At 43.1% G+C, this 144,179-nt stretch overlaps 1 protein-coding gene across 2 annotated transcripts; it reads left to right on the top strand.

Moving 5' to 3' along the window:
* The first annotated feature begins 60,300 nt into the window (after positions 1 to 60,300).
* MAMLD1 (mastermind like domain containing 1) lies at positions 60,301 to 143,973 on the top strand. Of its 2 annotated transcripts, XM_037408326.1 has the most exons (6): positions 60,301 to 60,570; positions 109,027 to 110,296; positions 110,510 to 110,733; positions 139,792 to 139,938; positions 141,426 to 141,507; positions 141,752 to 143,973. In XM_037408326.1, exons 1-6 carry the CDS (start codon positions 60,517 to 60,519, stop codon positions 142,768 to 142,770), a joined length of 2,796 nt encoding a protein of 931 aa, XP_037264223.1. In that variant the 5' UTR covers positions 60,301 to 60,516; the 3' UTR covers positions 142,771 to 143,973. The 2 variants fall into 2 exon arrangements, with proteins under 2 accessions (XP_037264223.1, XP_037264221.1); XM_037408324.1 differs by having other exon boundaries at positions 109,027 to 110,733.
* Positions 143,974 to 144,179: the final 206 nt, after the last annotated feature.

Below are 144,179 nucleotides of genomic sequence, written 5' to 3'. Positions count from 1 at the left end.
TTTTTCTAGTAGGTTGGAGCCACTCTAGCAGCTTTGTTATTCCGGGCCTAGTGGATCCAGAGCAGTCCTTGGGGTAATTCTGTGAAGGCTGTGGGTTCTGCCTGCATGGTTGCCTTCAGCAGCAACATGATAAGCAGCAGCTTCTGGCACCATCGCACCCTCCCACATTGGGGATGACTAGAATGTGCAGTTGTCTTCCTTGTTTCCTAAACTAGTACATGATTTTATAGCCCTTGGATCCTGCGTTGATCCCAGACAGGCATACGGATCTCACACGCTGTTACAAAGGAGGAAACCCTGAGAAATGCTAAATGTCTACAACTTAAGCAGAGTTGCTAGTGAATCTCAGCTCTCAGAATTATCTCTCTTCTTTCATTAAAGCATGATGTGTGCAGTGATTTTGCATTGAAAGAAGAATTTTGAGTTTTTTGGTATGGGTGGCATTGGCCAAAAATATTGTCTAAACACACAGATGTTTATATTATGTAGTCTTTACTGTGTTTGCCTTCTGCAATTTTGGAGCTGTTATTTTTAGCTCTTCATTTTTACAGCAAGACCTTTTGGCATCTTTGTGGAACAGGAGCAGTGTCCTGATTTAGCACAGTTCCATGATACTGACATTGTATAACTGAAGGAAGGAAATAGCTCCCTTGGTATGTACTTTTACCGTAAGCAGCATAGGGATATTTGTTGAGATTCATTGAGGAGTAGAGGCTGTAAGAAGTTGTGGAGTACTGTAGCCTTCCAGCAGAGGACAAGGGTACGGAGGCTTCAAGGGAAACAGACAACCTTTTTAATTCTCATAATGCTTACTATTCTTTGCTTCCAGGATGAGCAAAGCAGTAAATATCAAGCAAAGGATGTTGATTTGTATGCACTGCAATTGTTGGAATAAAAATCAGTTCAGACCCCAGTGACTCTTGCCAGCCCTTGTTGTGGCTGTAGAGACGTGAATGCACAGAAAGTAAATACAACTTAAAATTCAAGCTACCCATCATATTGTAACTCCAAATAGATCATTTGCCTTTCCAGAAACGACTGGAAAGTTTCCATGGGAAGGGAGAAGCAGCAGGGGAGCAGGACCTGTGGAACTGTGCTTGTGTGGGGAGCTGTATCACCAGCCCTGAGATGCTGCTAGCATTTTGTTATTGTTAAGTAACACAAAAATCTATTGCAGAGCAAAATAAAATGAGAACTCTGTATCAGAGTGTAGATACCAGTCTTGCATTAATAAAACAATAAATGAAATTAATAATTTATCTATGGCTGTTTTTACTTTTTGGGTGGGTTTGTGTTTTTTAAACCCTAGTAGAAGGATATTTCTATTCAAACTGAACTGGAGTGAAATTACTTCTACTGTAGATAAAACATATTCAGATGAGCGCCATGCTTTCCCCACAAAGCTAACTGCAATCCCAATTAACACTTCTCAAAACTGAATTTATTTTTTTTCCCCCTACTTCCTAATGAGGTTTTTTCCTCCCTGCTGTCTTGATACAAAGCTTTATGCTGTATGAGTGTGTTCATATGGTGCTTGAGTGCGTTATCTGACCTTGATTGGTGTTTTGGGAGCCAGTTAAATAGATTACATAGAGGTTACCTTGACAACTGTCTTTGCTGATTTAGCAATGCAGTTCATTCTTGGGCACAAGACTCTCAGCAACTGTGGAATTCCACTGACTTCATATTAATCATTAACACAATGTTCTAGGGAGGCTCTAGCAATAAGGACTGTATTGAAATTATTTTTTTTTCACTGGGTAAATGTTATAGACCAAGATATGTTTACAGTATGAAATGTTGTTCACAGTCATAAAATGAAAATATATGTTCCTGTTTATTTTTTCTCTCTCTTCTTGTTTCAACAATAATATTGGAATAATAAATCTCCTATCATGTCTGATGGGAAAAGATGGTCTTGTAAATGAAAGTCTTTCCTTAACATTGATCTTGCACCATACCTTCTTTTAGGTCTGTGCTGTAACCTCATAGGCATGACAGATAGTTAAATGCAGTGTTCAAAAGCTTATGAGCCTGGAGTCTGATCTCTATTAACTTCAAGAAGATTGTTTCTGATTTGCCTTAGTGTTTACGTATCAGTCAGAATCTGGCCCTTTTCAAAGGACTTCTTTAGAAAAGACAGACAATTCCTTTTCGAAACTGTTCAAAATTGTTTACGATAGCATTAAAGATAGTATGTAATCAGATCTCTGCGCTTTGTCTTTAAAATTAGTCTTTTAAGTGCCCAGTTCATCCATAATTTTTCAGGAGGGTGTCCAGATTCTGGGGCTATGTTTTGCAAAAGGCTGGAAATCTTGTGGAAATTAGACAAGGTTTTTTATGAATTAATTATGAAAATTAATAATGCAGTCAGAGCAGGGGCCACACCACGTTTTTTCTTCTGATACTCAGTGTATCTCATAATGTCTTGACAGCCTGTCCTCCCCACTTTCTATTTGCAGTGTTGTATAGCAAATCCAACTGGTTTTTGCGTTGAAAATGTGTAACTGTCATACAAAACGTCACATACAAATCCTGTGAAGAACACAGTTAAGGACTATGGCACATGTGGATTTCACATGTGGAGGGAGATTGTATGGAATTTATGGGTAGATATATTAGCCAAATATTTTTGCTAGTGTTATCAGGTAATGAAATACTAAACTTTTTTTTTAACTGCCATCATAAGATTTCGGACTTAGTCCATTACAAATAAGACTGTCATTTGTACTTCCTGGAGCAGTTGTTTGTGAACTCAGAAAGATAGAATTAATCAAGGGGTCTCTAACTCCTGATTTTTGAAGTTAGTGTTTGCCCAATTTTGAGGAATATTTTCTTTCAACTGAAATTATACTGAAGAATAATTTCCCCCAGATTTGTTCTCTCATTCCTTGAGCAGTTTGGTGCTGGGCCAGTACCACAGGCATGAGCCATGTTTTTTGTTTTGGGTGAGGTCAGCGCACACATTGCTGTGCCAGGCACTGCTGTGAGCTGACTGTAGAGCCTGTGGCCACTGCAGCTACTGAGGATTTTTCTTAGGTGTTTTCTGCAGAGACCACTAGAAATAATTGGAACTTTTCTCTCAAGCAGTGTCTGGGAATGGTCTCATGCGCTATCTGTGGTCAGGAAGGACTTTTCACTCACTTCAGCAGAGGAGTCCACTTGACCACACAAAGAGGCATCTCTATCTAAACAGATTTCAAATTTTTGGGAGGCAGGTATCTACTATCATTCTGTAAACGGCTTAGGGAGACATTACAGTTTGCCTTTGTACTCCTGATTGTTTGTCCCTGATGCTGCCTTACCATGCTCATAGCATTTGAGACAAACCAGTGGAAGACTCAGTAGAAACTGTACTGTGTGGCTGAGTTACCGTACCCAAGTACCAGTCTTCCCCGGTCCCCTCCAGCAGAGCTCATCTGCATGCCAGACTTGGGATTTCTTAACATAAAAATATACAGGTCTGCAGCTGGAACCTAATATTGGACATTCACCAAAGTATCTCTGATACAGTGTACTTACATTTATTTTTTGCTGGTACAAGTAAGATTAGAATCAGTCTGAAGTAGGCTGGTGTGGCCTGCTGGAAGATTTTCAGAAGGATACCCAAATCCTTCACTGCAAGTGTGAGTGGAATTGCTTATGGATTGCTTAAGGAAAGGAGCAAAACTTTGTTACTAGAGATTTTAATCTGTCACTTTAAAAGATAGTGAATGTTTCCAATATATGCTCTAGGGTGTTTCACAATTGGCAGAGCTGATTTATTTTGGAGGCCTGTAACCCTGCAAGAATTCAAAAGTAACACACTTGGGCCCTCTGATTTTAAGTTACAGGGTACAGATGATGGAGATTTCCTTGACACAGTTTCTCTCTTTTCACTTATAATATCTAGGTTTGAATATTGAGTACAGTGGTGCCCAGCTGCCAGCCACCTGATTATGCAGTGCTGCAATATTATTCCTTCTGGAGAAGGAGATGGAATAACCAAAGTATAAACAGAGAGAAGGCTGGGATTGTTTATTTTATTGCAAGCTGGACAAAGCACAAGTTTTATCAAAGGAACCTACAAGCATAAAAATATAACTTCTACATTTTGAAGGAACGGAGTTTCCAACTACCTTTGACTCATACAAAAATCCAAGGATCAACAAAAGTCTTAGTTTAAAACCAGATCTATTGCAGACTACTTGTAGCCCTATGTCATTTTTACACCCACGTGCTCATTAGTGCAAGCTGTGACCTCATGATCAGAATCAAACCCACTGCTCCTGTCTGCCATTCTGACACTGCAGGAAAACATGATAAATATCTCCCTTTTCACATGTGAATCTTCTGTGTAAATGTGGTGGCCCTATATACTGATAACTGCCACATTTCAGCATTTATAGTAAAAAGATTTTTCATAAGTATTTCCACTGGTAAAAACTTCAAGAAAATGTAATTTGATGCCAAGTATTTATGCATATCAAAGCTTAATGACTAGTCAAGACAAACATCCATGATAACGTCTGGCATATATCTGTGCTTTAGCCATTTAACCAACCTAGTCAGAAGTTTCAAGGCAGTGTCCATCTGGGCCTGAGAATTTTTCCAAGATTACTGGATACGGTTTGAGGTCTACAGACCACTTCCTGAGATTAATAGATGTTTATGGCTTTTAAATTCATGCATAGGAACAAAAAAGCAGAAACTTTCACAGGCTCAGATATTGAAAAAGCCATTCATTGATTATCAGGAAGATATTTTAACTAGATAGTACAGAATTGTTGTTGAATTATGAATAACAGCCAGTACAGTATATCCTCACAGGAGGTGGTCAAAACTGTCAATACTGAAGTTATGCAAAGAGTTAAATAAGGTTTTCTCTGGGCTGATGAAGCAAGTGGCTCTGGAACCTATTAATTCTTTTCCCAGAGAATACTCCTGTGGTACTAAGGCATGGTTCTAATGGGCTTTGCACTGGAACAAAAGGCATGTTTAGATGCTGATGCTGAAGGCTGCTCTAACTTATGCTTGGGGATGGTCTAGCAATTAGCTTGGGATCAGGGGATTTCAAGAGTCACCTTTGCACCTCCTGTTTTGAGCTGCAGTGTGCATTTTTATCTTGTATCCCAGATCATACCAGGGTAGGTGATTGGAGCAGTAATTTACTGTATTACTTTTCCCTACACACCAATAAATAGAAAATATTTTGTATCTTTTAGAGATTTATTCTTTTGAAATAACTCCAGAATTTAGGATTTGTACAATATCTGTCTGGCAGGAGAACACCTCTGCAGACTTTTGCTGTTATATAGGTTTTTCTAAAGATCCTTAATGGAACAAGATAATTCCACCTGTGTGTCATCATTCAGTGTAAGGGTAAAGTTGTCAGATTGCACAGGGAGATGAACGCTCTGGTTCCCTTCATATTAAAGTGAGATATATGTGTGTTATTTCCTTACATGTCACCTGGAAGGTTTCCCCTGAGTATTACCAAGTCATGCAATTAACACTGCTGAATTCCCCAGGAGAGTCTATGCTTCTAATTTTCTACCCATACTAAGACAGTGATTTCAGCCTCAGACTAGCTTCAGTATTGAGTAACAGTCAAGTACAGGAAACTGGAAAACTTGTGTATGTTCAGCAAAGGCTTTACTAAAGCAAAACAAAGCACTAGCTTAGAATAAAGAACAGTTTCTCTGTCTTCCCTCTATTTTTTCTTTTTTTTAAGGGGGGTGGGGAAACGGGCAAAAACAACCTCTCAGGTCAAGGTTGAAGACTGTAATGCAGAAAAACAAAGCTTGACTGTGATAATCTACAGAGCACCTGCCCTGAGGATAAACAAACAGTTCACTTTTTAGTGCTTTCAAGTATGGTATGAGCAAAATCGCATGAGCAAAACATTCTTTTGAACCCTGTAGAAAAGGAAAAGTTGAAATCTTAAGAACAAACAAAATAGTATTTTATGTGCTGTGATAGATTTTCTGTTTAATAGAAGCTGCAGCATGCAAATCAAATTGACCAAAATCAACCATGTCATTAACCACATAGTTAGATACAAACTGAGAAGCTGTTCCTCTACTTGTTACCAGCTTGTTCTTGAGCATAACATTGTTTTCTGTGCAACACTAGGCTGCCCTGCGCCTTGCTGATGGAGAAGCACACTGCTTACCTTGTGAAACATGCCTGCTTTTAGTGCCTCACAGCCTTTGTTTGGCCCAATTAAGGATTCCAAATTCTAAGCCATGAACTAGCTCTATGCTGGCATTTTCGGTCAGGATATACATGTTGTTGCTTCATTCCCTGATCCTTTGAACAGTGCCAGCATGTACAAACTGTAACTGTGATTTGGCTAATTGCGTGATTTTTTTCTAAGTTGACTGAACAAGGCTTGTGTTAACAGTCTGATTCTCATTCCTGGTTTCCCTTAATCAGGGTGATTTTTCTGAAAAGTTTTGCTAGTTGCTGTTCTTTAACATCCTTCTCATGTACTCCAGAACTTCTCAGCACCTCCTGTTCTTCATAGCCTGAAAAACCACATTTTTAGGCTCTGCTGTTCTAAAGCCGCCTTCTAGCTAGCAGAATGTTCATAACTAACATACCACACACCTGTCACATGTTGCATACTGATCATCCCACTGCCGTGCATGCAGGTTTTTCCTCCCTCTGTTGGATTTCAGTCTGTTGTTCAAATAGTGTTGATGAGATTCCAGAAGTCTTGCATGATCTCCGCTTGATACATTCTCCAGCCTTTGTGAAAATGTTTTTTGGGATAACGATGTTACCCTTTCAAATTTGGGACTCCAGTCTCCTACCACAAACACTGAGCAAATGAGCTTCTGATAACTTTAATTTTACTTCAGATTATACTCTGATATCTATGTCAATGAAAAATAACCACAGAGAGAGAGCACACAGATTGACAGATTGAACAGGGGACCATTAACCAAGAGTATATGGTTAGGTATAGTTAGTACGCTGTACATTGTTGAAGCACAGGCAAAGTGAAAGGGAACAAAGCTTTGGAAGTTCACATCAGGCTGAACAGGGACAACTGAGTCCAACAAAGAGACAAGCTTGCTCGTGTCCTGAGATTTCTTCTTACTGACCACAGCCAGGCTCTCTCTCGATCGTACTGGAAATCCTTAACAAAACTCCTATTTATTTCCATTGCTGCACAAATTGTCTCGTGATAATTTCAAGATTTATTTTATAATCCTAGGAATAATAGAAATGCCTATATGCAAAGAAAATGCTTGTGTTTATGATTCTCCTCTGAGTTCCATTTTCTCTAGAATCAAAGTCCCAGTTCCCACTTCATGATGAATCTAAGTCTTTAGCTTTGCTTCTGTTAGCACCACGGAGAAATCTCTGACAAGACAGATGTCCGTGGCCATCAGAAGCCTTAAATTGAACACCTAAAAATAGAAAGGTACAGAATTTATAAATATTTTTGCAAATCAACCTTTTATAACTACCCTCCTTTTGTAGCAGTGGTAGTTAGCATTGAAATCTAAGTATATTTCAGCAAAAGAGAAAGCTGACCAAGCAGCCCAAAAAATTCTGCAGAGTTCTGCAAATTGCAAGAGGCCCAGGGAAGGAAATCACTGCATGCCAAATTTTCCCACTGATTTCTATTGTCTCTACTTATCATATGTAACACTAGGAATGCATCGTGGAGTACTGTATCTTCCCCACAATTCTCACCTAGCTAATAGCCTGATTATGGTTTATGACTTTGTATTCTCATTCAACATAATTTACTCTTGAGTTAGAAAATATGATTGTCTCCAGAGAAACATCCAGTCCTTTGTTCTCTTTGTTCACAAATTAGTTTGGAGAAGGATCGACCGGTAGTGTAGAAAGCCTGTATTAGATCTGCTAAGATCTCTTCCTATTCAGATTTGCTTTCTGTTGCTGGAGGCTACTCTTGATATTTATTTGGAATGAAATATTGCTCATCCCCTTAACAAAGAGAGAGTTGGTTCCATTCAGTACTTCCATGAACCTCAGACAGTGTTTATATAGTATGTATTCAAAACACGCCAGCTATTTCTTACCATCATGTAGTTTCTCTGACCATAAGCTGGGCTTCTGTTTTATCAGAGGGTTTCTGTTTACCTGGCATCTTTTTTTGTTCTTTTATATCTTTTTCTGTGCAATCATTTCCTAAACTGCCTAAGTAAATATGATTATGAAGAGGAAGAACTTCAGAATTCCTCTGCAATAAGTTCCTTCAGCTTTTCTTCCAGAGACTCACTCTTCTCCCCCTTTCTTACACCTCAGGTTTGGATACCCCCACATAACTCCTCGCAAAACCCAGTGCTCCCTTCTCCGCTTTCCTGACACCAGCATGCGAACATTGCTGTGGGAGCCCATGAGGATATCACTGTGGATGATTTCCATTTACGTCTGATGTCTCAGTAAACCTCTACCTGGAGAATTCTCTCCTTTCTTGTGTATCCCGTTTGTCTAACCTGTTTATTTCTGGTTTCACATTGCTGCTGCAGTGATCTGTGCCAAATAGGAACAAAATCAGAGGATTCTTAAGTAGAAAGTTACCCCTGCATAATTTCTACTTCCAGGAGAGGTCTTTGCTATTGAATATATATCTTAAGGTTGATCTGCACTACCAAGACTTTGCCAGGGAAGTAAACCAGTAACAACTTCTTGAGAAGGATCCAGTTCTGTGTATAAAAAATGCCTGCATTGCTAACCAGGCTTCTCTAAGCCATCCTGAAAAAGATTTCTTTTGCCACTATGAATTGTGCCAGCCCAGGTGATTTCCTTTCTAAGCTATTTTGGCAAAATGCTGCCTATGCAGTGCTTTGTAGGTTAAACTGATACCTTATGCAGATTTTTTTTGAACCAGGTGAATTCTTTCTATTGCCCTGCTATGAATAACAATGGAAATCTGACTTGGGTCACACCAAAGCCTTTGATTTAACCTGCAGGAGCGGGAAGATGAGAGGCAGAAGGCAAGAGGCATCTCTGCTGAGCTGAAATCCTAGGCACTACAGACAAAAAAGCCCCTAGCAGGTCTCAGAATGCCTGATCCAGCTAACTTACATATATATACTAACTATCACCAGAGTATGTGAACACTGACAGTACGTATTCTTTCTCTGCTGTGCATTGAAACCATCGTGGACAAGACATATTAGGTATTTTCTTATGTTTATGCAGTCCTTTGTAAATGTAGGGCCAGATGCACAGCTGCTTTAGATTAATGCCAATTCACCTATTTATACCAGCTGGCAACCTAGTCCACAGATCACTAAATGCTATTTATTATTTTATTTTGTTTGATAGAGTGACAATAGAAGTGACATTGATACGCAGGTCAATTCAATCCTGCTGACATAGTCTTAAGGGGGGTTTTGTTTATTTTTTTTATTTTTCACCTCTCCCAAGAGAATCCCCTTTATAGCTTTATTTTTTGTTAATGTTTATTTAATAAGATCAGAACATTGGCAGTCTCATAAGCTTGTTATTTTATGTATCCTTCAATTTCTTTAGCTTTATTAATCATCATGGTACTTGAAGCTGCTAGCATGAAAAATGCACTGTAAGAATAAATAATCGTTATTATCAAAGTGCTTTCACAAAAATGATCTGTAGGATTAAATTCTTATTAGAGCAGCATTATTGGTCATGATTATTATTATTATGTATTAATTAGTAGTACCAAGATAGTGCAGCTTTCAGAATTATCTTTACCAAATTCAGTTAGATATGAGGGTTTAAAATGTCAGTAGATTTAGTAGTTTAGGACATGGTACTGGGATTATAGTTAATATTATTTATTCCATTCAGTACTTGCAAAAAGCTGATGAAGTGCTCAATGTTGTGCACAGCAGAACTTGTTGCCTGAAACACATACTTTAAGAAAGGGAAAGGAAATAGTTGCATTAGAATAGGTCTTTTTTTTTCTTCATTCTGGAACCCAGGAGATCAGCGTTGTTTATGGCTCTGCCACTTCCTGCGTCTATTAAATTTTGTGCTTTGTCATCTATTTAATCTTTCTCTGCCTCAGTGTATTGATGTGCATAAAGTATGTTACATTAATTAATCTGTGTAAAGCATTTTGAATTATAGGTACCATATAAGAATGGAGTATTTTTTACCATACGTGAGAGAAGAAGCTCTAGTTTAGATGGATTGCCCTATTGTATGGCTGTGTATTTTTCATAGATGTGTTGCCTGTTTGGTTAATGTAACTGTGAGGTGACATGATGAGCAGATTGTGTACAGCATACTTCTCTCTTTTTCTTTTATCTGAAATGATACTATTACTCCTTCCCTTTGATGCAATAACCTAGTCAAGCTTCAAGAGACATAGGATGAGAAAAGACTGACAAATAAAATATTGTTATGGCAGGTGTCATGAGATGGGTTATATAAAGTCTTCCAAGTTCTTTTTTTCCCCACCTTATTATGTGAGCAAACGTTCAGTCTTGGGAAGACACATGGTGTTTGTAAATTTTCTTTTGCAAGGTCCTGGATAGAGAAAGTCAAATAAATAATTTTTTTTTGTTGCCTCGGCCTCTGGATGGAGTTGTTCTGGAGGCAGTCACTCCCCAACAGACAGGCATTAGTACTTGGCTAAAATTCCCAAACAAAGCCATTGCCCTGCTGTTGCCATGTCTTTTTCAGGTCTAGTTTTGCTTGTTGCCTTCCCTCTTTATCTCATGACTCAAATTTAGCATCCCAGGCTTTTAAGAGTGAAGACTTTGTGTTAGATACAGAAAATCCCGCTTAGGCACAGGTGCTGGCTGCAAAGCAGGAGGCAGGCTGGGTACTTAAAAATGACAGTCCCAGGAGCCAGCATACGGAAGGGCAGTTAGTGACTGAGAGGAGATGCCCCGGCCTTTCGGTTTGGCCTCTGCATGCATAGGTGTCACCTGGGATTCCAGAATATCTCTTGGAGGTGGGTACCCAAAAGAAGTTGACCCTTCACTACCAAAACAGAATGAGGAAAAGACCTTTTCTTTCTCTTTCTGTTAACTGGGCATCTTCGAGGGAAGGGGAAGCTAAATGTCCCTCTGCCAAATCTGGCATATGGAATTAAAATTAGGTCTCCCACATCTCAGAAAGGGCTCTGCCCTCCGGGCTTTTTGAGTGCTGTGAGCTCTTGCAGCCTCTTCCAGTGACACACTTCCAATTTGCATACCCACTGAATTACCAGCGGTTGAAATAATTACTTGATGAGATGTCCTAACTTTGTCAACTGCCATGTGAGCGATGTAACCATTGGTTTGCAGGGTCTTCCTGCCATAACCTCCTGTCTTGACAAAAGCCTGACACTCTTAAGAGATGGAAGAGATCTGGGTTGAAGTCCCCACCCAAGTGAGGCAGAGTAGGGTTTAAAATGCTGATCACCCAGATCACAGGCAAATAGCCTAGCTCCTGGAATGTGGGGTTTAGTATGTTTTAAAGGTATCTACTAAACTGGTCCCTGTTGGTTAATAAATAGGAGATCCTAAGGTCTGCTGTGCTGAGTAACCTGGTCTAGATTCTTGCCATTAGTGTGCCACGGGGGGGCTTGACATATTATGGACATAATGGCTCTTCTTTTAAAAGCACCAAATTCCTCTTGCACTCAGTGGCATTTGGGGGTTTGCAAGGAATGCAAGAGCAGGTTGCTGAGAACAGCAGCTAGTCATTTGAGTAGTCTGAACTTTTTGCTTGGCTGCCCCATTTAAAATGGGTATCAATGAAGCAATAGATTGGCATCTGATGTTAGAATAAAACCTCCACACTTAAGTGATACAGTAGCAAAGCAATTTTTGTAAATCTCTGGAATTAATAACCACAGCTATTTGAGAAGAGAAACAGTATCATTCATACTGAAAAATATTCTCTTCCCTCCCACAGGGGAAGCCTGTGTAGGTGTGGAGCTGTAGTCTGGGAAATTAAAAAATGCAAATTAAAAAATGCAAATGTAAAAGAGAGGCACTGCTTGCTGCAGTGCTCTAAGGGTTTTCTTGAATAGCAGCAAATTAAAGAAATGCTATGTAATCAAAGTTTATATCAAGCCTATGAAAGAAAAGCACTATTATCTCTAAATATAGTAATAGTACTCGCTGCTCCTGATCTTTTACATTGTGTACATATTACCAATAAATTACAAAGTTACTGTATCATAGTTTTTAACAAGTCCTTGAAAAAATGCACATTACCTTTTTATATGCCACTTTATTCTGTTGTATTAAAACATTGTGATTAGGAAGGAGAGAGTAGCTGGGCTAGCTTTTTTTTTCAACTTGGGTCATTCAAGTTTCTTCACTCCGTTTCCCTTTGCTGCTCAGCACCAACGAGCGCTTCCCAGCTGCAGCTGTTCACCACTGACTTTAATACAGTTCAATCACATGCACTGCCTTGCTTGCATATAGGTTTAGACAGTAGATATGTTCTGTCTTTCATATCCCCTCTCAATTTATCCATATATAACCCTATGCACCTGCTTTTCTCAGCTTCACATCAACTTCACTTGTGGACTGTTTGCAGCATTTTCCACAAAAGGCCAACATAGGCCATCTAGGGAAAAGAAACGCATGTGCATGTCTGTTCAGTGCTTCAAGATAAGTGCAGTGCATTATGAGAACTGTAAGCCACATGGCTATTAAGGACGTCCCAGTGTAAGAGTACCCTGGGCAATGCCCAAATGGTTTAACAGCAGCACAGGGAGTGGGCAATGTGGCCAAGAAAAGGGGAGAGGATCAGGCAAATGGTGCATCCTAGCAACATCCAGGTAACCTGTTGGTCTCCAAGGCAATATGTAACTGGTTTTGAGAGTGATGAGATCATTGCCAACTAAGATGAAAAATAAGCCATGATGGAAACTCATATTTATTTGGTTGGTAATTACAAGAAGCCTCACTTCCTCCAACAGGACCAGGATATGTTGGGCACAGCTAGAACAGAGGCACAGCCGTTAACCGTGTAGCTGGGAATTTCACCAAAGGTAAGTTAATGCTATTTAAATTTTGATTCCTGTGTTGGAAATCACTTGTGTTGCTTTGTGCTGTGATGATTTTACAAGTTTCACGGTCAGTCGTCTTTGACAGAAAATTCCCTGGGGCCAGAGATTTGCACATGACTCTCTCTAGGTTCCTGCAGAGAGTAGGTGGAAAGTAAAATAAAAATGCAAGTTTCATGGAGCCTTCTTTCCTCCTATGTTGCAGAGGAAGCTTGCAACCACAATGAGTTGCAGAGCCAGGAAGTTGTGGAAAGCAGAGCAGAGGTAGAAAGAGCAGATCTGTATAAATGCAATGCAGGCCTTACACAAATGCTTGTAACCAGTGAATTCAGTATCTCTTGGCTGAAATTGTGCCTGCAGCCTGAGCTGCACACAGAATGCAGGTCTGTGGATTTGGCAATTGAGCAAATGAAGACTTCAGCAGAATCTCTAGGCACTTTAAGAAACTAGGCCAAGCATGCCCAGGTAGATAGCCACTGAATAAAATATTTTTTAGACCCTGATTTTAATTAAAATGAAGCATAACTACTCCATTGTGACACTGCTACAGTTTACAATTCTTTCTTAATTTATTTAATCAGTCAAAGCAGATAAATCAGCAAATAGTGCTTGCAAAGTCTCCTAGATTAAGAGGTGAAACTCAGATAATGTTCACCAAATACATTAAAAAAAAAAAACAGAATTAGCAAAATCCTCCAAATACCTCTATGGATGAAAAATACTAAAGGGATTTGAAAACAGCTCTTAATAGCTGTAAATAGCATATATTTTTAATTTAATACTGTAATATAGGATATGCTGCTTACTGTTCTTACTCATTCAGCAGTGGATATTTAAATAAAATTCAGATCTGGACTGAGATATCCTGCGCTGGAAAAAAGGTGGCATTTTCAGCCACTATTGCCACCATGATGTGGTGAGGTGAGCAAAGATTCCTTAAGGGCATCTTCTTGAGCTCTGTCTTATATTTCAATGACTATCCCATTCTCTTGGTCTGCAAGAGGGAAGAAAACACAGAATTGCATTTGGTGTGTGAAACACTCACTGTTAGGACTATGAAAGTCACTTATGATATGACCTTTACTCCCTCTGAATGATGGGGAGGTAAACTTCTCCAATGTCAAATTGATTACTGCAAAAGAAGTCATCATCACTGTTTCGTACTCTCTTACTGTACCTTAACAGACTTCTGTAACTAGCCTATCTCTGCTTCCAGAGCGGCAGCTTATTAGAAAAGAGCTTAAATGTTTCCATGATCAGTATTCCAAATACTTCACAGTGCAACATACGAAATGCAAGTCTACGTCTCCTTTGACATTTTAATACTAATTGAGATGGCCATTCAGATTTTAGAGTCATCAGTGTCTCTCTGCAGTGTGCATTTAGCAGCCTTGAAACTCTTCCAAATTGTCTGGCTTTAGCTGCCTAGAAGATTCCATTACTCACAAATTCAAATACCATCATAAAAGCTGCTGTAACACCAGGGGTCCTCAAAAGGTCTTTTGTCCAATTCACCTAACATTATCAAAGTGCTTGTAACTGGGCATATATGTTATATTCCTAACTTCAGTTTATTTTTAATGTAGCTGGCATTGGGAAAAGATGGTGAATTTCTCAAGATCTTTAAATAACCTAATATATCTTTTCTATTGAGTCTTCTGTTCTTTTCACATTGTCTCTTGCTCCTGACAGCTAGCGTGAAGTTCTGCTACCAGTAGTTACTAGTTTTATGGGTGTCAATATTAGCTGTTCTGCAGCCTTTAAAACTGCTAAAGAAGTTACTGAAGTCATTATAATTTCTATGGGGTAACACAGGCAAAACAAGTTGAGGTGTCAGGCTCGTCATTTTCAAACCAACTAAATCATACCTTCCTGCCCTGACATCACTGGAATTACCCATCTGTTTCCTGTATTTTAGTGCCTTGTTGATTTGAGGAGTGCTTTGCTCATGTTTCTTACTAAAAGTGGTGTGCTGAAGCACGTCAGCAGGCATTGAAGCAAGCTTGCAGCACCTATTTGGTGGAAGGATTGAAGGACTTTTGCCTCTAAAGCTATTAATCTTGTAACTTCCAAGCACAGAAATCAATAACATTTTGGAAAGTCAAATTGTTCATAAAGGAGCTATGGGTGGTGTCAGTGCAGAAAAAAACAAATACATATTTACTGGAAAATACAGAGAAATTTATGTATTTATTTGATATTGGGTGGCGTGTATCAGAAATGTAACCAATATCTCTAGCAAGAAACAAATTTTTGTGAAAGCCCGATTGGCCAAGGAAAGGGGAAAAAGGATCTAAAACCAGAAGAGGCAGAGCTGTAAGAAATAATAAAATAATCAAATGCAAATAGTAACTAGAGCTGGACTACAGTGCATAACCTTTTCCTTCAAATGTGGATTGAAATCTTTCCAAATATCAATTAATCCCTAATCTACCATGCATTTCCTAGTTGCTTCCTGTGCATTATTAATGGACTGATCACCCTGAGATGAAGGTAGGAAGTAAAAGCAATTAAATTCCTCTCCCACCCCTGCAGATACAATTGACCTAGAGGATTCAGCTACAAGTAAAAATGAAAAAGCTCCAAAAAAGAATAAACATGCCCTTCTTGCCTGAGCCAGACTGTGTAGTTTAAAATGCATCACGCAAGAGCAACAGCAAGCTCCCTTTATATAAAACATCAAATTCTAAGATCCAGGGCTGATCAAGGGAAAGAGCAGGTGCCCACTCTCTGCTGATTTTTCCTGGTGTTCTATAGCTGAATGAATACTTTGAGCCAGAACTCCAGACACTGATTCTTTTTTCAGTGTAGAAAAGAAAACCCCATCTGTCTCCTGAAAGGTATTGATCCCATTTGAATTCGAAGAAACAATTTTAACTTCATGTTTTTGTGCTGGGTGATGGCCACAGAATTCAGTAAGGCTTCTGACTGTATAATACAGTTAACTCCAGCCTGAGAGGGATATAGTCATCCTAGCCTGCAATTATCATACAGATCAGTCAGCAAGGATAACAAGGAGAGCTCTGTGGTTGGCGTTTGCACTCTAACGTGAAAGATTTGTGTTTGTTTCCACAGTGTTGTAATGCCGAGGTGAAAGTCTATCCCTTTTGCCCTGTTCAGCATCACTGGAGAGAACATACTAAGCTAAAATAGGTGTCTTTCCAAATCACCATGTTTATCCTTCTATTTAGGAAAAGAACCCTAGCCTAACAAAGATTATGCTATCAAACTCAGGGTGTATGAACAACTAACTGGTAAGGAACAAAGGAGGAAAACACTGACAGTGCCTACACAGTACAGGGAAGAAAGGGAAAGGAGTGACATGTGGTTTTACTAATGTAGAGGGTCAGTTCCGAATGTCTCTGAATGAGGTCCTTGGTTATAGCCATCCTATATGTATGTGACTGGGAGTATTTTCTCGCTATTTATTCTCTCACTATTTCTTTCATGGTCTTTTAGGATCATAAAGTCTTCGGGAGCACACTAGCTTGGGTGCCAGGAAGAAGAGAGGGAAGGCAGAAGAAATTATAGAAAACGTGAGCTAGTCTTCCTTCTGCGCTTGAGATTTAGTGAGCCATTTTGGCTTTCTTATGATAAGAAGTCTCAGAGGGGTGGCAACGAACACAAACAATTAGAACCAGTGGCAGTGCAGAGAACCAGACCATAGGTTTTCTTGAACCATTATTTTTGCTGGTGATGATAAAGGTTTTGATATCAATATATGGTTCCCTGAATCTGTGCTGGTCTCAGGTGAGTCTGTCACACTCAGTGCCTGCCATTCTGGATGATTCTTTGGTTGGTTTAAAAATGAGCACCCAGCAGGAGTTGCACAGGAGCCCAAGGTCTGCGTGAAAAGGAATGATTCAAATATCATCATTGTGGGAGGGTAGATCTAGAAACTTAAAGGTTAGGCAGAGCACAGTTTTAGGGCAGTCATGGGACCCTGACATGGAAATTGTCACAGGAGAGAGGAGATGAAGTTCAAAGCAAAACCACAGAGGAGAAGAGCTGGAGAGGGGTAAAGTGAAGGAATAAAGTTCCTGCGAAGCAGCCATCCATGGGCGGCTTTGTTGAGGCACTGGCTTTCCACATTGTTGTATTTCTTTCTTTTGTAACAGTTTATACCTACTAGAAAAAGACATTGTGAGTAATCAGCTTTGGCATATTTTCCATTTTCTCATTGCATGTGTTTTTTTCAGAATAATTTATGATACAAAGGGCAAGTTTTTACAAATTAATTTCTACATAAAGATGTCAATTGCTTAGCCTCATTTAATGGGATTTCATTAGCTCTTTTGGGATATCCAGTAGACGTTGCCATTAAGATATACAGCAAGTGATCCAAATATGGCTCTCTTTGATATGAAATCCTGATGTGGTCAGGAGAGCTTCACGAACAGAAACGAGAGCAGACTCATGCTAGAAGGGTGAGCTGGGCTCACAATGCAGGACTGCTTAGTATGAGTGGAATGGGAAACAGTTGTTCGTTTTGCATGTAATTAAGAATGGCATTGGAAACAAGGAGTGCAGAAAGATGGGCTAAAAGCTGAGACAGAAGTGGCCATAAAACCACAGGCAGGGTGCAAATTAGTATTGTCATAAAATACTAAAATGAAATTATATAAAGTACTAAAAACTATGGTTACATGGCACCAGTGTATGTATTAGTATTTAGTATTAGTAAAGAACTGAGAAATACCACAGAATACGAGCTTTGGTTGGTTCTGTGCCTTTTAATGAGACCATTGTGCCTGTTCTTCATAACAACATAAATTAAGGAGAGGCCGTCAACTTTGATTTTGAATTTCCATATGTTTGTCAAACTGAGTTTCTAAAGCAATTTTTTTGTTCTTTTTCTTTTAAAAGGACAAAAAAGATGGAGATCATATTATATTCTAATCACTTGTCAAAATTCCTTTTTTTAAATCAAAGTTGTTTAATGTTCAAGAATCCTTTTTATGCATATAAAGTACTATGTTTTACTCTTCTATGATTTAAAACTGATTTTATTAATATTAGCAAAATGTCCTCACAGACAGACTGAACTCTTGTGCTGTAACTCAAATCCCAGTTGATTATGGCTCAGCTGTAAAGTTATAAACCCTTGGAAAAAAAGGTTTATAAGAGAAGTATTGACACAGTCTTAACTATAGCCATGTGAATGGAGCCACTGTAATATTGTTTGGAAATAGTGTTCTAAAAGGGAATCTTTTATGAAAAGAGATGCCAGCTGTTCACTTTGGAAACATTTATTTCATTGGCACATGATAAAATTGGCTGTGGAAGATATTATTCTGAAACACAGCAACTTCTTAATTTCATTATGACCTGAAGTCACTGAGAAAGACATGATGCCTAGGAGCCGTGAAAAGGGATCGTCACTGTGTCTTTTGCTTATATTGCTTTTCAAGAAATATACACATTTTCTTAGAACAATTCAGTCTGGACGGGCCCTCAAAAGATCATTTAGTACCTCCTGCTCAAGGCAGGAGAAAATACATGATAACAATTTTTTTATTTCATTTTTTGAACAAAGATTTTCTTTTTATTTTAAGACAAGAAGGCTTAAGAAAGCTTGCTTATTAAATATATTTTTTGGCTTTTGGCAGTAGTTTGCCAGGCAAGAGCCATTTGCTTTGGTTTGAGACAGAAGTCTACAAGCATGGCCAGGAGCACCTGCCAGCCCCAGCCACACTACACAGTCCAGGATCACACATGAATAGGTGGCTTTAATCACAAGAACCCAAAATCTAAAGAGATAAGTAGGGAAAAAATGAGGGAAACAGAGAGGAGTGTATCCTGTTGACTGGCTCATGAGGATCTGCCATGTGGAATCTCACTTCTGAGTCAAAAAGGTTGCTGGGTCTGGGAATGAGATCCAGAATCTGAGTGTGCTGGCAGGGGAGATGCCACAGCTGAAAATGCTGCTCCAGTGATGCTTTTCTGCAAAGAACCTAACAGGAGATAGCTGTCTACCCTCAATAATAAGGTCTGGCGTGAGTCTCTTGTACATCAAATGGAGCTTGTTCATCTCACAGCATCCCCTTGTGCCAAAATTAAAGGAAAGGTATAGAGTGGTATAGCTCTGTATGTGCCCAGCTACACCTGGGTATGCAGTCCTGAAATGATATCCTATATTATAATTCTATGACTTATATTCCTATTATACATAATATTTTAATGGTGCAATGCTCTTGGAGGTGTAGGGGAGGAAAGAACTTCCATTTACCTGAGTTATTTTTCTTTAATGTACAGTGCAGCATGAAGACACAGATCATTCCTTATGCGTTCATTCCTTATTGCTACATCTTCTTGTCCTTGAATAGTGCTGATGAACTTCTTGTACTGGCCACTGTCTGCTGCTATTATTGACTACAGTCTATCCTCTGCCATGTCATTGAACTTCCATCACCGTTGGCTTCATTAGCAATTATTGTTTTGGTGAAAAAAAATCCTACACCACATATTATGGGATGACCTGAGGCCATTATAGAACTGAACGTTCCCATAAGGATAATCTAGCCACAATATATCAAAGTGCTGAGAAAATATCCTTTGTCTCAGGTCATGTAACCAATGTGGCTGTTAAATGTTTTAAAAGCAGTTATATAACTGGCATTTAAAATGTTTTATTGAAAACCCTTAATCCTACTGTAACTAAAATGACCTTTAGTGGAGTATAACACATCACACCTTAAAATGGGATTTGATTAAAATATCAGATGTTATAATGTGCTCATGGCTGTACATGCACCATCCTGTCATACCAGCCACAAAAGCAGATACACTGACTTTGGCTTTTCAATGTTATTTTCAGCTTAAATTTATAACTTAGTTACTTTACAAGGAACAATTGTTATGAACTTTTAAACATTCCTTGCAATATTTGACATGAGCACTTTATTATTGGTATTTTTTTTATGAACAGGTGGTATCTTTTAAGGCAGATGTTCCCAAACAGAGAGCATTTGATCTAGGGAGAGTTAGCTGATCAGAAGATTCTCACTGGCTTCAATTCTCTTCCCATGCTATTATTAGATCTTTCCAAGAAACAAAAAATACATCCCCATTAATCTGCACTGTTGTGGAAGGAACCACAGAATTGCAAGAAAGTAGAGAGGTGGTTTTACATTCTAATGCAAAACAAGATAGCCATGAAAGATTTTTTCCCCTTAAGAGACTGCCCTTGCTAGAAGCAATTTTAAAAGCCCCACAGAGCAAACTTACATGTAAAAATATATTAAATGTCATGTTACAAGTCATATACTGCTGATGTCTGGAGTTCTGAAACACAAAGCCATCTGAATAGTGAGAGTGGAAATGTTTTTGAACTCAGGATAACAAAGCTAGAAGTAGAACAGATACACAAGTGGGGGAAAAAATATTCCCTGAATGACAATTGAAATGAGAGATACTTTTAAAAAAATGGAGAAATGTTCTCTCTAAGACTATCTGGCCTACTGAGAAACATAATCCTTTTTTCACTTTCAAGTACTCTGAAGAGGGGTAAGTAGAAAAAAACCCTACTCCAACCTATGACAGCAAAAGATCTTTTTATCTTTCTACTTACTTACCTGTCTATAGTTCTTTCTCTATAATCTCATGAGCACTGGTCATTCCAAACAGATTATTATTCTCATTATTTTACAGCTAGGAAGTTGAGTCACATAGGAATAAAGCAGGGTGTCCAAGATCACCAAGTAAATGTGGAATAAATAGAATCAGGAGCTGAACTAAGTCCCTGACATATGCTTTCATCACATAAATCTTCCCCCCATCCCAAATTCCACTCCCAGTGCCCATGCAAATATCTCACCCATATTGAACTGATATGTGCAGGATGGGCAAGCCTTCTGTGGTATATGAGATTGTCTGGAACAGGATTCAGGATCCTAGAGGATGAATTTGTTACCAGGTGAGGTGGTAATTTGCTGATGAAGTGAATGTGTTCATCATAAGTGAACTGAAAAAGTGTGAGGCCAAAACAGACACATAAAGCTTTGACAAACCTGTACAGAAATACTGGGGGGGGGGGGGGGGGGGAATTATCAGATGCATCAAGGAAACAGTGAACAGCTAACAAAGTTTTGTGTTAAAAAAATGGATTTGATAACTTCCCCACATCTGTTCATCCTTTCAGAAAGTCACCTCTGCCCCCCCAAACTTACAAGATACAGATACCAGCTTTGAAATACCTAGGTGCAATAAGAGTATTGATTTAGCAGCAACTGAGGCAAACAAGGGATGGTCCTGCAGGGAGGCAAAGCTTTTGAGGCCTGATGGGTGCTGCTGGGGAAAGGGGCTGTAGGTCTGTGATGGTGAGAGAAAGGCTGAGTAAGGGGGAGTGCTCAGGGGCTGGAAGCAATGCAGGAGGAGCCTGGAAGCACAAAGAGGAAAGATGGGGAGCATGAGGTGAGTAAGAAACCCTAGCAAAACAAGTATTGCACTGAAAGTTGCTTGAGAACAGAAATGATGCTTCAGGTATCAAATGGTCTCTCTGGGCTGGAATTTGGCTGTGACTATCACAGAGGCTGGCCAGGTGAGACAGAGTTGGTGCTGTTATTACCAGAGCTGCTGTCCACAAGAAGGGTCTTGATCTCTGGAGCCACTGGGGTGCCTTAGGAGAATGTTTCTAAGTTGCAGGAAGAGTCCTGTTAAACGTGTGAACAAAAATATAGAGAAGGCTTTAGTGTTGGCTGGCAATTACGCAAAAACTCTGGAAGTAGAAACCAACCCAGTGTTAGAAAGAGGGAAGTTTGAGGGAAGTTTGAAAATAACTCCAGTTATGACGATCATACTGAACAGTCAGATCAGCATTTGTGCTCAGTCAGACCAGGATTTGTCTGCCAGAGAGTTTGATTTTGCAAAGTGAGAACAATGGAATCACGCATGCAAAAAACGATTCTTTGTGGAGGGGAATGTTGTAGTCTCCAGACCAAAAGGAAAAGGCGGATGTAGGGAGCATGGACTAAACCGATGCTTAGAACTGACATATGTGAGCAAGAAGAAATCGAGAAATGGAACAAGCAGAAACAATAATACCCCTGAATAAACAGCTCCAAAGTCACTGGATAAAATAACAGGCATAATGGTGGTGGCTTCCATAGGTTGCTGAGGTGCTGGGCCACGGTGGAGATACCAGTCAACTTATAGTCCTTTTTGGTGCCTTTGCGATCATAAATGAGTAGTAACAACAAAACAGGAACAAAAGAGATCTGAGAAATGTCACTATGGATCTGGGGAACCAGTAGGTTTCCCGTGGAATGTGAAAATGTGAAATAATTCAGAGAACAGTAAATCCTAGTAAATGTTTATACACTGAACTTCACACTCTGATGTGCAGTTCAATCCCCCTCCACTACAGGGCCCTGGGGTGGAGCTGGCAATTAATCTACAATTGCTTGGGAGGGAGCAGTTCACAGCTGAAGGGGCTCTGTGGATTATAAATTTAGCAAGCAAAATGGGAAGTCAGAGAACTGGTAATAAAGGAAGTGCCAATAGTTAAAGCTATAATCATCAGAACTCTAGGGCAGATAATCGACACCTATATGGCAATTTTCAATTCAATAAATAAAGCTAACTGAGTTGCCTAACAACGCCATTGAGCTGCGATTACAACTGGCAGCATTATGTAACTGTGACAACCAGACGAAGCAGGGGAAAAAAAAAGAGAACTAGAAATGCATATATATTTCCAGTCTCAGTTACTGAAGGAGTCTGGGGGATGGAGCCCCATACATGAAAGCTGCAGAGAGAGCATATACAACCCATTTCGGATACTCCTCATCAACACCCCAGGGATCTGCACGCACAAAAAGAAGATTAGACAAAGGCACTGTTGGGTTTTTTCCTACCATGAAAGTGGCACCAGAACCATATTCTTTCCGTTCGTTAAATAATGCAGTCCAAGTACACTTAAAGAACCTGGAGGCATGGCTAGCCTCAGCTCTAGCCACCAGTGTGGAATTTTGCACTGCAATGTTCACATGCTCAAATTTACCATAGCAACCTCCACATCACATTTAATACACAGAGACATCCCTCCTCTTGCCTGTTTAAAGAGCCCTTGTTAAGTGGTTTTGCTGTATTTTAGATGCCAAAATGTCGGTAAGATTGATGGAAGGGTGCACAATCAAACTTGCAAGGAGAGCCTAGGATCTAGCTCATTATGTAAGAGAATTAGCAAGGCAGTTCTTTTGACATGACAGTCCATTATGGCGGCTGTCAATCATACCTTAGCATATGCTTTTTTTTGTCCTCTTCAGTGATTTAAAAAAAAAAAAAATGTTCCAATCCTGTTCATCAATAAGGCAGAGCGTAAACGCTTTGTGTGCATGCACAGTAGCTGTTACAGATCTAGATGGGCAGTGCTTTCCCCACAGTAATCACTGGGTGAACATATTATTATGCAAGCATCTATAATCCTTACTCGTGTGGCTTTTTGTCCCAATTATATGTGCACAGAGGCTTGAATCTGCTATTGCTTCTCATCCAGCTAATAGTTTTGGGTCCTTTTCTATGAGGTAGTGGTGCTTAGACATTTTGGTGCAGAAAGCCTAGGCTTACTGCCTGAGGAAAATCCATCTAGAAAGGCAGTTATTTTTATTCATTCCCTCTTCAGGAAAGGAAAGAAAAACTTGCACTAAGAGTTGTCTTAAAATGACAGTGATACCAGAATAATATCTGTGTCTCTACTGCTTTTCATAAAAATACTTCCATATAATGAACAGAGCTTATTGAACTAAACTTGGAAGATGGCTCAGTGTTGTAGTAGTTTGTACGTGGGGAAACAGAGGCACAGGGAATCTCAAGTTTCTGACTCTGATATCCTTCCTGAAGTCTTCTACAACTGAGCCGTCTCCTATTAAGAAGGAACTGAGATGGAAAAGAAACAGCTTCTGAGAAGGTCTCTCTTCATCTCCAAAAGAGCATCTGAGGGAGGGAGGGGGAACTAGAAGGACAGATTGCCTCTGAAAGATAAGGAAGTTCATCTGTAAAGCCACATCTTGCCTGGTGTGCTCGTTTGAGAGAGATGGTAACTGGCAGTAATGCATACTAGGGAGCCTGGGAAGTTAACACGTATCAAACAATAGTGCATTTGCAAACATAGAATACGTACTGAGGTAGAATTATCTTTTTGTGTTATTTTTAAGGAAAAAAAGGTCCTCTATATTACAAGGCAACTCTTGTAAATTGTAGCTATATCTGAATTTGATTCACATGTATATCAAGCAGTACAGTTGACACCAGAGGTACACTTTAGATGTGGGTTTGGTTCATTTATGGTAACACACAGATAAGTTGGAAAAAGAAGCTTCATTGTGGCACATCCATCTTTCTGCCACTCCTCCTTTCTTAGTATCTCTGTTGTACCCATGTAAAACTAGTCTTCTGGGGCAGCATGAAACACAACAACTAACGCAAAGCTGCACCAATGGGAAAGAGGTAGCACATCTATCCTAGTAAAGATGAACTTCCAAAAGAGGTTAGCTACTGGGAAACCACAGGTTCAACACAGTAAAATGCTTTATCTTGACTATGACTTTTGCTAGGGTGAGTAGGAAAGCGAGATTGCACTTTAAGAGCACAGTAAAAAAGTAAATGTATGGTTTCTTCCTAAAGTAAATGTTTTCAGAAAAGTCCTTTAAAATGTTCTCCGGTTTCTCTCCTCTTAGTTTATCTGGAAAGGAGCGATATGTGACTATTTAAATAATCCCCTCATTAGCCTTGAGGTAATTTGTCTGTATTGCTTGGTTTTATGCTGTTACTTACAATCCTAGATAGTGCTGGGGCATCCTTGTATATATACACCATATAAATACAGATAAATTACACCCTCTGCCCAAGGATCGTACAGACCAAGGCTTCATTGGTACTGCTCAGATGTCCAGTGGTGTGCAGATGTTTGCTTCTGACCTTTCTAACCTTCTTTTCCATTTAAAATAAATAAGTCATGCCCTGAAATACCAAACAGAGTCCATTGACATTATTCTAGCTGACTGCAGGTTAGATTTTTCCCTTCTATGCTATCATTTGATATTCCTTAAATAAATACTTCCTATTCTTTTTTTAGGGGGTGGAATACTGAGATAGATAGATAGATAGATATACGCACACCCTGTCAAATAACTTCAAGGATGCTTCGTTCTACTATTTCATCCTGAACCAGCCATGTGGTGACTCTTCTCCTGATCTGGCCTGCAATGAAATCAGTGGGAAGTGTTCTATTAAATTCATTTGGCTTCAGATCAGATGCTGCCATTGAAAACCATAATGTAAGCAGCCTGGTCTTTGTGATATCTACCATAATGGCACAGTGTGGTCCCAATCCTGCAGTCTTACTCTGGGAAAATCCCCATTGACTTCAATGAGAGCTCTCCTTAACTAAAGATTTCACAATCAGATAATGAGAAGCAATGAGCATACGCTGCCCTCTCTATTAGATCCTGTAGTCAGACTACTTCTGATAGGCTTCTATAAAGTGATTTTCTATGGCAATCTGTGCTTCCAGCAGCACCTGCTCTGTTAGTCTCTCAATTCTTCACTTAACAAAACAGCTTGACACCGCAGGTGAAAGATTCTGAAATGTTTTAATTAACTAGCTTGAGCACCATTTGATTTCTATCTCCCTAGATGTTTCAGAAATTCTAAACTGCTTGGTTCAGTGACTGCCATCAAACACGATTTGAATGTATGAAATAGGCTTCTATAAGAGGAAGAGGTGCTGAATTTATATTGGGAAGTTTACATCAGGCCACTGTAAACAGTGTGTTTCTGCAGCTCATTATCACTGGGAGATATGACCGGCAATATTTCTCAGTCTGCAAGAATAGTTCTAGAAATCATGGGCCAAACCTTACAGCTTGGATTTAGTCAAAACTCCTATTCACCTCAGGACTTTTGGCTTGGGGCTCATCTTGAGTTTTAGAGAATGAAATAAAAGATTAATGGGAAGAGCAAAAAAACCTCACCTGGGGTTTTTAAACGACTCATTTTTCAGGTTATACAAGAATGTGCATTTCAGTGGGTTGAAATTGTACAGAAGCAACCAGAGCTCTCAGTCATAAAAGAACCTCTCGGTCATACGATGAAATAATTACTGAAATGTTCTGGCCATATTAGCATAGCTCAGTGCAGTAGGTCAACGCTGTGCACCTACTGCCGCACAAAGAGGGATCAAAGAAAGGCACTAAAACACAGCGCCGGCAATCTTTCCGAGACAGCCCACACCATGGGCTACCACACCCTTCCCGGCTGCTGGCTGGGAATGGGAGAGCTGGAGATAAGGGCTTGTTCTCTGAATGCAAAGAAATAGGTTCCTCTCAAAGGGCTCGGAAGGGACAGTGTATTTAGCAGTCGTGTTATCTAGCAGGAGTAGTTATTAGCTTGGAGAAGACCAGTTTATTTGCATGTATCAGCCTCAGAGTTACTTGCTTACAGGATCTGACATCAGGCTTCTGAAAAAAATGTGAAAAGTTGGCATGTGCAGGGAGGGAAAGCCATCAGATGTCTGTCATGGCCAGCAGGTACCTTTTTTTGGTCCTGCCAAAATGGTGAAAGTATACCTTTAGAAAAAAGATAAAAGCTAAAATTCTCTTGTAATAACTTGCCTCCACAATCTGAAATATCACAAATAATATCCCTTATAAAGGGATGAAAGCATAACAGTCTTACCAGTACAGCAGCAAAGCCAGTGTGCATTTGTGGAATCCAGGATTTGAACATGACGTAGTCAATATGGAATGAGTTTTAAATGCTCTACACATAGTAAGAAACACCGGTTACCAACAAATCTTTAATAAGCAGTAAAGTGCTGCTGGGAAGAAAAAAAAAATTTAAAATCTGGGATTACGATACAGATATCTTTGCAGAATTATGAGTATTACTGTTTTGAAGACTTAATCTGAAAGTTTTTTTCCCCTCACATTAAGCACAGTAAACTAAATGAAGTGTTCTGTGCCCCATTGTGTCTTTTCATAGTTTCTGAACAGAAGCCAATTTAAATAGTTAAAATCCATTTACGGGTAATGTTCCTCACAAACAGTGCACCACTGAGACTATTTGTCTTTCTGAACTTGTGCTAGTGCTCACTGCATTAGCAGTTTAATCAGATTTGTTAATGAATAATGTTTCGCTTGCAAAGTATATCTTAACGTGCATTAAGCTCTTAATTGTGGAGTTGCCACAAGCCCTGGATAAAAGGCAGTGTGTGCTGAAGAAGTCGGGGAATCCAGATCACAGCTGGGTTCCGGCTCCCCCTTGCTCCATCCTGGCTTAGCTGAGCTCTACTGGGTGCTCAGAGGAGAGGCCCATTGCTCACCTGCCTCCCTCTAGTCTTTGGTAGGGCTCGAGTAGCAGGGGCAAAAAAGATGATTCTTCTGGTGTGGGGTGGTGGTTTTTTTGTAACTTGAAACAGGAGAGAACAGGGATGTTGGCTCCTGAAAATAACAATTTAACCCTGTAGAGTAGTTCCGATATAGCTGATTACTAATGTATTTTTTCCTGCTGGTACTGTTGCTCTAGCCTTGGAGCGTTACTTTCACTCTTTCGCTTAGCGTTATAAGAAATTAACCAAAAAATGGAACTTTGATGTAGGTCTTCAGTTAATGTATTCAGTCTTGTCTGGTTTAGCCTGCTATTTCTTAATGCCTGGTCCTTATTTTCATCTTGAAGTTTCCTTCATGTCTTTTTCTTGAGTAGATTTAATTTATTAGTCAAATAAATTTACAGTTGGCCATCACAAACCTACAAACTGGGCAGTCTTTTCTACTAAAGTACAAGCTGGCTTTTACATTCTGACTAACGATAAATCACAGTATTGTGTATGAAACTAGTCATTTAATTGCAATGTAGAACAGTGGGACAGAAGTAGGAAGTGAGGTTTTATTTCTCTTTGAAGTTGAACACTTCATTTCTCATTTTCTTATCATGTTTTCAGTTTCATATGCCTTTGAAATACAGCAATTATATAAAACACTGGTTTGAACTATGTCATAGAAAACTGTGTGCCAAATTTTTTTAAGGCCTGGAAGTATGTATAAACATAAGTTGTTTCACATCATATCTGGTTTTGTAGGTTTTTTGGAATTGAAACTAGAATACTGAATCAGACTTAGGCACTTGTTTAAGGACATAATGAAACCTGGAATTTCTCAAGTAAGGAAATCAGGTCCTGAATCCAGGTATTAGCAATCAATTACTTCCTCAATTTGACTGACAGGACACTTCTGCAATGTTTTTGATATATTCATTTTCCTCCACAGTGATTTCATTTTATTTTCTCCAGGGAAGACCAGTATGGTCTCAGATTGGATTATCTGAAAGTGCCTTCCTTAACCCATCTTTTTCAATACTGTGAATCGTAACTTTTCTGGATTCATTTTGAAATCTGTCCAACTTCAACAAGATGTGCCTTGCTGGGGTGCTTTCATAGGCTGCGTCTGCTTTGTGCCTCTGGTGCCAGGCTCTGACCCAGTAATCTGAGGAACCCGTGGGCTGTGACCATGCCAGGGCGCAGCCGGGCCAAGAGCGGGCAGACTTGAACTATCAAAAGCACCCATGGCCAGTAAGCTGAGCTCGATGTTTGCTGTCCCTTGCCTCAGGTCACACCTCACGTGGCTCAGCTGTAAGCAGAGGTGAAGCAGTATGCACGTGGGGGACCCCCCATGAAAGCCAACAGAGATCTCTCTTACGAGGACCTTTCCCCCTCCAAGCCCTGTCCTTGTCTGTTGCTCTGTTCCCCCCCGGCTCTGGAGCCGATGCCTCCTGGCCACTGAGCACTTTGTGGGAGGCAGCAGCTAATGGTCCTTCACCCCCTGAATGTGATCAGAAAACTGTCTACACGCATCTTCCTCCAGCTGGCTCGGGAGGCAGCGGTCCCAGGTGAAAGGTGGTGCTGGCAGCTGGGGCTCCTGGCAATAGCACAAGGTCCTTATCCAGGCAGGCTCTGTATTAAAGGTTCCCCTCCACCAGCATTCGCTCATTTGCTCCTGCCCTTTCCCAGCTGATACTGGGAATTGCCCTGCTCAGGCGGTGCTAATTCAGGAGTACAGTGCTGGCAGGCTAGCCTAGGTCTGTGAAACTCTCCTGGGTTTTTCCTCTCTAAAAAAAAAAGAAAATAATAATAAGAAGAAGTAAATTACTTTGGGCTCTCCTGCAGTGGTTTCACAGCCCTGGATCACTAGTGGCACAGCAGTAATGTGGCACCACTGCGGCACGGCTGCTTCCCAGGCAGGGCAGGAGCTCGGGGCCCTCTTCCCACAAGGCTCCACCGCTAAGGACCCCATCCAGCTGGCGGGGGCCACCACCGGCGTGTCCCCACGGCAGAGGTGAAGAGCAGCACTTGCTTGTGCAATCAGGCTCCTGCCGCGGTGGCCGCCTGCGGCTGACGCTTTAGCAGTGTGCACAGCGAGCGAGGCAGGGCGCGGGGCCAGCACAGACCAGGGTCAAACGCATGCTGCAGACGTCACTGTTACTGACTGCTCTTCTGCTAGCCTTTAGTTCCTTCCTGGTTTTATTTATTCCTTGTGGTGAGCACCAGCTGAATGCTCTGTTTTATCCCTAGCAGGACACGGCACACCCAGCAAGGAGAAGCAGAGAGTTCACCGTGGCTCCAGCCAAGCTGGGAGCCTCTGCAGGGTTACTGTCAACAGTAGCTAGTGGGGCTTATTTGCCTGGGGAAATATGACGAGTAAAACTTAAAGAAGGAGGCAGAGCCAAACCTGTCAGCTCTATCCAAAGCAGAGCTAGGTAACACTGCTGTTTACTGGGTTACACCAGCTGCTACAGCCCCTTTTTCCTAGTGTAAAGGCACAAAGAAACCAGATTGTGACTCAAAGCCTGATCTTGTACGTTTCCTGCACTGGCACTGTATTTTGGTGGCCAGAAGGATGGAAATTGTTGAAATTAATATCTATGTGACTGTGATTATTTCTGTTGTGTGTACTTCTCTGATGCTTATGTGTGAGTAGCTCAGCCCAGTATCTCCCACTGATCCTGAAGCTAACTGCCTTCTGCTTTGAGATTTCTTTTATTTAGCACCCATCCCTGTGTCAAATTCTTTTTATCTTCTCCCTTCCAAATACACTCTATGCTTGGGAGGCTGCTGAGCACGCACACACACACACCCCGCGCAAGGAGTGTTGCAGCTTGCTCTTCAGGTGATTCCTTTGCAGCCCCTGTGGCAGAGAAGACTATTTCCAAATGTTGCTAAGCTGACACCATTTTTCTGAAAGCTTCCCATATAAATCCAGCAGACTTGGAGGAAGTAATTGCTCCATCTTTGGCTCAAGATAACTTCTGACACCATGTAATGTTTTATAAATACTTAAGAGGCAGGTTTTTCAAGAGAGAAGGCTCACTACCTATTATTAAGTGTGTGAGCACTCAGCTCTGTCTGATTTTACTCTGGTGTTTAGAAACTTCTGAAGTTTTACTTCAGCAGAACCAGGATTTCACCTTTTTGGTAGACTCAGCAGTTCAGTATGATTATCAGCACAGCCACATCCACACCAAAATTATATGATTTCATTTCATAGCCGTGTTCCTGCTTGCAGCTAGATACCTCATCCCTAATATTTCTTGGGTAGCTCTGGTGTCTTTTTATGTACAGTCCTGTTTCCTTTCTGGACATGGTACTGAAATATGACCAGGTGCGAAGCCATGGTGCCAGGGTATAAAGTGCATATGAAGAGCAGACTAGCTCGTCAGCACAGCAACTAGTACTATAGCCAAGAGTCTGTGTACAGATTACATTTTTGTGTGAACTGAACTATGCTATAAACACATGAGACAGAAAAATCGCAAGCCAATGAGAATACTGTTACATAAATAAAGTCATATTTATTTCTTTGGCCTAAGAAAATGTTGTGACTAAAACACTGAGGGAGATCAAAGGGGCAAAAAACTCCTAAATAAAACAGTAATAATTGGTGAGTCCAGCTTCCCTCTTATAAACTGGTCAAATGGGACAGAGCAAAACAAGTTCTTAGCCCTTCATTAATCACAATCTAAATAACTAGCTGCAGAGCACACAAGAGGGGAGGCTGTTCTTAGCTATGTCCTAACTAACATAGGCAAGTTAGCTAAAGATGTAGCTATAGCTGAACCTCTAAGCAGCAGTAAGTACAGTGAGTGGTGCTGTATTTTGTTTGAAAATGAAGTTTCCTTTTTCATTGAGAACACATGGAAATAGCTGAGGAAAGTCTGATTTTAAGAGTACTTTAGGAAATGGTCAAATTAGATTTGATAGAATAGTGATGTGTAAAATAATGCATGTAAGACAAAATGTGCATCAGGGAATTCTCAGGACACCTTTCATCATAACAAAGCCAAAAGCCATGCAAGATATAGAAAGATATTTTTATTTCAAGCTATGGATTTTTTCCCCCCCTCTCTTTCTGCAGTGTTATTCCCGGTCAGAAAAGTAGGAGCCTCTCCTCCATCTGCCTGCAGTCCTGGGTCTTGCTGCTTGCACAAAACTTGCCCAGTGAGTAAAGTTGATCAGACTTCATACTCATAAAGTATTTTTTCAGCCCATGTGTAATGGGTGGAACAAAATATTGAGACCTTACAAGTATTCCAGAAAGGACAATTAAATGCTCAGAAACAGGTCACAAGCTTATCTACAGTGATATTAACTAGGATAAAAACCTTAAGAGATTTAAATGCTTATGATTCACAGCGTATGTAAGTACTGACTGATGAGATTTAGGGAAAAATTTTCCTTTAGGGCAGCCTTTTCCATAACAGGCACACTTCTCTTGTCCACGGTACAGATTACAGGGACAGCAAGTGTGATACAGGGCAGCAGTTCCCATCCTCCTGCAAGGTGAATTCTGTGGCCAACAATCCCTGTTCTCTCTGAGACATGCCTATGGGTAATGTAGAGTGCATTTTCAGGTTTCATCAGGCAATATGGGTTTTCCCACTTACTACTTTTTCCCCATTTTAAGCTCCTGCCCAGGTAACCTCGGAATTACTGTGTGGATTGATTGTTGATTTGCTGTGTGAGCAAGGAGTGTTTGCATACATTGCTATTAAAGACCAGGCTGTGGACTGTGCAGAATACAATTTCAAGAGATCCCAGTTAACCTAAAATACAAATATTATCTTGAAATAACTTAGTATGAAGAAATTACTTAGTATGATCTGCTTTGGTCGAGGTCTTGCTTCTGTAGTTGTCACCTGCCTTACCTCAAGACAAGCAGAAACTGCAGGTGGGGCTGGCAGGAAAGCAGGTGTGATTTTCAACAAGTGTGGTCCTGTTCAATCAGCAATGGAACCTGCTGTCTCTTGCCACAAAAGAGGGGTCCTGTCAGGCTGCTGCTTCTATGCCGTGAAACTCATTTATGGATACGTTTGTAGGAAAATGTAGGGTTGCTTGATATCAGCAAGTCGCGGGGGATCAATAGATCAATAGGGTGGGTGGCTACGTCTTGCACAACTGAGGAGCAGCACCGTACGCTGATTGAAATAGCTCAGCATCCACAGCAGTAACGTGATCTATAACAAGTCTCCTATACCATGAAGGCATTAAAAGTTGAAATCAGCTCCCTTTTCTGTGGACAGATCTTTATGATCCTCTCGCTGGCAATACTGAATTCCACACTTAAAAGGGAAATATGTTTAAGAAGTATACTTTTGTCTGTATTTTCCTTGGCTAGAGGCTGAAGTGAGTACAGTGTGCAAGTGTGGTACAATAAAAGAGGCTTCAAGAAAGAAAAAAGCATGAGATGTGTATGTTATAGATGTAAATATCACTAGCAGAGCTGCACTGCAGAATAAATTGAAAGGTTTATAATGGGTTTCTGTCAAGAGGTTGCATAATGGTTAGAAAGGCAATACATGGTTCAAATTCACAGTTCAAGTCTAGAAATGGCAGCAGATGGAAAAGTATTGATTTATATTAGCAACAGTAGAAAAATAAAGGAAATAATTGAGCTACCACAGCTAGTTTCATGCTAAAAGAACAGCATTCACATTCCAGTTGCATGCTGCTACTGGGTATCAGGGTGACTACAGTAGAGATGCCTGTATTTCAACCACTGATTTGCATCTTTGAGCTTTGAGGGCCAAATAATTTAGTTTTAATAGCTATCAACACTGAATTTAATGGCATTATTCTGTATTCAGTTAGTGCTACTGGATGCAAAATTTTGTCTTAATAGGAAGCAGAACAAACAAACAAAAATCTATATTTCTACCAGATTCTCTCTAGTAACACAATTCTGCTCCACACTGGAAAATGAGGACAGTGTTGAAGATCCAACTATAACCTCCTCTATGCTCATCAGACTATACTGACTGACCCTGGGTGACTTTAAAATGATCGTGAGATCACTCCAGACTACAGTACTGCAACAAAGTTTACATGAAGTGGAGAATCACTGGAGCAGAGCATCCCAAATACCCCTTTGTTCCCCATTGAAATCCTTAATAAGATTTTAACTTGGGAACTCACTTCCACTTGGCTTTACCCCCATTCTGAGGGAGTTTTTTATGGTCACTTAAAGCAAATTCTGTTCCTTTGAGCCACTTGTACAAGATTCAGCTTTCTAACTTAGGATTTGTAAGTCATCTGTATGTATCTAGACTGTTTAGGAGAGTTTCCGGGGGTCCAAGTCCCCTGGTCACCCAAATCAGTTCCCTTCTTCCCAGGCAGACAGGCTCCGCCCTGTGAAATCAGGAGCACTGATGGTGGGTTGATGGGTGTCCCCTTGATACGGGCTAGTGAGGCAGTTTAGACAGAAATCTGAAATGGGAATGTGCTCCTGTATCTTCCAGTTGAGCCTGAGCCTGTGGCATAAGCATCAGATCACATCTAAGCTGAGAAGCTGCATGCAAAGTGACCTCCTGCTCTCTCCACTCATTTCTTGCCTCTTTTCTGAGCAGAAATGCTGAGCTGAAGCAGGCTGGGTTCCAGTTTAGTTGCATCTCCTACAGGTTATTGTGCTGCCCTCTGTTTCCTGGAGTTTGGAAAGAATTAATCTTTGCTTAAATGCAGCTTCTCTTGCAAGTGTAGCTGCATGGAGAGATGGCTGGTCTCTGGACTCTTAGTCTCTATTAGTCCTGGACTAATAATGGTTTTGTAAATTAGGATTAGGACTTTAAATCGGATCCAAAAAATATTCAGTGGAGTCTGTGAATCATGTTGTGCAAACTCTATGTATTCTCATCAGCCTTTTTTGCACACTTAGTAAGACTCTAACTTCTCTAGCTGCACATGCACGGCAGCGAGGTGTCTTTCTGGCACAAGTAGCCACAAAGTCCACATTGGCAGAGAGAGGCCTGAAGGACTTTCCCTGTATTCCTTTGGAAAGATCAGGTGTGCCCAGTTCTGGGGGACTGCTGACAGGCGTGCAGCTGATGCATCCTGCCATTTTCCATCGGTCTGTCTGCCCCAGTCAGTGACAATGCAAAGCAAGGAAGATGACTGGGATTTCTGGGGGGACCTAGGCTTCTTCTTAAAGGAGTACTAATACTGGCTGCTGCAAGAGCAGATGGGATTTGTAGGAACCCCAAGCTCCATCTGTTCACAATAGACTTGATGAGCCCAAGGGCACAGCTGAATGCAAGGGCTAGCCCAGCATTGTCAGCTGGAGGTGAAGAACAAGTGGGTCAGAGCAGCAAGATTAGAAAACAGACGGTAAAGGCTTCTTTCTCTAGAAAATGGCAGTAAACACTTTTCACCACTGTTGAAATATACCTGTAGCAGCATCAAAAGTCTAGGTCACCTTCTAAATACAACTGCCTATCCTTTGAACAGCCTTCTTTTGCCACCTAAGTTGCCTACAGTTGTGGCTGCAGAGAACAAATCAGCTAGCCGGCTGCAGCGTACAACCTTTTACTTAGTGGGTGGAGCTGGCACAGCAGCATTTGTAACCTCAGAAGCTTGAATAACCCAGTTTCTAAAATCATCATACTCGCCAGCCTATGCAAAGAACATATAATTAGAGCAGCCTCGACTATTTCTGTTGAAACAGCTCTTGCAGCTTCTTGTTAGTTCTGATAACAAGAATGTTGCTGCTTCTGCACTAATTGCTCTAACAATCTTCTGAGGGCTCAATCCTGCAGTTAGTACATGCAGTTCCTGCTGAGCATGCTGCTCTTAAAGCTGAGGGACTGTCAGCCCTGGAAAGAACAGAGAGCAGTGCTGGCTGATGTTCTGCAGGTTTTTCTTGCATAAGAGGCAGAAAAGACATTGTCACTTGTTATTGATACACTTTTTCACTGTGACACACTTCTTCACAGTAACCTGCTCCGATAAATGTGTTTGCTTCCATCAGGATCTCAGGATCTCCACAGCTAACTTTTATTGATGAGTTCTAGCACATGAACTCAGCTATGACTTGCAGGAGCACTCTTTTCTGTACCGCAAAAAAATAAGCCTCCTTGGGTAAATGATGAGTTCGTCTAAGATGGCATCCCTTTGCTAATTAACACTAGTTCATACGGGGAGAAGATGCTAAAGCTAACTTAACTCTCTGTTACCCTTGACAAGTTTGGCATTCTCCAGGATGGGAAAGTTTATGCCTTATTTTGGTGGTGCTTTTCAATTATCACCTGATATTTCCGCTTCTGGAGCACCAGGGCAAGGTTGCCTCTCCATGGCATAAATTCCTAGAACAGCTCAGCCTCAGATGAGGCCACATTTTCAAGTGAAGTTGTTCTCTCAGCTGTATCATCTTGCCATGGCAATCTCAAACTATAGCTGTGCATCCACAGAAGACAAAATCAACTGTGTATCCTGAAATGCCTAGGATCATCAGAATTTTCACACAAAAGGCAAAGCTTCCCTTTTAGAGCCTCCACTGATGTTGGTGGGGTGAGGCTAAGGCATTAGCAAGCCAGGATCTTGTCGGTGTAACATAGGTTAGAGTGGTGTATTTGAAATACTTTAACACAAATTTATCAGTCACTGCCTCTGGGGAATTTGCCTGATATGTTGCAATCATCTGGATATTTTAACAGAGTTTCAATAGACTTGCGTCAAAATCATTTTGCCATCATCTTGACATAGTAATGTAGTCTCCAGTGACTGCAGTGACATTATTTTGCCATCATGTTGATATCATGTATTACAGCATTGAGGTCCCCATGCTCTGGCATTGCTGAGTGCTTTGCCTGATTATATTATTTTCATAAGCTTGCTCTGAAATTAGTGCAAAATAGCTGTGGTTTTCATGGCGTGTTACAAGTATAGGGGGAGTTCCCTGAAATCAGAAAAGATATTTCAAGTATACTGGTCCGCTATTTTAAGAACACTCCAGATTTTTAACATTTTTCCTTTAAATGACCAAAATGTTTAATTCATACAAAACTGCCAGAAAAATGTTCATTTAGGAGGTAAATGATGTTTTACTCAGAGTTTGGCAGGAGTACAGAAAACTGGTTCCAAATTATGCTTTGTTCAATTCTCCATCATTAAGAGCAACATAAACTTACTTAATCTTTTTGGGGTGTACACTGGAGGAAACATTGCTTATTGCAGCATGAAATAGCTGCAGCATTCTTAGGTTTGTGATCCAATGGCTCCTGTGTTTGGGATCCAGCTTATTATGAATAAACTCAATCCTTGACTGCATCATTTTAAGTCATTCAGATATCTCAAATATCTTCACAGGCACAGATAATTTCAGAAATGGTGGTCTTGTTGAATTGTCTTAGAGAAAAGCTTGAGTTTGGGCTTAGCCTGGCCATGTTTAGCTAAAGCCATCTTAAACTCAGACATTTTTTTGTGGTTAAGACAAACAGCTGCTTTGATGGGATTGTTCATGCGAGTATGAAGTATTCACGTAAGTACTTGGAGAATCCAAGAGGGCGAGATACATGTAAAGGTTCCCACTGACTTTAATGGCTTTAAAATGGCTTCAGTAGCTTTACATCAGGCCCTTAGAGAGCTTCTAATGTTAATATTTGTAGAAACAGGAGGAGGAAGCTTTAAGCTTGGTGCATCAGTCAGTGCACAACGGTAAGCCTCTGGCAATCCTGCAAATATTGGAGTTTGAAACTTAGGATGGAAAATGCTGTCTGCAGTATTTCAGCTCCCTGTAAACACTAGGAATGAGGAGGTACAACACTGTCATAACTGGAGAGCCAGTTGACACAGGACCTGATGCTAAATAGCAGTTCCTCTTTTGCAGCCTTTTTGTAAATTGCTGTAGCGTCCCTGCTTCTTAACAGCCTGCCTTGGTGCCTTCATGTCTCTGTCCCAATAGTCTCAGTTTCAATGTCTCAGCTAATCACATTTTCTAAAGAAAATAGCAGTTAGAAATTGGTGTCCAATGAAGGCATGATTTTTAATTTTTTTTATGCCTTGATAGGAGGCCATCAGATTATAAACATGAAGTTGGAAAAAATGAGTTTATTTCTTAACTATGGGAAAAATAGCTGGGATGGTTTTTTTGCTATTGATGTTACCCTTTTCAAAAGTACACACATAGCAGTAATTTTAAAGTTTCAGCTTTTAAAGTATGTTGTCTCACATTCCAGTACTGATCCTTGTGGCATTGTCTCTTGGTTAGCTGCCCTTTCATTTCTCTTCAATTACAGCTCCCTCAAAAGCTGTATAGAAAAAGATGCAAAAGAATAACACAGGCCATTATTCTAGGCTTTCAGTGGTGATAGACTTCACTATAGCAGACATTCGAATAATGACTGAACTATCACTTCCCTCAGAAGCTGTTCTAACAGAACACCACCAACGAAATTCATGGAGTTAGTTTATGTTTAATTGTGACAAGTTATGGGATGATATGGAATCGCTTTTTGTTCAAAACCAGAATTACCTCATGGTTCTGCTGTCTATATCAAATCTTCATTAGTCCAAAAATGAGACTGAAATCAGGCCATTCATACAGTGACATCTGCTGAGCTTGCAGATGAATAAAACTTTGTGCTTCTCCCCTACATTCAGTGGGTTGGCAAACAAATAATTATTTTCTGTTTCTGTTTTATTCATACAAAGCCACCAAATCTTGGTGCAAATACATGTGACAGTAAATCTCCCATTGTCTCTAACCGGAGCCATGTCTGGGTCCATCTATATGCAAGTTGTTAAGTCTGTCCTGAAAAAAGCTGCCCAGTAACCCCGTTAGTATGCCAACAATCATAAATGTGGTCTGTTTTATGGAGCATGCTGCAAAATTACTTGTGCTAGGGAAAAAGTTACTGACAGAAGCAGCCGCTGTCCCCGGGATGAGAAAGCAGGCATGTCCATTAGCAATTCCTTTGTCAGTAGAAGAGAAGCTTATCTTCACAATGCAGCCAAGGGAAGTCTGAATTACTATCAGGAAAACGGGCAAGTAGCTACTACTATAAGCTGAGTGGGAGGAGGAAGAGAATGGGGAGCAGGTCGCTGGGACGCTCCTCTTCTGTAGGGAGTGGGAGGGGAGTTAGATAAAATGAAAACAGGGTCAGTGTCAAAATGAGGATGTTTGATTAAGAGGCAGCAGCAGTGGAGTGAGCAGGGGCAAGAGAAAGGGGGACAAGATCACACGAGATAAAGAAATCGTGGGGAAAAGCAACAAAGTCAAAAAGCTCAAGGCTGTCATCTAATTCTCTGTTTTTTTGCCAAGGAGAAATGTTACCTCTGGAAAAGAATCTGTGCAATGCTTCAGCAATCACACTGATAGGAGGTAGGAGCTGCAGGAGGAAAGTCTGAGGGTTTCACTGGTCCTCGGCAAGAGGGGGGGATCCGGAGAAAGGGGCTCAGCTGCTGGAGGGGAGGAGAGGCTTTGTGCGAGGAACACTTCTTAGAGTCCAGTGCAGGTAAGTAAGAGTACGTTTTCATGGTTAGCACAGGCAGGCAGTGAGCCACTTTTCCCCAGAGGCAGGGATGGCTTTGGTGAGCCTGGGTGCTGAGGCTGGCGAGATGAGGTGTGTGAGGAGCAGCTCAGCATGCAGGGAGAAGGGCTTTTGCTCCAGGGCCCCAGGCTGAAGCACAGCACAGGGTGTTTAAAATGCTTCTGCCAGGCTCTGCTCACATCTTTCATTTTAAAACAATGAATGTAGCTATTCCTAATTTATTGTAGGATTCTCAGTGCTGGCAGATCACCAGCGTTGTTCCTTCTCTCCTTGGATTAACCCAGCCAGCTCTCTCTGTATTTCCCTGAGCTGCTGCTGCCAGTGTTGTTCGGAATCCTGTAGCACCAGCTAAGTCAATCAATCACCGCAATCGGCACTGCTGTTGAGACACAAAATAACATGGAAAAAACCCACTCTGTAACCCAGCGAAGGGCTGGGTGGCACTGCAAAATCAAGAGCAGACACATCCTGCCGGTGGCTCCACCAGCTCCTCGTTCCCTGCTGTGTGTGTGCATGCACATGTTGAGCCTTTTCTCTTTCCTGCTAGAAGTTTGAGAAACTTGGCTTGATATGCTAGAATAATCATCCACTGAAACAGCAAAATATTTAGTGCATCCTCTTTATGCCTCAAATCTAGTCCAGGCTAAGCAGAATGGGGGAAGGATTTGTGATTGAATACTAAGTTTGACATATTCTTAATATGTTTTATTAGCATGTGTTATTAATTGAATGAAATACATTGTGTAACAGAACACACCTCCTTTACAACTGCAACCCTAAGAAATACATCTGTGCTTGTACAGGGGGAGAATGCAAGAATTCTTGTACACTTTTCATTTACCAGCAGGCAAGCCTTGCCTTCTCCTAATCCACCCCAATTTTATTATTATTACAGCGATGTCAATTCACACTGTGTAAGTTCAGATACATTAACTTTCTCATTTATTGGGAGCTGTGCCTTTCTACAGCACCATGGCTTCAACAGGCAGAGACAGAGTAAAGTTTGTCTGGGACTTCTGTGGGTGGTAGGAACGTGAATATCTTTGCAGCTGTGAACTTAAAGCGATCAAGATTCTAGCAACAATTTTAATGGAAAGATTCAACAACTATTGTTCAGTGGGTTCTACACATGGCTAAGTCTGCATTTAAATGCGTTTGTCGCAGGGATAAATTCTTGGCTGGGGGCCAGTGACGCGGTGTCTCCACTTTGTGTGCGCATTACCTACAGATCGTGCAGACGCTCCTGAGCAGGGCGGGAGGCGCAGTGGGTAGGACATGATCAGCTACATGAGACTGTAACTTGGGCTTCAGTACTCCTGGGTTTTAATGACAGTGTTCAGTACTTCCCATTTCCCTCTGAAATGAATTCTTCACTAGAGCAGGGAGTGCAGGTTATGTTTTCTCCCAGCAGAAGCACTTCCAGGCTGAGCACGCTGCCACAGGTCCAAATAGTAGATGGTCAATCTTGGACAGTTGTGCTGCAGCTTAGCAGGAAAAAAACTGACAGTTCAGCCCCCAGTTCAATAAAGTGTTGAAACGTATGTTGAAGTACAGAAATGCCTGCAGGGAGGATCACCTCTCTGCTTGAGGTGAAGCACCTGCTTAAGCACACCACTGAGACTGCCACTGTGAGAAGGCTGGGACAGGGACTGCTGTGGTCTTGTGCCATACCAGCACCCAGGCAAGGCTTCCCTTTCACCAGAGTGAATTATCCTTTCGAAAAACAGTCCTAGTAAAGTGAAGTGGATTTTGAGAGGTCATCCAAGTCCATCTGCAACTTTAAAAGCACAATTTCTGATCAGTGTAAGCCTTGCATACTCCTGAAAACTTCCAAGGAGGTAGGCTCTGCAACCTCCCCAGGCGATCTTTTCCAGTGCTTAACTAGCCATATTATTACCAAGTGTTTCCTAATGTTTAACCTAAATTTCCTGTGCTCCTGTTTAACCCAATACTCCTTATCCTATCCAGAGTGGATAAGGAAGACTACTTACTCCTTTCCTCTTTACATGCATACGCATTACATACGCAGTCCTTCTCAAGCCTTTTCTGCAGAATATATGAGAACATTCTTTCTAGTTCTCTTTGCTGCTTGTGTTTCCTAGACCTCTGGCTGCTCTCAGTGTTCTCTGCTAGATCTTTTCTGCTTGGTATCTTTTTTTGAAGCAGAAATGTGTTGCCCCAAACTGGATACACTGCTCCGCCTGTCAAAATCACATTGTATTCTAAGCAAAGATCCTCAGACTCACTTGCTATTGCCTGGTGCAGCCCTTCTCAGCTTCACTGTGTGCAGAAAGTAAGTCACTCTGTTCTAACAAACAAGACTGCGGTAGAAGTATTTCACAGCAGCAAATCCAGGGCAGATGCCTGCAGAAATGTACTTAACAATATCCTTCCAGTCTGACAGAGAGTTTTGGAGGTAGAGGGGACCATATTTTCCCTAGCTCACTTATGACCATGAGGAAGCTGATACTGGAAAGCTTTACTAAAGTTGAGATTTATCTACTGCTTCTCCTCTGTTCCCATGGAAGGAAATTAAATTGGTCTAACAAATCTTTGTTTTTGACAAAGCCATGCTAGCTGTTACTCGTCTCCTTGTTATTTCCTGAGTGGTTCCAAATAATCTGATTGTTTCTGTATTTTTCCAAAAACTGATCTTCACTCACTACTTTTTAATTCCCCATTATAACCTTTTCCCTCCCTGTAAGGAAACACACTACATGCCATTTTTCTGCCCTCTGGATCTCCACCCATCTTCCATAAGCTCTCAAAGATAACCAGTAATGGCTCTGAGATTTCTTCCAACAGTCCAGTAGGATACCTTGGGATGAATTGTATCTGACCCAGCCAATTTGAAAGATCTAATTTATCTAAGTACCATTTAATCTGTTCTTTCTCTGTTTTCACTTGTGTTTCTACCCCTTTGTCACTGGTGCTGTTTCCTGCCTGATCTCATTTGACCTTTTTGGTAAAGATTGCAGAAAAAAAGCTGTAAGCACTCAACCTTCTCAGCATCACCTATCAATAACTTTCCCTGTCTTGTTCAACAGCAGGCCGACACTGTGTCCTCATCTTCCTCTTATTATGAAGTACATTTGTGGCAAGTTTTCTTTTTATCCTTTCTGCACCACTTCTCATTTGACCTTCCTAATTTGGGCCCTACACTCTCTCTCTCTTCTTCCACCCTCATCTTCAGTAATCTGATAGAGGTTCAACTTCCTATGCACATCTGGTGTTAAAGGCCAGCAAGGAGTACAAGATGTGGTTTCTTACAACACTTTAGTGGTTTTACTGATCTGGGATAATTTGCACTTGTGCCCTTAACAGAACTATTTTAAGGAACTGTCAGCTACTCTAAGCTTGTTCCCCATGAGATATTACTTACCAATTTTCTGAATTTAAGCTGGCTTTCTTCAAGTCTGTTGTTTGTATTTTGCTGTTCTATTCCCTTCCAGGAGCAGTGAGTTTTCTCATTCCATGATAACTATCAGCCAAATTGCCTTCTATTTGCATATTTTAAACCTGTTTCTCCTGAATCTTAAAATCAAGAGTAAGGAGCCTTCAATTTAGTTGTTTCTCCAGCCTTGGTAGCAAGATGTTGGCAGCATGGAGTTTGTGTTCTGTGATACTCTGTGTCCCAGCAGGTATCTCCATTAGCCTCCTTGCCATGTGCCTCCATCATCTTCAAGCCCAGTGTGCACTGAATGTATGATTCATCTTTTTGCCCTCCAAAAGAAGTAGCTCCGTCCATCTGTTCTTTGTGGCTTTACTCTAGACACCCCATACCCCCCCATCGTGACAGCACCTGCGTTCATTCCCCCTGTTATTATTAGCTAGGGATTTTCAACTGGTTCATCTCTTTCCACATTTTACACTGTGGTGTGAATGTGCCTATGGACAGCATTTCATCCCTCTTCTCCCTGAACAAACTGTACTAGCTATATTAATATTCTGGTCATGTGAATTATCCCAACAAGTTTCTCATGCCAATTAATTCATAATTTTGAGCACGTATTAAAACTTCCAAGTCCTCCTGTTTATTCCCCGTATTTCTTGCATAAGTTCTTGTGATTACTTTTTGTGATTGCACCCAGCATATATCAGGAATAACTCTGGGAAGTCAGCAGGTCGTATTTCACTGTCGGTTACATGACTGTCAATCCAAATGATTCTACTGATTGCCAAGAAGTTATTTCAGATTTACTTGCGTGAGGGTAAAGGAAGAATTTGGCCCATTGAAATGAATTCCGTGTGAAATAGGTCCAGGCCAGGAGGATTAAGCATGTTTCTCTAATTGCTAGATGTGTTATATTGTATGTAATCAGTGTAGTGGCAATAAAAGAGGATTGCCACACCCAGAAATTTCATCACTGAGCTTTTTGGATCCTGTGCTTGTCCTTCCCTTGTTACTGTGTTCATGTTAATAAGGTGCAAGGTTTTACATAACTGCGAAAATAAATTTTAAAAATTTTAAAAAGAGAACTCTAGCTGAGATATGCATGCAAGCAGACTATACCATGTAGTTTGTGCTACAGCAAAGCAGCAGAATGTGAGGTAGAAAAAGTCAGCTTTTGAGGTTTTATTACTTTTTGCTTTGTGATGACTGGCTTCGAGCCCACACATTTCTTGAATACACAATAGGGAGTTGGGCAAGACTGCAGAAATAAATTTTATTAACACACAATCACTGCAGCACCAGACAGAATAATCTCCTTTAGTCTCCTCTAGCTGGCAGAGTCCTCTTTGTACCAGGTCAAGTCAATTAGCAGTATAATGTACGACAGGTTTTATTTAAAAAGGGTTTAATTAAAGTTTTGTTACAAAGCTCATACAAACTAACAATCTGTCTTTCAGGGATATGTATTATCTAGAAATTGATTTTAACTTACACACTAATTTATAGACTGTCCCCTTTAATAAGTATAATTCCTTGGAAGATATTAAGGTCCTCCTGCCCCAAATAAATTCAGGTCCTGATTCAGCAAAACACATAATTACTGAGGACTTCAGTGAGGCCACTCATACACTAAAAGCTGAAGGTGTGCTTCAGCACTTCGCTGAATTGGGGCCTTACTGTATAACCACTGCCCTGATCACACACATTGTTCAGTTCAGCCATGTCTTTACTGAAAAAGATATTTAAAAGAATTACTGATGTCTTTAAAATATCTCATACGGGCCATTAAAGATGGGAATATGCCTTTCTGCTAGATATAGATGGGTTTTCACTAGTCCTGGCTTCTTCTCAGTTCTTACATCTAAACACAATGATTTACCTGCATTACCTGCGCATAAATTTTTCAAAAAAAATATTGACCTTACTAATGCTTTTTTTTTTTTTTGCTTTTTTTTTTTTTTTTTTCCACAAGAGAGCAAAGGCTGCCTCCCCAGCAGATGTGGCTAAGCATAGCTGCATTAACTTAAACAGAACTATGTCAGTTTATGTCAATTGAGGATTGCACCCCAAAAGTTTATTTAAGTAGACTTAATGAAAACCAGCTATGTTATTCTACTGATTGCCGACTACAAACTTTCACCTTATTCTAATCCCTATAGAATAATAACAGTTCCAAAAGCTGAAGAATATATCCATTTCAGGATAACTTATAATTCATCATTGTATATGACTTTTATTCACAAACTATATCATTTAGAATAAGAAATGGGTGGATAGAAAGGATTTCTATGTAGAAAAGATCCCAGGTGTTTTTCTGGCTCTTTCCTGGGCAGTGCGGTTATATTACATCAAAACCTCTGCATAATTAATTTGCTCAATGGCCAGGGAGGCAGGCAAACTGGGTTCTGTAGTCAGCCTCGGAAACCACAGAACTTGCTTATACGTTTATAGCACGTACAGGAGCCAGGAACTACGGACCCTGCTGGGGCAGCCCAAATGGGTAAGTCAGATGCTCTCCCCGTGCTGTCAGCAGTGCTGGGAAAGACCCAGCAGCGCCCGTTGTGTCCGTTTACAGCCGTGAATCCCCAACAATGGCCAGAGACACCAAGAAGCCTTAGAAGGCATCTGTCTTCTCTTCATAGCCTATTTGGGAAAGTTGTGCCTTTTTGTTCTAATGTTTATTACCAAAGCGAAGCCCCCTCATTTTTTATTTTAACTTTTTAAATCTTTGAGACACATGGAACAGCGGGCCAGAATTTGCTTTGATTCATCTTCAATCTGGTTCTGCTGTGTTCTTCCCCATGGTATAAATCTAGGCTGCAGCTGGTGGGGGGGTTGTATGCTAAAAAGTCTCAGCACCAAAACATTCAAAGTAGCAAGGTTGTGTTGCCTACTTCGAAGTCTGAATAGTCTGAAAACCAAAATGTAATTCAAACACTGCTTTTTCTTCTACCTTCTGCCTGAGCCAAACAGAGATGAGGCAGGCAAGGCAGGTATGTGTTTGAAATATGTGACAAAAGAATAAAATGGGGCAAGGAGAGGAAGGGGGGAAACAGGTGAATTCTGAAAACCTGTAGAAAGGAATAGAGACAAACTTGAACAGAAAAATAAATTCTGTGGGACAAGTCCTACACTGATGGCTGCTGCCACAGATCCCTTGATTTCAGCGAGGCCTCTGACACCGCAAGCTGCTCAGGCTATTTTGTCTTGATGGCCTTACTTGTTTCAGCATAGCTGTTGGGTGGGGATGCCTGGGATGCCTGGCTCTAATATACATCATAGGCTGCCTGCTAGCTAGAAGAACAGGCTTGCTCATTTAAAATTGAATCAGGCTTTGAGCCTGTTTGCAACAGAGAAACACATGCAATGGTTTGCAAAGAAAGTCTTAAGCAATCTGATAGATTCTCAAACCAAACTTTTTCAGATTTGTCCAGGATTGATGCCCAGTCATCTTGTAAGTTAGATGCACGCTGGTTATAGCATATTTCACAAAAAATGAAAGCGCCTATGATTTGTTCTGTGAGCCCTTGCACACAGCAGGGTGTGGGGTTCTGCTGGCATCACTGTCAGGCTCAGGTGTGCTGGGAGGCACAAGGCACAGCCTGTGCTCCTAATGGAGGTTACAAGGCTGAGGGAGGTCTGACCCGCGCAATTAAACAGAGATATTTTCACTGATTGGATTTCTTGTTGGCCAGTCAAGAAGCATGGGGCATTTTTACTTGCCATTTATACAAGTATAAGTCTGTGTGTGACCGTGCTGTTCACAGTATATGGCATCAAGGGAGAGAGGAGTATTTAAGGACTCGAGTACTGTTTTCCTGGCTCTGTGTACACAAACACACAAGCGTGCGCTGGGTGTGGTGGAACGGCTGTGTCTGAATGTGTGCAAACCCTCACAAGTGTGAGCACTGCTGGAAGGTGGCGGGATGGCATGCGGCAGGGAGAGAGGCAGGCTGTCTGGGATCAGCTGCCACGTACTGTCCTGTGTTGCAAGATGCTGAACACCAGCCAGTGCCAGGTGACTAAGCTTTCAGGTACATGGTTAACCTTTAAGGTCCCGCAGCCTTCACAGAGGCACTTGCAGGTTTAAAGTTAAGAGTGTTTGTAAAAGCACAATTGGTTTGGGGCCGAACTGATCAGCATTTGAAGAGTTCAAGCCCAGAACTGTAAAGCAGAATAAACCCAGGCCTCCATGTGCAAAAGCCGAACTCATTAGCCCACTCTTTCATCCACCCTTTCCTTCCCTCCCCTCCAGAAACGGTCTCACCCAGTTTTACTGTACTGTAATGGAAAATAGGAGCCAGAATGGACTTGGGGCCTCCTATACCAATTTTTTTAGTGTCCAAATAGGTCCCACAGAGCTTTTCACCAAGCGATTTTGCTTCTCTCAGTCAAAGTACCCATGTGCAATAAAATACAAACGTCATTAATCCTAAAAGACAAAGTAAAGCAGAAGAAAGAGTTGCAGCGAGAATTAAAATATCTGCAAATGAATTTAGCTAGCATCCACTGTCCTTTTAACATTTGGAGTGATCTTCCTCTGGAAAAAAAATAAATTAAGGTCAACACACAAACTTCCTCTGCTTCCTGGAATTCTTACATATTTTCACTATGATAACATGATTCGTGTGTGTGTAAATGCAAGGGGAGAGGCGGCCGAAAGCTGGCAGAGAGCCCCCTCCCCCTCCGGTCCTGGGAGAATGCCTGAAGCATGAGCTCAGCTGTTCAGGCTCCGCGCATGGTGTCATACACTTCCACAAGCAAATTCACAGTGACATTAAGAAAAGAAGATCTGGGGGCCTAGTCTCTAAAGTGTTCACAGCGTCCACGAGACACTCCTACATAAAGGGCTGTTTATTTGTTGAATTATCAAATTGTTACCCGTGGAGGGGGCTGAAAATATTTGAGCAGTCCTGGGGTTTTCTTTGCTACGGTCACAAAAATGTGTTTTCTTCTATGTTAGTTTTCCCTGACGGAAACCCAGGTCTTTGCATTTCTGCTTCTCTCCCCTCCTCCCTCTACATATATAAACACCCTTGGAAAAAAAAAGGTAGCCCACAATTAGCCATTAATTAAGTCCTTCACTGGTTTAAAATAAATAGTTGATGAAAGCTTAGGAAGAGGATCTCTGCACAAAGCGTGTCTGTACGACATGGTGTGCTTCTGAGAAACAGAATTTAAATGATTTGCATATGGCCACCTAAATATTTAATGATTTTGCAGTTTAGGAAAGCAGGTTTAAAACTATGCTGTGCAGTCTATGATCTTATCTGGCTCAGCTGGCTATGTTGGGTCAAATGTGTTGTTATTTTTAGGGACTGATCCTGGAATTTCAGAGGCTGTGGGAGCACTCAGCACCATTTTAAACCGAAGCTTCTCTGGCGTTTATCTGTGCACAGCTGAGGCTAGTACACGTTCAAGTTTCTAAAGCTGCTAAAGTGTTTGAGACTCTTTAAGCCCAAACCTGGCAATGTTGTTCCCTTCACAAAGAAGTTTCACAGTAGCATCGTATCAGTTCTCAAGCTGCCTTACAGCCCTGTCTTTCTTTCCCCTGGCCCCATCCCCCAGCCATGGCCCGCTATGTACATGCTCCCAAACCCAGCTAAGCATTTTGTGAGTGTGCAGGGCTGAATGCACATTCACAGGAAACAAAACCGTGAGATACTTTCAAAAATGCAGACACACAAAACACTTCTAGACAGCTACAGGCAGGTGCAGAGTTTACGCTTCAGATGACTGTCCGGTTTTACAGCGCAGGACAGAGGCATTCTGATAAGACCGCTCTCGAAGGCCACAGTAAAATATTAACTGAATGGAAAAGTTAAATAAAAAGAAGCAGCTCTTCCCAGTGGAATTGTAGCATTCTCTCCTCTTCACATTCTTTTGAGCTCATTCATTCCTTTGAGCTGCAATAACAAGTCAGCTCTTTGTATATGGTGAGACTTGTAACTGAGAAGAGAGAAATTCGCTCAGAAGCAAAATCCTGTCTTGCTGCAGTTTTTGCAGTGATCGCTATGCTTCTCCCCCAGCTGCAGAAAGACTTCTTCCCAGTTCCACTTCCAGGAAGCCTAACTCTTTAGCGTCGACACCTGGTCCCTGTGATTTAGAGAGCAGGTCTCCCATCACAAACATGCATCCAAATAACCAGCATTTTTGAAGCCCTCACTCCAAGCATTCCATCAGCTAAACTGGAAGCTGGAGTTTAGCTGATGGAGCTGAGGAGACCAGTAGCCCTAGGGATTCTTAATATCATGCAGAGCCAGGTTTTACTGGGCCAGTCCTGGTTACCCAAAATTCCTGTTGACACCAATGGGAGTTGCAGGTGCTTGAAAAGCTCTCAGATAATATGGATAGCTTAATTCATCATTCAGCTGCAGCAGTGTCTGGACAGGAAGACAGTAACCTTTAAAGAGCAACACTTCACAACCATTAAGCAACTAATATTTTATGCATTTGTATCACAGTTGGCTCCAAAGCCAACCTTGGCAAGTGTCTGGGGGTTTCTCTTGAGAGTCATTTTGTCTGTTTATACTGCTGTTCTGTTTAAGGTGTGTAAGGGTTGTTTCCCTGATCCTTCTTCATTAGAAGTAATTGAATAGTTTAGAAGCCTGATCATTGTTTGGCTGAGTCTTCCAGTCAACAACCCGCTGATTGAATAATCGATCACAAGACACAGAGGCACAGAAAGATAGGTTTATCACAATTTTATAGCACTCAGAACATCTTCAAAGTGTTTGGCAGGCCACTAATTACATTTTTATAAACAGCTGTGGATTCAGATCTTGCGAAAATGCAGAAAGATTCCTGTAGCCCACGATTTCAATTTCCCTGCAACTTGACTGGTGACTTGGGCGACAACATCCTTTGCACAGGCTCCTCACTTGGGGGAAAAAAAATATCCCTCCAGTTGCTTTGCAAGGAGGTTCTGTGCAACGCCAGGTGCCAGCCCCTTCCTGCAGGCTTCTGAGCAGCTCCGTGTTCTTTCTGTGCGAAGAGATTTCCTTTCACCACCCCCAGCGAGACAGAGTTTACCTTCTGCCTCAGGCAGAGCTGCAGCTCAGCCATGCCAATTATGAAAGATGCCTCCCAAACGTGTATTCCTGGTTTCCAGAGTGACTCTGAGGTGCCACCACTCCTACATTTAGAGTGGCTAGAAGTTACCAAGAGGCAGTGTGGTCACAGGGAGTCATATACTGTGGTGATGAGCATGACATGAATTGCTAACTAGACGGTCAGGGACGCTGGATTCTCAACCCAGCATCCCTGGCTGACAAAGGCAAATCTGGTTTTTGTGTGTGGATCGCTGTTTGGCTCTCCTGGCATTGCTGGGATGTGTCATGCCTTGCTTCCCTCATATGCATTATGCCTGAAGTTGCACTTGCCTGTTTCCCCCTCCTCTTCAGACCGCATGGGCCATCCCAGCTTGGGGTGGAGGTAGGCAAGGGATCAGCTGGCCAAGTGGCATGCACAGGTTCAAAACAGCTGTCAAACAGGGATCATTAATACCAAAGATGTGAACGATCACATTCAAAGAGAGAAGAACTTTCTGGAAAGAAATGTGATAATTGAACATTGTACCCGCCGTGTTTGTATCACAGCTTAGCTGGCAACATCTCTGTATCAGAGGTGAGCCCCCACTGAGAAAACTGCTCTTAGCTCCATGCTGCTCAGTTTCGTTGCTGTTGACTTCAATTCAGCTGTCTTGAAAACACTTTCCCATCGCTCCTACAGAAACTGTGATACATGTTCATACCAGCATCTTACCAAAGCCTTCAGAATAGTGTGAATCTTGGTGAATTTTGAATGTGTGATTGCTTTCATCCAAGGACTGCTGACTCCCCAACAGCCTCAGTCACTGACTGCACCAGAAATTGTATCAAGATCCATGGTCAGTGTCCAGAGGGCAATGCAGCTAGAGCAGAGTGGCACAACCACTGTATACAGGGAAGGGAGCACAATAATTTGGCTAGCAGGCTAGGGTTAGGGTCACCTGTGCTATAGGTATTTCAAATCCATCCAATTAAACAATGTTAATTAGTGGTGGTTCTTTTTCCTAGAATAGTCATGGCTGTTCTTTCCTGTCTAATAATGGAAGAATGCCACCAGCTTCAACAGTGATTTCTAAGGACTGATTAAAGAATATTTGTTCAACTTAGAGAAGAATGAAGTCCTACATATATGTTAATACATCCCCACTAACACAGAATAGCTTTTTGTTGTTCTCCTCTGTCTGGAACGTGAGCAATTTGTAGTCTGCTGCTGCATCTAATTAGTGGATCTGATCCTTAAATTGAAGCGGTAGAGGCTTTTGATTTTTAAGTCCAACATTTCAAGGCTCTATCATTGGAAAAAGGCTTCATCAAAGACTCAAGAGATGGAGTATTATGATATTTAAAAGCCAAAGACAGATAGAGCCAGAAACTAAAGGTGTGATCTTAAGCAGTTGCATGGCTGTCTTGGTTCAGATTCACAACACATAGCGAAGGTAAACTGCTTCAACATAGATATGTGGGAAGAACTTGGCTTTGTATAGCTCCCTCCTTGGTACTAGCCAAGATAAAAATACATCAGGATTACCAGCATCTAGGAAACTAGCATATGGTGCTCCTGCAGAATGTAATACTAATATATTTGAGAAAACCATTATTTTTCTCTTTTTGTGTGCTTTCTCATTAATCTAGATGCCATTCATTCTCTGCCTGGATTTTCCCCGCATTTTTCCCATGAAAAGAGAGGATATGCTTGAATTAATTTAATTGCCAAATGTTTTGTTCAAATAGCTGTAGCAGAAATAACTTTTAGTAGCCAGGTTAAATAGCCCCCTTCACTGCGGCAGTTAACGCTTATTGTTGCTGCCAGCCCCCCTGCATTGATTCGGGATCATACCGCTATTAGCGTTGAAGTGGCTTGGGAAGTTGCAGTGCTTCCTTTTCTCTCCCATTCTCTCCTTTCTTTTTCCTGCAAGAGCAAGAAGATCTCACAGTAATCTGGAAATAAATTGTTTTCAAATACTTCAGGCAGAGCCAGAGCGCTCAAAAGGTATCTGGAGGTTCATTTCCAAGCCAGCTGAAGATTGCCTTTGAATGAGTAGGCCTGATCCTTCACTGGTGTAAATCACCATGCTTCTGTGGGGCTGTACTGTTCACATGAAGTAGGCATCAGCCAGGTGTCATCCCCGGAAGCCATCTACCCACCTTCTCCATCCTCCCATGGCAAAACACAGCTTCCCTTAGCGTGATATGTAAGCTGCAGCTGATGCTGCTCCAAATAGCAATGGGTGCCCAAGAACTGCAGCACAGAGCAGGGTGATCATTACCACCTTTCTGGTGGGGAAACACCTTCCTCGTCCCAGCTCCAGCTGCACCAGCCGTGGCAGGAGGAGGAAGGGAAGCTGGTCCATGTACCTCTCACAGTCTTTACCTGCAAAGGTTGGAATGGCTGGTCACACGAGGGCTGCACCCTTTCTGCTGTTGCCGAAGTTAATCTATTCTGCACTGTACAAAAACAAGTGAGGATGAAGTGACAAGACAAAAGAAAATGCAATCCTGTTGATTCTGTTGTTTCTGCTGCTGCTGTCAGCCCTAAAGGTTTTGTATTTTAGTAAACAGAGAACTCATTATGACATGCAAGTGACTTGAGACTAGTGATGGTAAGACAGAGATTTCTTTATTGGAAAAAAACATAAAAACAAAAACATGCTCTGAACAGTGGGACAGGTATGCACCAAAGAGAGCACACAGTGGAATTGTCAGCGTCTTTCACCAGACCCCACAAATGCCATTGAACTTTCATAAGCAGCTAATGATGGAACCATAAAAGGTCCAAAACCTCACGGACTTCTGTCGGCCTGTAAAGCCCACTGCCAGCGGGCAGGTAGCCTGCTGCTGAGTCTGCGGTACGGCGTGGCACATGCTGGCAGCAGCAGCATTCAGAAGCAGTAGGTCAGAGACAGACCTGTCTCCACCCAGGAGCGTTTCCCGTGGGGAAGGGAAGGCAGCAGAGTGGGTAGATGGAATTAGAGGTGTGAGCACAGCAGAAGGACCAAGAGAAAGTCTTGAAGAGTAGTAGGGGAAAATGAAAAACAACACTGGGCAGGAACGTGTTGGGTGACCAGGAGCAGAAGGTGGGCAGGAGAACAGCAGGACGTAGGGGGACAGGCTGAGAGGGGACACATGCCCAAACTCCCAGTGGCTCACAGTGGTATTCTACTTTCTGATCGTTACAAATGCTGGCAGTTCAACTATCACTCTTGGCCCTAACGAACAGAGAATTACTAATACCCACCATCCTTTTGCACTTGCACATCGTGTAACTTGCTCGTGACAGATCTTTAGTTAAATTCAAGCTGTTTCTTGAGCTATATGAGAAGTCTGAGGTACCTGTCTCGTAATTTAAAGATGCTCTGTGAACTCTTTTGAGTAATTTCCTTTGAGGTGTGGGAAAGAGGGTGATGTAATTTCTCAGGAAAGTGCCCCCATTAATTTTGATAACAAAATGCATAGTTCTGAATGGATGCCATAGTTGTGCAAGTCATACTGATACCATATTGGACATAGAAATGTATCTTAATAGCTGGTATTCGGTCCTGCACTGAAGGGAAGTAGGGCTTTATTTTTTGGCTCAAGAAATCTGAGACTAGTTGAGACAACACACATTTTTATACAAGGCTATAGCCACTAGCAAATGGATGCATCTTTATATGACAGGATATGCTCAGTAGCCCTGGGAAACCAAGATTTGAAATCAATAATTTCTAGTAAATCACAAACTGACATTGGCAACATCCTAGTCTGGCTGAATATCTGTATCATCACAGACACTCTTCTTTAATAAACAGAACATACAATGTTTCATGCATTGGTTTTGCATTTTCTTGACAACTGCATAAAAAGCATAATTTCTGTGCTTGATCCAAGGGATCTCTGACAAAGGGAAGAGGGTAACATTTGTTTCTGTGGGCTTTACGGTTTTAAATCTCAGGGCCAATTCTGCCATCAGGTAGTTTATGAATATTCATGTAAATTGTTTTGAGTTGAAGAATATGTAACTTTGCCATGTATCTGGCATGGAAAGAATAGTTTGACAGCCATGAAATAAAGAATGCTTTAAAAAATAGTGTCAGCTCTAGCAAAGAGAGGACAGCTCTAGGAATGAAAGGGAAAATTAAGGAAGAAAGGTATATGTGTGTCCTGAGGGAAGCAAAATTAGGTGATCCTGTCTTAAAAACAATGAATATAGAACCATTTTTGCAGACTTAGATATTTAAAGCCATTTGGAACCTCTTTTATCAGGTATGGGCCAGAATCTGCCTTTCTGTTGACTTCTAGAAGAGTTGAGGCAGGCCCATATGTTCCTGATCACTGCATGTGTATATGAACTGTATGATCCAGCAGTGAGAAAACAGCAAAGCTAGACTTATTACTAAGCTTTTTTGAATTATTATGTCATCTGAGTGGTGCCTTACTTGCCATCAGTTACAGGAGTCAAGTAAGAGTGTCCTATTGCCCAGGCCTATTGTTAACTTGGAAATATGGCAAGTGACGCCTGTCACTCTTTGCTCCTGATCTGATACCCCTTCCATGGGCTGGAAGCTGCTTTTGTGCCCACTTGGCTGCTGGAGCTCTGCAGCAACTGACAAATGTGAGAACGCTACCGAATGTAACGAACACTTGGAGAAAAAGGCATCTCCTGGGTAGTGACAGGCATTGCAAACACAGCCTCATTTAAATGATGCCTGTGTATTTGCATGTACACTTTCGGTTGAGCGTGTGATGGCTTTTATTCTTAGATGTGACTGAGGCTGCAGGTGAAATGTGTAGCAGCGTCAGCCCTGCCATCCCACATCCCTACAGCCCAACGCCTTCAGTGGGAAAGGCCAGCGCACAGCCTGTGCTCAAAGCCAGCAGCAGCCGTGCAGGGAGCAGGTGTCATAAATCAAGAGCGAAGACATTTTATGCACAAGTCATACCTAGAGAAATGCCATTAATTAACAATTTTTTTTCAGTGTGTTGTTGCTAACAATACAGCTGTTAAATGTCATATTATGTTCACTTGTACCATTTTCCATATTTTTAATGGAAACTCTTACTAGCTGCAAGATGATCAGAACTGAAATGACCATAAGCCCTGTACAAAGACAGTTAAACTTGTTGGTCGTAATTCAGCCTTTTTATAGAATATTTTGGCCTTGATGAAGGTGCATCAGGTATTTGATATTATTCTAGCACTGCTTCCTAGCCTCAGTCATGGTGGAACTCTGCACTCAGAGTGCGTTGCAGCTTTTCATGGCCTGATTGCAAGTAGAGATGCAGAGAGGTAAAATATTGCAGAGCTAAATCCTGCAGGCCAGACTTCACTCCAGTAAAAACGAAATGCCTGGATGAAATGAACAGGCTTTTATTTACATGAGAAGATTTTGAGTAGTGGTCTTGAGTTTGGGATGTCAGTAGGGATGGGATTTTGCCTTATGCAAGCAAGACTTGATCACACCAGTGCTGATGGTGCAGATGTATCTGTGTGCTTACCTAAGCACTCAAGTAATCCCTTCAGTTTCTGAGAGAGTCATACATAACATTAAGCATGTGCTTAAGTGTATCTTTGAGCTATGAAAATAATTGATTTCTGTATTTAAAATATAAGTTCAAAGTAGATCAATTTAGAACAACTATTTGGCAACCAAACAGACATTAACAATATGATTTTAACCTATACTTCGGTAGAAGCTACATACTTTATGCTTTGTACCTTTCTATGAAAATATGAAGAAGTTACTAATAACGTTGTCATCTCTTAACTCCTAAGTACAGAGATTCTGGTTAGATCTGTGTCTGGTTTTCTGTATGAAAGACAAAATCAGCATACACTTTGATTTATGTGATTTTCTAAACTAGTTCCGAAATGTTAGCATGCCAGTCCTCCTTTGATGATTTTACCTATACATGAACATATACATATTCCATGGACACTCATGTAATGACCTACTAAAGGAAAAGTTGATGAGCTGTGTTTGTCTTTTATGTCCAAATCAACAGAGGCCATGCTGAAACCCTTCAGTTAACTGCTCACAAACAAAAGCGTTTTCCTTGAAGCTTCTTGTTTTCATAAAAGTGAAGTTTCTTTAAAAATTTAGAATTGCTACATTAACATTTATACATATTTTTCTACATGACTTATAAAACTACTTAATGTAACAAACATTACTGAGGAAATTAAAATTGTTGATTGATGCAGTTTTTCTATTTTCAGGTATTTTCCATATACTTTTACCAGGAAAAAAAGGTCATCTGATTAAACATATTCAGAAATTACCCGAGATGATCTTTTACTCGACACAGGATGTTATTGATGCTAATAGTGTAACGGGCTTCAGAAATTGAGATTTTGCATGCATTAGAAATTTCATCACCGATATATTATCGTGTGCTATGGGGGAAGTACCAAAGGGCACAAGCCCTCCTGGTTCTGAGCATCACCCAGTTACAGATGGTCTATGCTTAGAAAGAAACTTGCTAAGAAACTTGCACCGCTACCTGCAATTTGTCCTGCAATTGCTCAGTAAAGGTTTCTATTCCATCTTCTGAAGCACCAGCTATTGCCTGTGATCAGAGACAAGATACCAAGTTAGCTAGATCACTGGTCTGATCTAGCATAAGAAATGCAATCCTGACCAGTCAAACTGAAGGTTTCTCTAGCCCAATACCTGTGCCTGAAAGTGGCTGCTACTAGATCCTTAGGGAAGTACCTGCTGTGTACACGAGGCACGGATAGAGAGTCTTGCCTCTCCTTGCACCGCCTGCCAGCTTCCAGCATTTAGTGGTTCAGAACCGGAGGTCATGTCCAGACCTTCGTGTTAAATAGCCACTGATGAATTTGCCCTCCATAAGTACTTCAAATCCCTTTTGAACCTATTTATTCTAAAATGGCCATCCATGGTAATGATCTCCACAGTTTAATTAAGTGCTTTTTGAAAATGGATATCACTGATATCCCAAAGAAAAATACTGGTTAGGTGCACCTTTGGTCTGATGGGAATTCTTCTGTTCTTATTTAATTACACTGACTTGCTATTATGGCACAGTTGTCTTCATTCCTTTAAAGGAAACACAGATAGATTTGTGCGGGTTTTCTATAATTTTCTATCAGAGGAGTATTTAATCTTTTGTATATTCTACCTTATCATCTTGTTTATATTTAATGTAATAATTATCTTTGCTGTGGAACAGAGTTGTCCACATCCCAGTTTATACATCTCTTCCTTGAATTTTGTTCATGCTCATGTGCTAAGGGTTTGTGTTTTGGGTAGAATAAAACTTATGTTTTAGCTTATGAAGACTTGTGTATAGCTGCTGCAGTTCATGAGAATTTGCTCCCCAGGAGCTTTGCTTTGCGTTTTAGCTCCAAACAAGCATAGACTCAACAGTATTTCAGCCAAAGCCATTGATTTCACATGATTTCAGGTCAAAAACCTGCAAGTGGCAAGTATCACATGATTCCATCCATCTGGTTCTGGGTCGCTGACAAATTCGCGAATCCTTCAGTGAACCTGTGGTGAATCTTTGCACCGCTCAGTTGCTGCTTCCCTTCAGTGTGCAAGATGTGCTGCGGAGCAGCCCTTGTCTGCTCGGACTTCTGTTGCCCTCACTGATGTCAGGAACACCCAGAGGCCAGCTGGGAGTCTGGCACAGTTCTCCTGGGAGAACAGAGTCCCAGCATCAAGGTTACCTGGACACTCAGCTTTAGCATGCTTAGTTCACAGCAACCTGAAAGAAGCAAATCTTTTCTGTAGCCTTTGGCCACCTGGTATTGGCGGTGCCTGTTGCTCACACGACTCACGAAGATTGTGTGTAATCCTTTCACTTGGCGAACATAATGTTGGGCAGTTATTTAACACACTGCAACTTTCCAGCTAACAGTTCTCCTTAGGTGAAAAGACACTGCTTTTTCAAAAACTGCAGAGTGCAGGACAAGCACTGATCCTGTTTAGGGTTTGGTGTTTACTTTTTTTTCCCCAGAAAAGATACACTTCAGTGCACTCTTCAGTTTGTTCTTTTTTTAGATACAGTTACAACTTCTCAGCTCTCAGGACTCTGGCTTTTGAGTAAGACATCCCAACTTGGAATGAAATTATGCTAGATCTGTAAATAAACAAAGCAAATTATATTTTCTATGGATATTAAGGATACTAAGTGAAATATGGCAAACTCTTGTAAAATCAATAAAGAACAGGAGTAATACCAGCCGGTCAGGCCTGGGTTTGATGCCCAGCCTTGGGGGACCATTTGCGGTACTAGGGTACATTTTGAGAAGTCTCAGCCTGTGGCCATAATAACAGCCTTGATGCCCTTAGAATTGCCTGTTTTCTTCTGAATCCCACAACTCACCTTTTCAAAATAAGACAGAAGCACAATAATAAGATAGTCTGCAATTTGCTTAGGGTAGGCCTAACCTAGGAAGATAAAATACTGCCCTGCAGAAGCCAATGAAAGTTTTGCCACTGATTCCAGAGCAGCCAGGGATTCCCCCAGGTCAGCTGTAGTAAACATGCCTAAAGAAAGGGCTCATAATTTAATCACCAAAGACCAAAATTGCAACCCTGAAATCCCCTGCTTACCCATTACCCATCGCTGAAAATCAGTGATCACTGCAAGGGTCTTATTTTTTTGTTAAATGCTCATGCTGCCCAGAATTAGGCTTCTGCATACACCCAAACCTCTTCTTGTTGTGACACTGTTGAGCATCCCAGCACGTACCTTACAGCTTTGCCTGATCAGCCCAGAGCACCACGCTTGGCAGCATGGGGACCCTTGGCACCGGACTGCCAGAGTGAAATCCAGACCTCCAGACCTTGTGCAGCTTGAGCCAGTTGGTTTGAAAAAGAAAATGTTGCCACAAATCTCTTGTGGACTAACCAGTGGATTAAAGTACTTGTCTCAATTTGATTTCCATCTGGGAGCGTATCCCACCTTGCAGAGGAGAATACAAACCTCTGTCTGGCAAGCAGATCACCTTGACAACTAAAGACAGCAGCATCTTTCCTGCTGCGTGAGGAGGCACAGACAGGACTCCTATACACCCTGTTCATGTCAGCTTCCTTCTGGGGAAGTCCTTTGGTCTAGTTTTATGAAGTAAGCAAAGCAACTAACAATCTTGAGGAAATATTGCCATTTGTCAGGAACTTGAGGTACCTGGCAAGAGTCATGAATGACATTGTTTGTCCAAAACTGCTGGACAAATGGCTGCTGTGCACTGTAGGTGCCACATAGCAAACCTGCTGTGGACCTACCATTGCATTCATCATCTGATCACAGTGTTCTCAGTAGGTCCAGTGTAGCTAGAGAACGTGGGAACCCCTGTGTGTCCCACGTGTTTCATACATCCATATTTTAGTCCAAAAAACTCCAGGCAGAAAGATGAGAGCCCTTACACACACACATATATCTCCAGGGAAGGGTTCCAGACATTGCATACTGGGCAGACAGCAGCACCTCCTTGCAGGTGGAACTTAATTCCTGCATGACAAATGCATCTCTTCACTGAGCTTGCTCATTGTGTTGGCTCTTTTGGATCCCATGTGCAGCTCTAATGCTGTGTTTGAGCCCCAGCACCTCAGGCAGGGTTGTAGATTCAATATGGGCATCCCAACAAACGCGAACATCAGGTGTCGATATGCCTCCTCTTAGACACTGAAACATTTTGACAGCCCTCAGAGTCTGTAGAATTCAAGGTGTTCACACCCTCACAGTTTATTATTGTTATGCTTCTTTTTTTTTTTCAGTCGATAAAAGAGATTGAAGTAATTTGAAATAATATAGAAGGCAAAATCAGTAGAAAAGCAAAGCCATAAACTTCCAAACAATGCAAACTGAAGTAACACAAATACTGCTCAGGGGAGTAGGGCCATTGTTAGAGTAGTCACAGGAAAGCTAGAGGCTTCAGCAAAGGTGAAAACAAATGTTTATCTGTTCATGAACTGATATGCCTGATATTTATTAACTCAGAGTACAAAGATGGGTTTGGTCTATAAGTTAACTGCAAGTTGAAGATGACTGCGGTCTGAGAAACTTTCAGGGAAGTGAGGCCAGATTCTGGCTCCACTTGTATGTGTTTGGTCACAATAATTGGGTTTTATTCAAATGACTTTTTTTCTTAATTTTATAAAGCGTAATTTACTAATATTACTGGTTTATGAATGATTTAAAAATTAGACATTTTATTAGAAATGGTGCTGTCTTCTGCATCTCATCCATTGAGTTGGCGTACAGGTTTCTAGCATCTAAAATGTATTGGGACAGGAGTAACAACTGTACTGAGTTAGCAAGGTAAATAAATGAAATTATAGAGCAGTTATTTGTGGCCCCAGTGTGCTCTCCTAGCTGCCTGCAGTGTGCTTTTCTCCGTCCTTTCTGCACAAGCCAAGAGGAGATCTGAATAGGTTCTCAGCTTTCAGTTGATGGTGTGTCAAAATTAATATTCAGAGATTGCAGCTTGTAACAAGCACATTTATAGTCGTGTGAGAAGCGTGTGGTTTTATGGGAGCTCTCTATTCAGAATTGTATCTGTCTTCAAAAATATATCTACATAGCACAAAGGGTGAAAATGAAACAACTCTACTGTTTCCTTCTTGGTAACCTGGGTTCACCTGTGTGAGATGAATTTAACCCTTTTATGAGTGGTAAGACTGATGAATATCATACGGTGATGGCATAAAGAGACAGGGAACTGCACTTTTTAAGAATAACTCAAACCTTTACACTTCATGCCTCGGACTCTCTTTTCAGTGATTTGTACACTCCGATTTGGAAAAAAAACCCTAATTATCCATTAATTGGCAGTATCTTTTCGAGCTACCGTACTTTCGTACTAAATGAACTTGAAGCTCTACAAAGAAGGCACTAAACGCGCTAAGCAGCTTTTTGCGTGTTAAAATGCTGTGCATGGGTGGCATGATTTTCGCCTTCACGCACAGAGAAAAAATATTAAATCCTTGGATCTGTGAGGTTTCCAGTTTCTAAAGAAAATGGTACTGCCCCTTTAAGCCTGGAGCCGCGAGCGTGTGCGTGTGTGTGTGTGTGTGTGTGTGTGTGTCTCCTCCTCTTTGAGTGACACAGCACTTAGATATGCCTATCAGTAACTTAAACCCCACAAACTCCACCTTCTAAGTGAGGAAGCTGTGGGTTGATGGAAATGTAGTGAGCAGATTGAGACAGACAGTGAATCATTAGCAAACTGCAACGCCAGGATGAACTTGTCTGGAACCTAAAAGGAGAAAACAGTCTCGGGAGTCCTTCGCGGTGCTGGGTTTTGCTAAATACAGCCAAAGTGGATCTAAAAGCCGGTTGATCCCCAGTCCAAGATGCTGCTGGTTTCCCAGCGGGTAGAAGCACCACGCATGGAGCCGCATATTCCAGTAAGTAGCATTTGAAATCGATCTGGACTGGAAAAGTCGGAGTTGATTTAAAAGGACTCGCAGAGCCCCGGCACGGTGCTCGCCCGGACCCGGTGCGGCTGCGGCCGCCGCTCTCCGCCGGGGCTGTAAAGTTTGAAGCCGCGGTTCAAGAAAGTGCCGGGCGGGTACCGGCGGTGCCCCGGCCCGGGGGGACAGCGCACCGGGGGGGATTCGCCCTCCCTTCTGCGGAGAGCCGATGTCAATCGCGAGAGAGGAGGGAGGGGGTCCGTGGGCTTGAAAATGGTGGTGAGCGAGGTGATCCCGGGGCGGTGCGGGCTCCGGCGCGGCGGCGGGGCAGCCGGTGCGCGGCGGCGGCGAGAACGGCGGCGGGCGGCGGGCAGCTCCCGGGGAAGGGGGCGCCCCAGCCAGCCCCGTCCGCGGCGGGGGACGCTCCGTGGGGTTTGGTGTCAGCGCCCGTGTGGCGGGGGATGTGGACGCGGCTGGTCTCGACGGGGGCGAAGAGCTGGCGGGGCTGGGGAAGTGCCGGTGCGGCCCGTGCCCCCCTGCGAGCGGCCGGGCGCGCTCGGCCCCTCGCTTGGGGGGGTGCGCGGGGTCTGTGTGTGCATTTAAACTTAGACCGAGCAGGCAGGGAAGGATAAACCCGTCAGCGCAAGGGGACTGACTCCTCCGGGAAGGTGTCACACGTAGAAGGGCTAGTGCTGTTCTGTATTAATTTTTTTCCCCCAATAACTCCTGGTATTTGTGTTGGCAGCGGCGTGCCGGGTTTTTTTCGGGAGTCTGAAGCGCACGTTACATAGGCAGGATTTTGAACAAAAGGCTTCGCCGAGCCCAGAAGGAGCCCTCGGTTGTTCCTGAAAAGAGCGCAGACCCCGGCTTTCAGCCGCCGTTCGGCGGGGCTGCGTGCGCGCTGCTCGGCACGGGAATAGCCGAGAAGTGAGGGACGGTGCGAACGCGGCGCGTTTGCCACTCTCTCCGAGACTATACGTGTATTTGAAATAAAATGCATGCTGACTCACGATTTAAACTGTTTTGGTTTCTCATCCTGTGATTAAGATCGGGGTTTAGAGCAATTGCAGGGTAAACAAGGCGTTCGCTGACTGGGTCCCACGTCTCTAAGGCAGGGGCTGCCCCTCTCCCCAGTCAATAGGCGATCCCTCCTCCGGTCCCTCCTCCGCCGCCTCCCCGGCCTGTTGCTCGGCCCGGGGGAGCGCCGGGGCCGCAGGCACCGCGGCTTTTGTTCGGGGCTGGCTGGCGGGAGGTTGTCACCAGGGTGACTCGGAGGGATCCCGGGGAGAAAGGCCGTTTCTTGGAAGAAGACGGGCTTTAGTTTCCTTTCACCACCACCCCCCCCACCTCCCCCCGCCCCCCCCCCCCCCCCCCCGCAACAATAAATTAAAAGGCTGCTTTTGTTTTCTGCGGTGCTCCCGGCGGGGGGAGGCGGCGGAGCCCGGGGCTGTGCAGCGGGGGCCGGGAGGGGCCGCGGCCGCTGCCCGGCGCGGTGGGCTGGGCAGCCTCTTTGGTGCAGCTGCGGGCGGCCGGGCTCTCCCGTCGGAAGCCGGTGAGCCTCCCGGGCACCGACCGCTAGTGGGGAGCCTCCTGGCACGGGCGCTGCACGAAAAGCCAGCCTGCCTCCTCCTCCTCCGGCACCGGGGGGGGGGGACCCCGCAGTCCCTCCCCCGACCCGCCAGCGGGGGATTAACTGCGTCTGGCCCCTTCCCCGAGCCGGGGGCGGAGGCGCCGGGCTCCCCCCCGCCGCCGCTCCGGCCGCCTCCCGCTGCCGTGCGGCCGCCCCGGCTCGGGGGGAGGGGTGTGGGAGCGCCGGGAGGGGCGAAGTACTCCCCTGTTATATAATGTGAGTGTTTCCCTGCTTAGCCCTGTAATCCCTGGGTAATGCCTAGTGCCCGTGCCCCTGGGGGAAGGGGGGGCCGGGCAGAGGGGGGCTGCCCCTCCCGGAGCTCCCCCTCTGGGCCGAGCTGATGGGGCAATAAAGCTGCTGATGTGCGAGATGGACCATATGGTGCCTCCAGGCGCGGGGGAGCCGGAACGGCCTTGAACCTGCCGGACCCAGCAGCTGTTTGCTGCACCCACCCCGGGCGGGGGGCACCGGGGCGTCCCCCGGATAAACGGGGCCCTCGCGCCTCTTCCGCGGCGGCAGCGGCGTTTCCCCGCCGCCCCCGAGCCGGGCCACCCGCCGGGGCTGCATTTGTGAGCGATCCCGTGCGAGGGGCTGCGGGCGGCACCGGGGGCGGGCGGCACCGAGCGGGCGGGGGCCGCGCTCCCAGTCGCGGGCGGACGGGAGCGGTTGGAGCAAGTTACACGCTGGAACCTAAAAAAGCAGCGATCTAGTTCTGTCACTGACCATTTTCAGTTCTCTCTCCCAGCCATATGTTGGGGGCGGGGGGGGGGGGGGATAAAAAAAAAAAGCAATTTGGGAAAGATGCTCTCAGCTGAAGGGAGGAGGTGGGCTGAGGGAGCGAGATACAAGGAAATTCCATGTTAGGAAAGCATTAGCAAGGGGTGACTTCTAATGTTTTCCTGCCACTGACGTTGACAGTGACACACATGTGTGGGTTGAAATTGGAACGTCACTGAGTTTTTAAACTCAACCAGGAAATAGTCTGTTGCTCGGGGATAAAAAACAAATAGTGTATATTGTAAGGCAGGTAACACGCAGTTAACAGCTCCTCTCCACTGAAAAGCTGTTTAATGTTTAGAATCGAGCAGTTCAAATTTAATTTAGCTTTTTATTTTCAGCGGTGGTGGGTTTTTTCTAAACTTGAGGGTTTTTCACCTCTATTTTTAATCCTTTTAACTAATACTTCAGAATCAGAAAAGCAAATATTGACAGGGCTTCACTTTTAGTCCCTTGTAAACTAAGTAGTTCAAACCTGCAAAGTCTGGATTTTTTTAAAGTTAGGGTAGTAGTTAAAGGATTTTGGGGGGGATTCATAATTACAGGAGGCAGTTACATTTTTTTTACTTCTTTTGTATGGCTTCCTGTTAGACAGGTAGAAGCATTTTATGAATACAATGTGTTTGGTTTGGGTTTTTTGCTGACCTTGTTACAAATGTTTCGGTGTGGGAGCGTTCAGAGATTTAGCATGGGCTTAGGGAGCTATTGTGCCTGATGCTTTCTGAACATACGGGAAGATTTACAGCAAGAGCCCGTGATCCAAGGTGTCAGGCTGACACTCTTGCCCTGACTTACATGGTCTCTAACCTGCCTGGATGCAACTGTAGGATGAGGATTGACCTAGGTACTGGCTTCATGAGAGAGGCAAAAGTTAGGAAGGCAGAAGGTAACACAAGGGCAAGTATAACGGTAAGTAAAACCCCTGAGTCGTCCTGTAGGTTAAGTACAGTGCAACTCACTGGTTCCCAGTCATTTAATCAATAAATGTTCTATGTTACTTGTTACTCTGATGAAAGTTGCCTTAAAATAACTTTTATGAGTACATAGCCATGGGAAAGTGAAGTAAATCTTGCAGAAGCTGTGACAAATGGATTTATCCAAACTGGGGGATGGAGTAGTAGAAGGTTGTCTGAGCTTCTTAAAGAGGGAAAAAGGCAGGATCCCCAGGTTTTCATTGTTCCCCTGTGCTGACTCTTTCTAAGTGTCAGCGTTTTCCAGCATTTGGGCGAAGGTGACTATAAGTTACGATTCATTAGTAATTGGTATGGTCTCCAAATAAAGATAGTTAAATCAGTTTAAATGATGCTGGCGCCTCTCCAAGGAACCCTCTTTATATCTGACACATTTGCCGCTCACTTCTTTTAAGGAACAATTAATATTGTACACTGCTATTTTTTCCTCTACAGGAAGAGCAGTAGTGTAACTCATTACAAAGACTCTACCTGATGTTCCAGTTTGACTTGCTATGTTTAAAAAAAAAAAATTAAAAAAAAATCTTTTGAACTGAAGCAGAAGACGCACCAAGGCTTTGCATTGAACTGTTTTATATCAATATTGATTTTTTAAGGGGGTTTGTGTTATAAAGAGGGAGCTTTTATCCCCCTGAGCTCTTTGGCAATTATCTTCCTGCCATAAATGTTGATACGCACATAATGGATGTAACTAAAAAATCTCCTTATCCCAGCAGAAAAGGCTGACTGTTTGTTGGAGCAGAGAGAATGCTGAGAGTGTGAATAGACAAACCCATATGTCGCTGGTGAGAGAGATAAATGATGGACGAACAGGAGTTGGTTACTATGGATCAGCACAATAAACCAATTCCCATCATACACCTCTCTTAATAATATACCAGTTTCAATGCCATTGACGGGTAACCTAGGTAGCACCAGTCAACTGTAAGTTTTTCAACTGTTCTTTTATACATCTCAAAGAACAGTTGGGACTGTTCTAATTTTTTCAGATGTTGAGTGCTAAAATTATGCAGAACTTCCTTCCTTGCCAGTAATTTTGAAGGGGAACTTTAGAGAATTGCTGTAAAATGCCAAGTGTGCATGATACCGTTGTGTACTCATAGTAAGTTTTGTTTTCTGCACCCGTGAAAGGGGTGCACTCAAAAAGGCAATTGCTTAATAAATATGTGAAGAAACTGTGTAGGCGTTTAGTGCTACCCTCATTAGTGGTGTTTGAGATTAGACCGGATATTGGAAGATACTGGAGTATCGTTTTAAGTTAAAATAGCAGAAGAACAATGCTGTTTTATTTAAAAACAAACAAACCAGCCCTGCAGAATAGGCAGTGATCAATAACACAGTTCTAACTTTCTGTAGCCCATTTCAAGGCTGCCAGCAGCTGAAGGGAAACTTTGCAAAACAGTTTGTGCTTGCATCACGGTCTCCTTCCCATGTTCTTTATTATTGCTGCTAGCGCTTTGCACAGAAAATTGAAGTCTTTGTCAGTTAAAGGTTTCACTTTATGTCTTTGTCTTCTGGTAGATATTTTTCATTGCAGTTGCTGTAGACCGGCCTGTTAGCTCTGTTCAAAATGAAAATATATCTCAGGGTGACAGTGTAAGCAGGGCTTATGGCTCTTAGGATATGACACCATGGGTTTCGAAGTCACCAGTTGAGCTACCAGAGAGCAATGCCGTCAGAGAGGGATAACTGGCAAATGCAAATGAGCTATGAAGAGTCTTTATTCCACTTAGGAAGCTTCCTCACTAAAAATAATCTACGTTTTTTTAAATAAAAGGAAATGTATTATGAAGTCATTACTTTCCTTCAAGAGGAAAATGCTTATTTTGTGCAGTATTTACTTGCAAAGTTGCAGTAGCTCTTTTTAGACCCGTTCACTTCGGTGTGCATCTGGGATGAACTGAAAGGTGTTTGTTAGGCCAGGTGGTAGGAGAGCACACCAGTCTTTCTCCTGTCAGGGCCAGCCTAGCAGTCCTTTTTCATTTTATGTTAGATGAGGCTTAGATTTGATCCCAGAATTAAGGGCTCAAGGATCAGGCCCTTGAGTAGGGAAGGGGGGGTGTTATGTGCCCCCCACCCAGCTCCCTCTGGCCTGTTGGAGGAAGTGAAATGGAAACGAAGCAGGGCAAAGGATTCTGGCTCTGCAGGCTGGATATCAGCTGGCTCTTGGCTCCTGCAGAGGAACGGTTGTGCCCACAGGGTAGAGCAGGGCAAAGAGCCCTGGGTTTCCTTCCTCCCCTCCCAGCCAGGCAGCCCAGCCAGCCGGACTGGCCGGGGGACACAGGCTGTGCCCTGGGAACTTGTGGCCAGTGGCGGTTCCCGTGGGGCCCAGCATGGCTGATGGAGGGGGATGTGGGATTTCTTATGGCTCTTTACTCCTAGCACTGCCTTGTCACTGCCAGGGGCCATTGGTAAGCGCTGACCTGACAAAGGGCTGCTGCTGAGGGGGGTGGGTGCACGCCGGGCCTCGGGCAGGGGCTGGGGCAGCCCAGAACAGCTCCTTGGGAGTGGGTGGCCGGGCTCGGGAGGAGGGAACGAGGCTTCATTGTCATGCCCTGTCCAAAGGAAGGCATCGTATCGTGACTTGTTGAAATCTGCTTGGCTTTTCCCTGCAAGGGACTCGGCAGTTTTATTGATAAAGAAGTGTTACATAAGTACCCCATCAGGCATGTCCTAATTTGTTAATAATTGATGATCTGGGTAGTAGAGAAATACCAGTGGTGTTAATGCACTCCCACGCTGATCTGCAATCTCTGAGCCCCCTGTTCTCCCTTTAATTGTAATACAGGCCTCTTCTTTTTTTTCTTTATTCTTTTTTTTTTAATTATTTTTCTTTTCAATTTACCTGGTGATCCAACCGCAGGTGCCCGTTGTGCCTTCCCGTTCCGGCAGGGACAGCTGGGGGCTCAGCCTGGTGCAGACATGATATAGATTACCTCTGCAGGGGAGGGTGTTAACCACCTTATTGTTTCACCCCATGTCAGGCAGTCTATTGAGTGGCATCAGCGTCAGCCCGGGGGAAGCCGATTTTTTGCACTTTCCACCGTTGGAGGTAAGGTGTAAGTCGAGTGGGACGAACGTGGTGGTGCATCTGCAGTTTCTGCGCCAGGATTTGTCAGCGCAGGGAAGCCAGGGCACTTTGTGTACAGGACAGAGCAAGCATCTTTCAGTTTCTCCCCTCCTGTAAACAGGCTGTATTTGCATGGATTGAAAAATCAGCTATTTTTTATTGTGCCACAGCTAAAAGAGGTCGGAAAAAACATTTACTTTTGTTGTCACACACGAAAAAGAAATACTTGCTGGTTATCATCAATGTGATCTGGCTGCCTCTTTTGTCTTGGACTGTTTTTTCTTTTGCATTTCTGTGGAAGTTTCTTTTTCTGTAGAAGTAAATACCCCAGAACTCTGAACAGGTTTGGGAGTTAAACCTACCCAAGACATACTTATTTATTGTTTTCAGAATAACACAGCACATTTACTCTGTTGTGGGCAATGAAATCCATTACCTGCATTAAAATCAGAAGCAGCAAGGTAGCTTTCTAGTTATGTTGTGAAATAGAATGCTATTGTTCGCTTTTATTAACGTCTCGAGGTTGATTATACAGCGGTTAGAAGCCTGTTCTGCTGTGCAAAAGACTGTCTTTAATTTCAAGTGGTTGATCCTGATCAGGCAGTTAGAGTGGCTGCAGCAACAATTGCTTGGAGCTCTAAATCACGTTTGTCACAAGATCTGCCTGGTAGTATTGGCTGCTTGAAGACTTACTCCAACTTTTCCGCGTTAGCCTTTGGTTGGATTGCAGTGGTAAGGGGCTTGCCAATCTTGCCTGCTCTTTGTGCCTAATTCCGAAAGACTGGCAAGCTTTATGCTATGTTTTCTGAAGAGGGCCCAGCTTTACTAAGCTGCCTGTCTGTCAGGGATTAATTTAACCTCTAATTACTACATTTTCTTCACAGTTTGCTGCACATGAGCGTGTTATAACAAAAGCACAAAGAAGTATGTCATTTTATTTAGCCACTACTCTGAAATTAATTTAGGGGGTATAGAGTCAGATCTGACACACTTGGTGTTAAAATAATTGTGCTGGCATTAGAATTAAAGTACATAATCTTGTTGTTTCTAATGATACAACAATACTAGTATAAATAGTGTTGTTAACTTGTTAGTTATAGCCACAGTAAAAGAAACGATATCTAGTTACAGAGAAATACTCAAACAAGCATGGCAGTAAAAGTTTCCCAAAAATAATTTGTGCTTTACCCAAAATAATGCATGGTTTCTGCTTGATTCCCTTCTACCATTTGGGTTTAAGATTACATGTCTAACAGTAGTTTGTTATTTTTCTGAAAAGGTCTTCCAAATTGCAATAAACGATACTTAGGATGAAAGTTAGGTTTCTTCTAGCCTAGATAATGATTTTTGAATTTTATATATATTTTTTTTTTCTTTTTTTTAAACACGCGACGTCTTGGGAACAGTACAAAAGGCCATATGTCCTCTTTTGCCTGCTCACACCGACATCAACGATGCCGCAGTTCACGTTATATTGAGAGCAGCATGTAGTCTTGGAGGAAGGGAATGAATCTGTTTTTGTTATGAAACACAGGCTGACTTTCTTCTATTCCAGGTCTGTGCTCTGTAATATTTACAGCAAAGGTTATTCTTTCCTTTGGGAAGGTTTGGATTAGGAAATGCAGCCTATCTACACTATAGGTAAATGTAGTTGAAAGAACTGTTGTTGTTACATAAGAAATTTGCAGTAACTGTTTCTTCATTCTGCCCCGTGTCCTTTCCCTCTGAGCAGGCTCATTTGGAATGACTTTGAACATGTAATTTCTCACGCAGGGTCGGATCTGCAAAATCGTGGATTAGGTACTGCTGATTTTTTTTCTACTGGAAACAGAAGATTGGTTGTATATTTTTGTGTCATGCATTCAAGCTATAAAGCATGGGCCCAGCTCTGTAATTCTCCTTCAGTAAAAACTGTAACTGCATTTGATGGGAAACTTCCCCCAAAGATTCCCCAAGGTCAGATAGGACACGGTTACAGAGTCAAGTCTTGTAGTCCCTTTCTCAAAAGGAGAATTAATGTGGCATCGTTATCCTGGCTTGTGACAACAGTGACACAGGATTGCCAAAAAGACTAATGGAAGGAGATGGATGATTGATTCTCTTTACAGTAGTAGATCAGGTTATTTCTCTGAATTCTTTCCTCAGTTCTCCCAATTCCCAAACTGTAACCAGTTACTGTAATTATTTACTGTAATTACTTCCAATCTACAAGTAAATTGAACATAAATTAAGATCAGCTGATGTAAGGGATGGGTGGTTCAGTGAGCTGACAGCAAGGCATGGAGGTGCTTTTGCTGATCAGTGCTTACACAGGATGGCTGTTTGATAGCTGCATGGAGTGAGTGGTAAGTGCCTGCTCTTAATTTTTGTGGATAGGTGTTTTCATGTAACAGTTTGAAGATTTCCTAAGGTAGAAGCCAAGCCCAAACAATGCCTACTTTAATTTCAGAACTGTCAAGATTATTTTTTTCAAAGGGTCTGAATATCTGCAGGCCTTCAGAGGTGGAGGCAGGTTGTGGAGTAAATAGTTCCCAGGTTCTTACTTGGTGTCTTTACCCCAGACAAAACCAGTACGCTTGTCTGTTGTAAACAGACCTTCATGCTAAGTATCCTTAACTAGTTAAATATATTGTAAATTATAAGTGCTTGTTAGTAGCTGAGGTCTTTAGGGACTTTGTACATAGTTGGGAATTACATTCAAAATAAAGACAGGTACATCTTACTCTAAGCCCCCCTCAGTGTGAATGATAGTTTTATTTCTTTGCTTTGGCTATAATGCGAACGCAGGTGGATTCCCACACACACACCCCCATCCCCCTGCCATCACATCATAGCATCTTCCTTTTTGCTGAAACTTCAGAATTTGATATAGGGGGAAAGAAAATATTTAAAGACAAAAATGACATTACTCTCAAGCATGTAGTTTAATGTTTCATTCTCCATCTTAGATCTTCATAGGTTACGTTTTGGACAAAAGTAAACAAATGAATATTTTACAAAGACATTTGTCTTACACAGTTCCACTCACACATGAGAAGCTTTTCCCCATATGTTAGTATGTAACATTTAGTATGGAAACATTTCCATTAGTTTAAGCATAATTATGCAACACTAATTTCATGTGGCTATCAGAATTGATACTGAGCATAATCTCATTTTGCTTTGAATAGTTACTTTAAGTCTTACCAGGATTTTCACAATTCCAAATTTATATAGGGAAATAATTTCTGAATTAATCCGATATTTCAGTAACCTAGTAGATCATGCTGATGGTCAGGTACTTTTAAGGATTTCACTTTTCCTGTTCTTTTTACTTACTTTCTTTCTTAATTAACTGTGTTGATTTAAATAAAGTCACACAGACTGAAAAAAACCCAAGTGTTTACAATCTTGCAGTCAAAAATACAGGCAAAAGGTTTTTGTCTCTGACTGCCAAACGGTGACTCATTAAAAAGGAATTTTTGTTCCTCCCTTTTCAAAGGGTTACTCACTACAAGCAGTAAATATCTAGTTTTGATGCTACTGCATTGAAATGCCTGACGTTGTTGGTGTATTAAGTCCAAACTCTGTAAGATTATTTGGTCACTGGCTCCACAACATTTTATTTTGTTGTTTTTCTCGATGGAAAAAAAAAACCTGTTGGGGGATTTTCCTCAAGCTTTACTCTTGTCAGTTTGAGTACAGTCTAAAATGAAATATGTTAGGATTTTAATAACAGAGGACCCTTTCCATACTTTAAGCAGTGGGTCATTCAAATTATTTTTAAACACATAGGACTATGCAAGTGCTGATTTCGTTCTAATTTTGCATTCGGTAACATTAGACAAGGACATTGGAATTTGTTTAAATAAAAAAAAAAGCCACCTTTGTTTTCCACATCAAGGGTTGTATGCTAAGCGTTTTCTAATATTGCACTGCATAAAGCTGAAAACAAATTGTATTGAAGAGACACTGTCAAAATCCAACCAAAGGCATTCCCTTTTTCTCTATTTCTGTATTAATCTTAAGTCTCTGAGCCGTCTGCTTTGTCTTCCTGTTCTTACCTATTCTACACATTTGATGGATGGGAACAAAGGCATGTTTGAATCCTCCGTCTCATCTCTTCTCTTCTTATTTATGGATTGGTTGGTTTGAACTTTACACAGTGTTGGAATGATGTTTTCTTGGTTGCAGCAACACTTGTATTTGACTGGAAGCAGGAGGAGAGTGTGTTCAGGCTTTTCACTCTTCATGAGAAGTGAGTCTTGCTCCCTGTTCCCAGAAGGTAGATCAGCTTTAATTTCAAGTGAAAGTCCTGCATCTTCGAATAACTTCCCATGTCAGTTAAAGTTCAATATTCTTGAATTCCAGAGATATAGATGAGTCAAATCCAAAGTTTAGGGCAAGCGTGAAGGATGTAAGAGAAAATGTAGACGTTTCTTCTGATGCCACTCTCCCCTCCCCTTCAGGGCTCCTACAGTCTGTCAGCTGTAACAGAGTGATTTGATTATTTTGTAGTGTTAAGCTAAAAGAATAAATCTAAGCGCCTTGGGAATGGGGAACCAATCCAACAATCAAAAACAAACAAGTTAATAAATGTGAAGTATTTCTGCATGGTGCTGCTGCAGAAATGCTACTTCCAGAAATGCCTGGGGGCAGGCATGACTATTGGACCAGTCAATTAGTGTAAATATGTTCAGTGTACACACCACTATTAATTGGATGCTGGGGGGTGCGCTCTGTGTTTTGAAGGAGAAGTCTGTTTCTTCTGTTGGTTATAAATTATGAAAATCTTGAATGTCACAAACTGAACTGTTTATTGCTCACCCCCTTGCTTCTCAGTCACTCTAACATACCTGGAAAAAGCTTGACTTAGGCAGTCTTAATTGCCCTTTCTTTAAAATCATTCTGGCTCTAAGCATCATCCACAAAATCTTTTTTCCCCTTGTCAGCTCTTCTCTCCCCCTACCCCAGCCCCCCAAAATCTAGCCAGAAGCAGAGCATTCAAGTAACTGTCCACAGAGGCAGTCTGAAATCCAAATTATCCACTCAAACTGGATTCTGATGTCCATGTGCCAGGAGTCATCTGTAAGGACGGTGTGCTTAGAAATACTCTGAGCTACAGCAACAGTGTCAAGTGGTGTTGTGTAAGAAAACCCCTACTACTCACTTGTGTGAAACTCTTTTGGGATTTGGGTACATGCGCAGATGAGGTGCAGGCACTTGCCAGAAGTCTTATGCCAGCCTGTAACCTTAATTTTATCATACCTAAGAATGGCAATAATGGTGAACTAGCAGGTAAACGACTGATTCTGGCTGCCTATGAGTCCTCTCTTTGGAGCATCTATATTTGTAGCTACATGCCTATTATTTCAGGATTTAAAATGGTCATCTACTATGCAGCCCTCAGCTAGTCCAGCAAATGTCTCTTCACTGGCATTCACACCCAGAACAGAAACAGGTATAGGTCTTTGTGCAAGGACTGCAGAAATCATACCATTGAGTGCTTTTCCATCTGCTACTCAAAGTGTAACGAAGCAAACTGTTAAACCTTGCATGGAGCTTAGGGCTTGATTAACTTAAATTACACTCCTGTTGTACATGTTTGCAATGCCGAGGGCATTAGGTGGCATATATTTTCAAGAAATACATGTTCATTATTAAGAAAGCTTAAGCAATAGCATCGAGTGGTCATTTCCTTTTGGAGCATAGCTCTGTGTCTGTAGTGTAATTTGTTTGTTTATGCATACTGCTGGGTCCTGGCGAGGAGGTGGACCAGCAGTGCAGGCGTGAGCCGAGCTGCTGTGTGGTGCTGGCTGGCCCAGCTGCGTGAGCTGGTGCTGCCCGAGCTGCTGATGGAGAGCCAGAGACCTTGGGGCGTAGAGGTGAAGAGGTCCAAAGTACGAGGAGGCGATGGTAGGGAAGAGAGAGCAGGGACGGGCTGGGACCGAAGGGAGGGAAAAGCCAAGGAGGCAGAGGGAGAGCTGAGGAAGCCAGGCAGGTATCTGGGGGGAGGGGGGGGCACAACAGGTCCAGGCCCACCTCGGGAGGGCTGGGATCCCTTATGTGCCTGGTCCGACAGGTCCAGCATTTCCCATTGCTTCCACTCAAGTGGTGTTTCCTGCGTGCAAGCTCATTCTGTGCTCTTTCAACACTGACTTACAGACAGTGCTTTGCTTTATCTCCATAGTCTTTTTTTAAGTTTGTGATGCTTGTGGGTTTTTTCCTCATACTCTTGGCTTTCATACCTTTGTTGTGGTTGCTCTGCTGGAGAAATTGGACTCTTAGCTGCAGTGAAGGAACGCTCCAGGGAGCTAACCCTGTGCTGCCTCTTCAGAGGCAGGCGGAGCCGCGGCAGGGAGCCGGCACAGTGCTGGTGCTGCACACCTTTGATTGCCCTGTGATCCTGGGCATGCGTTGGGTTGATGTATTTTTCACAAAGGATTTTTCTTCGGGCGAGCACAGTGCTTGGGCAGCCCAGCTACTCAAGAGCTGCCCAAAGCGCACAGCTGCAGGACGTGCCGGCTGGCGCTGAGCCGGTGCTAACACTAGGACACAAGTCAAGGTATGTCTGTGCTGCTGTCCTTGTGTAAATTCACTCGTTCAGGCAGAAACGGTGAAGCCCGCTTTCACCTGGCTAGCCTGCTGGCTACTGACAGCGAGACGGCTGCGGTTGCATGAGTGAAGTTTGAGCTGCAGAAGTTGCTTAAGACATTAAGTAAATAATCTGGCACTTGACCCACCTGGACCAGCAGAAGTGCCCGGAGCGGCGCTGCAAGCCCTCCCCGGGCCCACCTCGCAGGCACGTCTGCCTGAGATCAGTGCCGCTCGCCGTGCCCGGGAAGCTGGCTCAGAGCATCAGCTGAGCTGCTAATGAGCCGTCTTCCCAAATCTCCTTTCACAGAAATTTGGGATCTTCAGGTAGCCTTGGATTTTGTCAACCGAAGACAGTGACATTGTCTTTTACAGCTGGCTCTGAAGCACTGTAGCTTCTCCAGAGTAAGGAGACATAATTCAGTGTTTATAAAGGCAGACAGGAAAGTAAAAGATCCTTTGGTTCCCTCCAAGAGCTTTTTCACACGTAGAAAGAATGAGTCACTCGACATTTCATTACTGAATGGGAGCTGATTTACAAGTGTGTATGCTCTAAGACAATGTCGCTGGATGAACTCCTATAGTTTCCTCCATGACCGTGCTGTAAATGGGCTTCAGCCAGTTTGATGTAATTCATTCTGTGGCACTGTGCTGTCTTTTGAAATGGAAGCATCATCCTTCTTATGATCTTCTGAAGGCTAGAAGGACAATTAGCATGGAAATTCTTGATTAGCTTTAATTCAGCCCTACTACTCCAGGAAAGCATAGTTCCTGAATTGCACAAAGACAGACTCTTCAAACACGGATCCAAATCAGTGTACTGGAGATCCTGTTGGTAGGTGTGGTGACTCTGATTAATATTTACTTGATGCCTTTCATCTTCCAAGTACTTTACACAGAACAAGCATTTCATCTTCACAAAAGATGAATGAGTTAGGTAAAATAAATTTTACCATCTCTGCTTTATTAATAAAGGCAGGGAAACTGAAGCAAAGAGATTAAAGTAGTTTGCTTGTTGTTACAAAGAAGGCCAGCGCTGAACCTGTGTAATTTCTGGTTTCTATTTCTGTGTCCAGACTAATGTCTCTTCTTTGTAAGAAGAAGTAGAAGGACAAACTTTTGAGTAAGAACATTGTAAGAATTTAGTGAGGCAACTTGGCAGATGTTGCAGCTGTACCTGTGGGCACTTAACGCTGGTGTCCTGCTGAGTGGTGCACTACTCTCGTCGCTTGGCACTGCCGTCTCCCACGCAACCTTAGGGAGGCATCCCCACAGATCGCTGCTTGCATTGCAAAGCACCCACGGACCTTTTTTAGGCTGATATCATGGCTCAGTTTAGTCACTGGTATGGCTGGACCATTGGAGACATGACTTTGTGTTGAGATTTCTGGGGTAAAAGAGTTTCTGCTGGAATGAACGTGATGAGGTACGTACATGTTTTTATTCAACTTAATGACTTCCTGAGATGTTCTTTTGGAGACGCATTAGTAAAATCCTTAAATTATATTGTTGAAATTTAAGCATGCAAGTGGTCTCATTAGTAGGGAAAAATTATTTGTTTATCTTTGGTTTGGATAGGGCTACTCACAGAGGTCGATGTAAGTATCTGCTCAAGTGCGTTGCTGAAGTGGGGCCCTAGGTAAAAGCCAAGGCTGTGTCACCCTGAACTGCAGGCTGGCAGAGAATTTGTTGAGGACCCAAAGGCAGTTTCTGGTTTAAAGAGCTTCACATCAAGATGAGTCAGTGGACAAAGCTTGACATCTGAAGTTCTTACCTGAGAAGGCATCTGACCTTCTGAAAGAGAAACCTCCTTTGTAGATGCATACGAGTTGCGTGCACCCTCAATCAGATTGTGCTGCCAGTTGGCTGTAATGGAAATCCTCACCTGGGGAGGCTGTGCTGGCTGAGCCTGGAGCCCCCTGCCCGCTCTGCGGGGAAGAGAATTGCGTGTCAGCTCCTCCAATCCCACCTTTGTGGAGGAAGAGAAGGTGCCCTCACCTGAAACTGGAATCTGCTCAGGGAATCTGCTGTAGAAGCCAATTCATTTAGTCTGGATTCAACTATAAATTCAGCCTCCTGTTTCATGTGGAGTAATGATTTTTATGCTGGAGTGAGGAATCGCTCAGCGAGAGAAGGGAGACAGGAGAGCAGAGCAATGCAGCCCTGCTCTCCTTGTAAGGCCATGGTTCAAAATGTTTAATTAGTTGTTTCGAAACGGTGGCTCTTCTCCTTTGAGGAAAGAATGATGTATCAGCAAAAGCTGACCAAATTGATGTAGCAAATCAATTCTATGGTAATCCGTTTATTTAAACTTTGGTACTTAATTTTATAAGCTCTTCTCAAGTGTTCCTGTGCTCCTGTTCATTAGCTGGTATTCTTTTATGCTGTTGCTTGGAGGTTTGTGCTGCAGATAGCAAAATGGCCAGGATATGCTACTCGAAACTGCCTCTAAATGTAATTCAAGCAGGTCTGCAATAACAGTGCTAAAAGAAGAGCTATTTAGCGGCGTTATTAATGGGCAAAGAGTTCAGGCAGGATTATGAAAAAGTAAAATTTTATTAAGAGTGGAGGAGCTAGAAGAATGGACTGATTGCCCTGAGTCCTCTGGGCCCTCGAGCAATCAATTTCCCTTTCTAGTATTCAGTTACTTGCTAATTGTATTGATTTTTATCAAATATGTGTACAAATCAATTTTATATTTTAGTGCTGTTAAAAGCTTCCTTCCTTCCTCGCAGGCAGTGTTGCTCTGATCATCCTCATTGTCTTTCTTTATTTTAATGCTTTTATCTTGATGCGTGTTTTCGTTAGGACACGCGTGTTTTTCTTTAGGACACTTAACTAGGTAGGGATTTTACCTAGATGCTCGGGGTTGGACCAAATGGGCGTCACTGGAACAAAACCTCTGTGAACTCGGTGGAAGTGTCTGCTTGAGTAAAAATTGCAGGAAAGGGATGTGTTGTGTTGTAAAATGGGTGGGTGCAAGTGACCATATAGTGTGACCCCCTGAAGAGCAGGAAGCACTGCTAGCGCAGGAGGTGAATTGTGTTACGGAAAGATTGTGACTAGAAACAAAGAAGGGGATAAATGCTGAACATGACGCACTCTTATTGAATAAACATGAAAATTAAGTCGGGGCAGCAAAAATTAAACTCTTGAAATAACATGAGCTCTTTTATCAGTGAGGCCTCCATCATTTCTGAAAACTGAGTCACTTGGGCACTTCAAGTGAAGTGGATGCTGGAGACATCTCTAAGCAAAGGGAATGTATGGAGCTCTGAACAAAATAAAACACCGTTCTCCATTTGTGTTTGTTTATGCCCGTGGCAATTTAAATTGTTTCTGTCAAACATACCTATTTTCTGAGATACACACTTGTGCTCTCTTTTTAATGTAACCTACACAGTCTGGAGTTGAGGAGAATCTCTCTGGCTGTGTGTAAGCCTGAGAAATTGACTCTTATAATTGAAATGTTTGGGGTATGTACAGTGCTGCCGGAGATGGTGGGAGAGACTTTGAACTTTTAATGGTGTGAGCAGTAGTCACAAGAATGAGGAGAGTTAGAGCTCTGCTTTTCCACTTGCCCCTGACTTAATATTACATGGCAGACTTTATGAGATTGCGTTTTCTGTGCTTATTGCCAAGGCACTTTTAAAAAGATACACAACAAACTCCTGTCCTTTTCTCTGGGAGAGAAGAGTTGCATTAGCAAGTGTCCAGGTATATACACACATCCAGTAAAAATACACTTTACATTCAATAATCTAATTCAGTGGTAGCAGCATAAAGCATTTCATATTTTACACTGCTCACTTTGGTCTTTTTGATTTTGTTCTCCTCCCTGCTGATGCTTCTTCATTACGCAGTGATCCCAGCTGGGAAAGCCAGCAGACACCACAGGTTTCTCAGCCTCTCTGAGAAACTCTGCCGGTGGCTGCTCCCAAAGGCGGTGGCACTGCGCTGTGAGATGTACCTGCACCCACCTGCCAGTTCCAACGGCACGTAGGAGCCTGGGTGATGGTTGACTGGGAGCCTCCAGACAGCAGCTCAGTAAGAACCAGGTGTCTTTTGTGCCCTGTAATGCGATTTTGCTGTGCTCCCTAGCTGCCACGGTGGCTTTTCTTGCTGCGGGCTGCTGGATATTTTCCGATCCAGTGTAGGCACCGCAACCATAATCACCAGTATAATGTTTTAGAAGCTGGTTTGGAGAAACCAGTCTTATTGTCCTTTGATCTCTGTGCGCAGTGAGATGCCGCACCGCATTCCCAGCTAGGGCGAGGGGGACGTATTCTGCTCGTGTGAATAGCTGCCGGCCACTGGAAGCTGGCAGGCTCTGTAACCCGAAGGGCAAGGGCTCAGTGGGAGAAGAGCCTCTGCTAGCGCTGCCTCTGGCTCGGCATCATCTTGCAAACCGTGAGCGCGCTTTTGTCATTAGGTTTACACAGCACCTCTTGTACGAGAAATCACAAACTGGATAAGCTGTATGAGGGGTCATTATAACACAGAGAAGATAAATGTACCGGTTCTGCTAGAGGCTGTCCTCAGGCTATTTGTTATGTGTCTCTAACACTGTCACTACATCACACACTTCCTCGATCTCCGTATTACCCTACAAGCCTGTCTAATGGGATCCTCTGTTGCTGATTCCGGCTTACCCTGACCTACTTCTTTCTTGTGTCCCAGCAAGCTGTCAGGAGCTATCAGAGCACTGGGAGCTGAAATAAACACTCACTGAGGGGAAAAGCAAGGCTGTCTCTAGTGAATTTAATTAGCTTTGTTTAACTGGCTTGTTTGCTTTGTAAATCACATCATTTTTAGTCAAATTTAAGGGATAAAAAAATCTGTAATTAAAATCAAATGATGCATGACCTTGTTAAAAGTCAAGGGTTTTAGATGTTCTGTACAAAAAGTCATTTAGTTTGTAACACGTTTGCAGTGTTCTGAATATTTTAGGGGGAAGAAGGATGAATTTGAGATGCTTTTTGGTTTTGGGGTCCTTCTTCATACAGAAGGGAGATTGTTATTATTATTGAGTCAATATCTTTACCTTTCCTTGAATTTGGAAAAGAAAAAAAAACCACAAACTGGTTGGTTTTTTTTTAATTAAGACTCAAGTCTTTTCATCAATATTGCAAACTTGCTGGATAGCATTTTTCAATTCAAATACAGATTCTTGCTCGCTCTTTCTGCCCTGTAGCCTAATCATTGGTATATTATCCATAGCTTGAATCCCTGCTGTTGTGTGAGGCCATGGTTTAAATCGGGGCTTCTCTTTGCACTTCTGTATTGCATTTTTGAGCATTGGAACAGAAGTCACTGTAATTTTGGCCCTGCCAGACAAATAAAGCACTGACTCGGCAAGTCATCACTGGGCTGAATTTGAAAGTGCTTATAGTGTTTTTATCAGACAGTATGTTATGTCTTTCAGGTGCTTTACTCTATTTCAGTGTGGCACATATTTCTTTTAACAATTGATGTTCTTGCTCTTGTCAGCATAGGGTCTAATCCTCTTGCTGTTGAAAATGATAAAAGCCCTATGAATTCCTAATATGTCTTATCGAAATCTGGCTAAAATATAAAATGTCTGACCCCAACTTCTGATTCTTCTGCAGCAGAAATATGTTTCTTCCTTGCACCATGCATGCATATTGATAGAGCCTCCTGAGTACACAGCTTAGAGAAATACACCCATCCTCATGCTGAGCTGCAGCATGAACAGAAAAGGATTAAAGGACCTTTGAGAAAGAAATGGGTATGGATGAACTTGCAGTGTGCAAAAATGTAAAATAAAATGACTGCCCTAAAGTATGAGAGGACTTCAAAATCTGTTTTCACAAATCTGCAGTACTTCTTCCAGTCCTTTGAAAAGGATGTAAGATTGGCCAACCTCTAGTACTGCGCTGAGAATTACTCATGGTAATAATTTCATTGAGGAGTATAATGAGCAGCCTGATTGCTCAATGAATTCTGAGTAACTCACTGACTTACTGATCGCTGCAAGATTTCAGAGAGGGAAAAGAAATATCTCCTCAGCAGGAGTTTTGAGGTCCCTTAGCTCCACTGGAGCGTGTGGGGCAGGCAGCTCCCTGCCCTGCCGTCGTGGAAGTTGTATGGAAGTCTTGCCGAAAGAAACACATTGGCACGCTTCAGTTGTTTGACAAAATAGAATCCAAACGAGAATAGCCCGGTGAGTGGGGTAAACCAGCACTAAGCTGCTGAAGTCAAGTGAGCTAGGTTTGCTGAGTTACAGCAGTGGGGGATGAAGCAAGGAAAACTGAGACATCCCAGATGAAGCATTCATGTATCTTCAATGAGTCCATGGAATGGAGACCAGAAAATCTGAAGTATTATAACTTCAGAAACTTTGCTTGCATTCTGCTGCTTTACCGGATCCTCTCTCTGCCTCGTGGATTGAGGTCTTAAGTATTTTTGGCATCTGTAGCTGAGATGTGTAGAGTGGGAGGAATAAAAGTACTTCTCCTGGGTCATTGCTCCTGAGAAAGTGGGTGAGGTGGATATCGTGGAGCTTTTATCATAGGCTTGGAAGCAGACACATTTTATAATCTGATCCAGTGTGAATAGCAAAAAAAATTTTATGGTCTTAATATCCTAGCAGGAAGATGAGTGTTGGAGCAGTGAGATAACGAGGGGGATGAAGCTAAATGCTCATTTGGACCCATTAGCTGCTGAGTGCAGCTTGCTGCAGCTGAGAACTGTGTGTGAGGACAAGGAGACTTCAGCGCTGTGGGAAAGTGGGAATTTAGTGTGTTTAGCAGCAAACATGTGATTAATAGATGCGTGCCTGTCATCTCTGTGATAGCACCATAGTCCCTCCATTCATCTCCCCAGCTGCTGGGGGAGGGGAGCCGGGGAGCGGCTCTGTGCTCCGAAGGCACGTTTGCTTTTGGTGTAAATCAGGAGACGAGAAAGGGATGTGTCCCAGCACCTCCCTCTGTGCTTACAGAAGTGCCTGGCATGTTTTGGGCACCACTGTAATCTGAATAATAAACACTTAATTCCCAGCTCCTCATATTTGGCTGAGGTTGTTCTGTTAAATTATGCTTTGCTTAGAGGACACAGAAAGGGGCAAATATTCAGTAGGACTTGAGTCGTTTAACTTAAATCAACCTCCTCCTACCCACTATTGACATATCAAGAGAACCAATGAGGCATGTTTAATTGCACATGCACCGAGTTTACAATTAGTCTGCAGTGACTTTTTTATTTTTTATTTTCTTCTGATGCAGCAAGGAAAGATTTGATCCTGCAAGAGGTCTTATTAGCTGTAACACGAGCAGGGCTGGGTGGTTTTTTTTGTTTGTTTTGGGTTTTTTTCCATTTTAAATGTAAGTGGAATGTTTTTATCTTCTAGGTCAAATGATTTAATCTGATGCTCTAATGTTACATGGTTTAGCAATCCTTCTGCTCCCCTTCTGCTTGTAAAAGTGACAAAAGTACAGCTTCTTGCTTGATAAATGGGTTAACAGTATTCACAAGGCAGGTAATAGAAATCCATATTAATAGGTGGAAATTGGCTCTTGATGCCAGACAGGAGAGTCTAATGAAAGTATTATTGTTTTAGCTTCCAGCTCCTTTGGAAGCTGAAAGCTAAACGCCTGTGTTACATTCTTATTACCTATTTATCACACCATATAGCTGAGTGGATGTTTATTAAATTACATTCATGTTTAATGCCTGTTTGTATACTTTTCACTGAACGTGTTCTCAAAGGAAATTTTCTGGAAACGTTTCAGAAATGCACGACTATTTTCCCATTCTCCTTTTATAAAGTAAAACCATTGTTGCCAACTGTCAATATACAATTGGCTTGGAAATTAAATTGTTTCCTGCTAAGCTGTAAGAACCAGCTGAACATGCTCTATTTAATTTAGGAAATAAATATTTAAAAATCTGAAAAACACACGGTGTTCTTGGGTAGTGTTGATTCTCTTCTAGTCTTTGAAAATACCTAAGATCCCAAGAGTTGGGCTTACCTAGTTTCAGCTTTAATTTAGCATTAAATTGCTTCATTGGGGATTTTATATATGACCTTCTGTATGTTTGTGATTCTTTTGAGAATATTTAAAATAGTACTGAATACCATCAAAGATAAGAAATTAGGAGCCTGTTTATTAATATACCTACTTAAGGTGCTTCTCCAGTTTTGCATTCTTATTTTCTTCTTAAGCAGCACTTTCAATTCATTCCATCTAGATTTAAAAAAAAGAAAAAGAAAAAAACCCCAAGCAAAATACCCCAAACACAAAACCCCATCACAGCTCAAATATTCCCACATAGCTTTGACCTGCAGAGCGCTGGGTTCTCAAGGGCTTTCTTGCAAGTTCTGGGAGGATTAAAAAAAAAACCCAAAAAAACAAACTGGGGAAGGTGGGTTTGCATGTTCTTCCACCTATTTTAGTTACAGCTCATCCCCCTCATCAGAGCCAGGGCACTGTGACCATGCAGTGTGGTGGGGTGATGCAGCTTCAGTCACAGTGTGAGTCAGGTGAGGACCGTGGCTGGTAGCCCAGGACTCCTGATTGCATCTCTACCTTGTCCGGCGGAGTCACACCACATCCCTTCCTGACCCAGCATCCTGCCTTGACACCTGTGCCCTGCACTTACAAACCAGGCAAGAGGCATGCCTGGCTTTTCTGGAAGCTGTGTTTGCTGGTCCTGGGCTGCAGACACCCAGGGCTGGAAATCTGTGCCAGTTTATTTAAGCAATCCCAAACAGGAGGTTTGACTCCCACTCTCACACTGAGAAATATCTATAGCACATAGAAATCTGAAGTGCGTATTCTTTCACTTCACCAAGTTATTAGCAGATGCCTCAGAAATACCAGGGGCTTGATGCAGGTGACTCTTGTGCTTGCAGAGAGCCTGGGCAGCTCCTGCAGGCACCCTGGCCATGGATGGAAGCAGCCCGAGTGCCCACGAAATGCAGGGGCTCAGGAGGATCAGGCTGTAAGACCTGGGCTCAAATGAGAAAGACCAAGGGTTTTTTTTAATCAAAGGCTTTGATAGGTCTTGTCTGCTTGAAGTTTAAGTTCAGTGGAATATTGTATTGATCCATCAATTCAGTCTGTTAAATACTGTGCTTTGAACCTTGCTTACTTGTTTATGTTAAGAATAAAGAAATAAATCAGAGCTGGTACATGCATTTCAGCTCTCTGCTGTGCAGATGATAATACAAACACTTCTGTAATGAGCAGGTTAATCACTTGACCACTTTTTCTAAAATTTTGCTGCCACTGCCATTTAAAGAGCTAATCATTAGTGGGTCCTACAAATGCAAACTGAACATGCTTTTGAATTAGGGAGGCTGAAAAAAAATATCTGTATAAAAGAATGTCATGTTATGCTCCACTTAGTGCTGATTTACATTATTAATGTAACAGAACAATTCAAGAAGTTGTAATCATGCTACCAATTTTTTTTAAATGGTGGGGAGAGAAACAATAAATCAATCTCCTGGAGTATGTAGAGCATATGAGAAAGTAGTAATTCAAACAAATTTTAGCAGGCTTATTGGGTGTTGAAATTTCAGCTATCTTGCATCAGCAAATATTAACTTTTGAAGAGCCATTGCAAGGGTTCCTTAGGGTTTTTATATATATATAAATATATATACACTAAGATAAGTTAATATATATATATGTATATATAGAGACACATTCCATCTCTGTTAAGCATTTGAGTTATCATGGGAATAAGCTCTTTAAACTGTTATTCTTTCAGTTTTAATAAACTTTAACAAACTGAGAAGTTCCTTCTCAGTACTCACACCTCTGCTCTACCTTTGTGTTCACTCAATTTGATAAAGACTCTGTGGACTAATTAGTTTCATTTCTGCTCATGGCTGGTCTCTAATAGTTTTCATTCTTTCGGCTTCTCAGATCTTGATCAATGCTTTGGTATGTTTGCTGTAAGCCCTGCAGGGAAGGATTGTTCCCTTTCTGTACCCCAGTAAAACACACTGGAGCACTTTACTGGTTCCCTGTTTTGTAGCACCTTCATAATATGGATCTCTTTGAGTCCAAATGCATACAGCACTTTCTTAAGTCATATTGGTAGAAATGTTGTATTAGATCCTTGTTCATGTACCGTAACAGTACAACAGAATTTATAGCATTGGAAGTCATCTGAAAGACATCCACAACAACACTAGTATTTTCTGACCTGCCTTAATTTCTTTTCTTATGTCAGGCATCTGTAATTGTTTGTGTCAATTTTTTTGTTTAATGAAGTTCTTTAAGATGGGATTTTGCCAGCTGGTGTTTGGGCAAGTCTTTAATTTTTATTTTTTTTATTATTTGCTACATTTATTATCTTACTTTCCAACGGTTTGCGCCTATTTGAGTTGTGTGAGTTTGGATTCTGCCCTTGGAAGTCAACACGAAGTGCTTAGCATGGGGTAGAGATCTTGTAGATCTTAGACGTAACATGAAAGCAGCTCGTGGGACTGCAAACAATAGCAAAACCACTTACAGGTTTAGTATGTTTGGATAGGGAATGCCCAAGAAAACGTATTTCTGAGCCCCGCGTTGTTTGTTAAGTCACGCTGACGCACAACTGAGGGCCCGAGGAAAAGTTCAGGAACAGCAGAGCCTGACGGCTTAGGGAGCGAGGGAGAAACTTGTCCATGGAGCATTTCTGTTGAGATAGTTTGTCGGCTGTTTATTGATTGCGCAGGTCACTGGTGAAAGGTCAACAGCTCTGCTGTGTCGGCAGATAAAGATAGAGGAATGGCATGCTGAGGTCACATTGGAAAGGAATTCAGTCACGCTAAAGAAAGAACATTTTAAACCTTTATTTACTCAAAAAGGGTTGTGAGGTATTGAGCTTGCACATTTACAACCCTTCGGTGTAAGATTAAGAAACCTTATTCTCAGCTTTCCCTAGGAGTCTTCCCCTTCGCTTTACAATCTGGTTTTAGAGTTGAACAATTTTTAGCTTATCACCGTAATTCCTTGTGCCTGCTTTTGTTTCTTGCAAAGCATTAACAGGATATTTCTTTGTGCAAAGACTGGTAATTTTTTTCTGAACTACCAAATTCTGAAGCAATTATGCTCTGATTAATTTTTTTTTTCTTTTTTTTCCTCAAAGTGCCTGTAGAGTGCTGAGCACTGTTTATGCAGTTTATTTCTATTGTGCTTTGCTTTTATTTGAAGGTAACTATTGCATGGCGGAGCTGAGATTTAACACATCTGAAAGGTAAACTGTTTATGTTCAGGTCAGAATTTAAATCAGGAGGATTCAGGTCTTGTCTGAACAAGGTAGTTACACTGATCATCAGCTGGTGTATGCTGTGGTTTAGACACACTGGGTAAAACCACTCCATTTTATTTACCGCTACTAGAAACTCACTTAAATGAAAGCTAATAGATCGTTATTATACTTCAGAAAAAGCGTTCTTATACAACACTTATACAATACTTAAGCTTCAGTTCACAGTTTTAACTAATCTGATGCAGGTTTCTTGTACAGCAACAGTGTAAGTAGATCACTAGCTGTTCTCCATAGCAGGGAGCCAAAACACCTTCCAATAAGCATGATGTTTCCTCTCATGCAAGTTCCTGTTCCAGACTTTCCCTGTCACCAAATTCTAATCACTTAATCCCTGGAAGTGGTGCGGAGTTTTTTCAGCGCAGGGAGCTGCACTCAGACACAAGGATAACTTGTGGAGAGACACCTCTGGCAATCTCTTGGCAAAGTGGGTGGCAAAGAGCATGCTTGTTCCCTTTGTTGGGTTTGGCATAAAGGCAATATGAGAATAAGATTTGCCTTTACAGAAGATGTGAGAAAAGGTTTGTATGTTGGAGACAGGGTTGCTTTGACTGATGATTTTAATATTGCCACTTATTCTGGGCTTCTAAACTCCAAAATTACATTTTTAAAAAATCCACGTCTCTTTCTGCAGTGACTCAAAGCCCCTGAGTTTATGATCAGGGTAGATTTTTTAATATTTTAATATTAAAAGTAATAAATCCTGCCTGTTAGATCTTCCAGGACTGCTCAGGTAGTTTGCTTCCCTGCCGCAAGCCTTGATGCAAAGCCTTGTGTAAAGATAAATACTTCTGCTTATGTGCAGTTCCATGGAGACACTCAAAACTGCTCTAGAGAAGATGCTAAGGAGCACATCCAGGCACTGGCCATGTCCCCACCAGCATCCTTGTGCACACTGTGCATCATCACTGCCAGCTGGGGCTTCTGCTTGCTCAGCTTTATAGGCTGATATTTTCACGTGGAGTCAGTTACTTTCTGTACCTCCCAGGGAACACGGGAAAAAATAAAAGTTTCACCTGTGTTTTGCAATTGCCTTATCTCTGCCTTTCCCCAGCAGCCTGTGGGGGGGAGTGGAAGATGATAGTATTCTTCCAAGCTCTGCCCCTGGCGCAGGGTCTGGTGGCCAGAGGTGGCTGATGTGCCCTGCTGTGGTGCGGCTGCAACAGGACAGAGTAACAGAAAAGCTGCTTCCAGCTGTTGGTGTAAGACAGCTGTGGCATGGGCTGCATTTTGACTGAAATTTTAACAATACGGGGAAGAAAGTTTTTCAGAGGCTAAGGCTGATGTGATGCCAAGCGCAGGATTTATTTAGTGTTATTGATGTGTGGCAATACTGTGATTCCTCATAGGTCTGCTGAATGCTGGAGGAGAGGGGTAAGAGGTGTGTGTTAGGTTAGATAAATAGTGACTGTAATAAAGAAAAGACCTAAGTAAAAATGACTTTTAGTGTAATTTATTTAAAAAGGAGTCTGTGGGATGCAAGGATTACACTGCTATTTCCCTTTAGTTGCTAAATGACATCCAGCTCCATCCTGAAGTAACTACATGGTGGCATCTAAATGCTGTCGAGTCACTTCTGCAATATGAACTGGTGATTTACATTCGTACGCTAGAAAAGTATCTCTGTTAAATAGCAAAAACCCAACCCAAACCAAAAAAACACCTTTGCAAGGGGCTGCCCCAAAATATCTGGAAGGGGTTAAAATTTCTACTGGTGACAGGCAGGGAAAACTTTGTGAGGAACCTTCCCTGTGCTCGCCTAGCTGCTGGGGGAAGGTAGGGAGCAAACACCCAGAAACACATCCCGGAGGCCGGGGCGGAGGGCGAGGAGCTGCAGCTCCCACCTTTTTCATCATCATAGGGTGCCAAATCCTGAAGCGCAGCCTGGGGAGCAGGCAGCTACAACTACAGCAGCACAACTTGCCAGCGCTGTGCCCAAAGCACCGTGACCGTGTTTTCTGGTGTGCGTGCCCTCCTCTTGCGGAGAGTCAAGCCTTTGTCTGAAGGGCTCCTTTCTCCTTTTCTTTCCTTTCTGAAGTTTTCAGTTGGCCACTGGGAAGGCGGGGGGCGGGGGGGCAGCCTGCAAAGATGAAGCAGCTGGTGAAAAGAAAGCTGCTGAATAGGCAAATTGTTTTATCTGGATGGGGTTTGTGTTCCTGACTCTGTGTTGCAAGGGAAGGTACAGTAGAAACAGTGTTCTGGCTCATGTGCCCCTGCTGCAGCCAGAAGATCGCTCTTTCTTCTGCTGCTTGAAAGCTCTGAGCGTGTGTTATCTTTTTCCTCCTCCCCCTAAAGAACTCCATTCACTGCTGATGGCATTATTTCTATTTCTACTTAGTAATGGCCGTGTTTACATGCTGTAAAAAATGTGAACTAGTCTCAAGGATTCTGTGGCTTCATGTGCCCCCGCAAAGTGGTATTTCCTATGGCAGTTGACTCCAAAAAGGTCCTGTGTTTCCAGCCTCGTTTGCTTAACAGTCTGGAAAGAAATCTGGGAAGTTGAGGATAAATCAATCTGCGTGAGCTTTAGAAGGAAATTTGAAAGCCCACGCTTTGAGCGGGGATCCCGACTTGCTCTGGCATTGGCTTAATGTTCTCCTGCTTCTCTCTTCTTCCCATGGAAAAACTTTAGGAGTAGCTGAGGCTGTGGTTGACTTCGGTAGCCCATGTAATCCCAGGTTCCAACATCAGATGTGTTGATAGTCTTTGAAACGGAGAGTCAGTGGTCTCGATATTATTACAGGTCATCAGGCATCTGGTACAAGCTGAAGGGATTTTGTGCTGTGAAGGCGAAAGAGCAAAAAGGATGTATAAATTTTTAAAAGAAGAAAAGAAAAGGAAAAGATGATGGTATATTTAGTGCCTCAGCTTCAACGCTGCAGGGATGGACAGGAAGGTGGGATGTGTGTGTCCAGGCAAAAAAAAATAATATCCTGATTAAATAAGTACCGTTGATTCAGGACCCTTGAAAAGAGAATTCCTCATCTGATGCAAATGGGATTTTTCCCCATCCTGAATTGTCAGTGAGACACTGAAATGCTCGTCAGTGGTTGGGGAGATGAATGAAGCTGCTGGCTTCTTATGTGCTGAAATTGTAATTAAAAATAAGGGGGGATTTTAGAGCTGCTAGAAGTTTTCTGGCTTTTCATCTGAGAATAAAGTGCTAAGGCATCCCCCTGCTCAAAGGTGGAAAAACAGTGAGCAGGACTCTCCGCAAACACAATGGCTCTATCTTGCTCTATTATGCCACAAAGGAGTGGCTTGCTTAATCTCTGAAATTAATAGAGCAGAGAGGAAACGGCTCTTAAAGAGATGTGTGTCTGCTTCCTTCCTGAGCCTAGCACGGGGAGCCTGGGGCTGTGAGGTAATGTCATTTCACATAACTAGAGGGCTCTTCTTATAAAGGACGATTACAGTAAGTGTAGAGAGCCTGGAATTTTTTACTTTTCTGTGGTTTTTTCCTGCTACAGTTGTGGGGATTTTTTTTTAAAACCTGATATATTATTTTTGGTGAAAGGTGATGCTGTGAGAGTTTGTCCTACGTTTGATTTTCGAGATTTTTTTTTTTTTTGCTCTACCTCTTGTTTAGTGACATCAGAGAGAAGCCAGCCTGCTGTTCCATTCCCTGCCACACTTTGTACGAGAGTCTAAACGTGTTTTGAGCTGCTGTCCTAGGAGAATGTCAGTTCAACCAGAATTAACGGAGTGTGTTCTAGTAGAACAGCTCCTTTTTCACACTGTGTTGGCCCTTTGTAGCAGTGTGTTACTCTTGGTGTGAAGCCAAATAGACTGATAAGCAATGGACTAGATTTCCCTGCACGTGGTCAAGGCTGCTCACATCTATCTGGACATTTTTTGCTTTAGGAAAAAGACCTGGCACTTACAAAACTAAATCCCACCTAGCATTGTTGCTTCGGAGGGAGCGACAGAAGAAAAAAAAATTGGCTTGCCAAGAAGCCTTAAGGAGTTTTTAATTGCTTCAGGGAGAAGGATGGGAAGACCAGGAAGAGATACCATAGGGACCAGGGCTCCTGGGTACCATACTGCCTCCAGCACATTTGACTTGGGAACAGGGGGATGATGCTCAGCATGTTTCAGGAACTGACTTCAGTTGGACAGATGAAGCTTTGCTCTGCTTTCATTCCTTAACTTTTATTAATAATTTATGTGTGATACTGCACAGTAGAAATATCCCTCCAATGCCGCATTTTAAACCACTGTCTAGAGCAGCATAACGTAATCCAGCCATGTTGTGTATCTTGTGCATTTATTAAAAAGAAAGGATGCATGGAGCTTTTGGGTTTTGAGTCACAATCAGGGAGAATCTGTAATAAAATGACTCTAAAATGCAGGACAGTTTGTTCCCTACTAGCAGCATGATGTATTTTACATATGAACAATAGTAGGTTGCTTTGCAGAAAATGTGTTTTTGATATAAAGATTATCAGTGCTGCCACCCCTCTTCCCTCATTTATTATTAGACTCACCGCAGCAGAATTGCCGAACTCCAAGTGCTTTTTCAGCTTTCATTCAGCTGCATGATTTGTAATGACTGTGGTGAGCTGGGGAAAAGAGGAAGTTTAAATTTGGGCAGTTGTGCATCTATCCACAGTTAACGAGGCATCTAATTTCTCTGCAAATTCAATGCAGCTTTACCATAGTCTTGGCTGTAGCCTCAAGTATGCTGTAGTATTTTTCAATGTTTCTGTACCTTTGCTGTTATCTGTGTGTGTTAAGCTCCATCTATTTTGGATTTTATTTACCTGAAAGATGAGATAAAGAACTGGCTTTGTATCAGTGCTGCTCGCTAACGGCAAGGGAGGCTCAGCAACCTTTTGACTGCCTGACTCCACACTGCCTATGGACACTCCTAACCAGATACTGAAAAGGGCAATATTCAGTGGAGACTGCATTGCTGCAGTGTCCCTGTCCTCTTGACGCTTTCTTAGGAGCACTGAGAAGCTACACCCATCTGTCTGAACCATCACTTTAATGTCCCGCACCAGAGCTCCTTCCAAGTATCGATAAAGCTTAGCTTCAGAGGTTTTGCAAGCTCTTGGGGGCAGGGACCTTCTTTTCTTCTGGTTTGGGGCAGCTGCCTAGCACCAACACTTGTGACCCTTCCTGTCTTGCAAGGAATTACTGTGATTCACGTAATACTAAGAACGGACAGCAGCACAGCACAAGGTGGGATGGCTACAGTTTAAAATAGAAGATGGCATAATGAAGTTCTTAGGCTAAATGCCAACAGGAAATTAGCATTTAACCTCCCCCTTAGTATCTGCCTGTTAATTGGATGTCACCGCCTATATTGGCATCGTTTTTAGAGATTGTTACAGCAATATTAACATGATTGAAATGCATTGCATAAAATTATAATATCTATCAAAGATTTCTCCTGGTGGGGGCTTAGATCATCCAGCCCACAGCTGGGAATGCTATTATTTTACTTGTTCTATTATAGGCATCTAGACACATATACAGCTGTCAGACTTACAAGAATGCGTCTGCAAGGTGAAATAACAAGTGTATACTAGACAGTCCACAGGATTATAAGGCTATTTAAATGAGAAGAAAAAGTTGGGGGCAGACATGAGAAAGGAGGGAATTGCACAGCTTGTGATGGTGCCCTCCTTCGCCTCCCAACTGGGACTTCTCAAACTGGAGCAGGGCACTGAGCTTTCTCTTCTTAAAGCCAAGTCCAAGCATCCTGGAGCAGGTTGGATAGAGACTTCCATCACATCTGTTCTTTGGACTTTTTTTTTTTAAAAAAAATCTTAATGCAATCCAATTCTTGCGTTTTGATGTCAAGTTTCACCAACTTGCAAAAAGTTTCCACTTCTGACTGTTCTCTCAAAAAAGACGTTGCCCTGAACTGCTGTTCTTGGGCTTCCCTCTGTGGCCAGGGCCTTTCTGAAATCCTGTGAAAGTCTGGGGTGCAGCGTGTATGGGGTTGTCTGTTCCTTGTTCCTTATACATTGCAATGCCTCCCATTCCCTTGCAGTCACTGTCTCTCTGGGGCCCCTTGATGCGGGGGTCCATCCTGCTGCGCTGTGACGGCTCTGCCTGTTCATTTTCCCCAGCTCTGTTTCTCTTCCACTTCATAACCAGCATGGAGTTAGAGGGAGGCTGGGGCTAGATGCAGGCTCTGGGGTCCTGTGCCATACACCACAGAGTACCAGAAGGCAGGCAATTTGCATTTTAATAACTCCCTCATTATGTATTTGTCTGATCTCGTCAATATTTTGCATTTTTTAAATTTTGCTGACTGCAGACGTTGTGGACTATCAAGTCAATAATTAGATTGCCTGCTTTTAAACACCTCAGTTATAAATCAGAACAGCCCATTTCTATAGCCCAGTGCTTTAGCTGGAAAGCAGCTGTCCTATATGTGGAAGGCAAAAGATTTGAGGAAAGCATTGCACACAGATTCACTGTTGTCAGGAGTTCCTTCATGACCATACATAAAATGTGGGGGATTGATCCTTTTTCAGAAATAAAAATTACAGAAATTAGATCTTCGTCACAGGATGTAGCATCGCCTTGCATGTCAGGTGAGCACGGTTCTTCCTGCAGCGAGTAGGAGTGCTCCAGACTTCACCTTCCATTTTTCCCACCTGTCTAATGAGGTGGGGTTTTTGTTTCACCTTAAGCTTGAGCTAATGGCAAAAACATTAAATGCAAATTGCACCTTCAGGACCCCCTTTGAATCGCATGGCACAGCTTGCGCTGCAGTTGATGCTAGGTTTATCTCGATTGTTGTCTAAGGCTTTGGAATTAAAAATGTTTGTGTTAGACACATACTTTCTCTTCCATGTACTGCAGTTATTTGTATTGCATGTGGGGTTTGAAACAAGTCAAATTTAGTGAGTGCAGAAATAATAAAACCTCTTTATATGCACAGGTATGTTGAAGGCAAGAATAAGTGCTGGTATCATTATAAAAGATGTGATAATCATTTAATTCTGAAAAGACCTAACTGTGAGTAGATATGCAGAGAAATACCCACTAAAATCAGCAGGAAAGTTTGTTGGAGCAGCTCAGGTCCAGTTCTAAAACAGAATAGATATTATTCTGAGTGTAGAATATCACAAAGATGCATTTCAGAGAAGAAAAGACCATTTTTATTTTAAAAAATGTTACTGATGAGCACTGAGATACCTATACAGAAACGTGTTTGATGCATCAAAGGCAGAGGAGAGCCTGGACCCAATGGAATCTGCAGTTGGTGCTGGAATGTGGCAAAATGGGTCCTGGGAGGAGATCTGCAAAAAGCAGCACCCAGGAACAAGTAAGCACAGGAAAAGACAGTTTTGCTTCTTTAAATTTGTATCAGGAACCAAGGGAGAGTTGTGTGCGGATGCATTGGAGAGGGAGGCAAAGCAGCGTTACAGGTTGCATTCTTTCTCTTACTGTAAATCGTTTTTGTTCAGCATGGAAAGACAACAGCTCTTCCTGGGGTTGTTTGCTGTTCTCATGCGACTCTTTGATGGTTCAGCTTGTTAATGGGCCAGGTTCCTATTAAAAGTATTTAGTAGTTTGACAGCCATGTGCTTCAGAAACCAGGAACATATTATGTGCTGGTGAAGGCTGCTGCTGCTTTCTCACCTGGAGATAAATATAAACACATTTTTAAAGGGTAACAAAAAATCCTTCTTGTTCTTGGATTACCCTTGGAGTTAAGCAGAAACCACTAGCAAGTAAAGGAAATGTACTTGAGGTTAGTTCTCTTTGCCTCCTGTTCAATCCATGAGCTTCTATGCATTTTAGGGAGAAAAAAAGTTCAACCTCTTCCAGGCACCCAAAACTAGTATGTGGCAATGAGAGATCCAGACCATGGTGACGCGAGAGCTGTCTAGGAATCCCATTGCAGCTCCGTTTTGGCATAATTAAATGGGCAGTCCTGATGAGCTGGTGGTTTCCAGAGTCGTTGTGCAAGAGCTGCCAGTGGCAGCCTCCCGGCAAAGCCCCATGCCGCCAGGCGCCGGCACCCATGCTGCCTGGGAAGCAGGAGGCACTTATCAACAAGGAAAATCTCATCTTGCACAACCACTTGGTGAACTAACATGGTGACATGGCGTCTGATTGTCTCACACTGCAGTTCTTGCAGGGAATCACGTTTTCCTCGCTGGGTTGAGGGATCGAGCCTTGCGCTTTGCCGTCAGTGCAGCTCGCTTGCAGGCAACCCGATAAGCTCTTTCTCCACAGTTCAGTTTCATGTCCCACGTTAGAAACGCTGTATTGTAAATGAGCAAAGTTTATTTTCAGGGAATTACTCATATTGACACTTCTGACTTAGTGTCTGTCTCGTTACAGAACAGACTTGCAAAAATCAGGAAACACCGTGTAAGGGAACACACGGTGCGGTGCAGGAGGAGAAAGCATCCTTCAACCAGAAGTCTACCCCAATGTCACCCCAGTTCTCCCATGAGTTATTTTTGGTGTCTTCTTGTGTACTATCACAAAATACTTCAAATTAGATTTGGTATTGTAAGTTAATTCTTCATGGGTTGTGACCAAATATAATATAGACTTGATTTTTCAAAAAGGATCAGCAGTACAAACCGCATGATCTGGAAGATACCGGATGGTCAGTTAGGACCTATATATTCTCCAGTGGTATGCTAAGGCATGTTTTCTTGGCAGTAAATAGAAACTACAAAAAGTAAGACAACTATTGTAAAAAGATGGGACTAATCCAGGAAGAAGGAGATTATTTTCTTATTGGAGGTCTGATAAATCGTGGTGCATTTTTCCTTTAAAGATACACTTGACATTTGTCTTTCCCTGTTTGTCTATAATTAATGGCAAAAAAAAGAAGAAAATTATATTTCAAGTTAAGGTGTTCAAGAGGAAAAGAAATACATGCTGTATCTGATTCTACTTCCTTACTCCTTATGCTGTCTTTTACACCTGGATAAAGTGAATGCTGCCAGGTTAGAAAAGTACTATTTTACATCCATTGTCCAAGTGATTGCGCAAAGAAGCAAGGTGAAGAATTAGATCTTTGTTGGTTTTCTGCCTTGAAGTTTTTAGTGGAAGCAAGAAGACTGTCAAAGGGAGGAGAAATACAACAGCTGAAACCTCCTAACTCATGTGCTTAACCGTAGTACATCTTTTCTGTCCTTCAGCACCTCTCACATCTGTACAGACCTCCAGAAAGATCGGGTCTTTAACAGTCTTTACACTGGTACCAGAAGGAGTAAAAAATAGATAGAGTGTTTTAATTTTTGTTGATCTTACAAAATTAATGCAGTTAAAAATGTGCAGTTTGTTTTAGATTTGAGTACAATTACATATGAAACAGGGTGTTAGCCCTTTTCATTTAAAAGAAAATACTTAGGCAATGTGTTTGGCTTTTTTATTTGTTTTTGGCTCCAGATGTGACTCAGATGTTTGTGTGAGAAAGGCTGCACTCAAAAGTGCAAGGTCAGGACTCGGTGTGCTGCTCAGATGTGGCATGGAGGGAAGGGGAAGAATTACTGTAATACGTAAGGCTGACGTTTCCTGCCCATTTCCTATATCACATCTGGCAAACGGAGTGACTGAAGCACTGGAAACCAGGTAGTTTCTTTGCAGTCCCCGCAAGCGACACTAGGAAGTAGGTTCGTTTTGAAGAACTGGAGCTCTCTTCCTCCGAAGCAACCGCAGCGGTGGGATGAGATGTGCTGGGCTGGGTACACGCAGTGCCACAGTGCGGTGTCAGTGATGCTGGTGGGCACAAGGAGGGACTCCGCTGAAAATCTGGTTCAGAAGAGAAGCTGGCTTTCTGTTAGGAACTTGGGAATGGGAGACTTGTGAAACGCATATCTGCACTCGTGATGCAATGCTGAAAATGCTGTCAAGGACCAAAGCTAAGCTGGCAGGAGCTTTGCATAGTGGTAAGGATGGAGGTGAGGAGTTGCAGCCATGGTAAGCACTTGGAAGTGTTCAAGTTAGTCCATTTGAAGAAGCCGTGTTCCCTTCTACAAAGCAGTACCTGACAGCCTCTGTGTCAGTATGAAATAAACTGGTTCCCCTCCACCACTTTTAGTGGCTAACCTGTTTCAGTCTCCATTGCATTTTCAGTCAGTCAGTGCTTCTCAGCTGGAATTCAGCACCTTCCACCCCAGGGGCTGTCATTTCTTGCAGAGGTCAGTCATCTTACAATGCTTGAGACATCCCTGTTCACCAGCACTAAATGAGCCAAGGGGACTTTCTCTCGGTGCAATTCAGCTTGAGGTTGCTGAGGCTACTGGGGCAGAGGACATGCAATGTCCTGCTGAGGTCCCAGCGTGGCCCAGCACGGTGGGTCACATTAACACAGTGCTCACCCGCACTAATTAGTCCCAGAGTGCAGCCTTGGCTTTGAGATGTCTGAGCCCCAGGGAAGGAATGCGGTCTAAAGTGATGAAGTGATCTCGGGCAACCCTGTTGAAATGAGGTGAACCTCACCGCTTTGGGCTAGGGTTAAACCACTGCTCCTTCAATTCCCTTAACACCCTGAAACTTGAAGGCGGACACAACACTGTGTTTAGCGACAGATCAGAGCACTTCCAGCAAATCCAAACTTTTGTTCCCAGTTTGCCAGGTCCTTGCATCTCCCCGGTAACACTCCGTAGTGCCATCCGGACATGACAGTTGTTTCCTGATCGTTAGGGCTGTTATATCCTCACTAGACCGTGTAACTGTAACCGAAAGGAAGTTCCTCCTATTCTTTCAGAAAAAAAAAAAAGTTAAAAAAAAAAAAAAAAAAAAAAGAGCTACGTGCCCTCCAGCTCTGTATTTTAGGAGATTTCCTAGTTCTTTCAGGTTTGTAGAGCTTGGTGCCAACGGTCACGTGCGGCTCACCTGGGTCACACCAGCCGCTGTCCGCGCCAGTCGGGTTCCTCCAGCCCCTTCCTGAAGGCAGCCGGGTGGTCCCTGCGCAGGCGACAAGGGGCTGCAGCCCTCTGGGAACGGCCATGTTCTTGACAAATCACTGGATTCAGTGACAGCTGTGATAAGTTAATACAGAAAAAGCGTTTTACCTTTGTTTTCTGAAACTGGGAGAAAAGCGTGTTCTTGGGCTTGAAAACTTTTAGGGGAAGTAGTGTAATTCTTGTGGGTAAACGGAAATGTCATAACTAAAAGGCAACAACAGGGTGGTTTTTTTCATCCTAAACTAGATACATACAGTTTAAGTGTTCTGACCTTTCAAGAATGTGTTTGCTCAACTCCAGACATCGTGTCTGTATTAGAAAATGGAAGAGTAATTTACTGTTGATGTTCGAAAGTATGCAGTGAGTTTTCCTGTAATACTGTTTCATTGTAAGGGCCATGTCTTGCAACCCACAATTTTCAATTGAGGAGCCCTTAGCAGGGTGAGGACCATACCCCAGGATGCCACCCGCTCACATCCTGGGTGGAAGGGAAGCCTTTGCACATTTAAAAATTAAATCCTGTAGGAAAGGGCTCAGGAAAAACAAAGTACCTGTCATTTTCCTTCTTTTCTCTTTAACCTGATGCACATCTTACATAATGTGAGCACTTTGAATTAATAACTGTGATATCCTTGATTTAATGTGTGCTATGCTGAAAGGGAAAAAATAACTCTGACCAAAAAAAGAAGAATAAATACCGCAGATGTGTATTGTAGGTGTAGTGCACAGTATGTACTGCTGCCTGGCTGCTCCCCCTGTGCATCTCTGTCTTACTCTGGTGCTGCACCTCCTAGCCTTGATGCTGTTCCCGGTTCTCACACCTCCCAGACATACAGCCATACCCATGGCAGGGTGGAGGAAGCTAATGAACACAGTTTCTTTACGAAGTCCCATTATCATTTAAATAATTTTAATAACCCAGTGTTCGGTAGCATGTAGTAATGGGCGAGAAGATAAGTGTAAATGGGGAAATGAGAAGCCCATCTGTGAAGCACTCATAGGGTCTAAGGTTTTCCGAGGGTTTTCAGGTTACTTTGTCCCATTAGAATTAAATTGGAGCCAAGTGTCTAGGCTCCTCTGCAAACCTCAGCTGAGGCACTTAATGAAAAAAATAGTTCCTTTGCATAATTCCCTTCCCCATTAACAGGATATATGGGATTCCATCAGTACTTCCTCTGTAAATCAAGGTATCGGAGGCTATTGTCTCCATATGCAGCTCCAGCTCAGTGTGGAAAGCATTTCAGATTCAAAGCTTCAAAGGTCAATCATCTGATTAATACTGCCATTCCCATGATGAGTTTTTTCTGTCTTTGTGGTAAACCTGTAGTTTTGAAACGCCTCACACAGATGACTCTAAAAATGTTTCCTGTGCACTCAGACTTCACCCAGCTGCTACAGCTGTGAGTTGGAGCTGGTGCTGCTGCAGCCATTTTCAAAAGTTCCTCTAGGGACTGAAGAAACAAGCTTGGGGCCATGCCCCAGCCATCCAGGAGGCTTCCTCAAGGTTGTCCCACCACGGGCAGCTGTAGGTTTCAAGCTCTTCTGTTCCCCCTGCAGTACACCTCCTTCCTAGAGTTTTACAAAGAGACCAGGACATGTAAAGTATTCCCAAACCGAGCAGCCTGCTTCATTCTGTGTATTCAAAACTACCTCCTCTGTTATGACAGATAACTGCAGTCTGGCTACAAAATCTGTAACAGGGATTGGTAACCCTCCAGGATGATACTTGGCACTCAAGAGCTAACACATGTTTTTGTTACATGAGCATGAGTCTAATAAAATGGCTCACTGGTTTAATATGCCTCTTTGTAAAAACAAGACGCAGTTGGATTTAGAAATTGTGATGATTTGGCAAGTTCAATTATTAACTTCTCTTGCAGGGTTAAGCTTTGACCAGAAATTTGCCATGAACCCATGGGCATATCCTGCTAGGAAACAACATGCAGAAATCCTTGCCCTGTCCTCCTTGATTTATCTGCACAGTGCAAACTCAGAGTGTAGAGCTGTATTTTCCCCGGAGGAAGTCACAGCAAGCTCCATCGCCACTCCAGAGCAGAATGCCCTAATGTTTTCATGTTTTAGTACTCTGATATACTTCTGCTGTGCTCAAAGCAATGCATCTAGGGAAGCTTTGGCAGGTCCTGAACTGGCTTGTTGTAGAGTCTGCTTTCACCATGTTTTGGGAGAAAAGTTGAATGTGATGAAGAGCCCGAGCTATGTTAGCTATGCAGTGTCCTGTGGGATTGTTTGTGAACACAGCAGCTAAAGATAGAAGTGCACCATAGAGATGCTAAAAATACTGTCCAACTCTACGGTGGTTGTTTAGCATTTGGAGCGCTATAGTTGGCCTTACACAGACAAAGGCAAGATGCAGTTTTGCGATTTGAATATGCAAATGAAATCCTGATCTTGCAAATGTGCAATCATATGCTCGAATCTAAAAAGACCACTTGTATTCCTGAAGTTAAGCATTGGCAAGATTAAGAGTTTAATCAGTCAAATACGGTGTCATCAGAAGTTAGTGTGATTGCATGGCAATGTGGAGACTTTACTTCAAAAAACAACAAAAAACCCTCACGTTGTGTGATTAAGATCAGATTTTTACATTGCACATGTTGATACTTGGAACTGTGTTGTCTGATAAATCATCTCTTATTAACGCAGTAGGTTGCAAACAGTTTCTTCTTTACATTTATATGCATGATTTAGTAAACAGTATTTTAATATCAGTGGGAACACATGCTATGCTTCATAGCTTTCAACTGTGTGACCTTTAAAGGCAGAACAAAGGCTTAGAAATTAGAGTTTACATAAAACTGAGAAGTGTAGAAAGCTTGAAAGGCTGTGTAATTCACTTCTGCAGCAAGAACACCATTTTCTCTAACATTGTTTGCACAAGTCAGCATTTATGTTGTCAATTTGCAGTGATGAATGTGTGATTAACATTGCTACTAGGACAGAGGGGAACTGGTATCTATAGCAAGTCAAGAGGTGCTCTGGTTAAAAACTGGGTAACTGAAGCATTGAGTTTTCTGCTGGAGAGAATTTCTTCCAGTGCTGTGTATTTTTAGTTTACATTTAATTTTCTAATACTGAAAGAGCAATGAGTAAAATCTTACCCCAGCTGAAGTCAATGTCCCAAAATATTTATTTCATTGAGGCCAGGATTTCAACAGCTCTATACAGAACGGGGGCTTCAGGGGGTGGAGTGATGTTCTGGGTTTGGGTTTGGGCTTTTAGTAGCACTGTTTTGCAAAATGCCTCTAAAAGTCCCTGGGTAAGTAACAGATACCATTCAAAGAGTGTGTGCTGTAGGAGCCGGAGCTGCATGCTGCTCCGGTCACCTCACCGGTCCAGGAGGAATGAAGCCTACACATAACGTGTTGCCAATGAGCCGTATTCCTATTCCAGTTAATGCACGCCGAGAATAGTGGCGTTGCTGTGTAGGTAAAGATGAAAGTGGCAGGATGAAATGAAGTTGTCAGAAACAAATTAAACATTTACTACCAGACTTTTCAGCTTCACGAAATATTTCTGCTTCTGGCTGTATAAAGACTTCTCTCTAAACCCATGTTTAGTGAGAGGCTTGTAGACTGACAATCTTTTTAATCTAAGTGAGGCTTGTTTTTATGGGTCTGTATTAATCAATATCCTGTTCATGGTTTCATTTTTTTGAAAGGTAGAGGAACATCCAGGAGGCTAGCAAAGGCCCGGGGTGAATGGGTAGGTGAGGAGCCATTCAGGACGTTTCCTTTCCTTGCCCCTTTGTTCCATCCTTCTGAAGAGTTGCACTTCACTTTCCGATACCTCTTAGGAGAAACCTCAAACTGCTCTTTTCAATGTTGTGTCCTGTACCTAGCCCAGAGGAGAGCTCTGGGCACAGTAATGCATTGCTTTCCAGCAGAGAGAGCAAGCAGAAGGCTGCTCAGCAGTCGGGTTGCAGCCATGGTGTCCGCGTCCAGGTGCAGCCACAGAGGTGAGGTTTGAGCTATTTTTCTTTGGGAGAGTAAGTGTGAGTACTTCAGCTGCTGAAGCAAAAATGCCTTTTTTTTTGCTGACTGAAATCCCATTGTTTCTTATTGTTCTGAGAACCTGAGAGCTTTTTGGCCCCAGGTTTGACCTAATTGAAGGCTTTGCCTCCAGGCTGTTAATTCCCCAACCATACCTTTTGACAAAATGGAAGTGTAGTTTGATAAAACCACAGGAGTAAGTCTTCCAATAACGCAATACGTAGCAGAAAAGAAGTGTCAGACTGGGTTTTACCTGGTTGTCCAGTAAACTGTAAACCTACCTCATAATTTACGAACATATACAGCCTTGTTTCTTACTCTCAGCTCTTATTAACTTGTGGTCATTGCATCACTGTGCTAGTATTAAGGGCTGAAAAAGAAGAGAGAAAAATATCCTTCAAGTCCTGGTGGACCCACGCAGCAAAAACATCACATTTTGCTCAGTGGAGAGGATCTGCAATTCTCCAGCCTAGCTATTGCCGTGAGAAATTAATGTAGTCTACAAAATTACTGCAAAGTGTTCCATAGGACTTTGAAATTAATGGACTATAAAAAAAGATATAAAACAATACTGCTGGTATTAAAACTGAGGTAAGATGAGGTAATACTGATGGAAAGGCGTTGAGTCTGAGATTGATCTTGATTTACAGCCATGTATGAAAGAAATGCTCTTGTACTACAGCTTAAAAACCGAGAGGCAGAGAACTTGTTCTGTCTTCAGCTGTCTAGTTAATAACACTTGTCATTAAATGGAATGTGGAAGTTACAGCCAAACAATATGCGTGACGTGATTGCTGTAAGTCTTCAGATGACTAATTAAGAGGCATCTGTACAGAGATCTCCTGCTAGCAGTACAACACAGGAGCAAGCAGTAGTCCTGTTCCTCCAGATCCATTTGTCAACAGCAATTTTTCTCCGGGAAAAATTTCCATTTTAACAGTGTCATTAATACTGAAAGCAGATGAATTGCTAAGGAAAGACAAGATGGGAAGGCTCTGAACATTTGTTTTGATAGGGCAGATCTCTGTTGGTGCCTTCTAAACGAGACTGGTAATTCTGTCTGACCTGAAAAGTAGCAAAGCTACTGGTTTGGGTTTTTTTCTTTTTTCTTTTATTTACAGTGAATGTTACTTGGTCTCTTGCATGGGGCTGCCTTCTGTGGGATGGCAAAATAAGTATATTCTTGGCTATGTTTTTTTTCTCCTTGGAATGGAACCTCCATTGATATCTTCACCCAGACGTTAGTGATGTTGCCTGTAATTTTACACAAGTGTAATCAGAAAAAAACTTGTTTGCAAACGTCCTGCTATGTAGCCTGTAAGATGTTCCAGTTTAAAGCAGGATATAGATCACACATATTTCTGTCATTATGAGTCTAACTACATTCACGCAAATCGGTATGAGAAAATCATATTTGTAGTATTTCCTTCTCTTTAATTTTTTGTTACGATTTAGAAGAAAAAAAACCCTAATACCTCGGGCTCTTGGTAGTCCAGGTTGAATTTCCTGTTAGTTTCTGTGGTTTAAGCTTATTGTAAGATCACATCTTTCCGGTTTTGTAGAGTCATGATGTTTTGGATTTTAGTGCTTACTGGTTAAGTAGTGCAGTTCTGAGTATTTGCAGCCGGGATTACTTCCTATGCTGCATGCTGACTTGGGGAGCAAAGCCACAGAGGCAAAAGAAAGTGCCCAGTCGGCAGTCACCGTCTGAAACTTCATGTATATTCAACAGTCAAACAAGAGACCTGTTGTACTGCAGCAATGCAACAGGGAAAGGGAGTTGATTATAGCTCTGGAGTGGCAGTGCAAGCAACTAAAACCTCTTGTCTTGGCCCCTGGTGGCGTATACAAGGTGGTCTGTCAGCCCAGATCCAGGTGATGCCTACAGGCATGGGAGCAACCGCCCTGTTAGTCACTGTATTTTTTTCACTCAGAACAGGGAGCATTACCACCTTTATTAAGGAAAAAGACGTGCCTCATTTTCTTCTTTCTTTTTTAACACAGCTTCAGGTTCCTGATTTACTGAGGAAGTAACTGGAGAAGATCACAATGAGTGGTGACAGTAACTGGGCAAAGGATTGCAGCATGCTCCCATCAAGTCAACTGATGTTTGTTGTACTGATGGGGGATGAAGTTCTACAAATGTACCAGTGGTGATCAGGAGGTGTTTTACATGTGCATAGCCTAAGTAGCAACTTCCAATCATTGTTAATGTACTTGTTTTAAAGATGGCAGATTTCATTATAAATTGGGAGAAACTGTAGTTTCAGGTAAAAATAATCTACATCTTGCATACAAGCTAGCTTGTCTTTTCATGGTTAAAATGACTGCTTACATCCCCAGTTCCTTTTCCTGCATCCTTCTTCCAGTTGCCTGTTTCTGTGTGTGGTGAATAGAAGGAAATCTACCCTGTGAATTTTCCTTACTCATAATCCTTTCTCCACTATCATACCTCATTACAAACAGATCTGCCACCTTTGCAGCCTACAAATACCCAAGAGACCCCAAACCAGACTTTACTCTGGTACTCCTTAGCTGAGGAGTCAGGGTATTATTATTTTTAAACATAGTGAATCACATCTCTGGTAGCTTGGGATCACAATGTGATCTCTTTCCTGACAATGTGAAATGACAACTTTACGTCCATCCGTGCTGAAATTGCCTGAAATCAGAATGGTCAAACAGCCTAAAGCAGCAGGAAGAATGTGGGTTTAGCTTATGTTTAATCTTAGTATGGAGAAAGTGAATGGTACTTTTAATTGCTTGAGCCTCCTTGACTTCTCCTTGTAGCCTGAGATGTGACTTTGATAAAGCATAGTTTATGTTCCTCATAGTCGTGAACTGCTTTGGCTACTCACTGGTCAGCAGGAGGCATGTTTTCTTGGATTCAGATATCTCATGTGAGTGTCTGTTACCAAACTGCAGCCAGCATGCACAAATGGGAACGTGCAGATGTGCTAAATGCACTTAATGCAGCGCCAGGTTCTGCTGTAGTTAACTGGGATCTTTGCCCGTGAACATTTGGGTTTTGCTGCTCGTCTGCAAGCCAGCCTGCTACTGAAAGTGGCACATCTGATAGTTCAAGCAGGGATGCAAGTGACTGCTGCCATTTAAAAGGTAATAGTATATCAGATTTGCTTCCCAGCCTGCGAACACACAGTCAGATTCTCACCTCTTTGTCATGAACTGTCCTCAAAGATTAGTAGGACATTAAAATCTATCTAGAGTGTGGATAAATGAGTGATAGAGAGCACAAACCTTTCCAAATTGTGTATTTAAGGCGTGGGAGAAAAATTTGTGAAGTTTTCTTGTTTTATATGGAAAATTGCCAGTTTCATTTTCTCATTACATGACTGTTTTTGTCAGAACAGATAGAAACGTTTTGGGCTGATGGGCAGATAGGTCTCGCTGAAGCTTGTTGAAGCCACAGAGACTGAAGTCTTGATCGCTGAATGCTGCAAATAGTTTGCCTCTGGCAAATACATACTTCCAGTTTTGGCAGTTTCTAGTGTTTGAAAGAGACAGAGAGTGATGGGTTCTCTGGTCAGCTCAGTTGAGCAAACCCTGGATTCAGGTTTTATACTTTGCAGAGATGGGAAAACAGTTTGCAATGTACCTTGAAAAAATACTGGAAAAAAGACTTCTACTCATCTTGGCCTGCTGCCTTGCTCAGCCCTTCCACCAAAAATTAAACATGCTCTCTCTGTCAAAATAATTCAGATATGCCAGTTCTTAGCAGCCCATTGGTGACCTGGATTCCCCAGTTCTCTGAGGCACCGGTGCCTTGCTCTGAAAGGCTTTGTGCAAAGCTGCCACAACGTTAGCAAATCCAGTATCTGTGGTAAGACGGACATTTTCCCCACCTGCCCGGCTCCTTTTACCATCGTTTCCCTCTTTTCTTCAATCAAACAAACAGAAAGGCCAACACCTGGAATTCCCCAAGAGTTACAACGGTCTTGAGATTCCCAGTGAAAGAAGGTTATCCGACTCCCATACTGGAGATCCCAGTGACGGATCCGTAGATTTCATGCTACTACATCAAGAGAGTCTCCAGCAATGATGGTGCATGCTGGAGACAGGGAGAGGTGGACTGGCCACCAGAGGAGAATGCAGTGCAGGCTTTACAGACACAGGTTCAAAATGGTAGCATCCCGTCAGGCTTGGTTCTTGCTCGAAGAAGCCACGTAGGTGTGGGAATCGCTGCTGTAGGTTGGATCTCTGAATGGCAGTGAGCGGGGTGGGGTGGTTGCAGATCAATAATCAGCACCCTGCGGTTGCTGTAAATCAAGGTTTGAATCTCTGACAGGCTGCAGAAGCCAGGAAGAGGCACAGAAATACCTCGCCGTGTGTTTTTCCTCTCTCATTTCTGCATTGCGTTGACCTAAATAGGAACCTCTGGTTAGAGCTGGCTCGTTTCTGGTGGCGGGGGGATCGTTGCAAGGCTGGGAAAAGAAAGCTCTCCTGAGCAGGCTGCAGTGGCTCTTTCCTCCCAGATATTGTGCAGGCAAAGGAGCAAGTGATGGGTGGAGAATTAACAGGGGCTGGCAGCAGGGCCACGGGGCAGCCTGGCTCACGTGGAGAGCTGGAGTGGCAGCTGAGGACAGTTGTTGCATTAAAGAAAGGAGGAAGGCTGAGTGACAGTCAGGCAGGGAGCCAGTCCAGAGGTGCCCATTCAGTTGGTTGTTAAAACCCAATGGAACCACCACAGTATGTATTTATTAACAATTTGTTCTCTCTGCCTCAGTTTTTGCCACTTCCAGCTTTCCTTTCTCCCTTTGTTGAGAAATAGTTAGTTACTCAAGGCCAGCGCCACCTCCTCGGTTTGAAAGGTGCCTCATGCCAAAAGCCACCCGAGCAGGCAATTTCACAGAGCCCAGCCTAGGAGGAAGCACAGGCGAGGACAAGTTCCTCCTGCCGAGTCCACCTTTTCTTCTTTTCTTCCCTGCACAAGAGAAGCCTGCGGAGCACTCTGCCCACACGTAGGGGATTGGTTCTGCGCGAAGAGGTAGCGTGTGACAAATTAGATGTTTGTAACTACAGCTGCATGGCTGCCTTGGATGGAGCAGAGTAAACGGTTATTATTTATTCTTGTTACGCTGCCATTGCGAGCTAGCAGTGGTACTCATTTGTAACTTGGGTCTTTCCCAGAAAGACAGCCTCTTGGTTTTGAGAGGACAGTAGTGTTGGGATCATGGCACTCTCACTTTTAAAAGCAAACCTGAGATAATGGAGGACTCATAATCAGACATTGTCTGAATTGGAGGGCTTGCTTTTGGTTCCCAGGTATTTCCAAATAGAAGTTAGCCTGTGCTTGCTAATGCACTTTAATGAATTTTGACAAGGTCGCAAGAGCCCCTTTGTTGCCTGTCTGCTTCGTCCTTGCCTGCACACACGAATGAAGCTTTCCCGTACTTAGCCACAGCCTCCAGCCAGCTTAAGAGCGAGTGTGTGTGTTACGTGTTTCTAAAATATTTCTATTTGCTTCTTAGGTATTCAGTTTGAAACAGAGCTGCCCAGTTATTAATCAGCAGAGAAAGTGGAAGAAAATATTTTGGTGCTGCTCTTGTTTCTGTTGATTTTGTCAAATAGCATTAAGCCCTCTTGAAGAAGAGGAAAATGAGTTGGAATAAATGAGCTCCTTCCTGTGGAATCCAGGGCGAGATGAAGGAAATAGGCAGAAAAAAAGTTTGTAGTAAGAGAAGAGTCTAGGAAAGGATAGATAGGCCTTAAAAAGTTAGTCCTGAGGCATCTGAGAGTACTGAATGAATGATCTGAACAAGCAGCTTCTTCATTTAGTTAGGTCAGGAGCTCCTGGTCCTGAAAGTTGTAGTGCCTCAGTGATGATGTCCTGGCACCGTCATTGTTAGCATGTCCGAGCCAGCCAGTGTCCCTGTGACACAAAACTGCGTTACTGTCCCCTGCACTGGTCAGGGCTGCCACGCTGGCACCTTGATGGAGAGCAGTGGCTGGGAGCTGGGGAGAAAAATGCTGGATCCTCACAGACGGCGCCGGCACTGAGCGTGCTGTATGGGGGTAACAACCATCTCCGTTCCAGTGGGCAGTACTGGAACAAACCTCTCAGCTAGCCCAGCCAGCCCAAGGAGAGATTTCTTCTCTATGCAGCTGATACTTCATACTTCAGTGCCCGATGAAATACTGTCATCTACTTCTTTTTATTTGTGATGTGCTTCAAGCAGAGGGCTGATGATACCCAGGCATCCCCTCTAACCAAAACTATCCTAGGATTAATTCGGTTGCTTTATGGAGAGTATCTTTCTCAAATTTGGGGCTGTAGTCGAATCTATCTTAAACAAAAGCAATGCTCCTAAATTGCGTGGTGTTATACCTGCCTGCACCGAGGGAAATTGGTCCTCCATATTTTATGGTCCTTGTGCAAATATTCACCTGGGAAACAGGATTCTCTTGCTTTTCAAGAGAACATGACACCCAGGTAATTTCACTGCCTCTTTTACAGGCAGGCTTCTCACGAGGGCTAAGCAACAGCATCCTATTTAAAAATCCTGTCCCAGTTTCAGAATGCCCATGCCATCTGAAAGCTATGGCCTTATTTTATCTAGATATATAAACATATCTAGTAGTAGTCTTGGGGAAACTGAGTTTTGTTTTCCCATCACATTTATTCCCCAGTGCAACAGTTAAAAAACTTATTTTTCAAAGTGTTTAGAAAGCCCAAATTTTTTCCCCAGTAACTCAGAGCATAGGAATGTCCTATGGCAGAAGAAGCGCTGGCAGGGACACGCATGCCAGCATGTCAGCTGGCCAAGTGTGGGAGATCCCCCACCGCTTCCTGCCTGAAGGTTCCCAGGGTGCAACTTGGGAACACGCTGTGTTTATTTTGGATGTGTGAAGCCCCTGTAAAGATTCTCTATACATGTCTGGGTTTAAATATATGTAGTTACGCGCTACCAACATGTTTCAGCCTACGCAGGGCAATATCTGTTGAAACATGCAACTCTGGCTTAGTTTTAGCAAAGAAAATGAAGGAAAACAATTTCATCCATCATTAGACCAACACTTGGGAGAAGATTTAGGCCTTGTTCCATTTCCTAAAGATAAGCAAATTTTGGCCTCATCAGCCCAGAGGAATAATCAAATCGCTGATGCTTCAGCTGTCTCTCGCCATGATGTAAAGGCAGGCTCTTGCAGAGCAACAATTCCAAGCACATGCGGGACTGTGGCCGAAGGGGGCTGTCAGGTAACCCACGAACACTGCAGTGACAGCAGCTCTCCCCGTTCAGCATCGGCTCTCACTTGCCGGTGGTTTCTGAGTGCAACCCATGTTAAAGCAATGCAACTGGCGATCACAGGAGAGAACTGATTCCCCTAGTAAGGGGGAACTCTCGGGGGGTAAGGGGGAGATGCCCATGTAAAAAGGTCTCTGCCACGCTGCCATTCGAAACTGCTGTGGCTGTTGATGGAGGGTAGGTGGACTCCTAAGAGGTGATCAGCAGCTCTCTGTCGGATGCAGACCTGCTTCTCCATCTGCCATGATGCTCATGTACCATTAACTTGTATCCTCTCACACTCTTCCAAACGCCTGTGAAAGCTGGATACTAGCATGGCAACGTCCAATACAAATCCTAAACTACACCTATAGCCTAAGCAACTGTAGGCTCAAAGCTGCCATCTTCTCTCTGCCCACCAATTTAGTGATGAGAGAGTGTGTGGACTTGGGTGAGTCCGGCTGAGTGAGCCGCTGGGCAGCTCTCCCATATTCTCCCATGTCAGAACAGTGCACGTTTGTGGTCAATTGCCTGAAGATAGGTTGAATCGGGGGGGTGGATGTTGACCATTTGGACACTGACCTTCATGTGCACATTGCAGAAGGTGTGCCCACCTTGTGCCCTGCAGCCCCCGCGCACTCGGCGGTGATAGTCCTGCGACACCGCTCCGACAGCACCGAAGTCGTTGGCCATTGCGGAGTGACTCTTAGGCAAAACTGCGATGTGCTTAATGATTAGTGTAAAATTTAGAAGTTAAGACATACTCGCCACAGCCCTAGTGTGGGTCTGGTTACACCAGGGTTAAATGGGGGGACTTTTCTAGTGGTATGAGCTGCTATTAGGTGTGAATTTTTGGCATGGTACTAGATGACTGGCAGCATTTGCAATTGTGGGCCAGAGCTGGGAGAGGCTTCACTGTGAGAGGGCTTAGAGGAGCGGTGACTTTCTTTCATTTCCCTATTGCTGATTAGAATCTTTTGTCAATGCTACCCCCCGCTATTGACAAACAAGAACATAACATTTATTTCCCTTAACTCGAAGCAGCAGTGTTAATGGCTGCTTAATCCTATGACATACAGGTAATGCTTGTTAAAATTGAAAGCCACAGATGACTATTTGGAAGAGATTGCCATATCACACTAAACTAGTACTAGAAGCATTGTTTTCAGTTTCACTTTCTTTATATGTAGAAGGCAGGGGTTTTTTTCCCTAAGATTTGTGGATTTACAACTACACCTTTTCTTGTAGATCAAAGTATTTATATAATTGTATTTTGAAAATACTTCCATTTTCATGAATGGGTTGCAGAATCCTTCAAAAGAACAAAGCTCATACTGCCTTAGACTTAGAAGAATAAACAAAAATTAAGAAGTTTAGCTGTTATTTACTCTTTCTGAAATCTAAAACATCTGTGATTAGGAAGCTTGAAAGTCTGTTTAGATAGATAGTCGATAATTTGTTTTGTTTTGGTTTCTTTAGAAAGTATGCCAGTTATTTCAGATGTTCTGCCTATAAAGAATGTAAAACAATTTAGTTGTCTCAGGTCTGAGTTTAATCCGAGTCACTGGCAGAAGGTCACTAAATTCAGTCCAGGGTTTCATTCGAATCTGCCATTTAGACCTAGAAAATGTTACCATAAAAATGTTGGCATGTTTGTTATGCAGGGAGTATAATGTCTTAATTGAAATGGTACCAGAAACTATTTTAAAAAAAACTTCTATTACAGTTCACATGACAGACAATATTTTATAGCTTTAACATCTGTTTTAAGGCCAACATGTGAGATTTAGACTTTGACAATTAGTCTTTTGATTTCAGTGAAGTTGCACCCACTTAAACCCTGATTGAATTTGTCTCGCATGGTTGGGTTTTTAATTGTATGATTTAATTTTCTTTATCTCCAGCCCAGCGTTATAGTATGGAGCTTCAGAGCATGTTAGAATAAGGTCAATAACGGATCCTTTCTTCTTCCTTTTTTATTTTCACAGTTACAGGGATCTATTAAAAGAAAACTGGAAGATGATAGCTCTCCTGCCTCCAGTGGCGTGCCTGATGTCATTTTCCCAAATGACAGTAAAAGACTTTGTCTTGACGACGTAAACCTTGCCATGGGCCAAGGTGCCAACCCCAGTGTGGCGTGTCCAGAAATGCAAAGTTCTCCGTTCTCCACTAGTCACAGCGCTTCTTCCCTGGGAGTCGCAGGTCATCCAGTGCTCCTTGAAAACAATCACATGAATGGCAGTGGCATCGGTTCCCCATTTTCAGTGCCACCCAACACGGAAATAAATCAGAAGGGGTCAATAGGAGGGCAAAACAGTAACATTGTCCACTATGATGAGAAAGGAAACAGCTTACAGTCTATGGACCAAGAGCTGCAAGATCTGTTGGAAGAGCTGACGAAAATGCCTGATCCTTCTCCCAATGACCTGGATCTGGAGAAGATTTTGTGCAGCAAGGCTGAAGAGCCACTTGGGTTGAGTCATTCTCAGCCAAGCATAAGTACCACTTCAAAGTCCTCCCCACAGACTTCCCACTTGGAGAACCATGTTGCTAACAAAGATTTTTCTCCGGGCTGCAATCCAACCAGTGGAGGATCTCCTCAGATGAGACCCTCATCTGCTGGAGCTAACTTCCAAGTTCCTCCCTCAAACAAACCTGCTGCATCGCCCATCTCTACAGCAGCTCAGAGCAAGAACCAGCCACCACCTATGCTGCCAGTCCCCTTACCCAACATACCTGGCTCCAACTGGCACGCTCAGCAGCTAAAGCAGCTGGCAGCTAGCAAGCAGGTATCTACTACTAAGCAACAAGTACAAGCTCCCAGCTGGCCAACTATGTCTCCTCCTGGTCTCTCTCCACCTTACAGGGCAGGATCATCCCCACACCATCAACCTTTCAGTCCTCAAAACGTCATGGTATCTGGCATGCCTGCTAATAATTTACCAGGGAACAACATTCAGAGTCCTCAAAACACTCTGCTTTCAAGCATGACTTCCAGCAGCACCCCATCCAATGGCCCCTCTCCTCCTTATGGGTCTGAGAAACTCTCCAGTCCAGCTCTGAACCAGCAGCCCTTCAGCCCGCAGAGCTCCATGCTGCCCACGCTGACAGCAGCCAGCTTACCAGCCAACAACATTAAAAGTCCACAGAACAACTTGGTTGCCAGCATGGCCTCCACAAATACTGGACCTTCTCCACCGTACAGGCCAGAAAAGCTGTCAAGCCCAGCTCTGCATCAGCAGCCCTTCAGTCCTCAAGGTACTTTAATCTCTAACATCACTCCCACCAGCAACCCCACAAGTATGCAGAGCTCGCTTTTTAAATCAATGACTACTAACCAGTCCAAAAATATGAACATAATTATGCAACAGCCATCCAGTAGCTTACAGCCGGGTCTGGTGAATGAGAGCCCTGTTAGCCAAGACCAGTTTTCTTTCAATAACACCAAACCACTGTCTCACTTTGCCTCAGAGTCAGCTACTCAAAAGATGTCACCTCTGACAGCAGGACAAGGGCAGCAGTCTCTCATTCACTATCTGCAGCAGCAGCAGCAGCAGCAGCCGCCTCCAGCCACGCAGCAGTCCCAGCAGGCTAACAACAGCCAGTTTCTCCAGCAGCAGTTTCGACAGCTGATGCAGCCACATCGGATGCAGAGACATGTGCAGCCTGCCACATTGCCATCTCAAGGCAGACAGGTGAGAACATCTCTTGTCTTACAGGGCTTATGTGAAAATATTGAGTCACTTGTTTTCTTATTTTTGCTTTCCTTTGTGTTTCAAATGTGACGTCGCTAAACTTCTGGGGTGTGCACGGACAAGGCAATAACAACAATCTGGCATGATTTACCATTACTCCAGTTGAAATGTACTGTAATTCCACCATGCATCATCTCTTCTATCCCAGTGGAGAGCTTTGTGCTGTTAGGCAAAACACATCTCGTACCACTCAAATACACTATTTTTGTGCGTATAGGTGGTATTCTTATTTAGCTTATGTTGTAAGCTGTAGAGGCATTCCTGTAACACGTTTCCCATCATCCTTTTAGTGGGAATGTCTTTTTCTTTCTTAGTGTCCTTCAACAAATTTATCTCTGTGTTATGCTTCTGAGACTAGAGAAGATCAGGTGGGGTGAGAAGTGAAGTTAAGACACGACTCCTTCATGGACAGCGGGTCAGGCAGTACAGCTCCCAAATAGCAGAGGCAGACTTTAAATATTTGTTACTAGCATTTGTCAGAAGCAATGCCCTGCTTTGGCTGAGGGCCATTCCCCACCCTTTGTTGATCTGCGATACCAACTGAGCTGGTAAATACAAAATGCAGCTAGCAGGAGTGAAGCACAGCCCTGATTTCTCTCCAGCAACCTTCTCCCTGAGACTTGCAGAGAGGTGCGAAGCAGTGTCCACTGCTGCCCCAGGTAAGAGAGATTTGCTGTGCGTGGGGATGTCAGAGCAAGGAAGGGCTTGGGGACTCAGTCTGAGAGCAGCTGGGTGTGTGGAATAAATAGCTATCTTTTTGTTAGGAAGAATAGTAGGAAGCATGGAACCTCACCACCAAAGCCAAGTACCTTGTTAGGCTGAACCAGCTCTGTGGAAGCAGAATCCTTCAAGCTGCCTGTGCAGACAGGCATTCCAGCAACTCCTCACGAAGCACTGAAACACTTCTCACCCAGCAAACCAGAGATCGATCACTGAAGCTCTGCTAGGGTCGGCTTGGCTGGGGAATACACTCCAGAGCCTGGTTTTCTTTGCTCTTCTTCCCTGCTAACTGGTTCTCACAGAGGTGGGTTTCTTTAATATACGCGACTTGGTGTAACCTTGTCCTACGATAGCAATGAGAAATAAGGGGATAGTTACGAAATGTCAGCTTCTTAGTGGTAAATCAATGAGGTGCATTCCCACTGTGCCACCACAGGATCAACTCAGTCTTTTCCAAGTTCTACATGCTCAGTACTCCCTTGCTTCAACACAGCAGCTTAAAACAGACAGTTGGGGAGGGCTGGTGATGTGCTGAATCTGCTTATCCAAACATGCAACATAACGATATGGCATGTATAGTTCGCTTTAAAGGCTTATCAGTGTAAGGCCCCTGATTCAACAAAGGCCTGAAAGCAATTTTGTTGCTTTAAGCATGTGAGGACCCTGTAATTTGGGTCAGTAGGACCCAAATTAAACACAAAGTAGACGGTCTTGCTCGCTTGGGACCTAGGAGTATGAGTGAACGTGCGATTGAGAGTGAGTAAGTTGCTGCAGCTTCACAAACTACTGCCCATCCAGTGTTCTACTCCGGAGGCACTGTGGGTGAAGAATACATTCACAGTGTTTTACCACATCTCGGATGATGGCTAGTAAGTCGTTAACTGCAGTAACATGATTGCTTTTGATCAAATGTCCATAAACTTTGAGCATATGGCTTTTTTTCTGGCTCCACCGCTGGGTGTGTGGAATTGCCACATCCCTGTTGGATTCCTGAGGCTTCCTGTGCCCTAGTTTTCCCTGCTTTGCATTTTGCTCTTACACCTCTGAACCCCCTACATCATTGATTAGCCAAAAAAAAAAAGAAGAAAAATTCCTGCAGTCAGTCTCTTTAATTGGCTGAAATAGCCCCTCTTCCAGCAACTTCCCTAGTGCTCTGCCTGTGCTGCATTTTCAGCTGATTCTCACCACCAAAGAGAGAGTTGTTATAATTTGGTGGCTATCAGTAAAGATCAGTGACAGTTAAGACAATGATTACAGGTGATGAGCATTTTACATTTTCAGACTAGTTAGGTAAGCTTACGATGCCCCCCTCATTTTACAAGGAAGACTTATTACAATAATTATACACCGGATGACAGTGCTTCAGTTTCACAGTCTGTTGAGCTGCTGAAGAAAGATGGTGGATGTTCAGGAGTGGAACATTTTGTTAGGTTTTTATAACTTTAATGCTAATCCCATAGAAGAAAACGAATCCTGAGTGCTGATTTAGAAGAAAAATTACATGGAAAAAAATATTATAGGTAGGAAACCTTAAAATTATGGGATATTTGGTAATTTTCTTTGAATTAGCATGTAGAACTGTTACTTACCTGCAGTAGATTTCTTATTTACATTGAGACATTGATCCTGAAGTTTTGGACTCGACCTGCTGTGTACCGGTTTTACTCCATTATAGTGAAGTAGCTCTGGTGCCTGTGGGTTTGATTTCCAGCAGTGCACCCAGAGCTGAATTTGAGCTTTGAGGAATCTCGGTGCTAATTCTCTCCTGAGGCAGGTGATGAATAGGATTTTTCAAGCATAGGGCAGTTGTTTCATTAAAAGGCAAAATGTTAAAGATTCAGAAGACAGGGGAGACAACTTCTGTGTCTTCAAAAATTAGTAACCTTCTGCTGGCAAATCACCTGGTTTAGCCTCATTCACAGACATTTGCTCAAAGAAAAATCACAGTGTTTCCTGGAATGTTGTTTAGTGTTTAAAAGTCACCCCCTTACTGTCCATGTGTGTTTGTAAATGTGACTAAAATTTCTAAAAGGAAGGCATAGTACTCTCTTCTTTTGAGCAAGAGGTGCAGCTTTGTACAGAAGAAGAATGTGGACGGTGGCCAGTTGGAGGGAGAACAATAAACCATGAAATGTGATCCTTGTAGCAGGCAGAGCAACATGGGGAAGAGAGCAGCAGCTGGGACAGAGACCTGGGGTGAGCTTTTTGCTGTTGTTTTAATGCGTATGGAAGCAAGGACTCCGCATTCCGAAAACTGGTTCACTACTGGTGCCTCACAGCCCTACCATTTTTAATGATACATCTCTTAGGCGTAATCAGTCTGAATCCCAGATCCTGTATTGCCTGGACAACTGGTAAATCTGATAAGGGCTAATGTTTTCCCATCTGAAGCACTATGTCTTTATTGTTGAGCATTGACGGATATTGATCGAGGCACTGACAGTTTGCATTGTGTGATATTGCAAAGCCTGGTGGTGCTAACGTCGCTCTTGTGGGTATGTGCGGGTTTTCATTTTACTTGTGTAGGACTGATGCTCGCTGAGTGAAATTATACTCAAAGGTCTGGACTCATAAATCCACAATATAAAGATGGTAGTAAATGCCAGTGTCAAAGATAGTCTCCAAAAGGATCACACGCTGTTTTCTGGGCTTAAGCTGAGCCACTTGACTTTATTGGCTGTTTCTGGGCGCGTGAAAAGCCGCATTTGCCCAGGCAGGTTGGAGAGTTGGGCATCTCCCTGATTTTCATGTCTAAATACAGTTTGTACTTGCACATCTCCCATTCTGGCATGTCAGATTATTGGGCCCAATTCTGCCTTCAGCAATGCTGATACATCACTGCTTCCAGAAGAGCTGCTCTTCTACCCCCGCCAATATAAGAACGGGCGCAGGTTTTTGGGAATGGAAAGGAGGGTTCCCCTGGGGGCAGGAAAACGAGCCGGTGATCTTTGCAGTTTAAGGCAGGCTGGAATGCAAGAAACCCTTTGGGTGGCTGTTACTTTTCCAAGCCCAACTTTATCCGAGTTAAAATGTGAGTCTCGAGGAGGAGGGCAGTATTGCTCACTGCTCTGTGTATAAAATGTTGAAAACCAAAACACAACTTAAAAGGTTGTTTTGTTGGGGAGATGTAGCTAATAAATAGCCATTGTTTGGGTGGGACACACTGCGCATTTCTGAGCTCCACTTGTGCTGTAGGAACCAAATGTGCTATTCTTAGAGCTCTCCGCATTCCTGCTGACATCCAGATAGTTGTATACTGGATTGTCAGTGAAGGGTATATTTGTTTCAGCTTCATTGCCAAAAATGATGGTAGAGGAAAAATGACAGGAGAAGAGACAGAGAGAAAAATAATATTATTTGCAGTAAAAATGGCTATATTTTCCTACATGTGCATCGCACATGAGATAGTGAAGAACATGCTGAGGACTAAAAAACCTTTGAAAAGGACTTGACAGTGTTTCTTTAATGGTGGTAAAAGCAGCAATACAGTATTTGAGTTAGCAGAGTAAATTACAGGTTGCAGAGAAACACCAAAACCCCTGAGCTAGATTAAATATACTAGGGGGAAAAAATAAACAAAAAATCTTGTTTCTGAGCATAAGTTCTCCAAATATAGAAACAAAACGGAAAAAGAAATGCACTGTTATAAAGAGCAAACTGACCCAGAGCTTAGATGTCAAAGGTTATATAAATATAATGGAATACAGAATACAGCTTTTATTAATGTAAACAGAAATGTTAATACCAGGGACTGATTCCTGGGTGTCTTATGTGAAGTTATTTCTCCCCATGAAAAGTCAGTGCACCATGACTGTTAGTTGAGACTTTTTTGATTCAACAGCACTTAATGTTTATAAGCTCTGATGCAAATTGATTAAAAGTTTGGAAAAGCAGAGAACGCAGCACACAGCATCTGAGTACATACAGTCCTTTTGTAAGTACAGGGAAAAGTCATGGTTTATTTGGGATTTCCAAGATGTCGTGAGGAGTCTTCCTAACACATGAAACAACTACTGTATCATGTAGTATTAATGAGTCAAAAAGTACTGGCCAGATTTCATCTGCAATTTCACATACACCCACACACACTTTTCTTTAAGTGTCAGACTTATCTTTAAAGCCACTTTGAAGTTTCACTGGTATTTCCTCCTCTTTCCTTTTCCCTTCTTTTCCTTATTTCCTTTCCTTTTTCCTTCTCCTCCCTTTTCCCTTTTTTCCTTTTTCCTTCTCCTCCCTTTTCCCTTTTTTCCTTTTTCCTTCTCCTCCCTTTTCCCTTGTTTCCCCTTTTCCCTTGTTTCCCCTTTTCCCTTGTTTCCCCTTTTCCCTTGTTTCCCCTTTTCCCTTGTTTCCCCTTTTCCCTTGTTTCCCCTTTTCCCTTGTTTCCCCTTTTCCCTTGTTTCCCCTTTTCCCTTGTTTCCCCTTTTCCCTTGTTTCCCCTTTTCCCTTGTTTCCCCTTTTCCCTTGTTTCCCTTGTTTCCCCTTTTCCCTTTCTTTCTTTCTTTCTTCCCTTTCTTTCTTTCTTCCCTTTCTTTCTTTCTTCCCTTTCTTTCTTTCTTCCCTTTCTTTCTTTCTTTCTTCCCTTTCTTTTCTTCCTTTTCCCTTTTCTTTTTTCTCTGAAAAAAGTGTTTTAAATATTTTTTTTTTCTTGTACTAATACTGTGGAAAAGGAAAACAGATTTTATTTCAAAGGGTAATGTAGCACAATACCAAAGCAAAGCCTTTGAGGGAGTGGAGAGCTTTTGAAGGCAAAGCAACAAACCCTTCAGCTAATTAAGTGCCTTTGAATAGGGGAATAAAGGAAGCTGGTGATGAACCTGGATTACAGAGAGCAATAAGGCTGAGCCTGGAGTTTGACCTCTCCACAGATGTAAAAACATCTTCTTGAATGGTCATTTCTGAATTTATATTTATCCATGCACTTGCAACTAAGTTGATGTTTTGGGGTTTTTTTTTCAACTTGGAGATTGTCCTCTCCTTTCAAGAGAGACTGAAAGGAGCTTGACTGAAGTTATCAGACTGCCATCTTCTCCTCCATCCCCTCCCTCCCCTGCAAATAATGTAAGACAACTTTTGGGAAGTAAGGAGTAAAACTGTGGAAAGAAGCAGGGTGTTTGGCCTCAACATGCCAACAGTAATACAACATTTTCAGAAGTGCAGCAATTGAGATAAAAAACTTAGTTCACAACTGATCTTAGCCCATTGCTCTTTCACATTGTTTTTTAAGTTGCATATGTTGTCTTCAGATAGATTACAGGTATTTCAAAGCATTTCCCTGTTGTAGTGGAGCACTTGTTGCCGTGTCTTAACCTTCCCGGTTCTTTGGCTTGTATTCTGAGATGTTTACAGGCACTGATATTTCTAGCAGCTCTGCCTAATGCACTCATCATTCCTTCCCGTTTAGCTGTCTGTTGTGCTGAAAGCACTTTTGGACGCCACGTAGCACATCATTAGGGGAAGCAATCTGCAGAGGAGAGGCTTGTAAATAAACCAAATCTTTCTGAACACCACGTGGGGAGCATCCTCTCCCACCCTCACCATTCCCCTCCTTTTGCATCTGAAATTAATGCGGCTGCTACATCAAAGCTGCAGCACTTCCCTCAGTCCAGCCGGGTCTCTCCCTTAGTCCTGACCTGTTTAATAAGGTGGAAGATGTTCTGCCAGCAATTTAGCACTCGGGACACAGACAACTGGACAAATTAAAATCCACTTGGAAAGAAACAAGAGGCTCGGGAGGCACTAAAAACACCAGTGAGGGGTGCTGGGAGGCACTGAAGAAAGTCTTTCTCTTCGTTACCTGCAGGACGATGAAGCGATGCATGCGCAGGCTGACGTGGTATTGTCCAGGGGTTTGGTGGAGAATGGCGAGAGGAAGTAGTACTCATGTACTGTGAACGTGGAGATGGAAATGTGACTTATACCAGAGAAATTTAGGGCAAGGCGCTGAATTCCAGCCTGACAGGCTGCTTTAATGAATTCCCTGGTGCTTGGGACGCAGGCTGTATGTCCGTGCTGTACCACCACCACCCCGGCACGGCCATACAGCCATGGGGTGAGTGGAGGAGAGTGTGTTATCACACAGAGGTTCTGCATTAACTCTAAAAAGAAACAAAAGCCAAAAAACCCCCGTGGTTTTGAGCTTTAAGCAACAGGCAGTTGTTTCCTCCTGCTCTGCAGTGCAGGGTAGGAGAGAAGCCCTTCTCTCAAAGGTGTAAGGAAAGTGGTGGTGTCATACTAAAAAGTGATTCATTTGATGTGAAACCATATTCTGACACCCATTTTGTACCAAAACAACTCTGACCCTGCTAGCCTAGGTGGGCAGTTTCTCTCTGGTTTTCTAGGCAGCTTGATAGCAGGAGTCATAAGTTTTTCTGGGCTAAATATCAGCTGAATCAGGCCCCAACTGCAGATTTTCTTGCTTGCTTTCCACCTCCCTGCCCCCCCCCCCGCCCAGTAACCCATTTTACTTTCTTTATTACCGCAGAAAAAAACATCCATATGCAGAAATCTTTAATTTCTAAGCAGTTGAGCAAAAAGTTTTGAACATATTTATTTTTCTCAACTGTGCCCTTAGAAGCAATGAAGTTATAAACATCCTAGGAATCTAGGGAGAGACTCGGCAACCTTCTCACTGTTTGTCTTCATAATGAATGCCGTAACTTCCTTCTGCGTATGATTCTTAAGAGTAACAACATGAATAGCGGTTAGTGATGGGTAGGACACACCACTTGCATCCTCACTTACAAGTCAGTGCACCCATAATTCTTATATTGAAGAGGTGTGTTCATGGCACAGCGTGCTAATGAATAGCAATGAGGAAAGAGTTTCCATGACCCTTTTGAACACCCAAATCATTGCATCTGTGCTTTAAATTCCCATTAATATCAGAACATCTTAATTTCACTTTTTCCCATATTTGTTGAAGGTAGATTTTTTTGTTGCCTGTATTTTCTGTACCTTAGTAAATGACAGTTTGGGGAGCTTATTTTGAACTAAAAGCAGGCTGGCTTTCAGAAAATGTACTCCCTTTCCTAAAACCATGCCCTTCTTACAACCTCACATTTGATGCCTAGATTAATAATTATTTTTAACACTTTTGCAGTGAAACTGTGAGAGCATGGTTTGTACCTTTGATTTTGGAGGTGGTTTCCACCTAGTATTGTCTTCTAGTAGTCTAAAATTACATCTGTATTCCACAAGGCAGAAATAGTTACAGAACCAGAGTCTAATTTAACAATTACAATAAAAAGCAAAGAAATAAATAAGAGAGTCCCTCAGATGCTGTTAAATCATGTGCCTGGCGCCGGACGGCGGTTCGGCAGGGTGGGGTGACTGGAGCAGCCTACTTTGCCCTTCTGCTCTGCTCCTCTGTCATTTCTGCCTCACTGCAGTAAATGCTACACGCAAAATAAAAGTACAAACATGTTTTGTTTCAGATGCAATACCTAGAAATAACTTTTCTGGTAAAATGAACTCAGTCTCTTTTTTCTTTGGGCATTTTGGAGAAATTTCAGTGTGTGGGTGGGGGAAAACAAAGCCGTGGCTGTAAACAGGAACTGATATTGTCTCCGCGTCTGAATGGGGAGAGAAACTGAACTGGCCTCAGTGGTTCTCTCGTACATCTGCAAGTCTGGAAACACTGGGATGATTCACAGTTTGCTGATTAATACAGGAGCAAGCAAAATGGTGTGAATTAACGGCCATTACAGAGCTGCACTGGATGGCAAATATCCCCCTAGAACAAATGATGTTTCACGAAGATTGCTTAGAGGAAGAGGTAATGGGTCTTAAATACAAATTAGAAGCAGTCCCATCAAAGCTGTTAACATTAAGGTTTGAAAGCCAAACACTATTATGAGCTGTCTTCAAAAACTGTACATTTAGGAAGCATATCAGTCTGCCGTGTTGGCTGTGTAATATTTCTCTCTCGAGCTCTTTGGACTATTTCAAGCAGCCAGGACTAATTATTAGAGAAATCCACAATCAGAATGTAGCAGCTCTTCTTAGGGTTTTGAAGGCTAATCACTCTACTACATGTACATTTTAAAGTTAATTTTTTTATAGCATGTATGAAGGCAAATATTGTCATTATCAGTACGTAACTCTTAAAAGCCCTACTGTTAACAAAACCTAATCCCATATTACAATTTAACCCTTTGCATATAGGACTATTAAAAGAAGAGGATAGGAAATACATTACTTTAGCATAAACAATATTCTCTGTATAACCAGCAAAATTATTTAACATTCCTCACAGAAGTAATGAAAATGTGATAGCTTAGATTGGTGTCAGACAGATGCAGATGTGAATGCAGGCTGTGGACAAGCTGTGCCGAGCTGTTTTTCCCCATTACAGAATTGATGAAAGACCCACAAGGAGTGTAAGCCCTGTAATGTAGGCAAAATAGTATGATATCCCAGTCTAAGACATTATATTAACAGCTTGATCTTGTAAAGATTCAAACACACACCCCTAAATATACGCAGTGGGAGGTCGTTCCAGGACGAGTACAGGTTTATTTCTGTGAGCAGAGTGAGTCTTGTATGTGTACAGTCTTTGTATGCTCAAGAAAGACCAAAGGTGGAGGAGAAAGATGCAGCAAAGGGCAGAGTAATCATTGGCAATGGCATATTAGCGCTACGGCAGAAAAAGAGAGTTGGAAGCTTCACTGCACTTGTTCCTGCCTCAGCTCAAGTTTACATTTGAATTATTTTGGGGGGTTCTTTTTTTTTTTTTTTTTTCTGGGGGTCAGCACCAGCATTTTGTAAACATGCCAAACTTTGAATAAGTTTATGTTTTAACCAATCCAGTGATTCTTTACAGTCCTCTGGGGTTTGTTTTTTACAGTCATGAATTCTAGAAGCAAAATTTGTCCCTTGCAGGAAGCAAAGCTGCCCCCTCCTCTTGGGCACAGCAATAACAAAAGCAAATGAAGGGAAAAAAATTCTTAACAAAGACTTTTCCCCTCTCTTTTTCTTCTGTGATTGCAGGTTGCTAATGTTACTGTGTTTCTCCCTTTCCCAGAAAGATGAGGACATACTATCCAGGGACACCAGTAGTATGTATCCCTGCCATAAACAAATCCATTTCCTTCAGTACTTAAATACTCAGGGCTTATGGAAGCTTCTCTTTGCATAATAAATGTGTTTAATATTTCCTTTACTCTGCAGCATTGTTAAGTATAAACTGTTTCTGTACTGGATTGAAGGGTAGTTTACACAGCACTTTATTTGGATAGTCTGTTTTCTTTTACCATTGCTCCGAAGGGCGTGTTTGAGCAGTGAATGAGTGTTCGTATGAGCATTATTTTTTTTGTTGTTTTGCACAACCCCCTTCTCTCCTCCTTTCCAGCTCAGTCAGCACACTTTCTGCAGCAGCATTTTAGTTCTCTACGTGGAAATGTAGCATTTAGCAGAATAGATGCATAACAAGGATGAGATACTTTTTTTCTCCTTTCCCTCTTCTCCCAAGAGATACCCTGTGACTTCCTCTATTAGTCCATTAATCGCCGTAGCTCAAAATTCAGTCTGATCAAAGGAGCAGAACGAGGTTGAAAAGTGCAGATTCTGGCAATTGACTTGACTGTTTAGATTCCCCGCTGAGCTCATTTAGAGCTGGAATTAAGCTATTCCTGCTGTATTTTTCGTCCTTGGCTCGGCAATAGTGCTGTGCCTGGTGCCGTGCCGAGGGAGTGCTGAAGGCAGCACGGCTGTTCCCACAGCCCGGACCCAGCCTGCAGCAGAGAGCAGCCTCCGGGATCTAAAGAACTGAATCTCCTTGTGCCAGGAGAGAGCTGAGTAATCTTGTCTTAGTTCGATAAGAAGGTCTGTGTTTAGATTGTGTTAGTTATTCGACTGCAGAAAAAAGCGGAGAACCTGTTAACTGAAGGTGCCAGAATAAATTTTGATGATTCTGTGGTTTTAAACCTAAGCATCAGGTTTCCATCTCTTGCAGCTCCCTTTGCCGAGGTTGGTGCGTGTCTTGTGAGTGGGAAGGAAAGAATTTTTTAAAAAATGTACACGGGAAATTTGTAAACGACGTGAAGTTTCTTGTAAAAGTTTTCTTTACGATGTAATGACTCACTTAAGGAATACAGTTGTTTGTAATGCCTATTTGTGTGCAGTTAGAAAGTGGTGCTGTTTTCTCTCATTAATAGTCTTGTTGGTTCTTGTTTGCTTAAGGCGAAAATGCGTGCTGCCCATACCTGTGGTGTTCTCTGATTTTGCAGTCCTTACACATCTTGAATTCCGATTGATGTGACTGGGAGTTACAAGTTCTCCAGGAGTAGTGTCAGACTCTTGGTGTCATTATTTGTGATTTTACAGTTCCCCAAAGTGTGCTAATATTTCTCCAACAGAGGTAGACTCATCTGATGTTTAAGTTCTTATCTCATTAAAGTGAATTACTGTTACTGAAATGTGAATGACATTCTATTATCAGAAAATATTATGTATTTAATGGTTTAAGAGTGCTTAAGGTCAGCAAGAACAGAGAAATGCTGATAACATCACCATAGACTGTGTGATGGTCCTGAAGTGTGAGTAAATCTTTAACTGAAAGAAGTTTTGCTAGACATACCGGTGTTTTCCCATAGTTTAGAACTTTGTATAAAATCCCCAACCTTTATATATGTTGCATTTTACTTAAAAGAAAATAAAAACTGACCATTTAATTGGAAATTTTTATTTTATTGAGGAAAAAAAACTGGCAGTGAGGAAATGGACAAATCCATTTTGTGCCCTGTCCAGAGTCTAAGCTTTTTCCTACATAGGTGGCATGTATCTATATGTCCATAGGTTTTAATTTTAAAAAGAACTGTGACCTTCATCAGGGACCCTATGTGGAATAAAATTAGAAGGGAACTCCTGACGTGGGTGTGCTGCTCCATTCTAGATTGGCACAATAAATAAAAGTTACTGTGCTTTAGCTTACAGAGCTTCCCTCAAATTTCATACTTTATAAAGCATTGGTCAGTACGGTGAGCTAAAATCTTGCTTTCTCTGTGCTTTCTTAGGTTTTTGTACAGTATTGAGGCTTTTCATAAGACAAAATGCTGTCTAGCTGCATTTAAAATAAACATTTTTGCCTAGTTCTGTCTTGATTAAGTTAGAAGGAGGGTACCTGCCTGCTACTTAGATTACTGTCAAACTTGACCAAAAGTAAAGTTGAATTGTACTCTGTTCTTCTAACAGAGCCTATTTTCTCCTTCTGACTGGGTACTAAAAGGCTTTTTTTTTTTACTGCTGCACTAACATTTTCCAAATAAAATGTTTTTGCCAATTTCTGAAGAAATAGCAGAATGAGTACCACCTTAGACATGCTGAAGGAGTCCTGCACCATGGATTATAAACTGAAACAGTTGGCCAGAATAAGGAATTACAGTAATCCCTGATATTAGGAACATGAAAATGAGATGACCTTCTGTATACGCCCTGTGTGAGTTTCTAACCCAGTTGGCCTATAGGCTCCCCTTTATCGCTGTTCCTCCATACCTTCACTGTGCAGAAAACAAAAGACCGGCCGTTCAGCTGGGAAACTGGAACACAGGCTTGCAAATATTACAGACTTTAAATGCATTGTATTTTTTTAACAGTAGTTCGTGATTGGAATGACAGGAAGGAAATGAGCAGAAAACATCCTATTCTATCTCTATATAAAATCTTGCTTGTGAAAGATACAGTTACCACAATAATGATCGGACACTAATTGATTCATTGTGCTGGGAGACAAGTGCTGAGCGGAGGAGCCGGCGGGGTCATTCTCTTGCTCCAACTCCACTTTGGTTGTTTGCTGAGGAAGGGCAGGAGAGGGTTATAAAGCTGCTGCCACTGCATTCAGCGCATGTTTTTCTCAGAAAAGAAGAGACACCGCCAGCCAAGATCTCTTTCCTTTGGAAATTGTAGCTGGGAAGGGCCCCTTTGGCTCAGCAGACAAAGTGGGCAGTCAGACAGCCCCTTTCCTGAATCCCAGGCAGGCACCAGACGGCTGAAGGAAGAGAGGCACCAGGCTGAATTAGATTGCCTCCTGCTTTGGACAGTAAGGCAGAGAGGCAGGCTTAATTGCTTTGCAGCTGTTCATTTTTTCCCCTTCTCCCTCCCCTGCCCTCCTCTCCCTCCTCCCAGCTGACCCCGGCGGCAGCCGCAGCTCGAGCCCCAGGGAAACCTCCCCAGCTTGGGGAGACGAATCCAGGGTGTCTGGACTGACTTTTATCAGCCTTGATACCCTTCCCTCCAGTCCAGCAGCAAACGGGAAGAGAAAGGAAAGTATTAAGGATAAAAAGGCTCTTCAGCATAACCTAGTCAGTTGTTGCTTTTTTCCTGGGTTAGTTTGTCCCCTGGGTTAGTTTGTCCCCTGGTTTCTGAACGCTCCTTGGAGGGGGGGGGGGGGGGGGGGCTGGGACGGCTGGGATGGCGGAGGGCAGCGGCAGGCAGACCTCTCGGTGGCATCCTCTTGGGAACGGCAGCGGGGTGTCACCGCTGGCAGCTTCTGGAACCCTGTCCACATGGACAAACCATGGAGAGCGTTGGAACAAGCCCCCCCCCCCCCCCCCCCCCCCCCCGCGATGTGGCACTCCCGCAGCAGGGTTTAGGAGACGTTTGAGATTTCCCCTCCGGAGCTGCGATAACCATGTACAAGATCTCCCAGGCTGCTGGCTGGCAGTGTCGATGTCAGCTGGGGTTGATTTGGTGGTGCTTTCACTGGTAAAAGAACCTCAACACTGAAATGTTCTTGACCTGACTATTAAAGGAAAAGCTTTTTTAACCTTGGAGAAACTTGCAGGGGTCTCCAGCCCTCAAAAACTGGCTCAGGCCAGACTTGCAGATTTGCATGTATCTCATAATCCCAAACTGTCTGAACCTCATGTTTGTGGAAGAAACAGTTTGTTTTCTTAATTGCGCTCACTCCACTCCTGGATTTAAAAATTCTAAAAGGTGTTTCCGTGCCATAGCAATGAGGCTGCAGTCAACTGCCAGCTCACCTGCGTTGCAGAGAGGTGCTTTGCTCCCCTGCTGCTCAGCCAGCCTTCCTGGGTCTGTTCACCTCCAGCAGCAATGTCAAGCTAACCCAATTTTGCAGCTGGTATCGAATGCCAGAGGCGAACTTTGTAGATGTCTCTTTAATTCCTGCACTTGTAGAATTTAGTGTGTATTTTCCCTCCAGTTCCACTGACTCACACAGTCCTTGGGGGCGGAGGCAAGGAGAGAACAAGAAGGCTATAACCCAGGTCTAATTTACTCATCTGGTAAAGCCAGTCATCAATGAGCCTTTCCCCTCTCTGTCCACAAAGATAGTCCCTCTCGGGAGTCTGTTTGGCCTCCCAGTTATAATTATGGCGTCAGTAGTTTCATACTTGACTGTCCTCCTAGGCTGACTGCATCTCCTCTGCCGGGGTGTCGTGTCTGGGCGATAGCATTAAACCGTGCGATGCCCAGTGAGCCGACGTGCGACACAGGGCATGCAGCCCCACGTTGTTCGGCAGCGCGGGCTGTCACAGCATGCTAATCCCTTTATATGGGACATACTTGCTGCTTATTTTTTATGATATCCTTAAGAGCATAAACCAGAACTTGAGGCAGGCACCAGTGCAGGCTTTTTGCACATTTCTTTCAAGGCACAAAACCGATGGGGGTCTTTGCTCAGGGCTGCTGGAGAGCCGGAGGGTGTCGTTCCTGAAAAGGTAGCGCAGCTACCAGACGCTTTGGTGGTCAGAGGGATTTGTGCCTGTAAGAAATGGATTTAGAAATAAGGTACAGTAGCATGTAAGTGACTTAATTTTTTTCCTAATCTGTTCAACATGCAGCCTACAATAGCTCTGCAAGTTACATTTGAATTAAAACCGGCTCCGCAAGGTACAAAGGCTCTGGAGCCTCCATGAGGGACCGGAAATCCATTGTGGCATCCTGATTAGCGCTGGTGAAATCGGAAACCTTTCTCGGGGCAGATAACAATCTCGCAAATGAAAATATAACCTGTTCATCCTGAATTTTAACAAGGATGGTTACGCAACTGTGGGCCAAATCCAGGATGTGTCCTATCCGTGTGCCCCTTGGTCAGAAAGGATTTGCTGATCAGGGAGGGTGGGATTGCACCCCTGCAGTACCCTCTCCCAAGAGCACCCCTGCCTTATGCCAGGAGAGGCAGGAGGAGGGGTGCTGGGGGTGAGGCTCAGCGCAGAAATTGGGGTTCACATGTTGGGACTGACCCCTCTGAAGCTCTTGCCCTGAATTATCTTAAGACAGGGCCTCTGTTTAATGTTCTTCCCCATGCCAGTCACCACGGCCAAAGGAGGGGTGGTCTGGCTGCGGCCATCTGTGCTTTTGCAGTCCCATAATAGTCCCTTTAATTACAGGTAACAATAGGTTCTGGGTTTTTCTATGTTAATAACAAGTTCCAGGGTATAAATAACTCTGCAATTAAATCAAAACACCTAATGATTTACCATTTGACACCTATGCAGTCTGCCGGAGCCTTGGCTGTGCAAGGAATTTTTTCTACTGCCCTGAATATTTTATAATTGTTTTACAAAAAGCACATGGATGTTCCAATCATTAAGAAATGCCAACCAAGGTACATTGTGGCACCAGGGAGCAGAGAACAAATAGCTACGTCTGTGCTGAGGCCATAGAGAGCTCTCCTTTTGGAGACGCAGCCGTAGTTTGTTTGACTACTTCTGTATATTGACCCTTGTTTTTCAAGAAAAACACAAACAGTCAGGATTGCTTTATTGTGGGACCCATTAACTCCTTCAGAGATTTTGTGGTGTCTGTTGATAAGAGCAGCACACATGTGGCCATATACTGCAGGCTGAAACACCTCTGCCCGCTCTGCTGCATTTGGATGTTTGCAGGCAGATGATGCTGCAAGTCCCTTGCTTTGTGCATTTGGAAGAGCCAGTATATATGTAAAAATATGTGGAAATATTCCTGGGGACTCTAATCATGGTGGCCAAGGAGATAGGGGCTATGGGGAGAGGGGAATTCAACTCTGCTTTCAGTGGGGAGGCATGGAGTGCTGTCTCTCATTTCCGAGACTGGCTGTGATGTGTTTGATGTGGAGCCTGCGAACGGAGTTGCTTAAATATACAAGCGTGCCTAAAAATATAAAAATAAAAGCAGTGCTATTTTAAGGCTCTAGAATCAGGGATTATAAATAGCCCAACTGGTGTGTTACTCCTGGCTGGGTGTGTCGGTCCTAAAACATTACCACAACTGTCACTTCCCTTTGAAGCAGCTTGTCGGGTAATGACGGCGGCAGTGGAGCCTCCTCTGCATTTCCATGGTCCCTTGACAAGCACAGGTCAATGATAAGATGCTCTCCAGGCTGATGAGTCCATCACACAGGCCCTCCCTTTGCCAGCTCAGGCCTGTGGGCACACGCAGCGGGAAGGGTGGGTGGGCGCTGGCAGGGAGCGCTGCGGCACTGGGGTTCGGTGGTGGTGGTGGGAGGTGGCATCTGCAGGGTGAAGCTGAGCTGGCTCTACTGAGCACAAGCTGTGGAGCAGGGGCTGCCGAACCCTGGGCAAAAGGCAAAATAGCTGCGTGGTTAGGTGCTGGTTTGGGACCTGTGGGATGGGGGTTTAGTGCTCTCCGTTGTCAGCCTTCCTCTGTGACTGGCTGGGATTCATCTTCCTGCTCCCATCAGTCAGGCTCCTCCTGTGGCCAGCGGAGGAAAAGATGTTTAGAGGGTCATTTCACCTCACGCTGATGTGCACCTCCGAGATGTGATGCATGGTCAGCGGTGAGGGAAGCCTGGACAACATGCTCAGGCTTCGCCCTTGTCTGCTGGGGGCACCTTTACTCTCCATCTTTGGCAGCAGCAGCAGCTGTGGTGATCCAACATACAAAAGTCTGTGAAGCTGAAAGTCACATAGGTACCTTAAATAGCCGACTTTTTGACTTTCTGACTCTCGGAAAGCGTTTTCATTTCTGTCTGGTTTTCCAGCGTGGTGGCTGGAAAGGAGTACCTTTGGTGGTGTTCCACTGCCTCACCGCCGCGGGCGAGCGGCTGGGGACAGGCTCTTCTCGGGCGGCTGTTTCCGAGAGGAATTCTGGCCGACTCCTGCACCAAGTAATGATATGTTTATTTGCAATATATGGAGCCAGGAGACGTCTCTGGGTGATAGGAATCTGGAGACTAGTAAACAAAAGAAGGCAAGGTTGGAACTCAAACTCTAAGAAGGCTTCTTTGGGTCTAAAGAAAACAACTATATAACCAAATAATGACGGTGTTCAAAAAGGTCTGTGGTGGTGTATCTCAGGACAAGGTGCAAATGTACCTGCCAAGGCCCTGCACTGGTAGGATGCCAAAATCTGGATTACTCTTACAGGGAGCTCTAAGCAGCCTGTACCCAGAAGGTGAAGAAAAGGGAGCTTGTTGGCCTCTCCTTCTTTTCATAATAGATAGGAATAGCCCAGGAGTCTCCTCTGCTGTACCTGAGTCTTCCCCAGAAAGGGGAAGCTTATTTCATGATCTTTCAGTGGAGGAAAACTTGCAAATAGCTTGTGTCTAGCATCAGTAAAAGAAGTAAAACACCGTGATGTCTGGAGGTTTCCGAGAGTTCATGCGGAATTCTTTCTCCATAGCCTGCTTGTAACACAGAGGAGCCGTGTCCTGATGGGATGCTCCCCTAGCGCAGAACAAGCCACTTTTATGGTGATAGAGAAAATGATTTCCATCAAGAAATGAATGGGGATGACAGCAGTGACAAATAAAGATCTTACGGGTTTAAAACCGATAAGCTGACAGCTCCATTTTCAAACCTGGATGACTTAAACTAACCACCTAGAAACAGTATTTTGGCAATTGGGGAGCTTCTGGGGGCAGGGGTTCCTGGGCATGGCTATGCAAAGTTACAGTAAGTGCCAGGTCAAAAATTAAAGCTTTTGTCTGAAGTTGTAACTTGGATCTGAAAACGGGGACTGCTTCTATTGCTTACTGTGGTCAGAGCTGCTCCTAGAGGGCAACAGAAGGACTGATTTAATGCTCCATGTCCTTTTTCTTTTACACTGAACTCTTAATTACGCCTGCATTTCACTGCAGATTAGCAGGGAGTGCGGAGCTGAGCCCAGGACCCCTGGGGTGCAGCGAGTGCCCGCGTCCCCTCTGCCCTGGCCCTGGGCTGCATTCGAAGACGCGGTCTGTGCCCTGCGAGGGTGCCTGTGTGTACGTACGCTCTCCCTCTCGTCTTTCTCTCTCATGGCATGAAGAAGCTCAGTTTGCTTTGTATTCCTGCCCCCCCCCCCCCTTTTTTTCTATAATCATTGCAAAACAGGAACAAATGAGTGTGTCACTTTAAACCATGAAACCACTTAGTCGGTAAAGACAGATTTGGCGTCTTTGTGCTGGCAGCGACAGGCCAGCCCTGCTCCATAGTGATCCCACTGTTCTCCCTCTGCCCCGCACCCCCCACTCCCCACCCCCTCTGAGGTTTGCTCCGTGTTTGCCTGCCTCTGTTTTTGTGGTTGGTAACCAGCAAAAGAATGGAATGGATTTAATGATTTGTTGGCTGCAGTGCCAGCATGATTAAGTCAATAAAGCTTCAAGCTGAAAACAGTGTAGTTACAGTATATGGCTTTAACCTTGTTAATGCATGTTTATGTCCCCCTGCCCACTGTATAGCTGTATGTTGCATAAAGAAGATCTGACCAATCTTTAACCCATTAAATAATTCATAAAGTGAGAGCAGACATCAGCTACTTGCGGAGCGGATCAGTAACCATGGGGTCAGCAATAACTTTGGCTCCCTGGACCATATCCAGCATGTTTAAACTCCGGTGATGTCACCAGGCAAGCTTCTAACCTTAATCATTTGGATGGGTACAAAGGGAAGTTAACTGTTGACATGCAGTGTCTCCGCAGAAGAAACACTTGTGAGTGCTCTGTCACATCTCTGCCTCACAGGGAACATGAGCTGGTTCCAGCCCCCTTGCTTCTTTTATATGCTTCCCTCTTTCCTTACGGCAGGAGCGTGGCTGGCCAAATGTTCAAAGGCACGTTTCCTAGACTCCTATTATCTTAAGTGACAGAGGCAACAAAATCCCACAGAATTTGAGGGAAACATTGGCTGACTTGAGAAGATAATATTTGGAGGTGCTTGGATGGGGTTTTTTCATTGTGGATAAATTTTGAATGAAAAGTATCTCCTTTTGTGTGAATGACAGGGAAGGACATATCATAGGGATGGAAGGGGGCAGAAGCCAGGGATTCAGGAGAGGGTGCGGAGTGAAGCAGGACTGTTCTCACTGCAGTAAAAGCTCTCACAATAAAATACCAAGCACGACTTGCAGGGAAATCCTAGGATTCTCACCCACAACTGCCTCAGCCAGCCTCTTCTTTACGTACCAGTCAAAACACAGAGCTGACTTCTAGCATGCAGCCCTCTTGACACAGCTCCCAGCTGGGTGCCGGGGGATTCTCCAGATGCAGCAATGTCCGTAGTTGTTGCAGCGGCTTCCCTTGCTGGCATGCAAGGGGCGAGTCATGGGATCCCGGGGCGTGTGGCCGGGACATGCTGCGCTCCGCTGGTCTGTGCAGCCAGGTTAGAGGCCCTAGGGGACCATTACAACTTGGTGTAGTTTAGTGCTGTTCTAAGATGCAACCAGCTGTGGCCGGACTCAGAGGAGAGGTGCAGAGAGGAGGCCAAGACAAAACCTCGTATGCCACGTGAAGCAGAAAAAGCCCTTCCACCTCTTGCCGGTGAGCAGCACGGAGCGCAGGTCTGCTGCAGGTCTTTGGGGTCATAACCCAAGGGCACGGGAGAGGCACCATTTCAGGAGGCTGGAGTTGTAACCCACATGCTGCCCTGGGAACTGACCCTGATCCTCCTATTCAGAGAGTAATTTAATTCCTTTTTGGGGGGAAACTGAGACAGAGGGAGAAATGAAGTGGCTTGTCCATAGTCCCGTGGAGAAACTATGTATGATGGAACTGGAAACCGACCCCGGCTGTATGAGCCCAAGTCCATATGGCCAGCTTTTATCCTGTGACTCAGTCATGGAACAAACTCACCGTTCAAGATCATCTCCTTTAGAGGTGGCTTGGGAGTTCACCTTTGACGATCCCATTTTCTGCGTCTCCTTCTGACAAATTGCGTGCTCACAGGCTCGTGAGCTAACCGTCCGCTGCGTATCCAAAAGGACTCTTGCTTGTGCAAGTAAACTCATGGGAGGCTTGTGTGCCGATCTGCACGGCGTCCAGCCAGGTGTGTTCGCAAGCAGGGCTCCGTGATGTGCAGTCTTCATGTCTAGGACTACTGCGGCTATTAGAGGCACTCAGATAAAAACTCTCACGTGTTTTTGTGAGCCAGATGGCTGCATACAGCAGAGCATATCTCAGAATCCACTACATCAGCCCAGTAGTTAATATTCCAAGTGCCAAAAGATACACACCTTGAGTTGGAGATTAGAGCCAGGACCTTCAGTCTGCTGTTGCCAGCATCTGCAGCCAGCGACCGGGGGGCAGACTGACCCCCAGAGCCAGTGTTGATTATTCTCAATCACTCAGTTATTCCCTGTTGCTTTATGGGTGTGCTAACGAAGACTCAAATTAATTTACCCTGTGTTTTTTGGAGGGTTTTTTTGTTGGTTTCATTTGGTTTTGCTGTAATGCATAGAAGCAGTCTTTGCTTCAGAGAAGATGCTCCAGAATTTATGGATTTATGGCAAGTCAAATCTGATCTGAGTAGAAAGTCCATGTTCCGTTTTCTTTGTTTTTAGCTTGGAACATTGTGTGATGCGGCTGAAAATCTTCCCTTACCGGTCTGTTGATTTCGATGAATGAACCCACATATACCTAGTGATGTTTTATTATCACTCACCCACCATAGGGTATATAGCAGCTGGTAATTTTTGTGCATTGACTGCAATTTTTTTTCTGCCTGATGGAAAACAGAGTCGCTCCAAGCATATGCTAATGCTTAATGGGGGGGTCCCAACTTCTGACCCACAGCTAATATCCTGCAAGTCACTTGAAGCTACCAAGGATTCTTGAGCTGGTGTTCAAAATGCCTATGTTATCAGCAAATAAACACCATTAATTGCTTCTAATATGTCATGATGTGGTTAAATGACAAGATCCTTATTAATTTGCATGTATATCAGCCTTTTCAGTGTGTGTGAGGGGGAGTATGAAGTGGTAAAATTATTTAAAATTAGTGGGGAATATTTACAGGAAGGCATAAAGAACTGTCAGTTGAGGAAAGCAGCATTTTATGTTCTTGTCCCGGATGACCTTGCTCCAAGGACAAACCAGAGCTTGATGAAATGAAGCTGCAGATGGCTAGTGATCTCAACTCTGTAATAATGAAATGACACAAGAAAAAAATGAGACATCTACAGTTTGTAAATACAATCTGAATGGAAGGGGAGAAAAGGAATTTTTAAGGGAGATTGAGTTGACTTGGTTACAGCAGTTCAGCTTCGGGTGTTTTAATAATAATTTCCATTTTAAAAAATAATGGAATTGCTCCTTGTTCCCCATACTCAAGGTCACCTTAATACATTTTTCTTTTTTAACATGTCAATACCTTGGTTTTAAAAATTTGATCATGAGGACTACCTAGTCACAGCCTTCTTTGTATCCATTATTTTAGCATGTTATTTATCACTGCATTTGGTTTTGTAAGTTGTGGTGCTGACTTCTGGCACCTGATCGGTAGATGATCTGACACAACCATTTTAGGTGTTTGAATAGTTTCATCTGTTAGGAAAGAGTCAGCTTGTGAGAGGTTTACTACTGAAAAAGTGATGTGATACTTTGCGCCAGACCATGCTTTGTTTATGCACGTACATGAGAAATCAGGAGTATATACTGTTGGGTTTTGCATGTGGGCAGGTTTTCATGCAAAGGGCTTCTCTGAAGCACTCAGGCAGCCAACTGCTATTGAAAGTTAACGAGACTCAGACATCTGCCTCTGCAAATTGAACCTTTGCATGAAAATGAAAAAGAAATTAATGGAAACATTAACTTAGAGAAATATAGGGATTCACAAATCTCTGTGATCCAGACCACTTCACTGTAATTTGCAGAGCTTTTCAGAAATGGGCAGGTAGAAAACTGTTTTCTCCCATTAGCTCAAGATTCCCTGACTTTCACTTTATTAGAGTGAAATCTTCCCCCCCCCCCCCCCCTTTTTTTTTATCAGATCTTTTCTGCTCTCAATACATAAATTCACCAGCCAGTTCTCTGTAGCAGCTTCTGTGGGTCTTGAGCTAACCCCGCTCCTTTTGAATCTCATCGACACCTCTGAGAGCATGCCTTGACATAACACAAGGATTACTTGAGTCAAACCACTTTATAGATACAAGATGTTGTAGTTTGTCATCACAGCTAGCGCAACCTTGTAGAGACAGGCAGAAGGACTACCAGCCGAAATTGGGTGAGATAAATACAGTTTTAGATTATCTCATTGAATTTATAGGCAAGCTGCCCTCCATGGGAGCGAGAGCATGGTGTCACAGGTTGGAGAATCATGATAGCTGTACAAGCCAAATATAAATATTTTGTTCTTTGCAGAGAATTCAATTTTAGATCTTGACTGTATGTTATGTAGACAGGTATAAAACACCCATCTCTGCATTTTGGGGTGTATACACATAAAAACAATAACAGATGCAGTTTATATTAAAAGCATGGTGGTTCAAAAACTGGTGGGAATGAGTCCAGCCCTAAAGCGTTGCTCTCAGGTGGAAGAAAAGTGTGTTACCACCACAGGTACCCAGGTCCCATTGCCATCAGGAGTCTGGCAGAGCCTCCGTGAGTCTCCAGTTACCCTGAAAGCTTTGCCTTTCACTCAGGATGGTGGAGCAAAGCTGTTCTCTGGGCTGCCTTCACCCACGGCCTGGGAGTTCACCTGGGCCAAAGGATGCATTTGCAGGGGAGCTGCTGTTGCTGGAGTCTTGACTGTGCCTCCTTACAAGCAGTGCAGTCCCATGGAGAGTTGCGTGTGTCTGTGATACACCAGCTCTCCCATTCACGTTGTGCCTCAGGCTCTTGGCTGCTCCCAGAGCTATTGCCCATGTTCTCTCTAACAACATGGTGCTGGTAACAGCATCACAGTTTGATTTCAACTTGCCTGCTAAAGGACGTATTTCCATGTAAAAGAAAAATCGCTGTTGCAGTAGTTCACTCTGGATTTTCTGTCCTTCCGTTGCTCTGATTGCTGCTGCTCTTCAATGGCATGTTTTGATGGATGAAACCAGCTCTGAAAATATGGGTAGTCTTTGCACAAAAGCTTTAACTAATTTAATTATTTTTTTTTAAGAGGGGAAGTGGACTCACTTTCCATCTTATTAAAATTCTGCGTGCATTTTTAAAAGCACTTTGGATACTTTGATAGGATTTTGTTCTGTTTTGAACAGCAGGCAGTACAAGAGCAGCTATAGGGAAATTAGCGTTTCGTCTGCTTTGCTTGAAGGGAGGAGATTCTAATACTATTGCTAGCCAGGTGTGGTGATCTTGTCATTACTCCTAGCAAAGAAGGAGAACTACCTTTGAAGGAAGCTGTACATGCTCATGCCGTATGAAAAGGAAGAAAAACTTAAAAGAACTTTTTTTTTTTAAACAAAACCTTATACCCATGGATCACTAACAGTCTTCAAAGAAAGCCTTTTCCTGACTGACAGCCTCCAAGATAAGCTCAGAAACTTGAGTCTGGTATTATTTTACATGCTTGTATATCACATAAATGGGTGAAAGATGGGTAAAAACAAGATCAACAGAGCTGCACAGTTTGTGTTACCAATGTTCATACATTGTGTTAAAACAAACATGCAAACAAACAAAAGCTTTGGAGCGTTTCTGAACTGAAAGGCTGTTTTATCTTGAAGAGCATCTCTGAACTGGGAGCAGAATAGAGGAGATAAAAAAGACAGAAAACTTCCAAAGAGCAAATGGAGAGTTCTGTTAAAGGCAAGAAGCAGAGGCAAGAAGCATATCTAACCCCTGACTTCTACACGAAGGAAATGATCATGGCATCTCACAGCCATCACACTGTTCTGTGGGCTGACACAGTCATTCTGCCAAACCCTGACCCTGGAGTTTGTTTGTTTTGTTCGTATGCATTGGCCAAGCAGATTCCCCATCTTAGTATCTACTTGGACTAACAGCTGTGGAGGCAATGATCCTCCTTTGTAAAGGTGGCATCGAGGTTTTCTATGGGACCACACAAGGTTACTAGACACTGGGAGTCTTATACGTGGCTTCTCCATAGGCCTAAACATGGCACTCTTACAACCAGGAAACTCTTTGTGTGAGGTCACTTTAATACTCTTAGTGTTTTAATTGCTTAGTTTGCGGTATTTGTAGAGTCGTCATGCGTAGCAGGCTTTGTCTTGGACTTCAGAGCAAAGTGCTGAAGGAGAGGCAGCGCACCTATGAGAGAGGAGACGATGCACTGGCAGGCGGGAGCTCAGGGAAACGCAGAGGCATTAGTTTGAAACTAGTATTTGCATTTCCTCAGCAGAACTTCCCATACATTACAGATGTTCTTAAAATACAGAACAAAAGCTGGTTCATGAAACTTCACCCCACCCCTAGAGAACAGCTGTCCCCGCAGTGAATAGGGATGCCCCTAGGGTCCGCGGCCGAGTAGCCAGGGCATCGGCCGGTCGGTGGCACAGGCTCTGCTCCAGTCCTGTAGCCATGGTGTCCCTTTCTGGTTTGGTGTGGCTTTTGGGGGTTTTGTTTGGTTGTTGGGGTTTTTTTTACTGTGTGAGGTCTTGGTTAATTCTTCAAGTTATCTTTGGTTACAAAAAACAAATGGTGGAAAAAGCGGTTTGTCCCTTTCTCGTATTTACAGCAAACATCCACCCTGGGCCACCCGTTCCCTTAGGTCCTCTCCTTTTTGCTGGGGTGCTGTGGCTCGTCTCAACAGCCCTTCTGTTTTAAGCTCTGTAATTACTGGATTCAGCTGGATACCCCATTGCAAGTGGAGGGAGTGTTTCTGAAATCAGCAGTGTCTTTTGAAATGGAATAAACTTTTTAAATGCAGGTACTATATGCGTTTTTAATTAGACACGTTTCCGTTTTTCCACTGCTGCTAACGCTTTCGGTTAGGAAGTGCAGTTCTTCCCCGACTCTGTAAATATCTACCAAAATTTGCAAAGCTGCCTGTCTCTCTCTCAGTAACCTTGCTGTGACCTGGTTATCTGCTAGAACCACAAAGAATTCAGTCTCTAATTAGTCCATCTGTTAACTATTGAAATTCATGGCTTAGTTTTATTGTCTGGGTCTGTAACATAATGCTGAATGGTCTCACCTGGCAGCTTATTTCTTATAAAGCAAATGTGCCTTTCCAAGAGCCATTTTGGTGCAGATAACTGTCTTTTCAGCATTGGACAAATGACTCTGTCTAGCAGCCTGCAGTCCCCTTCATGCCCTCACTGAAATAAATTGTACGTCTCCAATAGCTTTGGGCTTAAGTCAATACAATTTAACATGTACATTTCTTTGTTATACTCTTTGGAGTTACACCGTAAGAGCAGATGGGAAAGTTTAATAATGATAAATGAGTTTAGTGTTTTTGCATAGTCCTAAAAAACAATGAATGCTCTTTATTAAAGATTAGAGGGATTTTTACATATTTGCCAAAAAGCGATTAAAGCTCTAGCTCAGATCCTCAGAAAGTCTTGCTTTTAAATTCTTTTTGGACTGTTTGTTAATGAGGATTCAGAGGAATTAGGGGCCATAAATTTCTTCATTCTCACTTAAGTGAAGCCATAGTGATTACTGGATATATAACTAAGTGCCGAGGACTGGAGTTTATCAACAGTGTTCACACAAAACAATTCATCTCCACACTTATTTACTGCAGTCGTGCAGCTTGTACGTAATCAGATGATGGGGCTGCGCAGGTCGAGCTCATCAGTGGATTTTTAGAAGGATGTAGATTCATAAATATACATGGTAGCTCCCAGAAGGGCTGTTCGTACACTTTCCATTAAGTGGTTGCCCAAATGTTTTGTTGGACCAGACCCACGCTCACCACAGCCAGGCACAGTAATCTGCAGATGCATTTGCCCAGCCTGAACAGCTCACCATTGTGCACCGGCTGGGCGGCTGGGAGGGACTGGTTTCGCTGCGCTGTGCAACCGCTTTCACAGTTACAGTCAGGGGTGAAATACTGACACAAGCAGTAAGAATTCCTGCAAACCCGGAACCTGATTCTTTTCTCCTTGCTCTTGAAACTAGTGCATGAGATGCTAAGTCAAAACACTGAAGTTACCCAAAGCGCCTTTTTGAACAGAAATTGCTACATTGGAAAGCTCGGGGAGAGCTGCAGGAGCTCAGGGCCTGCTGCGCGATGGTTTGCTTTAGCAACAGAAAAATGCTCTCCAGTTCCAGGTCTGCGTGGCATGCCGTTGGGTTAGGGATTCTGCCCATTTGATGTTTTAACATGAGGTTTTGGAGGGAAAAAATGTCAAAACCCCCTGATACTTACATGCAAACATATATTTTTAAAGAGGAAGAGTAAGAATCTGCCATAGCCATCTGTAGCCTCCAGTGGGCTTACAGCTGGTTCAGCCACATGGCCCTTTGGGTGTGAACACCCGCTTCCATCCTTCCCAACTTCGACACTAGAATCCTCCTCTCCTTGCTGTCTTCCTGGATTTTAAAATGGGATAATCCAAACTATAGACAAATTAAGATTATGGCTTGTTTGGCTTCGCCCTACTATGGGAAGGAAAGTGATTTTTCTTGGGAAGTGATGAAAAGGAAAAATGTTTGAAGTTCATTAACCTTTGGTACAGATAGCAGTGTCCTTTAGACTACACCAGAGCTATTCTTAGTCATGACGTTTAAGAGGTTATTTTTTATTGTAAGAGAATACAGTAGTTCCCACTAGTGGTGAAAAGAGAGAACTTTTTCCTTTTTTGTGTTTGTTTGTTTTGTTTTGTTTTGTTTTTTGGCTATAACCTAACTGTGAACTGTAGAAGGCAAGATTTTGAATTCATTCCTTGTCTTCCCATCTATGCTGTTTTGTCCTAATTTCCCCAAAAGCAAAATTTATATCTATAGATTGTTTCTTTAGTGGCTAATTAAGTGTTATACAACTTCGCTCTGAAAAACTCAGCAACCCATTCTGTCTATTTGCAAATGAACTTTGCTGATTGTCATTATTGCTATAGGGTGCCTGCAGAAAATCCCATATAATTAAGCTGTTGTACTGCCACAGCACAAGAGCCGCAATTGGTAATGTGATTTACACTTCTTTACCATTAATAATATGGAAAAATCAACGTTATTTTCTTGATGATGTTTGGGAGAAATTAGAATGAGGTGGACATGATTAGGAAAAGAGACTTTAATGTTATGACTTGTTAATGCAATAGCCCTGAGCAAGACATCAGAATGATTGTCCTTGCACTAAACTCATTTGCTTCAGTAAGCACAGACCCTCTCTGCACGCAACAAGACAAGTTTGGAGGAAATTGGATAGATGGCAGGGATTTTGGTGGTATGAACATTTCAGTGTCTTTTCTTGTGCAGGGTACACAAACCGAATCCCTCCACTTTCAAATATTCCCCTAGAGGCAATCTGCATTATTCAAAGCTTAACTATGGCTGCAGAATCCTGTCTGACATGAAAGCAGAGTGCTAGCTTTACATGAACTTCCATATTTACATCTGTAGTAAATCATACTTACTTTATTCCTCCCCTTCCTCTTTTTCTGTGGGAGAGGTGGAGTAAAATGGGGAGGAGGGAAGGGGGAGGAGGAGAGATGTCCAGCAGAATTGTAAGCAAAGCACCAGTAATAAAGTCTAGTCTTATGAGACTGCCCATGAATAGGAATGATAATGAGAGCAGTGATGAGCTGCAGGTTTGTGTCTTTTAGTAAATTATCTAGCAGGCATTTACATTTCATCAATTGTGGTTTTGCATAATAGACCGAAGTGCTACAACAAAAGGAGGCACCATAAAAATGACTAATTTCAGTGACCTTCTTGGTAATTGCTCTTACAAAGCATATCTTGGAAGGCGTTGGGTGATTCCTCATGGTGAAGCTGCTGTGGAAAGGCCCCCCAGGCCCGAGAAGCTTGCCTGGTGACAAATGCCTCCCAAGGCTTTCTTCTGGCCACTCTGAAACATGGCTCGTATCCTGTTTTCTCCATCTGAGCATGCTTCTAATTGTCAGATGTCAAAAGGGAACAACCATTTTCTTCTTGCTTATCTCCTGATAACATTGATTCTCAAACAAAGGATGTGGGCTTCCATTCTGAAAACAAAGGAAACATGGCCCAGTTAAGGATGCTGGATATAATATACATACTTCTCCCTGCCAATAATAACAAAACATCATAAATAACGTAGAAGCTGGATGTGAAAATGGAGAATGGGGAATACACTGGTACTGCTGTTCCTGGGTACAGCACTTACAGAATCTTGTCCTCAGTGAGGCCCTGACTTCTTCCTTTGTTTTCCTCTTGTATTTCCCTGACCACCTGCCAGCTCCTAAAATGTTTAGACTTCAATATTTTTTAAATTCTTTTTCCCTTTTGGGCTGTGTCTTCATCGTGTTCTTGTGAATTTTTTCCCCCTCTTCTCCACACAATGCCCTTTCGTTGGAGGCAAGTGCTCAGCTGGTGAAGCTCAACTCAGATCTTTCCTTGAGGCCAGTTTACACCGGCCAGGAATCAGGCCCACTGCATTACTGATTTGTGCCTGGCCATGACCTGACCCTGCATTTTTCCATGTTCTCCTCTCCTTTCACAATTAGCTCTCTTCATTGGTCTGATCATGGAACCCACAAGCACCACTTTGGTCCCATGCCCACATCTTCCTCATCTTTCGGGGTCCCTGGTTTGATGGCACCTTTTCCCCTCCTCTGCTTTTAGTTTGCTGTTTTCCTTTCCTGTAGGCTTCTCCTTTACATTCAGTTGCCAAATCCTACCCTGATGCAACTTTTCTTTCCTTATGTCTTTCAGTGTAACAGTTGGGGAACTGGTGGGAAATGTGATGCTTTACTCACATCCCTTCTGCCAGCCAGGCAGCCATGTGACTCCAGTAATGGTAGTGAATCAGTCCCATAGCCTTGGGCTAGTCACAAAGAATTTTGGATTAACGTTTTGTTTCTCTCACTTCTTGTGCCGATACTCAGAAATCTGAGCAGTCCCCTGCCCCTCACTGTCCTCCCCGTGACATGCGGGTCCATGTGAATCCACAAGGTGTTTTGGCCCTGGAACAGCCAAAGACTGGAGAGAGGGCATCAACAGAGAGGATAAGGGTTTCTGTTGTTATCTCCCTGATAAGATTATTTTTCTTTTTTCATCTTTCTTGGCAGGATCAAAATCCTGGAATTGTTGCCAGACTTCAGGAGCCGGGCTCCATCCCAAGCGGAGGCTCTGTGCCTGCACCAGCCACGGTGAATGGGTACACAATGAGGAACCATTTACTGAAGCAGCAAATAATGAAACGACAGCTGATGCAGGTATGATGCCCAGTGCTTCTGTGGGTTGATGTGCTGTCCACCTCACTGGGAAGGACAGGACTAACTGGAATGGAGAAATCACCAGTCAGCAAACACTAAGGAGTAGTGCTGGAATTGCTGGGTTGAGTCAGACTAGGGCTGTGGTGAATCCAGGATGTCATGCCCAGGAGAGGCCAAGGCCTAGTGCTGCTCAACAAGTCTGAGTGCAGATCTGCCCACTCATGTGCAAGGAAAGGATTCAGTCACCTCCGTATCATTGCCGTCATCCTTGGTCAGTCACAGGATTGGGAGGGAAGATGCAGAGAAGGGAGGCTTGGAGAGTGATTCAGCCCCAGGAGAGATGTTCTCCATGCTTGCCTTTCTTTCTGGTTCCCTGGGGATTCACCACAGCAGATATTAGACTCCAGTTTGTCCTGGACTTGGCTGGTCTCTAGCAACAGAAGTCCCTGTATGAGGTTTGTGATATGCTGCGTGAAGGAGCAGGGATGGGGCGATCCAACAGATCCAGAGTTGGATGAGGCAGTGCTGAACATGTGCCTCTGACTTTCTGAGTGTGCTGCTGGATTTGGGTCAAGGAGGCTCATTTCCTTGGATGGGAAATGAGACAAGAAGTAGCTCAGTAAAATCCTCGACAAAGTACTGTCATGCTCATTGATCAAACTCCCTTTCAAAACTGACTCTACCTCCTTGTCATCAGTTGGCTTCAAGCTTAACTGTGCTGCTCCAACACAGCGGGAGTCAGGCCTCAGCTTCCACCATCCACGGGGAGTTCCCCTGGTCACGGCTGCTGTCCACAGCAGGGATGCGAGTGTGGTGGGAGGTTCTGGGGTTAAATGGTGGGAGATGTAAATCAGGTCACTTGGAAAAAGTCAGCAATGCCTTGCACAGGGAGCCCTGCTAAGGATGCCCGGCTTCCAGTGGCTTGCTGCTATGTTGGAGTTAGAAGTGTCAACCAGTGCAAAAGGTGATGGTGCACATGAGCAGAGCCATCCTCCAGACAGGGTCACGGCCACCAGCAGTCTCCTGTTTGTCAATGTGCCCCTGCAATGCTGCCACAGCTTCTGTTCACCAATAGGCTCTTGGACGTCTTGTGTTCCCGGAGCTGGTACTTCAGAGAACACGTCCAAATAGTGAGCACAAGAGGTGCTGGGGAGACACCAGGATTCCTGCAGCCTCCAGCTGTGCTGCACTTGACTTATAAGCTGGTGAACTGGAGGGTCTCCATGTTCATCCAGTTCCCCTTGGGCTGGCACAGTGTCTGCTGAAGGCTGCGCTTCCCAGGTTTGTCAGGACACCTTTGCAAGAAGGGGCATGTGAGCAATTAAGATCCGGTCTGAAATGAACTGTCTGGGCTGAGTTTCATCAGAGGGGTGTGTGTGTGTGCAGGGGAGGTTGTTAATGATGACAGTGGCCACGCTTCAGGTGTATGCTGCTATTCTTGCTTGACAAGAGACTGCAACTTTACTATTATGCCCCTTGTTTTCCAGGAAAAGCAGAGACAAAACATGCTGGGAGTAACATCTGAGCAGAGGAGTTTGTTTGCGGCTCAGCAGATAAATCAGTTTCAAGGTAAGGAGGGAAATGGTGTGTTATGAAAAGCCTCGAGGAGCCAGGGCCTGGGGTCTAATTAAATACAGGGCGCTAAATGATTCTCAGCCCTGAAATAAAAGCGTTTCACGTTTCATCACATACCCTGACACAGGGGAGAGGCCTATGTAACGAAAGGGAAAGATGGAGCAGCAGCCTTTCAGGGCTCTGCCGTGTTTCGAGGGTGAACACGTGCTCCCCAGCTAACGTGTCTCTCTGTACGCAGCCGTGCAGCAGCCCATCCCCACCGACTGCAGCCAGGTGATGCCGGCTCCTCCGCCCAACCACCGCATGCTGCCGTCTAACCCAGCCATGCTCCAGAGCTCCTTGGGCTCTGGCATGGCCCCAGCCACCGCCAGCCAGAGCAGCGGGACGATGGTGATGATCCCGCACAACCCTGGCAAGCAGCAGGGGATTTTTCCGCCTAATTCTGATTTTAACATCCCACTGCGGCCAAGCCAGAACTCACTGGGCATGAACTCGGGGTGCCAAACAGTACACAGCCACTCCGCTGTGCGTCCAGGAATGCCGATGGCAGGCTTCAGTTCTGGATCCTTAGCAAATCACTCTGCGACTCAGCAACACTTGAGGCAGCCGAGCATGCCAAGAATCCCTAACGTCTACCCCAACTCCTCTGCCCAGATGTGGACGCCAACCACTGTGCCAAGAATGCCAAATCAAAGCCAAATGGATACCAGCATGCAGCAGTTCTCCGGTAACGCTCTCTTCTCCAAACAGAACGTGAGAGCGAGTGCACCGGCTCAGCAGTTCTCCCAGCAGGCTGTAGTGCCGCCTAACCAGATCGCTCCCGGCGTCCAGGTCAGACAGATGCAAAAACTGAGCATGGGCCAGGCTGGCCAGGGCTTGAGCTCAATGAGTAATCAGAACTTGAGACACAATTTAACCAGAGGACCGTTGCCAGCTATGAATGTTATGAAATCAGTGCCACAAGGAGTATCCAGTTTTAACCAGCTCAATCCTGCCTCGGGCCTTGGCCCGCCAAGCTACCCTTCCACAGGCCAGCCGCCCGACGCCTTCAGCAGGATGAGCGCCGCCGCCGAGCTGCCGCAGTATGACTTTGTGTCCCAGCACAGCAACTCCATCATGCCCGCCAACTGCAGCGACACTGACTTCCTCGACTCCCTCATGAAGAACAGCAGCAGCAACGACGAAGAGTGGTTGAACAATCTGACAATGATAGACGACATTTTGGGACAGCACGCGCAAAGCTCTGGACATGTTTAGCCGGGAGAGAAGCAGTCTCATTGTAAATAACATACGTATGGCTTTTGAACGTAACAGACAACCCGTGAAAGCCGCCGCCTCTTTCAATACGGAATGAGTAGACTCAGCCAATTCTTTGCCTGCATCAAAGTTTAATATTGGCAGTTTTTCAGATGACTGTATATATTTGAATATTTTGTAAATTATGTTTTCCTAAACCTTAAATGTAGAAGTATTTATACTTCTTTGCTGGACTGTTTGTAAATAAATCTATGGCATAACTTTTGGTTTTATTATAGGGATTTCATTATACCTTGTTATAAATATGCAAGTAATATTGTTAGTTTCAGTAATACTGTGTATTACAGCATAAAATACTTATGTTTTTGACATAACTTAACACATGAACTAGGGGTGTCGTTGCAACCAGACTAAGCAGAAATCAAATGTGGCATCTGTTCTCCCATACCAAGAGGACAGATTGAAAAGTTGAATTTTAAAAAAAATAAAATCCATAAAAGGAGCTGCTGATTCCCTGGTAGCTCAGTCTTGCAGCCCAATTTCGATATGTAGGTCCCATCCGGGCTCCCAGTGCGTTCAGGGATCTGCCCGCAGAGATCCATTTGCAAGATCCCGGGCACATTCTCAACCCGATACACTCCAGTAGGTCGATTCGACACTGACAAGGCGCCGTCCCGCCCGCTGTCCTGCGGTGAGTGCGTGCCTGTGGTGTCCCAGCCGCTGCCCGGCGTGTGTGTGCCTGGGCACAGCCGGCCGCGCGGTGCTGCCCGCAGGGGGTGACCCGGAGGGCTGGCGCTGGGCGGGCACTGCCAGGCATCCCTGGTGACTGTCCCCTTCAGCCGACAGGTAGCTCTGGTTTGCGCACCTCTGCCATGTATATTTGTAGTGTACAGGTGATTTGTTCCTGGTTTTAAGGCTTTTCATAATTTCTGTTTTAATGTGAGACTTTTTTTCAGGGGAAAAGTCTATAAACATTAATAGTTAATTTTTGATGTTTTCCTGTCAGCTATTGTCCTATGTATATTTAAGAGTCTGTTTATAAAAGATTCACTGTACTGTAAACTTCTTAAAATGTTCATACTTTGTGTAATCATATTTTAATAGTCACATCATACTTCGCAATACATTTGTAATATAACGTCAGCTTCAAGCACAGAATGTTTTTTTCTTCATACCATAATAAACTGCCAGGGGAAAATTGCATATACTTTATGTGCTCATTTCTCAGCTACAACATTTCATACCTGCAGATATTTGAATTAATTTGATTTGTCCAGGATGCTACAATGTCGATCTAATAACATGTACAAATGCCTGTGTGCTGTTAGCAGGAGAAATGGGCTAGATGAAGAATGGAAGCAGGCTTTAATTTTATTTTAAGATGGGATTTCTTAGGCTCACTCTCCTTT

The sequence above is a fragment of the Falco rusticolus genome, chromosome 14 (assembly GCF_015220075.1).
Source record: "Falco rusticolus isolate bFalRus1 chromosome 14, bFalRus1.pri, whole genome shotgun sequence".
NCBI classification, from domain to species: domain Eukaryota; kingdom Metazoa; phylum Chordata; class Aves; order Falconiformes; family Falconidae; genus Falco; species Falco rusticolus.
The sequence above is the reverse complement of the archived record's forward strand: the minus strand, read 5'-3'. Positions and strand labels throughout refer to the sequence as shown.

Excerpts from the sequence above, each read along its gene's own strand:
- MAMLD1 (XM_037408324.1), top strand. The coding sequence starts at position 60,517 with ATGCTGCTGGTTTCCCAGCGGGTAGAAGCACCACGCATGGAGCCGCAT. Across the intron at positions 60,571-109,026 it reads GCATGGAGCCGCATATTCCA|TTACAGGGATCTATTAAAAG; the intron begins GTAAGTAGCATT and ends TTATTTTCACAG. Across the intron at positions 139,939-141,425 it reads TGAAACGACAGCTGATGCAG|GAAAAGCAGAGACAAAACAT; the intron begins GTATGATGCCCA and ends CTTGTTTTCCAG.